This window comes from Salvelinus sp. IW2-2015, linkage group LG22 (genome assembly GCF_002910315.2).
Source record: "Salvelinus sp. IW2-2015 linkage group LG22, ASM291031v2, whole genome shotgun sequence".
Lineage (NCBI taxonomy): Eukaryota > Metazoa > Chordata > Actinopteri > Salmoniformes > Salmonidae > Salvelinus > Salvelinus sp. IW2-2015.
This window is the reverse complement of record NC_036862.1, coordinates 23,437,622-23,569,788: the sequence shown is the minus strand read 5'-3', so window position 1 is coordinate 23,569,788 and position 132,167 is coordinate 23,437,622. Positions and strand designations below refer to the sequence as shown.

The following is a 132,167-nucleotide window of genomic DNA, read 5'->3' as shown; positions in this document are numbered from 1 at the left end:
ATTAAATTTTTATTGGTGGGTGGGGTGGGTGGGCATGGGGGGGGGGGGGCGGGGTCGATAAGCCGATTCTGATAGGCTAATTGATAATCATTTGGAGTCAATAGGAAGGTTACCTGTGGATGGTATCTTCAAGGCCTACCTTCAACTTCAAGTGCCTCTTTGCTTGACATCATGGGAAAATCAAAAGAAATCAGCCCAGACTCTCAGAAATTAATTGTAGGCCTCCACAAGTCTGGTTCAATCCTTGGGAGCAAATTTGCAAACGCCTGAAGGTACCCGCGTTCATCTGCTACAAACAATAGTACGCAAGTATAAACACGTGTGGGAGACGTCAGCCGTCATACCGCCCAGGAAGGAGTCGCGTTCTGGTCTCCTAAAGATGAATGTACTTTGGTGCGAAGGTGCAAATCAAATCCCAGAACAAGCAAAGGAGCCATTGCTGAAGATGTCTGGAGGGGCGGAAACCAGGTACACCAAAGTATTCTATATCCACCAGTAAAACGGGTCCTATATTGACATAACTGAAAGGCTGCTGCACAGGGAAAGAGCCACTGCTCCAAACCGCCATAAAAGCCAGACTACGGTTTTGGGGACACTGCCACATGGGGACAAAATGATGTCCCTTTTTTGGAGAAGATGTGTCCTCTGGTCTGAATGAACAAAAATAACTGTTGTTGGCCATAATTACCATTCGTTATGTTTGAGGAAAAAGGGGGACTTACAAAGCCAAAGAACACCATCCCCAACACGTGAAGCATGGGGGTGGCAGATCATGTCTGTGGGGGGTGCTTTGCTCGCAGGAGGGGACTGGTGCTCATTCAACAATACATACGATGGCATCAATGAGGATGCAAATTTGTGAATCATAACTGTAGCAACATCTTCAAGACATCAGTCAGAAAGTTAAAGCTTGGTTGCAAGGAGTCTTCCAAATGGACAATGACACCCAGCATACTTCCAAAAGTTGTGGCAAAATTGCTTCAGGAACACAAGTCAAGGTATTGGAGTGGCCATCACAAAGCCCTGCACTCAATCATAGAAATTATTTGGGCAGAACTGAAAAAGTGTGTGCGAGCAAGGAGGCCTACAAACCTGACTCAGTTACACCAGTCTTCAGGAGGGAATGGGCCAAATTCACCAACTTATTGTGGGAGCTTGTGTGAAAGGCGTACCAAGGAGGCCTACAAACCTGACTCAGTTACACCAGCTCTGTCAGGAGGAATGGGCCAAAATTCACCCAACTTATTGTGGGAAGCTTGTGGAAGGCTACCCGAAACCCGAAACATTTGACCCAAGTTAAACAGTTTTAAGGCAATGCTACCAAATACTAATTGAGTGTATGTAAACTTCTGACCCACTGGGAATGTGATGAAAGAAATAAAAGCTGAAATAAATCATTATCTCTACTATTATTCAAAAATTTCACATTCTTAAAATAAAGTGATTTGGGCAGTCTTGATACAACATTTTGAACAGAAATGCAATGGTTCATTGGATCAGCCTAAAACCTTGCACGTACATGTACATGTAGTGGCCAAAATCTAAATTGCACCGGGGCTGGAATAATACATTATGGCCTTTCTCTTGCATTTCAAAGATGATGGTACAAAAAACATACAAAACAACTGTTGGTTTTTTCTTTGTATTATCTTTATTATCTTTTTAATGTGTTATATTCTCCTACATTCCTTTCACATTTCCCCAAACTTCAAAGTGTTTCCTTTCAAATAGTACCAAGAAAATGCATATCCTTGCTTCAGGGCCTGACCTACAGGCAGTTAGATTTGGGTATGTCATTTTAGGCGAAAATTGGAGAAAAAAAAGTCAGATCCTTAAGAGGATTTATCAAACTTCAAGATTTGATGATCTGTGGTGAGGATTAATTTCCTCCTACTCAGATTTCTCTGGTTCATTTGGCCATGGAATATACAGTACCAGTCGAAGGTTTGGACACACCTACTCATTCAAGGGTTTTTCTTTATTTTTACTATTTTCTCCATTGCCTTGATGACAGCTTTGCACACTCTTGTGTTATTTCATAGTTTTGATGTCTTCACTATTATGTCTTCTATTATCTAGAAAATAGTAAAAATAAAGAAAAACCCTGGAATGAGTAGGTGTGTCCAAACTTTTGACTGGTACTGTATATATTCTTCCACAAGGCAAAATAAAGACAAACAGTATGAATGACAAAATGTATTATTAATTCATATTAACATTTATAGACTTTGCTGTGTATTATTTATTAAAATAACCAGAATTTTCAGCTGAAGTTAAGAAACCTCCCTAAAACAGCACAGAGAACTATCTTTAGCCGCTCCTCTTCCTATAATTCACTGGAAATGTCCACTATATTGAAAATACAATTTAAAAAGCACTGTACAGTATATATATTTGAAATCAGAAGATTGAAACATGAGACTGCAGAAATACTGATTTCCAGGTGGAAACTTATCTCCCAACTCACTTTCATACAGCATCAAGTGTACATACATGGTCATTTACAGTATATAAAAAAAGCGGGTCACACTTTATTTGGATAGTCCATSCGTAGATGCTCTACAGATGATCATGCTATCTACAAACTATTTGTTGATAAGCAACTGCTTTCTAAGGTTACAGTTGGGGTTGGGGTAAGGTTTAGAATAAGTGTTCGGGTAAGGGTTCGAGTTAGGGCTAGCGTAAGGGTAAGGATTAAGTTTAGGGTTAGGATAAAAGTTAAGGTTCGGGTTAGTAGATAGTTAGTTGAAATGTTACTAATAGTCTGTAAGCGCTTATCTCCAGTTGACCAATATCTACTGCAGATGATCTGTATGTTTGACTCTTCTTGCTATAATTGGTTGTTAGCTATTAGTCGCTAGTCCCAAACATCATCCCTGTTAATTAAAAATAAAATATCAGATGTCTGTCAGTTCTCCTGTCAGTTTTTCAAGAGAATAGAGAATAGAGAAAGGTTGGAGCTACAGGACCAATGAAATATATCAAAATGCAATTTTGCCAAAACAGGCCATTCAATGCATTGATTGACAGTAACTACAAGAAGTTACACTAACAATGCAAGTTAAGGTATAAAATACAAGCCACAGCAGAAGATGTCATGTGTTAGCCATGAATTGCACTTGAGAACTGGTGCCTGCAAAATTACACAATGTTGGAAGCTTACTCGTGGGGAGTTTACTTCTTGCTGATGGCCATGYAGAGCCCTCCTTCCTGGACTGCTGGCATGGGCAGTGGGACCTTGACGCTGAGCATACCCTTTGGAGAGAGAGAGAGGAGATCACCTTCTCAGAGTCCACACCGGGGAGAATACTGCTGCCAGGAGACAGAACAAGTTTGTATCAGAGGAGAGTACTCTCATGTGACAGAAGTTATTATTGTCAATATCGGCATCCCAAATTGCACCCTATTCCCTATATACTGTAGTGTGCTTCTTTTGACCAAGACCTAAAGGGCTCTGGTCAAAAGTTGTGCACCATATAAGGAATAGTGTGCCATTTTGGACGTATCATTGCAATCAACACCCAAGGGATGTTACTTTAGCTTTACAGTTTTATAACTATTGAAATGTTCTGCTTTGTACTCACTTGTACTCTTCTCTCTTCGTGCTTTCCTGTTGATATGACAGACACATTGGGGTTAGGAGTGTATCTTCGGTGTGTACAGTATGTGTATGACTCTCTGTGCACAGATTGAGTTCGGTCTACAGTTTWTGCTTTAGAGTGCACCTGGCTGTATATTGTATGGGTATTGGGTTGTTATTTTGAAAGGCTTGACTCCCTCCTGAAGCTGCTCTGGGATACGTTTACCAACAAAGATGTGTCATTGACCCTTAACTATAGGCTGCAGTACTGTACGGGACTAAGAAATGTAGCATATCTTCTATCTTCGTCTATCCAGTAGGTAAGCAACTTTTTATTTGTTTTATTATACAAGAAAGATCAAAGCATAAACTGAACGACGACACGGATAATATAGAGCTGGTGGGATTTTCCATGCATCGGCAGAACAGAGTGTAACGACCTGGGTGTCGGGGGGTGCGAAGTCAGACGCAGGAACAGCAGAGCTTCAATATGTTGAGTCTTTATAACCCAAACTGGCAAACAAAATGTCCAACACGGACGTACTGGGTGTCATACACAACGGTCCAACGACACGAGAAACAAACCCAGTCCACAATAATAATATCCACTCCCGAAATCCAAAAGCTACAATGTAACAATCCCGCACAAAGAAGCGTACGGGCTGGCTGACTAATAAAGCCACACTAATTAACAACTAACTGAACACAGGTGATACAAATAAACACATAAGGAGGGGGAGGAAAAAGAGTCAGTGGCAGCTAGTAGGCCGGTGACGACGACCGCCGAGCGCCACCCGAACGGGAAGGAGAGCCTGCCTCGGTTGAAGTCGTGACACAGAGAAGCTACGTCTGGTAAGACGAGGGGCGGGGGTGTGTGTCTATTTGTCAATAACAGCTGGTGCGCAATGTCTAATATTAAAGAAGTCTCGAGGTATTGCTCGCCTGAGGTAGAGTACCMTATGATAAGCTGTAGACCACACTATCTATCACGAGAGTTCATCTATATTATTCGTAGCCATCTACTTACCACCACAAACCGATGCTGGCACTAAGACCGCACTCAACCAGCTGTATAAGGCCATAAGAAAACAAGAAAATGCTCACGCAGAAGCTGCACTCCTAGTGACCGGGGATTTTAATGCAGGCAAACTTAAATCTGTTTTACCTCATTTCTACCAGCATGTCACATGTGCAACCAGAGGGAAAAAAACTCCAGACCACCTTTACTCCACACACAGAGATGCATACAAAGCTCTCCCTCGCCCTCCATTTGGCAAATTTGACCATAATTCTATCATCCGGATTCCTGCTTACAATCAAAAACAAATTTAGGAAGTACCAGTGACTCGCTCAATAAGGAAGTGGTCAGATGACGCGGATGCTACGCTACAGGACTGTTTTGCTAGCACAGACTGGAATATGTTCCGGGATTCATCCAATGGCATTGAGGAGCATACCACCTCAGTCATTGGCTTCATCAATAAGTGCATTGATGACGTCGTCCCCACAGTGACCGTATGTACATATCCCAACCAGAAGCCATGGATTACGAGCAACAGCCACATCGAGCTAAAGGCTAGAGCTGCCGCTTTCAAGGAGCAGGACACTAATTCGGACCCCTTTAAGAAATCCTGCTACGCCCTCAGACGAACCATCAAACAGGCAAAGCATCGGCTTTGATGCTCMTCGGATGTGGCAGGGCTTGAAAACTATTACGGACTACAAAGGGAAACCCAGCCGCGAGCTGCCCACACTGACAGTGTGGTGCCAGGACAACAACATCTCACTCAATGTGAGCAAGACAAAGGAATTGATCGTGGACTACAGGAAAAGGCAGGCCGAACAGGCCCCCATTAACATTGACGGGGCTGTAGTGGAGCGGGTCGAGAGTTTAAAGTTCCTTGGTGTCCACAGCACCAACGAACTATCATGGTCCAAACACAAGACAGTCATGAAGAGGGCACAACAACACCTTTTCCCCCTCAGGGGACCCCAGATCCTCAAAAAGTTCTATAGCTTCACCATTGAGGGCATCCTGACCGGTTGCATCACCGCCTGGTATGGCAACTGCTCGGCATCTGACCGTAAGACTGTACAGAGAGTCGTGAGTACGGCCCAGTACATCACTGAGGCCAAGCTTCCTGCCATCCAGGACCTATATACTAGGCGGAGTCAGATGAAAGCCCAAAAAATTGTTGTCAAAGTCTCCAGTCACCCWAGTCATAGACTGTTCTCTCTGCTACCGCACGGCAAGCGGTACCCGGAGCGATAAGTCTAGGACCAAAAGGCTCCTTAATAGCTTCTACCCCCAAGCCATAAGACTCTTGAACAATTAATCAAATGGCTACCTGGATTATTGACATTGACTCGCCCCCTCCCACACACACATGTGTTTTTACATTGCTGCTACTCACTGTTTATTATCTATGCATAGTCACTTTATCCCTACCTACATGTACAAATTACCTTGACTAACCTGTACCCCCGCACATTGACTCGGTACCGGTACCCCCTGTATATAGCCTCGTTATTGTTATTTTATTGTGTTACTTTTTATAATTTTTTACTTGTATTCGGCACATGTGACAAATAACGTTTGATTTGATTTGATCAATCTTGATTGCATGAGAATTGAGAGAGAAATATTGAATCATGTAAATCATCTAATTCAATAACATGAAGGAATACTGACCGATAATCTCTGTCACTCTATCCTTGGCCTTGACCATCAGCTCCTTAGGGGCGAACTGGTTGACGTCCAGGCTGATCCTCCAGGAGTCATGGGTCTGCTTCCTCTCAGACAGGCCAGATCTGAGCTGGCGGGACATTGTGCAGGCATAGGGGTTGCCCATTAGGCAGTAGAAGTAGAAGCCTACATCCACGGAGGAGCCTGGGGGGCACATGTAGCCGGGCCAGTGGGAGCCTGGCCAGTGGGACCACTTGTCTGGGATCTGGGGCATCCCGAAAGACTGGTCGAAGAGCCGTGTGCTGTGGTGCCAGTTGCGGAAGAGGTCAAAGTTTGGCTCCCGGAGCATAGTGAAAGGGACATGATTTAAACAATTTTCTTGGACTGTTAGGAAACAAAGACAAGCTCATGTGTCCAAAGACATATATGAGATATACTGTACCCACCACCCACCCTGGGAAAAATGACAAGTATCAGGACTATGGACATTAGAGGTAATTTACCTCTGCTGGGTGTGACATACTGAGGGCCCACATAGCACAAACTTAAATAACATACAGTACCTACTGCACAGACCTCATGGTACAAAAGCTACAGCGAACACGCCCATAGGATTACACTGCAAAAAACAGCGGTACAAAGGTACAACAAAGGCTTTGCTTGAGCATTGCAAATAGTCATTTTATTTCCTGTTGTTGCACTTTTTGATCATGTAAATCATGCACTCTTTGATTGAAACGTGTAATTGTGTATTTCCTGTTTTGCTATCTATTGGTGGTTCTGGTTGGTTAGTATCCACACACTGAGAGAGAGAAACAGAGCACACCCAACAGAGACAGTAAACAGCTGTGAAGATTTGTCAAGACCTTGCAAATGAAAACAGATACTTTGAGAAGACTGTCTGTATAATCTGCAGCTTTTCGCATTGAGTTTAAAAACAACATTTTTTTATTAAGAATCATGAAAAGCGGAAGAGTGAAAACAGTCTACCAAGGAGTATAGCCGAGAAATGAGCTCTCTTCCGCAGTGGCAGTTCTGAAAGTGATGATTTAATTTGTTGGTTTAGGACTTGATTGCATGTCAGTGACACCAGCATGGTCTTTGTGTGAAAATCAACCTGGACCTTAACGTGTGTCTAGGCCAGGTTTTGCAAACCAGTCAGTTATACGAAGCTCAGAGAGAAAGAGACACGGGCAACATGACTGCTAGCATGATGGAGTCGTGAGTGACTTGGAAGAGACTGACAGAGTTGGGGATTCTGTAAGGGGTGCGTAATCGGTGGCAGGGAAGTCAGACGCAGGAGAGCAGAACTTGGTAATAGCCGGAGCAGTTTAATAGCAAAACTCACTGCATAAATACAACAAGATATTTGGGTACAAAAACCCATCGCGCACCAATCAACACATGCACAAGCACTTACAATAAACAATCCCACACAAAGACATGGGGGGAACAGAGGGTTAAATACACAACAAATGATTGAGGGAATTGAAACCAGGTGTGAGGAAAAACAAGACAAAACACATGGAAAATGAAAAGTGGATCGATGATGGCTAGAAGACCGCCGAGCGCCGCCCGAACAAGGAGAGGACCCGACTTRGGCGGAAGTCGTGACAGGGATGGGAATGGACTCAGAAAACCAAGCCCATGATGGTGCTGACTGGGTTGTAACAGCTGTAGTGGCTTTAGCTGGGCCGAGGAGTCCCGCTGGGCCTCTGCATTGGCCTGGCTGGCTCAGCCTGTTGCTGAGGCTGTCATGGCAGATGTCACTGGCAAGSGAGCAGAAAATGATCAGCTATACATCATACATTTCTCCCAAAGGAGACAGGCTGTGTTGGAGGGTTGGTGGTCTCTGGAGCACAAAGGGGAGGTGTGATCTACAATACACAGGTATGTACTTCACACTGGATTAGGGAGCTTGTTTTTTTTCATCAGTTACAAAACAACACATTTTCTGTTTCCTGTGTAGCCTATTTTATGTAAGGAATCACAACAATCAATTGTCAACTGAATTGTACCTCTATCAGTAGACCAGTGGATTTTTATATATAGTGTGGAGAAACAAGTCAGTTTTATGCATTCTATTTCTAAGGTGTGGTCCGATCAGAAACAGAGCACTACTGTGCTGTTGCTTGGCAACTGTTTCCACAGTAACCTTTGCTCAGAAACATTCCACTGTGGATTTCGAGGAGTGCCATGTACATCAATGGGAAAACAAACTGATCACAAAAAAGCCAACTAATGTGAAGAATGATTAAACATGGTCCAAAGTGATGTGCATGTTTCAATACATTTATTTTGTTACAGCTCACATGGAGGCTGTGCATTTAGCATGTACCCCTGACACCTGTGCAGTAAGTCACTCACTTCAATACAGGGAAACTTAACCCCTGGAGTGTTTATTTTAGATAAAGGGACTGTGTGTCAATCCAAATCCCCTATCATAACACATATGACTAGTATGACAGCCCCTTGAGATAAATGGCTCTATAGTACACAGGACAAACACACCTATTTTTACCTCCTCTTGCTGAGGAGTGCATGCCAGAGACGTATGGACTTCATATGTGCACCTCTTTCTTAACAAGAGTGAGCACACCTTTACATGCATTGTGTGACATCAAGGTGACCGTTGAAAGAAAAAAAGCATAGGACAAATGGCATGTTTCATTGTGGTCGTTGGCAAGTGGTATTAGATCATTCTACAGAAATACACTATAATATGTCTGAAGCAAGCCTAATGTAGCCTCTGTATGAAGAACAATGGAGGAAAAAAACTGGCCTGAGGCACAATAGATGATACAGTTAGACAGAAGGGTGCCATCTAGTGGTATATTTACAAAGAAACAGGGACATTGAACATAAGGCCTATGACTATATGTCTGTCAATTTTGAATAAACAAACACTGAAAATCAAAGTAGACACATACCTTAGTACAATTGCCCACACCCCAAACATTTCTTCAAAACAGCATGGTTCTCAAAATGGTTCTCAGACACAGTCTCCATCAACTTCAGGTACAAAATCTCTTACCTAAACATGTCATAGGGGCGCTTTGATACTTTTGACCTGTCCCATCCTAATTAAGGTCCCAGGGGCCCAGATTCACAAAACATTCTTAAGAAGACATTTCTTCTTAACTGCCTATACTTAAGAAGAAAGTTAAGCAAAGTTGCTATTCTTTAAAATGGTTCTTGGAAATGTTCTTGAGCTATTTCTCCTTAAGCAAAAAGTTAAGAAGAAATGTAGATTCTTGAACTAAAGTTATTGGAAATTCTAAGATAGCTAAGATAGTTTCAGTATTGATTATTTTAACCCAAGAACATGTTTTAGAACAGTAATCTCTAGGCAACCAATTTAGCTAGCTAGCTAGCAGTGGTAATCATGTTAGCATATTTATTATTGCGATTACTGTTCTAAAACATGTTCTTGGGTTTAAAATKATCAATACTGAAACTTTCAGATTAAGTTTGTGGGTGAATTAAGAAGACATTTCTCTTAAGAAGGTTTTGTGAATCTGGGCCCAGGTTCCTACCCTGTCACAATAATACAAGTGTTATTCCAGTTAGTTTTTTACAAAAACATGTGGATGYTGTCAGAGAGCCATACTTGAATAGCCTACTGTGCTATGACATGAGGGAATATCAATGTGAACAAATATGTGGCCATATTGTTGAAAATTATGTGGTATACTTCAGAATTTCAAAAGCACCAATGAAAAAAGCCAAACCGAAAACAGGTCTTTTGTCTTATTCACGTGTTCACATTGTCATATTATATAACTTTCATGTCAGCTGAGATGATTCAGAATAAGCTCCACTTTTTAGCTCCTCGCAATGCAGACTTTGTGTCGACATAACTTGTTTTTCACTCTTAAATCTGTATGTTGTCCTAAAAGCTGTGGTCAGGCTATTCTGACACATGTTCCACAAGTCCATTTGACATATTGATGGAGTTCTAGGTGTGATGTTACTCACTTCAATTTGTACAACAGTAAAAAAATATATAATAAAGCATTTAGTCCTACTGTTTTTTTTTTTTAACGGCTCCAGATTAAAGATTGCTTGCACTATAGGACGTTAATAACACCTGCGTGCAAGAGTCAGCACATCCTGTTAYAGAGAGCCATACAGAGAACAAACAAGAATGTTCATTTGCTAACTTTAATTATCGTCAACATCAACTGTATGTAAGCATGCAAAAATGACTTCTTTAGAATGATAAATATTTGCATTGTAACAACCACATTTCAGTTGAGCACATAGGTGTAATATTTGGAGAAACACAGAGCTAACAGTACAAAAGGCATTCAGACTATTAAGAGTACTATAGTACAGTCATGAATAGACAATGAAACCTGCTAACAACAGACACAAACATCATGCAGATGGGATAAGACAAAAGGAAAAAAACCTAACACATGGTTTGTACTGTAATTATATGATATACTGTATAAGGTTTATCACAAATCTTTCTAAAAGACTGTATCGGGGTGAGCTCTTTCATTTGGATCTTTCTTCAAATACATTACATTAATATTACATATTATGTGAAGATACAGCAAAGAGTTCTCTTTAAACAGGTCTGTCCTTTAATTTGAACAGGTCAATCAGAAAATTWWAAAAAAAACGAAATAAAAAATCGTTTGGGAGCAGGTTTACCAGCAGACCTATGCAAATGTGCCATCATCTTCAGTAAGGTCCTCCAACTCTCCTTCTACGCTTCCATCCAACTCTCCTACTCTGCTTGATTTCCTGCGGGCAACATATGTTTTATTGTCCCCAATGATGAAATCGGGGCAAGCGGGACAACTATGGATCGGTACAACTGAAATTCCACAATTTGAACAAGCATATCTCCTGTCCCATTTGAGATACAGTCATTATATTTTGTACATACAGTGCCTTGCAAAAGTATTCAGACGCCTTGGATTTCGTCACATTTTATTTATTTTTAAGATTAATTAAATTAAATTACAAAAATATAGTTGTTGCATAAGTATTCAGCTCCCTGAGTCAATMCATGTTACAAACACCTTTGGAATCAATTACAGCTGTAAGTCTTCTTGGGTAAGTCTATAAGAGCTTTGCACACCTGGATTGTGCAATAGTTGCCCATTATTCTTGTCAAAACTCTTCATGCTCTTGCAAGATGTTGGGGGTCATGGCTAGACAGAAATGTGCAAGTCTTGCCATAGATTTTCAAGCAGACTTAAGTCAAAACTGTAACTTGGCCACTCAGGGACATTCACTGTCTTCTTGGTAAGAAACTCCAGTGTAGATTTGGCCTCGTGTAGTAAGTTTGCCGTGCGGTAGCAGAGAGAACAGTCTATGACTATGGTGGCTGGAGTTGTTGACAGTTTTTAGGGCCTTCCTCCTTTTTAGGGCCTGGTATAGAGGTCCTGGARGGCAGGAAGCTTGGCCCCAGTGATGTAGTGGGCCTTACGCACTACCCTCTGTAGGTCCTTGCGGTCGGAGGCCGAGCAGTTGCCATACCAGGCAGTGATGCAACCAGTCAGGATGCTCTCGATAGTGCAGCTATAGAGCCTTTTGAGGATCTGAGGACCCATGATAAATCTCTTCAGTCTCCAGAGGGGAATAGGTTTTGTCGTGCCCTCTTCACGACTGTCTTGGCATGCTTGGACCATGTTAGTTTGTTGGTGATGTGGACACCAAGGAACTTGAAGCTCTCAACCTGCTCCACTACAGCCCTGTCGATGAGAATGGGGTCACGCTCGGTCCACAATCATCTCCTTTGTCTTGAGCACGTTGAGTGAGAGGTTGTTGTCCGGGCACTACTGTTGTGTCATCGGCAAACTTAATGACGGTGTTGGAGTTGTGCCTGGCCGTGCATTCATGGGTGAACAGGGAGTACAGGAGGGGACTGAGCACGCACCCTTGAGGGGCCCCAGTGTTGAGGATCAACGTGGCGGATGTGTTGTTACCACCTGGGGGCGGCCCGTCAGGAAGTCCAGGATCCAGTTGCAGAGGGAGGGGTTTAGTCCCAGTGTCCTTAGCTTATTGATGAGCTTTGAGGGCACTATGGTGTTGAACAATGAGTTGTAGTCAATGAAAGCATTCTCACATAGGAGTTCCTTTTGTTCAGGTGGGAAAGGGCAGTGTGGAGTGCAATAAATCTGTGAATCTGTTAGGGCGGTACGCAAATTGGAGTGTGTCTAGGGTTTCTGGGATAATGATGCTGATGTGAGCCATCACCAGCCTTTCAAAGCACTTCATGGCTACAGACATGAGTGCTACGGGTTGGTAGTCATTTAGGCAGGTTACCTTAGTGTTCTTGGGCACAGGGACTATGGTGGTCTGCTTGTTGGTATTACAGACTCGGACAGGTTGGTATTACAGACTCGGACAGGAAGAGGTTGAAAATGTCAGTTTAGACACTTGCCAGTTGGTGGTCCGTAATAGTTTTCAAGCCCTGCAACATCCGACGAGCGTCGGAGCCGGTGTAGTACGATTCGATCTTAGTCCTGTATTGACACTTTGCAGTTCGCCGGAGGGCATAGCGGGATTTCTTATAAGCTTCCGGGTTAAAGTCCCGCTCCTTGAAAGCGGCAGCTCTAGCCATTAGCTCAGTGCGGATGTGTCCTGTAATCCATGGCTTCTGGTTGGGGTATGTACATACGGTCACTGTGGGGACGATGTCATCAATGCACTTATTGATGAAGCCAATGACTGATGTGGTGTACTTCTCAATGCCATAGGAAGAATCCCGGAACATATTCCAGTCTGTGCTAGTAAAACAGTCCTGTAGCTTAGCATCTGCTTCATCTGACCACTTTTTTATTGACCGAGTCATTGGTGCTTCCTGCATACATTTTTGCTTGTAAGCAGGAATCGGGAGGACCTCCGTCCTCTTTTTCTCCGTCGTCTCTTCACGCAAATGACGGGGATTTTGGCCTGTTCCCGGGAAAGCAGTATGCCGTTCACGTCGGGCTCGTCGGACTCGTTGAAGGGAAAAAAAGCTTCTGCCAGTTCGTGGTGAGTAACCGCTGTTCTGATGTCCATAAGTTATTTTAAATCATAAGAGACGGTAGCAGCAACATTATGTACAAACATTTAAAAATAAGACACATACAACGCAAACAATTTGACATAAAAACACAATCGTTTAGGAGCACGTAAAACGTCAGCCATCTTCTCCGGCACCGTCAATCACAGTTGATGCCCTAATGAAAGGTGAACTCCTCTCCCAGTCTCTGGTGTACAGCAAACTGAYGTAGGTTTTCCTCTAGGATTTTGCCTGTGCTTAGCTCTATCCCATTTCTTTTTGTCATGAAAAACTCCCCAGTATTTGCCAAGCATACCCATACCATGAGGCAGCCACCACCATGCATGAAAATAAGGAGCCAGTTACTCAGTGATGTGTTGTGTTGGATTTGCCACAAACATAAGGCTTTGCAGTATTACTTTAATACCTTGTTAAAACCAAGATGCAAGTTTTTATCATTTAGGTAAGTATTGTGGAGTACTACGATGTTGTTGATCCATCCTCAGTTTTCTGCCATCACAGACACTGAACTCTGTAGCTGTTTTAAAATCACCAATGGTCTTATGGTAGGATCTCTGAGCAGTTTCATTCCTGTCCGAAAGCTCAGTTCAGAAGGACGACTATACCTTTGATGTGTCTGGGTGGTTTAATATATAATCCACAGCATAATTATTAACTTTACCATGCTTAAAGAGATATTCAATGTCTGATTTGTTATTGTAACAATCACTGCCCTTCTTTATGAGGCTTTCAAAAAGCTTTCTGGTCTTTGTAGTTTTATCTGTGCTTGAAATGTAATACTTGACTGAGGGACCTTACAGATGGTGTATGTATGGGGGACAGAGGAAAGGTTAGTCATTCAAAAATCATGTAGACCCCTATTATTTCAAACAGAGTGAGTCCTTGTAACTTATTATGTGATTTGTTAAGCAATATTTCACTCCTGAACTAATTTAGGCTTGCCTAAAAATGGACTGAATACTTATGCAACGACTATATTTTAGTTATGTAATATATACAGTATATACAGTGGGGAGAACAAGTATTTGATACACTGCCGATTTTGCAGGTTTTCCTACTTACAAAGCATGTAGAGGTCTGTAATTTTTTTATCATAGGTACACTTCAACTGTGAGAGACGGATCTAAAAACAAAAATCCAGAAAATCACATTGTATGATTTTTAAGTAATTATTTGCATTTTATTGCAAGACATAAGTATTTGATCACCTCCAACCAGTAAGAATTCCGGCTCCACAGACCTGTTAGTTTTCTTTAAGAAGCCCTCCTGTTCTCCACTCATTACCTGTATTAACTGCACCTGTTTGAACTCGTTACCTGTATAAAAGACACCTGTCCACACACTCAATCAAACAGACTCCAACCTCTCCACAATGGCCAAGACCAGAGAGCTGTGTAAGGACATCAGGGATAAAATTGTAGACCTGCACAAGGCTGGGATGGGCACAGGACAATAGGCAAGCAGCTTGGTGAGAAGGCAAAAACTGTTGGCGCAATTATTTAGAAAATGGAAGAAGTTCAAGATGACGGTCAATCATCCTCGGTCTGGGGCTCCATGCAAGATCTCACCTCGTGGGGCATCAATGATCATGAGGAAGGTGAGGGATCAGCCCAGAACTACACGGCAGGACCTGGTCAATGACCTGAAGAGAGCTGGGACCACAGTCTCAAAAGAAAACCATTAATAACACACTAGCCGTCATGGAATAAAATCTGCAGCGCACGCAAGGTCCCCCTGCTCAAGCCAGGGCATGTCCAGGCCCGTCTGAAGTTTGCCAATGACCATCTGGATGATCCAGAGGAAGAATGGGAGAAGGTCATGTGGTCTGATGAGACAAAAATTGAGCTTTTTGGTCTAAACTCCACTCGCGTGTTTGGAGGAAGAAGAAGGATGAGTACAACCCAAGAACACCATCCCAACCGTGAAGCGTGAGGTGGAAACATCATTCTTTGGGGATGCTTTTCTGCAAAGGGACAGGACGACTGCACCGTATTGAGGGAGGATGATGGGGCCATGTATCGCGAGATCTTGGCCAACACCTCCTTCTCAGTAAGAGCATTGAAGGGGTCGTGGCTGGGTCTTCCAGCATGACAACGACCCGAAACACACAGCCAGGGAACTAAGGAGTGGCTCCGTAAGAAGCATCTCAAGGTCCTGGAGTGGCCTAGCCAGTCTCCAGACCTGAACCCAATAGAAAATCTTTGGAGGGGGCTGAAAGTCCGTATTGCCCAGCGACAGCCCCGAACCTGAAGGATCTGGAGAAGGTCTGTATGGAGGAGTGGGACAAAATCCCTGCTGCAGTGTGTGCCAAACCTGGTCAAGAACTCAGGAAACGTATGATCTCTGTAATTGCAAACAAAGGTTCTGTACCAAATATTAAGTTCTGCTTTTCTGATGTATCAAATACTTATGTCATGCAATAAAATGCAATTAATTACTAAAAATCATACAATGTGATTTTCGGATTTTTGTTTGTTGTCCACGCCCTGGCCTTAGTATTATTTGTTTTATTTATTATTTTAGTTAGGTCAGGGTGTGACATGGGGTATGTGTGTATTTTGGGGTATTATATGGTAGAGGGGGTGTTGGTTGTAGTTTATGGTTTTGTGTTGAGTGTATGTATCTAGCTGTGTCTATGGGTGTGTAGTTTTCTAGGAAAGTCTATGGTGGCCGGAATGGGTTCRCAATTAGAGACAGCTGATTTCTGTTGTCTCTAATTGGGAGCCATATTTAAGGCTGCCATAGGCTTTAGCTGTTTGTGGGTCATTGTATATGTCTATGTTATACGTTTGTAGCCTGTGTGTGCACTTCGTTATTAGCTTCACGATCGTTTTCTTGTTTTGTTTAGTGTGTAAGTGTTTTTGTTTCGTTTTGCCTTCTTCATCAATAAAAGGAGATGGCTTATTTTCCTACTGCTGCGTTTTGGTCCGTCAATCCTCCACACGATCGTGACAGAATGACCCACCAATCTACGACCAAGCAACATGACCAGCGGCAACAGGAGCAGCGCAAGGAGGAATGGAAATGGGAGCGTAATTTGGACTACATTACGTGGGAGGAGATCGACAGGTGGGCGATCGACCCAGGGCGAGTGCCGGAGCCAGCCTGGGATTCTCTGGCGCAGTGTGAGGAGGGATACCGGCGAATGGAGGCAGCACGAAGACGCGGTAGGAAGCCTGTGAGTCAGCCCAAAAAATTTCCTGGGGGGAGGCTAAGAGGTAGTGGGCCGAGGGCAGGTAGGAGACCTGCGCCCACTTTCCAGGCTAACCGTGGAGAGCGGGAGTACGGGCGGACACCGTGTTACGCAGTAGAGCGCACGGTGTCTACTGTACGTGTTCATAGCCCGGTGCGGGTTATTCCACCTCCCCGCACTGGTAGGGCTAGATTGGGCATTGAGCCAGGTGCCATGATACCGGCTCAACGCGTCTGGTCTCCAGTGCGTCTCCTCGGGCCGGTATACATGGCACCAGCCTTACGCATGGTGTCCCCGGTTCGCCTACATAGCCCGGTGCGGGTTATTCCACCTTCCCGCACTGGTCGGGCGACGGGGAGCATTCAACCAGGTAAGGTTGGGCAGGCTCGGTGTTCAAGGGAACCAGTACGCCTGCACGGTCCGGTATTTCCGGCGCCACCTCCCCGCCCCAGTTCAGTTCCACCAGTGCCTACACCACGTAACAGGCTTCCAGTGTGTCTCCAGAGCCCTGTTCCTCCTCCACGCACTCGTCCTATGGTGCGTGTCTCCAGCCCGGTACCACCAATTCCGGCACCACGCACTAAGCCTCCTGTGCGTCTCCAGAGTCCTGTGCATCCTGTTGCTGCTCCCCGCACTAGCCCTGAGATGCGTGTCCCCAGTCCGGTACCACCAGTTCCGGCCCCACGCACTAGGCCTAATGTGCGTCCCCAGGGTCCAGTATGCCCTGTTCCTTCTCCCCGCACTAGCCTGAAAGTGCGTGCCTTTAGCCCGGTGCCTCCAGTTCCGGCACCACGCACCAGGCCTACAGTGCGCCTCATCCGGCCAGAGCCATCCGTCTCCCCAGCGCCGTCTGAGCCATCCGTCTCCCCAGCGCCGTCTGAGCCATCCGTCTGCCCAGCGCCGTCTGAGCCATCCGTCTGTCCAGAGCCATTAGAGCCGCCCGTCTGTCCCGAGCCGTCAGAGCCATTAGTCAGTCAGGAGCCGCTAGAGCCATTCGTCAGTCAGGATCTGCCAGAGCCGCCAACCAGACAGGATCTGCCAGAGCCGCCAACCAGACAGGATCTGCCAGAGCCGCCAACCAGACAGGATCTGCCAGAGCCGCCAACCAGACAGGATCTGCCGAGCCGCCAACCAGACAGGAGCCGCCAACCAGACAGGATCTGCCAGAGCCGCCAACCAGAGCAGATCTGCCCCAGATCCGTCAGCCAGCCATGAGCAGCCAGATCCGTCAGCCAGCCATGAGCCCAGGCCAGTCAAGCCAGCCATGAGCAGCCCGATCCGTCAGCAGCCATGAGCAGCCAGATCCGTCGAGCCAGCCATGGAGCCGTCCAGCCAGGATCCGCCGGAAGCTGCATCCCAGCCAGATCTGCCCCTTATCCGGTGCTGCCCCCTTACCAGGTGCCTGCCCCTTACCGGGTGCCGCTCCTGTGCTGCCCCTTACCGGTGCCCCTTCCGGTGCTGCCCCTTATCCTGGTGCTGCCCCTTATCCTGGTGCTGCCCCTTATCCGGTGCTGCCCTTACCGGTCTGCCCCTACCGGTGCTGCCCCTTATCCTGTCTGCCCTTATCCGGTGCTGCCCCTTATCCTGGTGCTGCCCCTTATCGGGCTCCCTTAGTGACTATGGTGGGGTGGGGACCACGACCAGTGCCGGAGCCGCCGCCGTGGAAGGAAGCCCACCCAGACCCTCCCCTAGACTATGTGCTGGTGCGCCCGGAGTTCGCACCTTAAGGGGGGGTTATGTCACGCCCTGGCCTTAGTATTTTTGTTTTATTTATTATTTTAGTTAGGTCAGGGTGTGACATGGGGTAGTGTGTGTTTTTGGGGTTTATATGTGAGGGGGTGTTTGGTTGTAGTTTATGTTGTTTAGTGTATGTATCTAGCTGTGTCTATGTGTGTGTAGTTTTCTAGGAAGTCTATGGTTGCCTGAATGGGTCTCCAATTAGAGACAGCTGATTGTTGTCTCTGATTGGGAGCCATTATTAAGGTAACCATAGGCTTTAGGTGTGTGGTATGTATATGTCTATGTTATACGTTTGTTAGCCTGTGTGTGCACTTCGTTATTAGCTTCACGTCGTTTCTTGTTTTGTTTATTGTAAAGTGTTTGTTTCGTTTCCTTCTCATCAATAAAAGGAGATGGCTTATTTTCCACGCTGCGTTGGTCCGTCAATCCTCCACACATCGGACAGTTTTAGATTCCGTGTTCTCACAGTTGAAGTGTACCTATGATAAATATTACAGACCTCTACAGTTGCTGGTAAGTAGGAAAACCTGCAAAATCGCGCAGTGTCAATTCAAATATGTTCTCCCACTGTATAATTTTCTTCCACTTTGACATTACATTACTCATGCTGCCAAACATACCCTTGTAAAACTGAACTATCCTACCGATCCTCGACTTCGGCGATGTCATTTACAAAATAGCCTCCAACACTCTACTCAACAAATTGGATGCAGTCTATCACAGTGCCATCCGTTTTGTCACCAAAGCCTCATATACTACCCACCACTGCGACCTGTAAGCTCTCGTTGGCTGGCCCTCGCTTCATACTCGTCGCCAAACCCACTGGCTACAGGTCATCTATAAGTCTTTGCTAGGTAAAGTTCTCAGTCTTCTCAGTTCACTGCTCCAGCAGGTATATTTCACTGGTCACCCCCAAAGCCAATTCCTCCTTTGGCCTTTCCTTCKAGTTCTCTGCTGCCAATGACTGGAATGAACTGCAAAAATCACTGAAGCTGGAGACTCATATCTCCCTCACTAACTTCAAGCACCAGCTGTCAGAGCAGCTCACAGATCATTGCACCTGTACATAGTCCATCTGTAAATAGCCCATCCAACTACCTCATCCCCATACTGTATTTATTTAGCTCCTTTGCACCCCAGTATCTCTACTTGCACATTCATCTTCTGCACATCTATCACTCCAGTGTTTAATTGCTATATCGTAATTACCTCGCCACTTTGGTCTATTTTATTGCCTTAACTCCCTTACCTCATTTGCACACACTGTATATATACTTTTTCTACTGTATGTTTGTTTATTCCATGTGTAACTCTGTGTTGTTGTATGTGTCTAACTGCTTTGCTTTATCTTGGCRAGGTCGCAGTTGTAAATGAGAACTTGTTCTCAACTAGCCTACCTGGTTAAATAAAGGTGAAATAAAATCAAATAAAAAACAGTATTTTGTGTAGATTGTTGACAAAAAATGACAATTAAATCCATTTTAATCCCAATTTGTAACACAATAAAATGTGAAGAAATCCAAGGGGTCTGAATACTTTTGCAATTTGCAAGGCATCTCCTCATGAGCAACACGTGTTCCATAAAGACCTACCAGCTTGGCCCACTACAATTTCCAGAAATTATACTTTTTGTCCCCCAGCAAGTTTTGAACAAGCATATCTCCTGTCCCTTTTGAGCTGCAGTCATTACATTTGTACATATTAGCATCTCCTCATGATCCTGTTTTATATCAATGCATCTCCCTATCAGGCAGTGGAGCCCGTTCTCTGACATCCCATCCATTGTGAGCTATCAAGTTTTGATTTCCAAGGGAAAAAAGACTTGATTGTTTTTTATCTTTCTCATTAATCCACGCAACAAACGTGAATAATTGGCACTCATTGGCCCAATGGGGGTGCTGCATAATTTGTGGGGGACAACATGTTTACTCTTGTCTTGTTATTGTGTGTTAAAGGCAACTAGAAGGGGGAAGGGTCATGACAAGAAGAACACTGCATTAAATGCCATGCATGTCAGGAACAGCATTACCCATCAAGTCCAATACACATAAACTCTCAGCAGCGATAGTGCTGAGACCATAGAAAACAATCACGTAGAGTAGAATGACAGTGATCAAACCCCAGAAGAAACCCTGTTAGCGCAAGACTAAGGTTGCGTCCCAATTCCAAATTGCACCATATTCTCTATATAGTGTGGACTACTTTGACCAGGGCTCTTACCTCAACGAAGGATGAACCTTGGATTCCAAACTCCCCCAAGAGTCTCTGCAACAGGTAACAGATAGACAAGAACAGGACAATATCAGCAAATATGTGCTTGTTAAAGACTATACGTCAATACAATTTAATCATTAAGTTACATTACATGATGGAGATAGATAAACAACACATATCACAATATTCCAAAATACAATCATGGGAAAACAGTTTGGAAAGCAAATGGCTATTGCTGTAAACAGAAGTCAAAGACAATACTATAATCTGCCTTTTAGTTATCAAAATTCTCTACTTAATTGAGAGAACAGTATAGCCTATCTTCTTGGCGCCAGCGGAGAGTATCGGCCATATGCGTTGAGACAACGCATTATCAATGACCCAAACCCAGCTCATTTAATCCCTACCATTGTGTCGCTGAGTTGTCATAATGCTTCAGCAAATGTACATCATACCAGGGGTGTTGGAAGACATGTAACCTAATTTATGTTCCTCTTACTGCCCTGAATGCCTCTGCTGATCTTACAGCTATTGTATGCAGTAATCATATGCCTATGAACCAGAGTTATACTGGTAGCACTGAGGTGGTGTGCTCTAGCAGGAAGTCCACTGTGTGCAGCTCACACTGCACTAACATAAATAACTCAAGCATGTCTACCTCTGCTAAGCTTCCCAGTAAAGCAAGAAAAACAATCAAGAATCCCAGAAAAGTGCTACAAATWACCCACGTTAACATGTAGTTTAAGAAAGAAGGTTCATGAAATCAATAATTTGCTTGTAACAGATGACATTCATATTCTGACAATCTCTGAAACTCACTTAGATAATACCTTTGATGATACAGTGGTAGCAATACATGGTTATAACAGAAATGCCAACGGTGGAGGTGTGGCTGTTTGTATTCAGAACAACATTCCTGTAAAGCTTAGAGAGCATCTCATGTTAAGCAGGTTAATCTGCCTCATCTAAAGCCTATTCTGGTGGGAAGCTGCTATAGACCACCAAGTATTAAGTTTTAACAGTCAGTACCTGGATAATATGTGTGAAATGCTTGATAATGTATGTGATACCAATAGAGAAGTATATTTTCTGGGTGATTTAAATATTAAATGGTTTTCATCAGGCTGCCCACWCAAGAGAAAGAAACTAGTGCCTGCAACCTTGTTCAGGCTATCAATCACCCTACCAGGGTAGTTACAAACAGCACAGGAATTAAATCCTCAACATGTATTGATTACATCTTTACTAATGCTGCAGAAAACTGTTTGAAAGCAGTATCCAAATCCACCGGATGTAGTGATCACAATATAGTAGCCATATCTAGGAAAACCAAAGTTCCAAAGGCTGGGCCTAATATAGTGTATATAAGGTCATACAATAAGTTTTGTAGTGATTCCTATGTTGTTGATAAACAATATTTATTGGTCCGGGGTGTGTAATGAGGAGCAACCAGATGCTGCACTTGACKCATTTATAAAATTGCTTATCCCAGTTACTAATAAGTATACACCCAATAAAAAAATGAATGTAAAAACAGTTATATCCCTGTGGATTGATGAGGAATTGAAAAACTGTATGGTTGAGAGGGAAGGGGCAAAGTAAATGGGAAATATGTCTGGCTGTACAACCGATTGGCAAACGTACTGCAAATTGAGAAATCGTGTGACTAAATTGAATTAAAAGAAGAAACTACACTATGAAACAAATATAAATGACATAAAGAATGACAGCAAAAAGCTTTGGAGCACCTTAAATTACATTTTGGGCAGAAAGGCAAACTCCTCTCCATCATTCATTGAATCAGATGGCTCATTCATCACAAAACCCACTGATATTGCCAACTACTTTAATGATTTTTTTCATTGGCAAGATTAGCAAATTTAGGCAGCAACAAGCAGCAACAAACGCTGACACTATACAGGCAAGTATATCTGACCAAACTATACAAGTGATTGTTGTCTATCAACAATCTGACAACTGACAACTTGGATGGAAAATGACTGAGGATAATAGCAGATGATATTTTCACATCTTGTCACGATCGTTTGAATGATTGGACCAAGGCGCAGCGTGCGTAGAATTCCACATGTTTAATAAATAAGAAACTCACCAAACAAAACAAAACAAAAGAAACGTGACGTTCTGGGCTGCTCACAGGCATCTACACAAAAACAAGATCCCACAAACAACAGGTGGGAAAAGGCTGCCTAAATATGATCCCCAATCAGAGACAACGATAGACAGCTGCCTCTGATTGGGAACCATACCAGGCCAACAAAGAAATAGAAAACATAGATTGCCCACCCTAGTCACACCCTGACCTAACCAAATAGAGAAATAAAAAGGCTCTCTCAGGTCAGGGCGTGACACATCTTCAATTTAAGCTTACTAGAAAGTGTGTGCCCTCATGACTGAAGGGAAGCAAAAGTTATTCCCCTACCTATGGATAGTAAAGCCCCCTTCACTGGCTCAAATAGCCAACCAATTAGCCTATACCAACCCTTTGTAAACTTTTGGAAAAAATAGTGTTTGACCAGATACAAGGCTATTTTACAGTAAACAAATTGACAAGGTCAGCACGCTTATAGAGAAGGACATTCAACTAGCACAGCACTTACACAAATGACTGATGATTGGCTGAGAGAAATTTATGATAAAAAGATTGGGGGCTGTTTTGTTAGACATCAGTGCGGCTTTTGACATTATCAATCACAGTCTATTGCTGGTAAAATGTATGTGTTATGGCTTTACACCCTCTACTATATTGTGGATAAAGAGTTATCTGTCTAACAGAAGACAGAGGGTGTACTTTAATGGAAGCCTCTCCAACAAAATCTAGGTAGAATCAGGAATTCCCCAGGGCAGCTGTCTGGGCCTCTTACTTTTTAAAATCTTTACTAATGACATGCCGCTGGCTTTGAGTAAAGCAAGGAATAAGTTAGTCCAACATATTTCAAAAACTAAAATCATTGTATTTGGGACAAATCATTAATTAAACCCTAAACCTCAACTAAATCTTGTAATGAATAATGTGGTAATTGAGCAAGTTGAGGAGACTAAACTGCTTGGAGTAATCCTGGATTGTAAACTGTCATGGTCAAAACATATTGATACAACAGTAGCTAGGATGGGGAGAGGTCTGTTCATAATAAAGTGTTGCTCTGCCTTAACAACACTATCAACAAGGCAGGTCCTACAGGCCCTAGTTTTGTCGCACCTGAACTAATGTTCAGTCGTGTGGTCAGATGCCACAAAGAGGGACTTAGGAAAATTGCAATTGGCTCAGAACAGGGCAGCACGGCTGGCCCTTGTATGTACAAAGAGAGCTAACATGAATAATATGCATGTCAATCTCTCCTGGCTCAAAGTGGAGGAGAGATTGAGTACTACATAGAGCCATGACTACAGTACATGGAGCTCTATTCCACATCAAGTAACTCATGCAGCAGTAAAATTAGATAAGAATACACCTTATGGAACAGCGGGGACTGTGAAGCTACACAAACATAGGCACAGACACATGCATACAAACACACGATAACATACGCACTATACACACAAGTACATGGATTTTGGTTATAGATATGTGGTAGTAGAGTAGAGGCCTGAGGGCACACACTTAATGAGGCCCTGGTCAAAAGTAGTGCACTATATTGGGAATAGGGTGCCATTTAGGACAGAGCAATACTCTATCAATTTGCCTTATGATTTAACTTTTCCCTGACCATGTGTCTTGACCTGGAAAACTCTGGGCACTCAAGTTTTGAGTGCCCAGACTTTGTTGTAGGTCCCAGACTTTTCCCCTTATTAAGACACAGATGTTCAGGAAAAACTCCAGTCCCTATTTGTGATAGATGAGTAATTAAGTAAGTCTTGTCCGAGCCAGAACGGCTCATAGGGCAGGAGCCTATCTCCTGTACATCCCCTGGACAGGACACTAGTGAACTGACTCACCACAGCAGACAGACTGGGGATGAGTTTGATAGAGTTCTGGACCTCCTCCTCAGTGACCTCCACCACGGTGCAGTGTTCCTCCTCCAGGGGTAGAAGGTCAGTGCCATCCTCCGTCACCCACGGGTGCTCCTGGCAACACACAGGACAGGGAGGACAATAGTGACACAACACATGAGACAGCTCTACTGGGACAACTCTACTACTGTAATATTTCATCATTTGAAATGTCAAAGATGGTTTCATGAAGGACTGTTTTTTTTAAAGCACCATTGAAGGTCTAGCTCTGCCCGCTTTCACCTTGATTTCAGGAATGGTGATCCTTGTATAAGGATTTTTATCCAGCATCCTTACAATAAGATCCTTCAACCCCTTGCATACTTCCGGCCTGTGGTACCAAAGAGTGACTGAGAGGAATACCCACCAAACCATCTACAGTACAGTAACTAGAGTAGCAGTGATTGGCTAAGAACAATAAAACAATACGATTACTATGTTATTATCACGTGCTATTACATGCCATATTGTGAAGTTCTACCCATATTTTAGAGAGGTGCACATAGTGCAGACTAAATATTTGGACATTGCTTTTACATGGTAAATAGTGTCCCTTACTGGAACTCACATGTCTGGGAACTCCACAGGCCTGTTCCTGATCTTATTGTGCAGGCCAATGATGTTTTCATCGATGAAAGGGCACTGAGATAGGAAGATAGTGAAGAGAAAAACATTAAAATGTTGCTATAAAGAGATAGGCTACATGCATACACATGCTGTCTGTTTCCCACATAAAGCATTCAATTGATTTATTTTAAAAGCATTATTACGTGAGATGCATCGGTTGATCGAACAATATTTGTAGTCATCAGCATAATGGACACAGTAAATCAGATGAGAAACCAGCAGGCCAAAACAATCCATGGCAGAATACCGTACATTATGATAATAACAGAACCTACCTTCCCATAGACAAAGCAGTACAGGGTGACTCCCATGGCCCACACATCCAAGGCCTAACAAACATGAACATTYACCATTACTTTACAAAGAGAGCTTGCTGTATATTTTACAGTACCAAGTACCTTTGATACCAAGTACTTTTCTAATTATTTTTGATACCAGTCAATACAATACATTTTCATGCCGTGAATTAAATTTATATGATATAATCAAAGAMTAATTATCTAATTAGATAAATTAGCGATTAGTGTCTAACCTTGCCAGTAAAGCTCTGTTCATGGTCAGTCATCATCTCGGGGGCCATGAAGGCTGGAGTCCCTGCTGAGCTGGACAGGAGAGCATCACTCCCCTCAAACTGGTTACTGACACCAAAGTCTGCAATCTTCACATGCCCATTGTCTCCCAGCAACAGGTTGGAAGGCTTGATGTCTCTGTGGATGATCTTCTGGTAGTGCACTGGGAGGGAGAGGTACCAGGGAAAAATGACAGGAGACACTGATTTAGCTCTTCTTTTTTTAAATCAACTTTTATACGTCTATGAACAGCATTGACCGAGTGATTTAGGTCTTGATATTCAGCTGTCAAAGCACCAATTGATCCTGTCTTTTCAGAACATATCTGACTAGTGACTTTTAAACCAATGTTTTTGCTAAAGCGTGAGCAGGGTTAACAGCATGCTGCAGGTCTCTGAGCAGAAGGCTAGTAGGTCCTACGTCCCGAATGGCACTCTATTCCCTATTTAGTGCACTACTTTTGACCATGGCCCATAGGGCTCGGGTCAAAAGTAGTGCACTATATAGGGAATAGGATGCCATTTGGGACGAAATCCAGGTGGCGGACTCACAGTATTCAATCCCCAGGATGATGTCTCTGAAGTAGAAGCGGGCTTGTCCCTCTGTGAAGGGAGTGTCTGAGGGCACCTCCATCACTGGGCTAGGGCCAAGGAAAAGCAACAGAGACAGGCAAAGGTAATCAAGCATCACCACCATAATATTCCAAACAGTAAAAATGCCTGAACCTTGTCATTGTTATCTTATGTCCCTATACCTGTCTCTTATACACATCTAGATGTGTATAAGAGACCTGGCTCCTCGAGGAGGGGGACGCCCTATAACCAACCACAATTATATATAGTGATATACTGTATATAGTGGTGAGCATCACCAGTTAATGTTCATATCGGTAATAAATAACATACTAAAGACTTAAAAGGAAAAATTTCACCTACGAGGAAATCCACACATCTTCATGAACTTCTTTTTTGAAAAAACTTTCATTGCCTATGAAAGGAAAGACATGATCAGATTGCTCCTATGGTATAAGAGCCAATCAGGCCAAAACAGAGAGTTGAGTAACTGTACATTTCTCTGCTTCCACAAAGGGGATGATAATGAATGGAATGTGCAGAGCTGAAAAGATGCTTACATAGTATTGTTCATCATCTTCATTGTAAGCTTATCTCACCACCCCATATAAGCCCTACAATAGAAAAAGAAGAGAGTCTGACAGCATCCTTTTTACTTATTACACAAGAATGTTTTATGACATTTTTTTTTCTCTTGTCAGACAAATTCAGCATCTAGTTTTGATATACAGTTTTGTATCAGACTGAGTATTCTAACTTTTCTTTTCTTACCTTTCCAATCTCATCCTTCAACTTGTATTGGTTGKGCTGGATACAATTCTAGGGAGAAACAAAGTGAAGGGTATTTAGTGGTGGGATATTGCACATTGACTACACATTATTTAGGCTCATGCCTATTTATTTTGAAACTTCATAGATGAATCCCAAATGGAACCCTATCCCCCATATACTGCGTCCTGAATGGCACCCTATTCCCTTATGGGCCCTTGTAAAAAGTAGTACACTATATAAGGAATAGGGTGCCATTTGGGACACAGCCCTGACCTCCATTTGGGATGCATCCTTGATCTCTGACCTGGGAATCTGAGATGGACACCCGCTTGGACTCGATGGTGGGCTGMCGGGCCTCTCGCGGCTGGGTCGATCGCTCCTGCAATGATAGCTTCCTGTCTGACAATGACAGCTTCCGGCGCGCTGGTGCAGGGGGCCTTCGGTGACCGTTGGGAGGGTCATCCGTTTGGATACCACGCTCATGGCGGCCACCATGTCGGCCAGCTCTGCATTGTGCTCAGAGTCCAGCTCTGCCAGTCCATCAGTGTCTTCACTCATGGCTGTCCCTGTCCTTGTCCCATGTCCCGGTTAAATCACAGATAATTGCATTGAGGACATACTTAAATGCATTGTACAGCCTTACCCCAATTCATGGACAAACGAATTCCAATAGTGAGGAGCATCACGTCTCAAAGGATCCAGACTTTCAACTCCTGAAAGATAAAGTTAAACCTCTGAGATTCAAGCACCATCTACAATTCATTAGATGACTTCATTCATGAAATGATTCATTCAAAAATAATGATTTCACAACAGGCATATCATAAAATGACCACTCAGTTAGATCTTTCTAAACAAATCAAATCAAATTGTATTTGTCACATGCGCCGAATACAACAGGTGTAGTAGACCTTACAGTGAAATGCTTACTTACAAGCCCTTAGCCAACAATGCAGTTTCAACAAAAATACCAAAAAAAAAGTAAGAAATAAAAGTAACAAATAATTAAAGAGCAGCAGTAAAATAACAATAGTGAGGCTATATACAGGGGGTACCGGTACAGAGTCAATGTGCGGGGGCACCGGTTAGTCGAGGTAATTGAGGTAATATGTAATATGTACATGTAGGTAGAGTTATTAAAGTGACTATGCCTAGATAACAGAGAGTAGCAGCAGTGTAAAAGGGGGGGGGGGCAATGCAAATAGTCTGGGGTAGCCATTTGATTAGATGTTCAGGAGTCTTATGGCTTGGGGGTAGAAGCTGTTTAGAAGCCTCTTGGACCTAGACTTGACCCTCCGATACCACTTGCCGTGCGGTAGCAGAGAGAATAGTCTAGTCTGGGGTAGCCATTTGATTAGATGTTCTGGAGTCTTATGGCTTGGGGGTAGAAGCAGTTTAGAAGCATCTTGGACCTAGACTAGGGCCTTCCTCTGACATCGCCTGGTATAGAGGTCCTGGATGGCAGGAAGCTTGGCCCCGGTGATGTAGTGGGCCGTACGCACTACCCTCTGTAGCCTTGCGGTTGGCGGCCGAGCAGTTGCCATACCAGGTAGTGATGCAGCCCATCAGGAGGCTATCGAACAAGTACTTTTATTTCTGTCAACTCATATACAAGTTTTTTGAAAACTCTTCAGAATTCTAGTCTGTTGGTGTCACCGAGTACGCTGATACCCCAATTCATGACCCCAAGATCCATAGGTAAGGCTGTACAGTGAATATAAGTATGCCCCCAATGCAATTCTAATGTATAATACATCCACAGTGCGATTTCAAATTATTTTGACTTTTTATGTGCCAAATTAACTAATTGTCTTTTGTTGAATTTATATAACAACATTCTAACCTTGTTTAGCATTATCTAGTCCAAATATGGTATTATTCCACTATTTGTATCACTTTCACAGCTACCCTAACCCTAACCGTTAAATTGTATTTTTATTTAACCAGGTATGTTGACTGAGAAAACATTGTCATTTAAAGCAATGACCTGGGGAATAATTACAGGGGAGACAAGATGAATGAGACAATTGGAAGCTGGGGATAATTAGGTGGCCACTAGGGCCAGATTGGGAATTTAGCCAGGACACCGGGGTTAACACAACTACTCTTATGATAAGTGCCATAGGATATTTAGTGACCACACCTGTTCAGCGTCCCATCCGAAATACCCTACACAGAGAAATGTACCCAATCACTGCCCTGAGGCATTGGGATCTTTTTTTTCTTCAGAGAAAAGAGTGTCTCCTGATGGCCCTCCAACATCACCTGGTCTCCCATCCAGGGACTGACCTGGACACACCCGGCTTAGCTCCAGAAGCAAGCCAGCAGTGAGATGCAGGGTGGTATCAACTTCAGTAAGGTAGGGACGTCCCCGGATAGCATGGACCATAAAGGAGACGAAGTGTTCTGATTGGCCCTGACGCCTTTAGAGCACGTCTCAAAGCCACCTCTGTAGAAATAGGCGGGGTTTAGAACTTTGTGGCTGTGGTAACTAGTGACGACCCTCCCGCGATGTACCAGTAATACAACACTCAACGTCATCTCAGAAACGCGTGTGCTTCTCAAACCTACAGCAGAGGACGACACTTTCCATCTTTATTTTGGAGCGTGGTCTACGTTGCTCTTCATTGGAAGGGCAAACTGCAGTTTTATGGTGAAGATAATGACACTGTCATGAGTTACTGGTGTGACGATCATGCGTAATTAAGCACCCGATGTGCATCATGGGGACCAAATAAAGGAACATTTCCAGATAAAAAGTATGTTGCTTGGACATGATGCCTAGGCATTGCGACTCAAAGTCAGTATCTGACCAATTAAGGGTTTTGAGGACTGTTGAATTGCGGGAGCTTCTGCAGGATGAGGAATAAATTAGGCAGATCATCAGATTCAGCCAAAAGGTATTTTCCCTTTATTTACTGAAAATCTTACACACCGTTTGATGTTACTCTGTGTATAAAGAGTGTTTTGTTTCTTGTTTTTTAGTGATGCAACTTTTTATTCACTTTAGAATGGGTATATTTTGAGGGTCAGCAAATATTTAAATATATTTATTAGTTCCTGTAAAATATGACTGAATACAGGGTATTATTAGGGTCATTAGTAAGATATGACAAACATTTTGGGGGGGAAATGTCATTATCCTGTCCAGTTTTAGGGGCTTCAGMGGGCAAAGGAGACTGTGTTGGTCTCCAACAGTAGATTGGCAGAGACCAGTCTCTCTCATGAGCCAGAGCTCAGCACTGGTAAGCTATGGTTAGCCAAGAAGTACCAGGAACTGGAGAAACATACCAATACCATCCAAGCCAAACATAACCAACTTGGTGAGTTTGAATGTCACATTTGTATATATTATTTTAGGGAACATTAAAGTTCCAGAATGCTTGTTATTCTCTCCAACTGCTTCTGCAATTTTGTCAGTTAGTCAAAACCGTGTTTATTCCCCTTTTATTATACAAATATACTGTTGCCTTTCTAGTAGTTTTACTAGAGAAACATAGCCTTCACATGATCCAGTGGCTTCTCCTGAAGAAGCTGGATCACTCTGACGAAGGATGTGCAGTAAGGCTGGAATAATTGTGTAACACAAATGATCAATTAAGCAGTCATATTCCTATCCTCTGAGTGTAATAGTAGACTATACCAACATTTTGTGTCTTTCTATCTTAAAGGCTCTCTCACAGAAATTCACAGATGGGAGAATATCCCTAGAGCATTTTGTGGAGTCCTGTCAAAGATCTTGTAAGGTCTACCATGTCCGTCTGGTTCAGGCAGAGAAAATCCAAGAGTTTATCAAGCCGGAACAGAAACCCCAAAGGCCCACTGAGAATCACAATAGTAGGGAGCCTCCATCAGTTGACTTCCCCCTGAGCCCCCCTCCTAATATCTGCCATGTTTTCTATGGTCTCACCTCTGCTATTATACTGCCTAACGTCTACCACTCCTTCAGCTCTGCTCCAGTCCACTGCTGGATGGGTCCATATAACCCGCCCCTGAGTGACCACATCAACAGTGCTCAACTTGCGGCCTACAGCCTTGCCTTTTGACACTGGCCAGACTTAGAGTGTATGGAAAGGGTCATACTCCCAGTTTGCCAGGCAGACCTGTACGTCTGCAGCGACTCAACAACATACAGCCTAGACATCATCAGCAGGACCCACCTCCACATTGACACTGTTGGATAGAAAGGGCATCAACTGTTACTCTCTGGACTATAATGAATTTATGTACTTTATGATTGTCTGTAAAATAGCACCACATAGTTGAAACAAGTCGATTAAGAAGGGTGAATAAAGACAACACCTTGTGGGTTTTGTTTTATATCCAGGCTCCCCTAAAAACATGTCATTGTAACATCATACTGTAGGCATCAATGCTTTCTTGGGGTAGGAAAACCCTGAACTCACTGTGCCTCAGTGCAGTAGGTCACAAGGTGTACTTAAACTCTTCACCTAGCTACACTTGATAGCTCAGATCATCCTCTCTCCACAGAGACTCCTGCTAAGGTCAGCCAAGGACCACGTCTGGAACTGTCAAACTGCAAGCTTTTTCAAGCCTCTAAATCACACGTTCTCTATACTTAGTATTACATCCAAACCTAATGTTGATTCATTGTTCCTAAAATTCATAATGAAAGCAGTTGCCTGATTCCATTGAATGACTAACACTGCCTACCGTACTCAGTGGTTGTCGTTTGTTCCCCCAGTTATGTGGATCACCAGACCAAGGATTCGCCTGATCAGCCATAAGGTCAGCCAGACTGCCATCTTGCCTAATCAAGCTCACTGTACTAATTAGCTGTCCGAGAGAAGCCAGTGAGTTTACAGGAGCTGATTAGTGATGCAGTGGATGTGAATGCCTTTGTCAGAAAGCTTACTTCTGTTACAGTTATGTCAGCAGCCTCTATTGTCCTAAGCGACTGTAATTCGGCAATTTTCTCATCTGTCAGCTAATCATCATGTCATGTCAACTCCACATCTCCGTGTCTCTCCTTTATCAGTTGAAGTCAATGAGCTCCAGTTATTTTATATCAATAGGCGAGCACTATACAATTTGCAGGCCACAAATGACCCTACAAGTGATCACAATTACTAAAGGAGTTTGGATTTAATGACACTATCCCATCACTGAAAGGTATCTGAAAGGAATGTCTTCAATGCACAGCAATACCAAATAAGGCTATCACTCAGGGATACATCTTCATGAGGGTGTTTATATTTCCTTCCAAGAACAACTAACTATGTGTATTGGAATAATGGAGTATCTGCGTCACTCTCCATTGGTATAGTATGTATTGGGTGACTCTTAGAGGGGTTTAATTGTGTACGAATACATATGGGGCAGCTTAGGCTGACCTAGTTCTGTGAACGTTCTCAAACTAACAAGCACCTGTGGGCTGCATTTCAAATGGCACCCTATTCCCCATGGGCCCTGATCAAAAGAAGTGCACTCCTGCTCTGTACTGGTACACCCTGTATATAGCCATGTTATTTTTTTTAAAACTTGTTATTCACTGTGTATTAATTCCTCGTGTCACTTTCTATTTTTACTCCTCATCGTTGGAAAGGGACCCGTAAGTAAGCATTTTACTGTTAGTAAACAATAGGTGTAGACTAAGTATGTTACAAATACAGTGGGGCAAAAAAATATTTAGTCAGCCACCAATTGTGCAAGTTCTCCCACTTAAAAAGATGAGAGAGGCCTGTAATTTTCATCATAGGTACACTTCAACTATGACAGACAAAATGAGAAAAAAAAATCCAGAAAATCACATTGTAGGATTTTAATGAATTTATTTGCAAATTATGGTGGAAAATAAGTATTTGGTCAATAACAAAAGTTTATCTCAATACTTTGTTATATACCCTTTGTTGCATAGGACAGAGGGTCAAAGCGTTTTCTGCTAAGTCTTCACAGGTTTTCACACACTGTTGCTGGTATTAATCTGCCCATTCCTCCCATGGCAGATCTCCTTCTAGAGCAGTGATGTTTTGGGGCTGTGCTGGGCCAACACGGACTTTCAACTCCCTCCAAAGATTTTCTATGGGGTTGAGATCTGGAGACTGGCTAGGCCACTCCAGGACCTTGAAATGCTTCTTACGAAGCCACTCCTTCGTTGCCCGGGTCGGTGTGTTTGGGATCATTGTCATGCTGAAAGACCCAGGCCACATTTCATCTCAATGCCCTTTTATTTTATTTTATTTTATTTATTTCACCTTTATTTAACCAGGTAGGCAAGTTGAGAACACTTCTCATTTACAATTGCGACCTGGCCAAAGATAAAGGCAAAGCAGGTTCGACACAGCACAACAACACATAGTTTACACATGGAGGTAAAACAAACATACAGACAATAATACAGTGAAAAATAAGTCTATAAGTACAATGTGAGCAAGTGAGGATGAAATAGAGGAGGGTGAAGGCAAACAAAAATATATATGTAAATAAATAAAAAATATAAAAAAGGCCATGGTGCGAAGTAAATACATATAGCAAGTAAAACACTGGAATGGTTGGTTTGCAGTGGAAGAATGTGGCAAAGTAGAGATAGAAATAATGGGGTGCAAAGGAAGCAAAATAAATAAATACAGTAGTAAAAGAGGTAGTTGTTTGGGCTAAAATTATAGATGGGCTAAGTACAGGTGCAGAAATCTATGAGCTGCTCTGACAAGCTGGTGCTTAAAGGCTGTGAGGGAGATAAGTGTTTCCAGTTTCAGAGATTTTTGTAGTTCGTTTCCAGTCATTGGAGCGAGAATTGGAAAGGAGAGGCGGCCAAAGGAAAATTTGGTTTTGGGGTGACCAGAGAGATATACACTGCTGAGCGCGTGCTACAGGTGGTGCTGCTATGGTGACCAGCGAGCTGAGATAAGGGGGGATTTTACCTAGCAGGGTCTTGTAGATGGCCTGGAGCCAGTGGGTTTGGCGACGAGTTAATGAAGCGAGGGCAGCCAACGAGAGTGTACAGGTTGCAGTGGTGGGAAGTATATGGGCATTGGTGCAAAACGGATGGCACTGTGATAGACTGCATCCAATTTATTGAGTAGGGTTTTGGAGGCTATTTTGTAAAGACATCACAGAAGTCGAGGATTGGTAGGATGGTCAGTTTTACAAGGGTATGTTTGGCAGCATGAGGTGAAAGGATCTTTGTTGCGGAATAGGAAGCCAATTCTAGAGTTTAACTTTGGATTGGAGATGTTTGATGTGAGTCTGGAAGGAGAGTTTACAGTCTAACCAGACACTAGGTATTTGTAGTTGTCCACATATTACATTTACATTTAAGTCATTAGCAGACGCTCTATCCGAAGCGAACTTACAAATTGGTGCACATATCACCTTATGACAATCCATGGAACGGCCATTTACAATAGTGATCTAAATCTTTTTAAGGGGGGGGGGGGGGGCGAGGAAGGATTACTTATACTATCCTAGGTATTCCTTAAGAGGGGTTTCAGGTGTCTCCGGAAGGTGGATGATATGATCACGCGTCTGCGTGTGAGGGGTTTGTTCCACAATTGGGGGGCACAGAGCAGCGAACACAGTTTTGACTGGGTGAGCGGGAACTGTAATTCCATAGTGGTAGGAGGAGGACAAGCAGGCAGAGGGTGGACTGAACAGCAAGTGCTTGTTGGGGTGTAGGGCTGATCAGAGCCTGGAGTACTGAGTGTCGTTCCCTCCACAGCTCCGTAGGCAGCACCATGGTACTTGTGCGGATGCAGAGCTTTACCAACTGAGAGACAGTGCGAGAGAGGGAAGGAAAAGCAGGGTGCGTGAGAGAATAATGGTAGGTTTGAACACAGAGGGAGGATGCTGGCGTTCTGGATGAGTTGTAGAGGGTTATGCACAGCAGGGACGCCAGCCAAAGAGTTGCAGTATCCAGACGGGAGATGAAAGTGGCCTGGATTAGGACCTGCCGCCGCGTCTGTGTGAGGCAGGGTCGTACTCATGCGGATGTGTAGAGCATGAACCTACAGGAACGGGCCACCGCCTTGATGTTAGTGGCGAGCAGAACGACAGGGGTGGTCCAGGTCACGCCAAGGTGGTCTTAGCGCTCTGGAGGAGGACACAATGGAGTTTTGTCAACCGTGATGGCGAATATTCTTAATATTCTAAGTCAGAGGCCGTCCAGAGTAGTGAATGTCCTTGCTGATGGAAGGAGGTTTTCACTCAAAATCTCCCGATACATGGCCCCATTCATTCTTTCCTTTACACGGATCAGTCGTCCTGGTCCCTGTGCAGAAAAAACAGCCCCAAAGCATGATGTTTCCACCCCCATGCTTCACAGTAGGTATGGTGCTTTTGGATGCCAACTCAGCATTCTTTGTCCTCCAAACACGACGAGTTGAGTTTTTACCAAAAAGTTCTATTTTGGTTTCATCTTGACCATATGACATTCTCCCAATCTTCTTCTGGATAATCCAAATGCACTCTAGCAACGTTCAGACGGGCCTGGACATGTACTTGGCTTAAAGCAGGGGACACGTCTGGCACTGCAGGATTTGAGTCCCTGGCGGCGTAGTGTGTTACTTGATGGTAGGCTTTTTACTTTGGTCCCAGCAGGTCATTCACTAGGTCCCCCCGTGTGGTTTCTGGGATTTTTGCTCCTCACCGTTCTTGTGATCATTTTGACCCCACGGGGTGAGATCTTGCGTGGAGCCCCAGATCGAGGGAGATTATCAGTGGTCTTGTATGTCTTCCATTTCCTAATAATTGCTCCCACAGTTGATTTCTTCAAACCAAGCTGCTACCTATTGCAGATTCAGTCTTCCCAGCCTGGTGCAGGTCTACAATTTGTTTCTGGTGTCTTTTGACAGCTCTTATGGTCTTGGCCATTGTAGAGTTTGGAGTGTGACTGTTGAGGTTGTGGACAGTGTCTTTTATACTGATAACAAGTTCAACAGGTGCCATTAATACAGGCAACGAGTGGAGGACAGAGGAAGCCTCTTAAAGAAGAAGTTAAGGTCTGGTGAGAGCCAGACATCTTGCTTGTTTGTAGGTGACCAAATACTTATTTTCCACCATAATTTGCAAATAAATTCATAAAAAATCCTACAATGTGATTTTCTGGATTTTTTCCCCTCATTRTGTCTGTCATAGTTGAAGTGTACCTATGATGAAAATTACAGGCCTCTCTCATCTTTTTAAGTGGGAGAACTTGCACAATTGGTGGCTGACTAAATACTTTTTTGCCCCACTGTAACAGTTATTTGAATAGGTAACCCCTCTGAACACAGAGCAGAAAAAGGCTACCACAGAGAGCTATTCTGAAATTCAGTTATTTTACTAATGAAAAAACTATATTTTAATAACAGGACATAATAAATAACATATTTAGGACATCCTATATTCATAATTATTTTGGACTCTTCAAGGCTTGGTCCAAAATTGCAGTTACTGCATATCAGCAGTAATAAAATAATATCAAACAACTTCACATACAGTTGTAAAATGCACAGTACCACCTCCTTATTTAAAAGTTAATGGTTATGACATTGCATTGCTTACTAGAATGTTGGATTATTTGTTATGAATACAAAACCACTAGGTTCATGGATATTTTGAGGTAAAGTTCTCATACGTTACAAATAGGTATTATAAATAACACAACTTCAATAACATTTGAAGGTCACATTATGCACCCTATCGACCAGCGAGGAAGCATAATACAGTATCCCTAACCTAAACGCAAGTTAGATAAACCACTATCAAGCCATTCATTCCATTACTGAGTCACAAAGTTGTATCAATAGTCCATGGTGTGGTCCATGGTCTCGCTGTCTGGGACAAGGCATCATGGAGACACGTTGGGTCACACATCCCTGCACGGGGCGTACTTTCCTGTACAGAAGTCAGACTCATAGCTTAAGTGTCAGTCTGTTTGTGCTATCATGCCAACTCCTTGTCACTCAAATATATCAGGGACCAGGCTAATACTTGTGTGGTTCCTCCTTTAGATGAAAATGTGCTCTGCCTATACAGGCGGTCATGGCTTGAACATCATAGTCAGTAAGAGAAATCCACACAGCAGTCAGTCAGGATGAGACAGGTTAGATAGGAGACTCCCAGGACTGCTGTACTCTCATCACGTGTTTCTTGATTTGCTCATATGTGACAAACATTACGATGTTCCAGGAGCCAAGGCGAAGGAAAGAAGGCATGAACCTGGAGGGTAAAGAGAATCAGACTATTTAACCAAGCAGAACGATTTGCTTAATTCACTGTTCATATCTAGGAATCTTGATTCAGCCAAAGATGATTTGAAAGCAATTGGAATTTAGAAATGGCTTTTGATTACTACTCACCCTTTATAYAAGGCTTTGGGTCCCTCATTTCTCATCATCGTAACAGCACAGTTAATAGCACTGGTGTATTTTCCAGCTGAAGAGTTCATGAACCGGGTCTTCACTACATCTACAGGAGACGCCACAATAGTGGTGATGAAACCAGCACTGAAGGCTGCTGTGAAATGGCAGGGCAGGTTATCTGAAAAAACAACAAAACACTTTGAAGTACTTGAAACGATTCAAATGTACCCTGTGTGGTGTAAAACAAATCACATGCCTGCTTACCAGTCATGATGTTATACTGCAGGATAAGTTCCTTTATGATGTCATAAGTCACCAGCTCCGAACAGTTCACTATGGCGTTACGAGTTATGTTTGGGCCACAACCTGAAGGAAAATTATGAATGAAACTGGTAATTACAATTACGGAATCATCTTTTTATTTTATTTTTATGTTATCTTTATTTAACTAGGCAAGTCAGTTAAGAACAAATTCTTATTTTCAATGACGGGCTAGGAACAGTGGGTTAACTGCCTTGTTCAGGGGCAGAACGACGGATTTTTACCTTGTCAGCTTGGGGATTCGATCTTTTATGCACGTAAAGCAAATGTTCCTAATTGGACTGAAATTCAGACTGCATTAGGCCTACCTTTCCAGAGCCCTCTGATGCCCTCAGTCCTGGCGATGGTCCTGTAGGCATCCATGGTGCCGCTATATCTCTTCACCCCCTCTGCTTCTGCTCCCCTGACTTGAGCTTGGAACCGCACTTTCACCACATCTGTTGGCTGAGCAAAGGCTACTGCCATGGCCCCGGTCGTACAGCCTGCCATCAGTCGACTCCCAATGCCTGCATCTATGAGAGTAGAGAGGAGTAGCGAGGATGAGAGATGCATTCATAAAACACCATGCCACATTCTTTCAACCACATTCATGATATTCTACTTGCACTAAATCAGATAAAAATGTAATTGAGAGATAAATAAAATGAAAATGTCCATTAGGTTACGTACTGTCTGTTCCCCGGGTGTAGAACTGCTTCATGGAGTCATAGAGGCCGATGCGGACCGAGGCAAAGCTCATCTGTCTCTGGAGACCTGCCACCAGGCCATTGTAGAGGCTCCTGGGCCCCTCTGTCTTCACCATGGTGTTGATGGTGCCAAACACACCTCTGTACTTCACCACCATCTTCCCTTCAGAGGACTTGGACTCGCCCTGGATCTAAGAAAGACAAACACAAGTGTTAATTCATCTTTGTATTGAAAGTAATCCTAGTGACACAATTCAATCAAGACAGAATACCTTTACATAATCATTATGTAGAACATGGCTACATTGCAATGACCATACTAATATACCACTTAAGAGTACATGTCCAATACATTGCATCGTTCTAAATAGTATACTAGTGAAGATAATGGAACAGAAACCATTACTTACTTTTTAAGCATAATCATGGTTGCAAAAATCACTGTACTGTATGTAAAGCATGTGCACCTTCTCACCTGCAGCCTAACTTTAGCTGTGTCCAAAGGGAAGGTGATCAGGTCAGCAAAACAGGCTGCAGTTCCAGCGCCAAAGAACTTAACAGCAGCTGTAGGGGCCAAGTCTGTGGGCTTCACTCCAGCCATGACTGAGATGGTGCAGATAATTTCCCAAAGAGTACTGAAGGTCTTACAAGTACAGTAGATAGACCGTAGTTTAATAGGTTCTGTCCGTTCCTAAAGAGAATAGAGCAAATAGTAAGTAATCAGAATGAATCAAGGAACACATAAAGATGGCTTTTTAGTCAGTATTCATTGAATGATTATTGTAAGCACCCCAAATCTCACTTACTTAGACAGATGCAAGTGATATTCAAGTTTCAGGTATTGGAAAGTTATCTTTATGAATGTAAGATCCTCTTGTCTTTTGTTGTTCCATAAAATTGCTCCAAAAAAGCATACCACCGCCTGTGAAACATATGAACATGAAACAAATATGAAAAAAATACTTTGGCATGCCCTATAAGCATGTGTAAAATTAATATAAGCTTTTAAAATGTAGAGTACAATTTAGGTCATATCTCAAATTCTAAATTGAAGCTGTAGATAAATGTTAAGCAGACATTAGATGGGGCAAAATGGATATTGAACAAACTAGCAATATAACAAATATTGGTATAACATTAGGCTTACCTGATTGGAATGAAAAGTACTGTAATCCAAAATTTGAATTGAGAGGTTCTATTGAGGAGCACTGGCTTGAGAGAGTTAGGATTTGATTCTCACGCCCTGGGGTGGGTGTGGATTATTATAGCCTGCCCATCCCTTGTCACACATAGTTCCATGACATACATTGACCTGAAAAGTATGCGTAAGCTCGTGTCATACATGAGATATATTGACACATGGCTGGCTCAATGATTTGTCTAGTATGTGATGACAATGATCCGATTTTGTTATCGATTCAAACCAAATGAGTCAAGATTCCACACTTTCAACTGCATTTAGCTTTTTTTGGTAAAAAAACATTACTCCAAAGATGTGTATTCAAACCATGATGAAAGGTTCATAAAAACTATTTCGCCCTTTTGGGAGTACAAGACAGTATGCAACATTATATCAGTCAGTCTCAAAGTTTACAACAGTCAATGTTCTGTTGAACCTTAAAGAAACATATGCATTTAATTATATCTGCGCAAAAATGCATGACTCTTTGATACATCATTTATTATGTAATTGGTAATTTTCAGTTACACTGAACAGCCGATATGCAAGATACAGTAGTTGTCTTAAACTCAAAAGTTATTACATCCAATGAATTTCATTGCAGCAGGGAGCCAAGGCAATAAGACTTGTTGAAATAGCACAGAGCTAAATTAAACTTTATAATAATTATGTAACACTCCATAATTATATATTTTTTAAAACACCCATGCACCCATCCGCTGAGCCAATCCATACATGTCCCTGAGAGGCTGTGTGCCTGATCTAGTGCATGTTTTCACTGTCAGAAGTTCCTAGTCTCTGGTTTCAGGAACAGAAGCGGCTCTTGAATAGTGTGTGACTGCCTGGTGACGCAGAGAATAGAACAACGTAGGCCTATTACATACATATCCTAACAGTAGCCCACTTACCATGACAGCTGCTGAAATCCAAACAAAGGTGACGTCACTTTAAGAACAAACTGTTCATCACTTTGTTGGAAAAACAAGGACTACCTGTGACAATAATCCTTAAAAGACTATGGGAGTCTCCCACATTAGTGATCATGGGTGCACACCTAATAATAAATAAAATATCAGTTACATTGGCAAACCATTTAATTTATAAAAACAATAGAAAAACTACTTAAATGAAATGTACATATTCTTTACATAATTAGAAAGCACTGTCCATGAGCTGCCACTTATGTAATCAAGATGTGTGGTCATTCATAAACCTTTAGAAAACATACACCCAACCGTATATACAGCACGACACACAATATCAAATAGCATTTAGAGAAAGTGCTAATGTTAGTCTTTAAAATGAGATGCAAATATCTTTGCTATTCTCTTGGTCTCTTCTTTCTTCATGGACGACAGTGGTATATTGGGCCTGGGACGAGGAACGCGCCGACAGAGAATCCCATGACTAAGAGGGCTCTTTTTCTGCAAAAAAGAGATTCAATCAATTGTTTAGCATAGAAACTGGCCTATTGTTCCTAGTTTGCAAGCAAACTAAATGCATAATTAGGCTTTAAATGGAGATATTGGGAGATAAAAAATGTGAAACCGCAAAGATTTAAATGTCTACCATTGTGTGTTAATGAGTCAGTCCTTTCTCCATCAAACAGAACCGGCCCCACATTGGTCAAATACGTACAAATATGTGATCAATCACGCTGAACTCTACTCTAAAAAGGGCTGGTCAGATGTTTGTTTTAATATTAGCACAGAGTGACTAGCTGGAACTAGTTTCGTTTAGCATTGAGTGACTAGCTGGAACCAGTTCTCTGACATGTCCTGCGAACTCTGTAGTCCCATTGCGTGATAAACAACTGCACCTCCACACCCCCTTCTTGAAACTGGATACATGCCAGTCTGACGCAGGGGCCCGGACAAGCAGGCATACCTTCCTATCACCACAGTTGCCCTTTAGTTATGTAAGTTAAGTTTTGAGCCAAACCCTAATGATTATTCTCATTAGAACAACAACTCTTGAGCTATTAATGATAAAAGATAAGAAATGTTGATTTCTCACAAATAGTAGGCCTAAATCTCCCATAGCCAGACTGCCAAGTGTGTTACCACACAGACAGACATATCAGCCCAGCGACTGTGACCCCACAGTTAAAGGTCAACACAATGCTGAGACGGAAAGACACTCAGGGTTCTTGTTTTATGATATTTCAGCCAATGGCGTGTGGAGCGCCCTGAGTCTCTCCCTCTCTCTAGAGATTAGCTTAACGGTTATTTTCTCCTTAGCTCAATAGCAATGCAACCATTTGAGAGAGATCACCCCACTGCTAAAGAGTTGGACTAATCCTCAGGGCAGGAAGGACAGTTCCTCTCATGATAAAAGCCCCCACCTTAGAAGTATATTTTAAGGCAGGCAGTGGCCTCTTATACTACTAGCTGCTGCACTGGCTCAGTTCTTGCAGTCACTAGACTGGCCCAGTTCTTGCAGTCACTAGACTGGTCTATACTGGTGCACTCTTGGACTCCCGAGTGGCACAGAGGTCTAAGGCACAGCATCGCAGTGCTAGAGGAGTCACTACTGTCCCGGGTTCGATCCCGGGCTGTATCACAACCGTCCTTGATCGAGCGGGTCAATTGGCCCAGCYTCGTCTGGGTTAGGGGAGGGTTTGGCCGGAGAGGATTTAGCTGGCTCATCGCGCTCTCTTGGGGCAGGCCTTGGGGCAGGCCGGGCGCCTGCAGGCTGACCTTGGTCGTCAGTTGAACGGTGTTTCCTCTGACACATTGGTGCGGCTGTCTTCCGGGTTAAGCAGCCCGGTGTTAAGAAGCGCGGTTTGGCGGGTCATGTTTCGGAGGATGCATGACTCGACCTTCGCCTCCCGAGCACGTTGGGGAGTTCAGCAATGAGACAAGATCGAAATCGGGGAGAAAAAAGGGGTAAAATTCACAACAAAAAAATAGACTGGTGCACTCTGTGTGACTCTGGCCCCCTTTACTCGCCGAGATCCAAGCTGGACGAGGACTGGCACATAGTGACCTACTAGTAACTATGTCCTCCTTTGGCATTGGTATGACAGAATATTAGCACTGGAAGATGACTTGGCAACGTCAAGACTGTAGAGACAGTTTCCTTATTAATCAGCAGCGTGCTCCATACACGTGCCTGATAGAATGAATGACTCAATATTCTGTAACCCATGGCTTGTAATGCAACAATCAATCATTTTCGTGGAATTTGCTACTACTCTAAATGTTGACCTGTGTCTCAGTTACTCATGTCTAGACTTGCAAAAACCTGTTAACGTAGCATATTCAGGCTCAACCCAGAAGCAGAAGAAAAGGAGATTGAGGCAGAGAGAGAAAGAGGGGACAGGGCTGGTACTGTACTTACTGGGTCAGAAGAGGCCAGGGGGAAGACCGGTGCTATGCGTAGCGCTCTCATAGAAGCCTCCATGTGGTGAGATGAGAGGAAGAAATTAGGGATCTCCACAGGGTCAGAGCTGGACAAAAGGCAGTTAAGGAACAAGCAAAAACCAAGCATCTAGGTACTGTATTCTTTCTTGGGTCTATGTTAAAACTGTAAACACTTTATCAAAGAAGCTCAGCTTCAGCTAAACAGTTAGAARAACAAAGAGGTAAGAAAACAAKGCTGACAATGCAAGGATACTGTTTAGACTTCCTGTTGTCTTCTTTGTGTAGGAACATTTCTGGCTGATATGTGTCAGATGTGACAACAACATGTTCTGTGTCCTCTTCTGAGAAAGCAGCTGTGTCGTACAACAACCCGGAGGTCTCAACCTCTGACAGAGCATCTCTGTCACCAGGAACCTTGCTAGCAGTCTCTCCACTACACAATAAGGACTGTTCGTGTAGAGCAGCAGTGATGGACTCCTGATGTAGTGCTGCCTCATTGTCAGAGGTTTGGAGTGTCCTCTCACCATCACTCACCATGTCTTCCTCCTCGTCTGTGTCTGGTCCATGAGAGAACTCAGAGTTAACATGTTGCTCCCTCTCCTCTAGTCTGCTGCCTATGGGCTCACTAGAGCTCCAAGCCTGCAGGGTGTCAGTCTGCAGATCAGACCTCTCCCTCTCCCCCTCCTGTTGGGTGAGTCTGGGGTGGTAGGAGTAATCCAAGGCTTGGTGCTCCTCTGGTGTCTCCAGACTCTCCAGAGAGGCTAGGTCTGGGTCTGACAGCAGGCTGGTCCAGGGGCTGGTTCTGTCTGTTAGAGATGCAACCTCATTCAGAGGCCTGGGCTCTACCACTGTCTCCTCATAATCTCCATCCTCTTCCTCCTCTCTGGGACKTCCTCCTTCATCATCTTCAGATGCAGGGTCCTTGTCCTCCTCCTCTTCATCAGCCTGAGAATCACTGTGTTCCTGATACATACATGGTACAGGTGAAGGGACAGGAGACAAGTCCTCCTGGGGGGAGCCTGATGCTTTATGGAAACATGGAGCACTCTGGGGGAATGTTTCATAGCTTTCAGGCAGGTGGTGGTCATCTGGAACAGGGGGAGTTGTTGAGCTGCTCTGGGGGCTAGAAGATATTGTCTCCATGCGATGATGTCTCTGTAGACCTGGAGAAAGGAAAGAGATGTGTTGAGTGGCCTGACTCTAATAACAGTATAATAATAATACATTAACAAGGCAATCCCCAAGACGTAGACATGAAGTAACATATTTTGGATACCCTATGAATAGGTATGCATCCCAAATCTCATCCTTTTCCCTATATAGTGCTCTACTTTTGAACAGAGCCCTATAGGAATAGGGTGCCATTTGGGACTAATCAGGTGAAGAGCATCTCACCACTGATGAGGTTGTTAACCTCCCCAACCAGGCGGGTGGACTTGAGAAGGAGCTGGGAGGAGTCTGTGTCTGAGACCCGGTGCTCATCCAGTCTGGAGCGCTGACCCTGCTCACTTTGAGAGGGGAAGGTAGGGGTGGACAGCTTATGGCTGAAGTACCTCTGGATGTCATCCAACTCACTTAGGTTTTTCCTGGAAAAAACACAACAAGCACATTCCTTATTGAAAAGTTACTTCGGTGACACTTTCTGTGTGGGTATACAGTAAACACAGTCCAGCCCCGCCCTATGGGCCCTGGTCAAAAGTAGTGCACTACATAGGGAATAGTGTGTCATTTGGGATGCAACCCTAATGTCCAATAATTTACCGGAGTGCTGAGAACAGAACGGAGCTGGAGGGATGGGCGTCCAGCGCAGCAGCACTGGTGGGGTGGCCCACTCCCCCCTCCTGAAGACTCTGGTGGTACAGTCGCACCCTGTCCATGTGCTCATCATGTCGGTCACTTTCACTGGACCTGACATCGGGGAGGAGGGGGAGAGCAGAAAGGGGGAGGAGAGCAGGAGGCGGCGACAGGGAGAGGGGGAGGGCAGAAAGGGGGAGGAGGAGAGCAGGAGGCGGCGACAGGGAGAGGGGGATAGCAGAAAGGGGGAGAGCAGGAGGAGAGGAGACCCAAAAAAATAAAATAAGTAACACCATTACAATTGTTGAAGTGGTTCTCCAAAGTGAATTTAGGGAAGGTTTGTATGATACCATACACTTTATGTTGCATCTAATTGAAATGGATTACTTGCATGTTAAAGAAAGAATTGTGAGGGACAGAGCTAGAGACGAGCCCTACAGTACCTTTCTGGCAGCAGCCTGTCTAGGTGGTGGGGTGTGGAGTTGATCCTCTGCTCTGTGTAGCGGCTGACGTGGGAGGGGAAGCTGCTGTATGTGGCTGTCGTGTGGTAATAGAGGGGCAGGGTCTGGAACAMAGCCTGACAAATAAACACACGCACCACGGCTGTTAAACCCACAAAGATATACAAGTAGTACAAAACACTGATGCACTCAAATCCTTTTGTGACTGCTATGAGCCATTCTGGCTCAGACAAGGTTACTTACCTACTTACTAAATGCTAAGATGCTTTAGGAAGAACTTAATACAGACTAACAGTGAAAGCCACTGCTGTACTCACTGAGGAGTCTTTGTTGCCGTCACACACAGCCTGTCTCTGACCCCGCAGCTCCTGGACTCCCTTAAGTGGGGAGACAGACACTTTGAGCTGGCCCTGGCACTGGCCATTGAAGTCAGTGATGTTGTACCAGCCACACACTGACTGGAAGCCTGACAGGAGAGGGGACAGGTCCACTGAGGCAAACCCAATCACCCGCTCCACATCTAACAAGACAAGACACAGGACCAATGAAGTGCATTAAACATTAAAACAACACTAACTATATCCCCTTCAATAATTGTTGGTTGATAGCTAGAGTATTAATGTGTGTTACTACATTGCTGTACTGTACCTCCTTTGTGCCAGACTTTGAACACCAGGGACTGTTGTGGATCCAGAAGAAGTTGCTTTGACAGCCTGGGATTATCAAACAGTATATTAGTTCAGCGTGACACGGTCTGACAGAGGGCATTCTAAACTAGGCATGTTCCAATAATATCAACAGCACATTTGTTCATAATCATCCAAACAATCCTTAATATGGATTCATAACTTTTACATCTTTGTGCCCATTAAACCTGTATATTACATAAACAGTATGTGTTGCAGGAGTTAAAACTAAAATAAATACCATGACTAGAGATATCTCACCCAAAAAATCTATATTGCGATAAATTACCCGAATTGATTCGATAACGATAAATAGAACAATACGTTTATAACATTAATGTGCACCAGTTTTTTCAAAATAAACCTTTATTTTATTTCTAATCTRTAGTATAGTCTACATATCGTAATGAAGGACATCAGCTAAATGCCTACGATAAGTGATTGGTATTGTATCCCCTTTCATACCAAAAAGCAATGACCATCATTGTGTAAGGGAAAGAGGATGATTTTATAAATGTATTAAACTGAGTTTGACCAATTCCAGTCCTTTTCAATATAAAAAATATAATAAAAAGAATCCATATGACGTAAATCTGTCTCAGTGACGGAGAACTTTAACCCCTGTGTTGTCTAAACCTCTGAAGTAAGCTATAGATGGTACACAGGTAGTCTACCTGCACTCCTGCTGGTGGTCCCAGACGGGGCAGTGACTGTCTGCTATGAGAGCTGTGGTGACTGGTTCAGCAGAGTCAGTCGTGATGTAGGACACACAACAACTAGGCAGCCCTCCACTACGCTCAGCTAGAGGACAGCCTGCCAAGGAGACGCAACACAACCATCAGACTCATCAACAAAGTGTTAAAGGACACAATCAAAATGGATGACCCTACTAATGGTCAAARGTAGTGCACTACATAGGAAATAGGATGCCATTTGGGAGGCAATCTGTGTACCTTTAAGACTGAGGTGCATGGCCCTGTCCACAGTGATGGTGACAGTGAACGTGTCCTCCATGCTGACCTCGGAGGGCTGTGAAGGCTCTACACTAATTGAGGACTTGGTCTGGTGTCTGCTGGGTGCTCCAGACTGTCTGGACACAGCTGCTGTGGATGAGGGGACTCCCTGCCCTCCCTCCTTCTCCTCCTCTCCCTGGCTATCACAGTTCTCCTGGTCCTGGCTGTCCCCTCCTCCAGGTGTGTGCGTCTCTGGGAGGGATCCAGGGGTCAGGGTGATGTGGACCCTCAAGGCAGCTCCACTCAGATCTGGGGCGGAGCGCCTGAACAGGGGGTACACACCTACACAAACAAAACACTGGTGTGTTACTGATGACCCTTATGTAACATTATATTACAACATAGCATTTACAAAGGCTAGATAGTCAATGATTAGTTTGAGGTRGTCATTGACTGTTAGTTATATCAGTACTGTGCTATTTAGTATCTTGAAAGGAGCAAATAAAATGTCTTATTTTTTACTAAATGTATTATTAGTATTACGTGCCACTGAGATTCAGCTTGTGCCTTGCCATCTTGGCCAGGGAGGAGAGGTCTACGAAGGCTGAGCCCACCAGCCGGTCCATGTCATGAGGCCTAGGTCCCCTGTCCTTCCCAAAGGCCACCCACACCTGAATCTCCAGCTTCTCCTCCCGGAGGTACCACAGCAGGGGCTGGCTGCTCCTCAGCTCCACAGTCCTGCTTCCTCTGAAGGCCACCGTGGCCAGGCCCTCTTCCCCTCCACCTCCCTCCTCCTCCACAGACAGGCCAGGGTGTCTGAGCTGGGAACAGAAGGCCTCTCCGTCGTAGAGTTTATATCTKAAGTAGCAGTAGGTGGAGCGCTGCAGCTCGCTGTGTCCAGGCAGGAGGAGACAGTGGACAGGCAGCCAAGCTCTGGGCATGGACATGGTCAGGGACACCGTCCTCTGAGTCTCAGCCCACATCTCTCCCTCATTGGGTGGCTCCTCTTCCTCCTCCTCCCTCCCCACCTCCCAGCCCAGGCCCTGGGCGGCAGTGACGACCCTCTCTCTATCTGCATGGTGGGCAAAGTTGATGGAGATGTCCAGGCCGCCCACGAATATGTGATGTCTGGGAGATGAGGTCAGGTCCTTCGGCAGAGACACTCCAAACCACCCACTGATCCCTGGGAATTTACAACACATGTTAGCAGTCTGTTGGTTGGTAAAAACTGACCTTATAACAGCACTGACCGAGTGTATTACACAGCATACTGAACCTGTTCTTTTATGGATGAGATCAGCCAGCTGAATTCTCACTGTACCCAACATAGTATTCTTTGATCTCGGGCTGACCATCACTGCAGTAATAAAACACATAAATCACATTGGATCAAGTTTCCATCAGTGTTACATTAGGAAGATGCGCAAACTGTGAAATTAAATTGTATAATAACATTTCCTTGTAACAATTGACGTTAATATACAACTTGTAGGATCGAGTACTTGAGCTGCAGTGAACCCATGATTGTCAATTGGATATATTAAATGTCTGATATGGCTTTTGTTTACAATTGCACCCAATAAATACATGAATATATAAAACCATTCATGCAGACAGTATTCTGATTGTATGACTAAATCCCATTGCAACTGCTTCCTCACCCTTGCGACTGTCTCTATTCCAGACAGTGAAGACAGCTGTGGCCTCCTGCAGGAGCTCAGCCAGGCTGCAGGTCTCCCCAGAGCTCCTCTGGACCTGCATGAAACAATGAATTAATTAAATTCTTGTTTTATTGTCCCATAGGAAAACTTGTGACAACAACACATGCATTCATCTACATCATGTGAGTTCCATCACCTGCAGCTCACAGGGGAACTCGGTGTGGTGGTCAAACTCTGGGCAGAAGGTCCTGGCGGCCACACGGGTACTACGCCTCTCACTCTCAGGCAGGAAGGAGAGATGGGCAGTAACGTACACATTCACCCCAACATCAGCATAGTACTGAAACGTTTCATCTTGCTCTGACAAAGCCCTGTGGGAGTGTATGTTTGTTAGAAGCAAATTGAGTTTAAATGCACATTTATTGTAAAGCACTAGGCCGTGTTACTGTAAAGCACTTTGTGACAACCGCTAACATAAAAAGGGGTTTGATTTGATTGAACCAATTGAAATGCAGTGAATATTTATCAATGTGCAGCTTCTACTACTCTTAAACCTTTGGATGCCATCTACCATAGTGCCCTTCGTTTTGTTACAGGTGACAGTTTTGATACTCATCACTGTATTCTGTATCAAAAGGTAGCTGGACTTCGCTAAAGACCCGTAAATCTCTACATTAGTTATTTTTTGTTTACAAGGCCCTACTTCATAAACTTCTGTCTTATCTAACTTTGCTGTTGAAGTATAGACACTTGAGTTGCCTAACACATTCACAGGTTTGGTTAACTTGAGGTTCCCATGGTCTCCACCGAGCTAGGTAAATCTGCTTTTAGTTTTAATGCACCGTATTTCTGTAACAAAATTCAAAATATATTTCATCTTGATGTTCTGGTTTCTTTCGCGCAATTTAAAGTATTGATTGTGGACTTATTTGTGGAGGAATGTAACCGTTTTCTGGGTGATTTGTGAAGTTTTAATTGTGCTTACCATGACTGTGTTTTTGTATTTTAAATGTGTATATATATATATATATATATATATTAGTATTATACAGGGCGTACTTGGAAAAGAGACCTAGGTCTCAATATGTCATCCCTGTTAAAATAAAGGTTAAATAAATAAAAAACGCAGAACATTCCAATGATTGGAATAGAGAGAGGGAGAGATGGCAGTACCTTGCTGCTGCCTGTAGTCCTGCTGCCCTGTGCACCTGAACCACCATGGTCACCACCCGAGAGGCAACCGCCCCACTCCTTACATCAGATCTCAACGGACGTTGTTTGTAATGAACAAACACATCAAGCAATCCTTGGAGAGTACATACAACAAAGTTAACTGATCAAATACTGTATGTATGTAAGGAAAGTGTCTTGATTTCAGGTTTTGTAAGTACAGTACAGCATTGCCAAAAGGAGTGCCTGTGTGTGTTACCTGAGGGCTGAGGTTGGTGTCCAGCAGGGCTGTCAGTCCTGGGCATCAGCGGAAGGGAGAAGACCTGGGCTTCAGTGGGCTGTTGTCTCTGCATGGTCACCATGGCACACAGCTTGGACAGGGGCAGCATCCCTTTAGCCACCAGCTGGTCCCGGACATTTGGGTAATAGTACCTGCAAAGGTGGGTCAAATACATTCTATTAAACCACCACTAAATTCCAAATGTTAAAGTGAAGTCTAAAAAACYATGGAAGTTTGAGTGCCAATTTGTTTGTGCTATCATGTCAACTTGACACCAAACATGGCTTGACAATGACAGCAATGGAGTTGACAAGAGCACCAAAACCTGCGGACTCTCCTTCACTGCAGCCGACGTGAGTAAAACATTTAAACGTGTTAACCCTCGCAAGGCTGCAGGCCCAGACGGCATCCCCAGCCGCGTCCTCAAAGCATGCGCAGACCAGCTGGCTGGTGTGTTTACGGACTATTCAATCAAATCCTTATTCCCAGTCTGCTGTTCCACATGCTTCAAGAGGGCCACCATTGTTCCTGTTCCCAAGAAAGCTAAGGTAACTGAGCTAAACGACTACCTCCCCGTAGCACTCACTTCCGTCATCATGAAGTGCTTTGAGAGACTAGTCAAGGACCATATCACCTCCACCCTACCTGACACCCTAGACCCACTCCAATTTGCTTTACCGCCCCAATAGGTCCACAGACGACGCAATCGCAACCACACTGCCCTAACCCATCTGGACAAGAGGAATACCTATGTAGAATGCTATTCATCGACTACAGCTCAGCATTTAACACCATAGTACCCTCAAACTCGTCATCAAGCTCGAGACCCTGGGTCTCGACCCCGCCCCTGTGCAACTGGGTACTGGACTTCCTGACGGGGCGCCCCCAGGTGGTGAGGGTAGGTAACAAACTCTCCACCCCGCCGATCCTCAACACTGGGGCCCCACAAGGGTGCGTTCTGAGCCCTCTCCTGTACTCCCTGTTCACCACGACTGCGTGGCATGCACGCTCCAACTCAATCATTAAGTTTGCGGACGACACTACAGTGGTAGGCTTGATTACCAACAACGACGAGACGGCCTACAGGGAGGAGGTGAGGGCCTCGGAGTGTGGTGTCAGGAAAATAACCTCACACTCAGTCAACAAAACAAAGAGATGATGTTGTGGACTTCAGGAAACAGCAGAGGAGCACCCCCCTATCCACATCGACGGGACAGTAGTGGAGAGGGTAGTAAGTTAAGTTCCTCGGCCGTACACATCACGGACAAACTGAATTGGTCCACCACACAGACAGTGTTGTGAAGAAGGCGCAGCAGCACCTCTTCAACCTCAGGAGGCTGAAGAATTCGGCTTGTCACCAAAAGCACTCACAAACTTTTACAGATGCACAATCGAGAGCATCCTGTCGGGCTGTATCACCGCCTGGTACGGCAACTGCTCCGCCCACAACCGTAAGGCTCTCCAGTGGGTAGTGAGATCTGCACAACGCATCACTGGGGGCACACTACCTGCCTCCAGGACACCTACACCAACCGATGTCACAGGAAGGCCATAAAGATCATCAAGGATAACAACCACCCGAGCCACTGCCTGTTCACCCCGCTATCATCCAGAAGGCGAGGTCAGTACAGGTGCATCAAAGCAGGGACCGAGAAACTGAAACTGAGAAACTTCTATCTCAAGGCCATCAGACTGTTAAACAGCCACCACTAACATTGAGTGGCTGCTGCCAACATACTGACTCAACTCCAGCCCACTTTAATAATGGAAATTGATCAAAAATGTATCACTAGCCACTTTAAACAATGCCACTTAATATAATGTATATGTATATACTGTACTCTATATCATCTACTGCATCTTGCCATCTTTATGTAATACATGTATCACTAGCCACTTTAAACTATGCCACTTTTTTTACATACCCTACATTACTCATCTCATATGTATATACTGTACTCGATACCATCTACTGCATCTTGCCTATGCCGTTCTGTACCATCACTCATTCATATATCTTTATGTACATATTCTTTATCCCTTTACACTTGTGTGTATAAGGTAGTAGTTGTGGAATTGATAGGTTAGATTACTCATTGGTTATTACTGCATTGTCGGAACTAGAAGCACAAGCATTTCGCTACACTCGCATTAACATCTGCTAACCATGTGTATGTGACAAATAAAAATGTGATTTGATTTGAAACAGATCTGGGACCAGGCTAAAACAATGTTACGTCGTGTATACTGGCCTCTAGTGGTCAGGAGAGACATAACAGGTTATGTCCCAAATGGCACTTAATTCCCTATATACTGTACTACTTTTGACCAGGGCTCACAGACTGACCTGCACCACACTTCAAACGGGATGCCTCCTCCATTGGCCAGGCCCTGGCTGGAGAAAGAGCTGAGTAGCAGTCTCTGGACTGGGACTTCTAAAGGAGCCAGCAGCACATGACTCTCACTGTGGCCAAACACTGGGTCAGGAACACACAGGGTAGTGGTGGTACGGAACTGCCTCAGATTCACACCTAGAGGAGAGAAATGGACAGTACATTAGCAGAGTATAAACAGACAACAGACCTCAAACCCTCATGTCAAACGTGATAAATGTGTATTCAAGGCTAGAACAAGAAAAATATTAATGCAGTGCTAACTGTTATAACATTGAGACAAAGGGCCCTTGTCAAATGCACTGCACCATAAAGGATATATAGTGGGATGCAGCCAAAGACAAGAAACTTAAACATGAGCTATTTGCTTACTGCAGTTTAACAGATTTGGGTCCAGACTTTGAGCAGGAGGCTCCTCCTGAGTGGGGAAGGTGTACTGGACATAACAGTCAGCCTCCCCCCAGACTGTAGACTGTAGTGGTGTCAGCCCCTTCACTCTCTCCACTTTCACCACAAACAAGTGCTCTCTCATAGTCTCCTCGGGAGACGGCTTCACCTGGAGGATAACAAGGATAAAACTGTTACAAGGACCGCTGGAATTGAATTTACCCTGAAATCCTGGACTTGTATGAATAACAGTGAGCKGAAAAATCCTGAAACTTGCATTAAAAACATTTTAAAGACAGAAAAAAATTAATAGCTAATAAAATGTTGTTCCTTGTGTGGTTGGTGATCCAGCAAATGGGCTGGTCTTGGGAGATGAGACACAGAGCCAAGTTCTTCATCCCTCATATGCTGCAGAGATACTATTTGGACAGATAGACCCATGGCTAGAAGCACCCGGAGGTTTCCATTTATAATGCCTGAAAACACGTCAATGACTGGCATGTAGCTGTCCACCCCTAACACTGGGTACTGAGCCTGAAGCAGAAGGTGGGAAATCTTGGGATCTCTGAAAAACAAAAGAAAAATCAATCAAACAAAAAGACATTGTATTGAGTAGTTGTTTCCATAATAACAGCTGTTATATGACTCATTTATATATAGWACAAAGGTTGAGTTATAACAAGATAATGTATTTCAAACCTTTCCCTCACCTGAAGGACATGTAGAACTGGTGGAGGGGTAGTTTGACCAGCCCTAGGAGCCGATCCTGCCCTAAGCTTCCTGCTCTCTGCCAAACCTCAATCACCATCACATTGTTCCTCATCCTCTCTAGCAGCCTCGAGGTCAAGGCCACAGGAGCCACCTGAGAAACAGAGTATTTAAACTCACATCTACCAGGCAGACAGAATCACATCATAAGGGCACCCTATTCCTTTTATAGTTCACTACTTTTGACTAGGCTGAGGGCCCATTTGGGAGGTGTTTTCATCGCCTATGATATGAATACCCTTAGCCAGTGGAGGCTGGTAGGAGGACGGGCTCATTGTAATGGCTGGAATGGAATCAATGGAACGGTATCAAACATATGGAAACTACATGTTTGACTCCGTTCCATTTAAACCATTCCAGCCACTACAATGAGCCCGTCCTCCTATAGCTCATCCTACCAGCCTCCTCTGCCTTCAGCAGCATCATGCTGACTGGGCATAGAATTAATCTGTTCCATCAGTTACCTGTACAAAGTTGAACGAGGGGTTTGCCTGGCCCCAGCTGATCACTGATCTGGACGTCTCATCCTGGCCAAAGAGCTTACAGTTCAGGTAGACATTAGGAGGCTGCATGGGTCCACAGCTAAAGTCCTTTCCATTAGGCACCATGAGCAAAGCATGCAGCAGAACCTCACTGTCCTCCTCCACCACCTGATGGGCCTGAGGTCTGTGATGGGATGTCTGGAGGCTGGGGAGAGGTGAGGGACCTTGTGGGGCCATAAGAAAAACATTTACAGTTGAAGTTGGAAGTTTACATACACCTTAGCCAAATACATTTAAACTCAGTTTTTCACAATTCCTGACATGTAATCCTAGTAAAGAATCCCTGTCTTAGGTCAGTTAGGATCACAACTTTATTTTAAGAATGTGAAATGTCAGAATAGTAGAGAGAATAATTTATTTCAGCTTTTATTTCTTTCATCACATTCCCAGTGGGGCAGAAGATTACATACACTCAATTAGTATTTGGGATCGTTGCCTTTAAATTGTTTAACTTGGGTCAAACGTTTCGGGTAGCCTTCCACAACCTTCCCAAAATAAGTTGGGTGAATTTTGGCCCATTCCTCCTGACAGAGCTGATGTAACTGAGTCAGGTTTCTATGCCTCCTTGCTCGCACACACTTTTTCAGTTCTGCCCACACATTATCTATAGGATTGAGGTCAGGGCTTTGTGATGGCCACTCCAATATCTTGACTTTYTTGTACTTAAGGCATTTTCCCACAACTTTGGAAGTATGCTTGGGGTCATTGTCCATTTGGAAGACCCATTTGCGACCAAGCTTTAACTTCCTGACTGATGTCTTGAGATGTTTTCCTKCCTCATGATGCCATCTATTTTGTGATGTTCACCAGTCCCTCCTGCAGCAAAGCACCCCCACAACATGATGCTCCCACCCCTTTTCTTCACGGTTGGGATGGTGTTCTTCGGCTTCCAAGCCTCCCCCCTTTTCCTCCAAACATAATGATGGTCATTATGGCCAAACAGTTCTATTTTTGTTTCATCAGAGCAGAGGACATTTCTCCAAAAAGTACGATCTTTGTCCCCATGTGCAGTTGCAAACCGTAGTCTGGCTTTTTTAAGGCGGGTTTGGAGCATTGGCTTCTTCCTTGCTGAGCGGCATTTCAGGTTATGTCGATATAGGACTCGTTTTACTGTGGATATAGATACTTTTCCTCCAGCATCTTCACAAGGTCCTTTGCTGTTGTTCTGGGATTGATTTGCACTTTCGCGCCAAAGTACGTTCATCTCTAGGAGACATGTCTCCTTCCTGAGCTGCATGACGGCTGCGTGGTCCCATGGTGTTTATACTTGCGTACTACGAGGTCTTGGCTGATTTATTTTGATTTTCCCATGATGTCAAGCAAAGAGGCACTGAGTTTGAAGGTAGGCCTTGAAATACATCCACAGCTACACCTCTAATTGACACCTCCAAGTGTCAATTAGCCTATCAGAAGCTTCTAAAGCCATGACATCATTTTCTGGAATTTTCCAAGCTGTTTAAAAGGCACAGTCAACTTAGTGTATGTAAACATCTGACCCACTGGAATTGTGATACAGTGAGTTAGTTATAAGTGAAATAATCTGTCTGTAAACAATTGCTGGAAAAATTACTTGTGTCATGCACAAAGTAGATGTCCTAACTGACTTGCCAAAACTACAGTTTGTTAACAAGAAATTTGTGGAGTGGTTGAAAAATGAGTTTTAATGACTCCAACCTGTATGTAAACTTACGACTTCAACTGTATGTGATAGATTTTTTTCCCTAGTAGTCTTTTTATTGTTTACACACAAGGATGAGTTGGGCATGTTCTCTTTCTTTACTGACCTTGAGGGGCCACAGTTTGTTTTCCCGTCCTGGAATATCTTTTATTAACAGTAGATAGAGGGATATCCTCCCCTCTAGTGTCGTGATGCTGAGGCCTAATGGTTGTCATGTCCACCCTTGAGGGGCTAGCTTCTCTCTGGGGACTGGTCAGGGCATGGGAGGGGGCTCTGTAACCAGCTCCAGCTCCAGCTGACCTTTGACCATTGGCTGATGAGAAATCTTTGTTGTCTGCAGCCAGTTCAAGTGACACCTGGAGAAACAAAGAGGGAGATTGAGATAATTGTTGTATTTATTTTTATTRCACCTTTATTTAACCAGGTAGGCTAGTTGAGAATAAGTTCTCATTTACAACTGCGACCTGGCCAAGATAAAGCAAAGCAGTGCGACACAAATAATAACACAGAGTTACACATGGYATAAACAAACATACAGTCAATAACACAATAGGAAAAAAAGTGTAGTCTAAAGTGTGTGCAAATGAGGTAAGATAAGGGAGGTAAGGCAATAAATAGGCCATAGTGGATAAATAATTACAATTTAGCAATTAAACACTGGGGTGATAGATGTGCAGAAGATGAATGTGCAAGTAGAGATACTGGGGTGCAAAGTAGCAACAACAAAAAAATAACAGTATGGGGATGAGGTAGTTGGATGGGCTATTTACAGATGGGCTATGTACAGGTGCAGTGATCTGTGAGCTGCTCTGACAGCTGATGCTTAAAGTTGGAGAGGGAGATATGAGTCTCCAGCATCAGTGATTTTTGCAACTCGTTCCAGTCATTGGCAGCAGAGAACTGGAAGGAAGGAATTGGCATTGGGGGTGAGCAGTGAAATATACCTGCTGGAGCGCGTGCTACGGGTGGGTGCTGCTATGGGTGACCAGTGAGCTGAGATAAGGCGGGGCTTTACCTAGCAAAGACTTATATACGACAAATATGAAGCGAGGGCCAGCCAACGAGAGCATACAGGTCGCAGTGGTAGGTAGTGTATGGGGCTTTGGTGACAAAACGGATGGCACTGTGATAGACTGCATCCAATTTGCTGAGTAGAGTGTTGGAGGCTATTATGTAAATGACATCGCCGAAGTCAAGGATCGGTAGTATAGTCAGTTTTACTAGGGTATGTTTGGCAGCATGAGTAATGTAATGTCAAAGTGGAAGAAAATTATATATACTGTATATATTACATAACTAAAATATAGTCATTGCATAAGTATTCAGTCCATTTTTACGCAAGCCTAAATTAGTTCAGGAGTGAAATATTGCTTAACAAATCACAGGCAGAATGAGTGAAGGATGCTTTTTTGCGAAATAGGAAGCCGATTCTAGATTTAATTTTGGATTGGAGATGCTTAATGTGAGTCTGGAAGGAGAGTTTACAGTCTAACCAAACACCTAGGTATTTGTCGATGTCCACATATTCTAAGTCAGAACCGTCCAGAGTAGTGATGCTGGACGGGCTGGCAGGTGCTGGTAGTGATCGGTTGAAGAGCATGCATTTAGTTTTACTTGCATTTAAGAGCAGTTGGAGGCCACGGAAGGGGAGTTGTATGGCATTGAAGCTCGTCTGGAGGTTAGGTAACACAGTGTCCAAAGAAGGGCCAGAAGTATACAGAATGGTATCGTCTGCGTAGAGGTGGATCAGAGAATCACCAGCAGCAAGAGCGACATGTATACAGAGAAAAAAAGTCGGCCCAATAATTGAACCCTGTGGCACCCCCAAAGAGACTGCCAGAGGTCCGGACAACAGGCCCTTCGATTTGACACACTGAACTCTATCAGAGAAGCAGTTGGTGAACCAGGCGAGGCAGTCATTTGAGAAACCAAGGATGTTGAGTCTGCCGATAATGAGTAATATTCCAACACTACACTCAATATGTCAACAACCTCCTAAATATGATGAACGTAACAAAGMCTGTGTCCCAAATAGTACCATCTTTTCTATGTAACCCTATTCGCTTTGGGCTCTGATCAAAAGTACAGCACTATAAAGGGAATAGGGTGCCATTTGGGATGTAGACAAAATGGTGGACAGTGGCAGACAGGCTCACCTTGAGAGGGCCGATGTCCTGGCTCTCACCAGTCCCCTGCAGACTCTGGACAGGCAGAATGATAGTCTGACTCAGCTGCTCCCTCTGCAGTAGACAGCAGAGGGGGAACACAGCCTTGCCAATGGCTACAGGCTGCAGAACAACACAGAACACATCCATTCAGGTGCAATATACCATCTATATACTATCTATAAATACATAACTTGGGTAAAGCAGAACAGAGGCTTGGTTACTGTACAATAAAACATAAAAGAAAGTAGATTTTTGTTGTCATACAAGTGTCCACATACTTTCTTCTGGGAGCTGTTTCTGGAGTAGATGTTAAATGTGAGTTCTGTTCCCCACCACTGCTCAATAGTTGACCCACTGAAGTGGACTGGAAACACATTGCGCTGCTGGAAGTTCACCACTATAATGCAGAGTGAGACAGACATCTTTAACAAAACCTTCATGTTATCATTCCTAATAATTCACAATACAAATTGAAATATCAAACTCTCTGATAATGCTAAAGAAATGTGTCTACAACACAAATGGCACCAAAAGTAGTGCACTATATAGGAAACAGGGTGCCATAAAGGACACAATCTTTGACAATGTTAAAGTCTTACCTCCTCCTGTAACTTTACTAGAGAAGACTCGTGTCACCTCTGCTGCCAGGGCCTGACTAGGATCATGCCTGCTGGAAGTTACAGGGAACAGGTACTCCACAAAATAGGAGCTATGAAAAGAGAGACAGACATGAAGCAGGAGCAGACATAGGTCTTCTGTATTATAATGGTAATCAAACAAAAGGGYAGACAAACATTTGAAACATTGGGCGCGTTAGTTTTGCATCCTAAAGAGAACCGAGCGATGCAAAACGAATGTGCCCATTGGCATGTTTCATAATGGTGCATACAATTTCTTAGAGGAGAGGGGTCGAGGAGGTTTCCCTTTGCCAGAGGTCTTCTTAGGTGTGGTGGTGGCGCTGTCTGCAGGCACATTCAGGGTGTGGATCACCACTCTGGCCAACCGGACCTCACCTAGGACAGTGAGCTGGTCCATACACAGCCCAGGAAGCATATCCCCAGTCCCTGGAGTCTGCACATTTTCTGAGTCCAGGCTGACACAGAAGGTTCATTACTGTACAATGACTTAAATTCATTTTGAAATGTTCAATATATCTTTACAAAGTAAAGACGGAGACACTAGTAGAGACAACAGCAGAAATGAGTATAACTGACCCTCCACTTTTCTTTGGACCAGAGTGCCTCAGCTCTTTATCATCACCCCTCTTCTTAAGATTCTTCTTTGGAGAAGGACCATCCTTGTCATCATCACTTGGACTGCTGTTAGACATCTGAAGGACACAGAGGTAAAATAGTGACCCTAAAGGCTACACTATTGCCAATGTAAAAATATACGGTAATATTGGTAAACAGAGTGCAGGTATCCATCTTTCCATTATCCTGCTTTTTCAAACTTGCATACCTATAACTGACTTTTTATTTTATTATTAAGGACTAGAAAAGAGTGCAGATGGCCACCCATTGTTTCCTTGGTAAACAGAGGACAGGTGTTGCTGACTAGTGGCTGACACTCACAGGAGCTTTGTAGAAGAGGTTCTCTAGCAGGCTCTGGTCATACTGTGGGTCATTGAGTTCACTGTCTCCATACACACTGAGGAAAGAATCAGGAGGAGAGCCCTCTCCATCCCAGATAGGGAGAGCAGATCCGTTCAAACTAACAAAAGGAGAGAAAACACGACACAGTTACTTATAGAAATATACTGCACAGTTACTTATACAGCTACAACGTTTAATCAACTTGGTACCAATTACTAGGTAAAGACACAGTTTTGTTTGTTTCTTAATATGCTAAGATGGGGGTCAAGGCTACCTGCCCAGCAGCAGATCCACTGCCCTGTTCTCAGTGTCAGCAGCAGTACAGTCTGGGCTGAGGTAGTCTGGGGGAGTGTGGGGAGACTGCAGGAGACTGGAGTCAGCATGCAGAATGTTCTGCAGTAGCCTCCCACAGTGAGGAATGGACGGCCTAGAGAAACAAAAACAAGACAAGTTCCCTAAGCCACGCATCAGTCAATGAGAGAGATTTTTAAAAGGACTGGAGCCATATGTATCAAGSATCTCAGAGTAGGTGCACTGATGTAGGATCAGATTCCCCCTATCCATGTAGTCTTATTCCTTATGATTTAAAGGGCAAAACCGATCTTATATCAGCACTCCTACGTACACTAAAATGCTTGATACATACGGCCCCTGATCTCAGTTTAATACTAACATTGGTGGTGCTCCTATGTTGTCCTTTGGAAGAGGTAGAGGAGTGTCTTTCAGAGCCAGTTCAGAGTCCATGTCAGACTTTAAAGCTGATACCACCATGGCATTTCTAAGATTGCTTCCACGCTCTAAAAGAACTAAAACAGGAAAGGATACAGTAGGGATGTTAGCAGAAGATAGACAGTTTCTCTATTGTACGCATACAGTGCATWKAGAAAGTATTCAGACCCCTTCCCTTTTTCCACATTTGGTTACGTAACAGCCTTATAATAAAATAAAACATTTTCCTAATCTATCTACACACAACATCCCATAATGACAAAGCAAAAACAGGTTTAGACATTTTTGCAAATGTATACAAAAAAACAAAACAGAAATACCTTATTTACATAAGTATTCAGACCCTTTGCTATGAGACTCGAAAATTCAGTTCAGGTGCATCCTGTTTCCATTGATCATCCTTGAGATGTTTCTACAACTTGATTGGAGTCCACCTGCGGTAAATTCAATTGATTGGACATGATTTGGAAAGACACACATCTGTCTATATAAGGTCCCACAGTTGACAGTGTATGTCAGAGCAAAAATCAAGCCATGAGGTTGAAGGAATTGTCCGTAGAGCTCAGAGACAGGATTGTGTCGAGGCACAGATCAATTAAATAGATGTATAAAGCCATTTTTACATCAGCCGATGTCAAAGTGCTATACAGAAACCCAGCCTAAAACCCCAAACAGCAAGCAATGCAGATGTAGAAGGGTACCAAAAAATGTCTGCAGCATTGAATGTCCCCAAGAACACAGCGCCCTCCCATCATTCTAAAATGGAAGAAGTTTGGAATCACCAAGAATCTTCTTAGAGCTTGCCGCCCGGCCAAACAGCAATCGGGGGAGAAGGGCCTTGGTCAGGGAGGTGACCAAGAACCCGATGGTCTCTCTGACAGAACTCCAGAGTCCCTCTGTGTCGATGGGAGAATCATCCAGAAGGACAGTCATCTCGACAGCACTCCACCAATCAGGCCAGACAGAAGTAAAAGGTACATGACAGCCTGCTTGGAATTTGCCAAAAGGCACCTAAAGGACTCTCAGACCATGAGAAACAAGATTCTCTGGTCTGATGAAACCAATATTGAACTCTTCGGCCTGAATCCCAAGCGTCACTTCTGAAGGGAACCTGGCACCATCCCTATGGTGAAGCATGGTGGTGGCAGCATCATGCTGTGGGGATGTTTTTCAGCGGCAGGGACTGGGAGACTAGTCAGGATCGAGGGAAAGATTAACGGAGCAAAGTACAGAGAGATCCTTGATGAAAAACTGCTCCATAGCACTCAGGACCTCAGACTGGGGCGAAGGTTCACCTTCCAACAGAACAACGACCCTAAGCACACAGCCAAGACAACACAGGAGTGGCTTCGGGACAAGTCTCAATGTCCTTGAGTGGACCAGCCAGAGCCCGGAGTTGAACTCAATCTAACATCTCTGGAGAGAGCTGAAAATAGCTGTGCAGCGACACTCCCCATCTAATCTGAAAGAGCTTGAGAGGATCTGCAGAGAAGAATGGGAGGAACTACCCAAATACAGGTGTGCCAGGCTTGTAGCGTCATACCCAAGAAGACTTGAGGCTGTAATCACTGCCAAAGGTGCCGCAACAAAGTAATGCGTAAAGGGTCTAAATACMTATGTAAATAAGGCTGTAATGTAACAAATGTGGGAAAAGTCAAGGGGTCTGAATACTTTCCAAATGCCCTGTATATGATTCCTTTACAGTATGTACATGATGATGCTGTAGTAGGCTACAACCTGAAAGTATGTCGTTGGTGGTCTGTCCGTGAGTTGATTCCTGCACTGTGGGATTTGCCGCTCCCTGTCCATGTTGAGATCTACTTGATGTTGGCTTTTGGTTCTCAAGTGCCAAGTCAGTCTTTTTTTCCGTCTGGGCATTTTGGAAGTACAAATGGTCTTTCCCTCTGAAAATATTACAAAAGCATGAAAGCATCACTGAAATGAGAGAGAGAGAGAAGCTGCTTGAACAGACAGTAGGTCTATGACATTAGTGGACTGTCTACCTTGGCGTATTGCTCCCTGACTCTTTCCCACTGTTGACAGAGAGTGGTCTGGACAAGGAGGGCACCACCAGAATGTTTGGTTGAGATGCTGGCTTCACTGTGGACCTGAATGCAGGCACAGCCATTTCGATACTCATGTCTGTGGTGGGAACTGAGCAGCTGCTGTCGTACGTTTCAGTCAGGGCCTCCAGAGCAAGCGACACCTGGAATTTTTTTAAATCAAGAACAATCTGTATGTAGACTCATCCAATTAACATATGTCTTTTAATTAACAGAGAGCCTGGGAAAGCAAGATAAACCACAAAGCATCTATCAGAATTAAATAACACATTTTCAATTAGGTTGCAGCCTCCCTACCTGTAATTCTCCAAGCTTCTCAGACATTGGAGACACCAGGGTGAAGAACCCACTGATGGAGTGTGACAGAGAGAGACAAGAAATCCCAGCAACCTGAGCACGAGCAATTGGCAGGTGTTCTGGCTTTGTCAGCACCTCCAGCACCAGAGAGCCCATATCTGTAATAGAGACAACATATATAGGGAAAATCAACAACATCAGGAGGTCATTTGAATATTCTGAAGACAGCTTGGATCACACCATGTGGCATACCATGCATGCAATAGTTACCTGTTAAGTAGGATGTGAACTGCTTCGGTCCACATCGGATGGGAAAACGAGCTGTGGACTTAACAGTCTTCTGTGTCGTTTGTGACCCATCCCGTGGTCTGAACTGGGTCCCATTGGAAGACTCTCCCCACCAGCGCAATCTGATAAAAGTTGTCGGGAAAGGCTTGGGGACTGTCCATAAAACTCTGCTTACTGTCACTCGTAGAAAGCATCGCAGCTGACCCTCAACCAGTGGAGGGAGGCTTGTGGTTGGGGACACATCACTGGGGACTGAACAAAAAAATATTGTCAATGTACCTTACATGATGTTACTTATAGCGTAAAATCATTTTCTACTACTAACGTTAGTTATAAAAAAGTACTAACTCATATAAAAAAGTACTAGCTCAGGTCAACGTGCATGAGTCGGATCTGCAATACGAGGCATGCGCCTGGACACAAGGCGGTAAAAAGTCGTTTATTTCGTATTTTGTAGAAATTACACCCTGCTCCTACCGCGAAGAGAAATGTAGCACCCTTGAAACATATTTACTCTGGCGCGTTACAAAAGTATATGGAGCCAGTTAACGTTAATAAACAAAGTCAGTGCAGGTAACGTTATCTGTTGTTGTCGCTCGATGGACCAGAACTAGCAACAACAAACAAGCGACAGAAATTGGCTTAGCTACTAGGTCCATCAATTGAGGTTGCAAGTTTTCACTATATCCATGTCATTAGCATGCACCTAACTAGTTAGCAGCAAGCAGCTTCAAATGATAATCTACATTTTTCACCATTCACCACACACAGCCAGCAGCATAACGTTAGCTAGCTAATGAGATTGACGTTGGTCGTAGCTAGCTACCTTTCCTCCTGATGCTTCCACATTTGGTAGACTTCAATTTTTTTGTCTTCATTCCTTACCAATAAATGTGATATGACAATATTAAACCTAAATTACATTATGTAAACAAGTTGTCAGTGCAAACTGTCCCTGAGCAACAATGTTCGTTAACTTTCCTCAGTCCCGCCTCTAATCCAAAGACCGCCGCTGTTATCCCGTGGTGCACTGTGGGAAGTTGTGTCATTGCAACTCCCCAACCTCTCATCACCAGTCACCACCAGAGAGCAGCACTATTCTGTACAATACTGTAATGTATCAGGTCCACCATCATCATAGATGGTGAAACTAAAATCAACGTTCACAAATCTTAGTCTTCAATTATTTGTGGGTACTGAGTTTGAGGCTTTTGTTCCAAACCCTGGTGTAACACACGACTCAGCAATTCAAGATCTTGATCAGCAGTGTATACGTATATCCAGATGTGCTAGAGCAGGTATTCCCAAACTGGGGTACGCGCAATGCCGTCGGGGGTACGCCAAATAAAAATGTGATTCATATTTTAAAATATATATAATACATATTTTAATATCTATATTTTTTATTTAAATATATATATATAAATCAAAAATAACATTTCCAAACAGTCCATTTATATTTTTCAACTGGGCTATACATTTGGGGGAGTATTTTCTCGCCTGAGTAGCCTCGTTTCACTGCCAAAAAATAAAATTAAACCATCTAACGTTAGTGTTCAGCGAAATAACAACACAATGTCAAATACAGGTAGCCTAGTCAAATAATTAACATCCAATCACATTAACCGTTACTCTCTCGCTTCCAGTAATGGTCCGTATGTGGCCAAACGTAGCTGCTGCTCATTCCGTTTGCTTGAAAATTGATAAATGGTTTTWAAAAAGTAGGGCCCACGTCCATAGAGACACATACCAGCTCTACTGGTAGTACTACACCTGCACTTGTCGACGACACAAGTTGATCTGCTTCCACGAGCACATCCAATGGTAGCATCAGTAATTCTACATTTGTTGTTAGCCCAGCTAGCATTGACACTGACAGTTGTGAATCTGATGCAGCCGAAGAGCTACTGCCCTTTTACCATGGAAAGCACCGAACAGTTGCACCATCGATGAGGCGCAGATATGATGAGAACTACATTGATTTGTGGTTCACTTATATTGAGAGTAGTGCGGCTAGGGAAAGGCAAAATATGTGCAAAATGACTATCTCACAACTCGATGAAACCTTCACTCTTGCGCAGACATTTTAAAACAAAACGGGCCAATTTGGAAAATAAGCAAGAATTAAGACAACTTTCGAGTAGTAAGACATGTATAATAGCATCAGATACCATTAATAAGAATGGGCTAGAAGCGTCTTATATAGTGAACTACGGAGTGGCTAGGACAGGCAAGCCCCATACTATTGTGGAGGACTTGATCCTTCCTGCTGCCGTGGATATGGCTGGGACAATTCTGAGGGAAAAGGATCAAAAAACTATACAGACAATGCCTTCATCAAACAACACTGTTTCACGACACATCAGTGACATGGCAAGAGATGTTTTGAAACAATTACTGCTTCGCATACAAGCCAGTGAATTCTATGTGTTACAGTTGGATGAGTCAACAGACGTGGCGGGCCTGGCACAGCTCCTGGTATATGTCTGTTATGTTTATAGGGCATCAATTAAGGAAGACATCCTCTTCCGCAAACCACTGGAAACCAGGACTACAGGAGAGGATATTGTTAAAGTACTGGACAGCTTTGTGACATCAAGTGGACTTAGGTGATGTGTTGGTATCTGTACTGATGGCGCAAAAGCCATGACAGGGAGATATAGTGGAGTGGTACCGTGCGTGCAAGCAGTTGCTCCCGACGCCCCTTGAGTACACTGCAGCATCCACCGAGAAGCTCTTGCTGCCAAGGGAATGCCTGATAGCTTGCTTGAAAGACGTTTTGGACTCTACAGTGAAAATTGTTAACTTTGTTAAAGGAAGGCCTTGTGTATTTCCTGCACTATGCAATGAAATGGGCAGCGACCATGTAATGCTTTTACTAGGGGCAAAGTATTGACACGTTTTTCTTTTTATTGCTTGCATGATGACGAGTTTCTCACACAACTGGCCTATCTGGGTGATGTTTCTTCTCGCCTGAATGATCTGAATCTAGGATTAAAGGGACTCTCCGCAACTATATTCAATGTGCGGGACAAAATTGAGGTTATGATTAAGAAGTTGGAGCTCTTCTCTGTCTGCATTAACAAGGACAACACCCATGTCTTTCCATCATTGTATGATTTTTTTGTGTGCAAATGAACAAGCTTACGTACAATGTCAATGTGATATAGCGAAGCACATGAGTGAGTTGGGTGCGCAATTAGAAAGGTACTTTCCCGAAACGGATGACACAAACAACTGGATTCGTTATCCCTGTCATGCCCTGCCTCCAGTCCACTTACCGATATCTGAACAAGAGAGCCTCATCGAAATTTCAACAAGCGGTTCTGTGAAAATTTAATTTAATCAGAAGCCACTGCCGGATTTCTGGATTGGGCTGCACTCAGAGTATCCTGCCTTGGCAAATCGTGCTGTTAAGACACTGATGCCCTTTGCAACCACGTACCTATGTGAGAGTGGATTCTCAGCCCTCACTAGCATGAAAACTAAATACAGGCACAGACTGTGTGTGGAAAATTATTTCAGACTGGGACTCTCCAATACAACCAACATTGCAGTTATGTGCATCCTTTCAAGCACACCCTTCTCATTAACATGTGGTGAGTTATTCACAATTTCTGATGAACAAATAAGGTTTTATATGTAATATGGCTAAATAAAGAGCAAAATGATTGATTATTATTATATTATTATTTGTGCCCTGGTCCTATAAGAGCTCTTTGTCACTTCCCACGAGCCGYGTTGTGACAAAAATGTCTCGTTTAGTGTGTGTGTGGCAAAAAACAACATTTGAGAGTTCGCTGACCCTGGTGCTAGAGGGGGTACGCAGCTGGAGGTTGAATGTTTGAAGGGGTACGGGACTATAAAAAACATTTGAGAGTGCACTGACCCTTGTGCTAGAGGGGGTACGCAGCTGGAGGTTGAATGTTTGAAGGGGTACGGGACTATAAAAAACATTTGAGATTGCTCTGACCCTTGTGCTAGAGGGGGTACGCAGCTGGAGGTTGAATGTTTGAAGGGTTACGGGACTATAAAAAGTTTGGGAACCACTGTTAGAGCCTTCAAATTTAAATCTGGACCTTGAAGCCAGTTCTGCTTTTTTTCATGCTTTTTCGGGGATTGATTTAGACCTGAGACACCAGGTGGGTGCAATTCATTATCAGGTAGTAGAACAAAAAACTATCAGTAGTACAGACTTTGTAGGGTAAGATTTGAATACGCCTGTGCTAGAGCTGGGCTGTAACAAAACCCTGCACACATGRACCCATTAGCCACCCCTGTTGTACACAGTAGCCTACTGATAAAGTTCTGATGCCACATGGCATCAAAGATCCACATTTTAAAACCCCATTTACTGTAGTTTATTTTCACTTGATCTACCAGACATTGGTTGCAACATATACAATTTTACTTCTTTACAATACAGTGTGTTCTTCTGGTCATTGTAGGTTGATGATCTACTGTAAGTTTCCTCTCCTGATACAAGTCACGTGCCTCAAATGTTTGGACAGTGAGGAAGAAACTCTTCTTCTTCGTATTCTTTTTCTTCTATGGTATTATGCCAGTCTGCAATAAAACTAGGAAGAAACTCTGAAGTGCCTAGCAACTAGGACCACAGAAGCCATGTGTGTTGTTGTGATGGTAGCAACACTGTGTCAATGGCGGATAGGAATTCCCACAGAGCAAAGTAAAGGCCTGTTCCCTGTGAACTGAGGAAATTGCAAGTTTCACTGTTTCACAGCAGTCTTGTGTCAAAGAAAGCCACCACTTTTAGAAGAAACATTTATCTGCCACTTCACTACAGTTCTAATAGTTTACATTTACAAATTGGTGCTGTAGCGTAGCATTTCCCATGTTGTCTGTTACATGGTAGGCTAAGACACTATGAGGTGTTCATATTCTATGACAATATTTCAGTCACCAAAATTGAGTTAAGCATCATCAGTGTTTCTGCAAAGTAAGCCTGCTCCACAACTTCATCAGTAGGGTCGGGCAGCGCATATTTTTAAATGTTTTATGCCAGATGGAGTATGATGGCATTTAGTCGCATTAAAATTATGATTACCTCCAGCTGCCCACTTCCATCCTATTTACAATTTCTATGTCCCACATCAAATCAACCCCTCCCAACTGTGAAATTCTGCATCGACCTAATATTAAGACCCCTTCTCCTTTCCAACTGTGGTCTGGGATTCCAAATGTAGTGTTAGTTCACCCAGTACCAGATGTCTCAGAGCGAACACCATTGTCATGCACTCGTTGAACTTCCTTGTTGTCATAGATGCAGTAATAGATAAACCTCTTAGCCAGGGTTTGGGAGGGCTCAACAATTGGACAGTACAGTACACTTAAATACAATAGCACAATACGTGTCCTATGCTCACATATTAGACAGCTACATGGACTCAGACTGTACATTGATTTCCATATGACATGCTTGGGCCAGTCAGTAATGAACGCAGTGTACGAGAGGAGAAATACAATTTCCTCAATGTGCAACGTCAACTATAAATAGTCTTTATAGCGTAAAAGTAGTTTTTACTACTAGCTAAAAAAAAAGTACTAGCTCAGGTAAATGTGCATGAGTTGGAGCTGCAATATGAGGCATGTGCCTGGACAAAAGGCAGTCTGGCTGTCACGGCCGTCGTTTGGGTGGAAATGACCGGACCAAGGTGCAGCGTGGTTCGCGTACATTTTCTTTTATTAGAATGTCGCCAACAAAACAAGAAACAAAGAAARGACCGTGAAGCTTACTAGGGCTATAGTGCCACTAACAAAGTCAACTACCCACAAACACCAAAGGAAAAAAGGCTGCCTAAGTATGATTCCCAATCAGAGACAACGATAGACAGCTGTCCCTGATTGAGAACCATACCCGGCCAAAACATAGAAATACAAAACATAGAAAATAAAGAAACTAGAAATGCCCACCCTAGTGACACCCTGGCCTAACCAAAATATAGAATAAAAACCTTTCTATGGCCAGGCGTGACAGTAAACCCCCCCCCCCCAAAGGTGTGGACTCCGGACGCAAACCTGACTCTATAGGGGAGGGTCCGGGTGGCATCTATTCACGGCGGCGGCTCCGGTGCGGAATGTAGACCCCGCTCCACCTCTGGCTCCCCCCACTTTGGTGGCTCCTCTGATGCGGGGACCAACGTCGCCGACCCCGGACTGGGGACCCTCGCTGCAGGCCCGGACTGGGAACCCTCGCTGCAGGCCCCGGACTGGGAACCCTCGCTGCAGGCCCCCGGACTGGCGGTAAAAAGTCGTTTATTTCCTATTTTGCAGAAATTACACCCTGCTCCTACCGAGAAGAGAAATTCAGCACCCTTGAAACATATTTACAGACTGTACACTGATTTCCATATGACATGCTTGGGCCAGTCGGGAATGAAGCCAGTGTACGAGAGAAGAAATTCAATTTCCTCAATGTGCAACGTCAACTATAAATATCTGCTGAATGTAAGCTTTTGTGAATGTTCTGTTTAAAGTGCTTAGTAATGAGGCAGACATAACTTTAACAAAAATATGTATTTATTTTAAAACCATATAAAGATTGAGAATTCCAGAGAATACTCTTTCTTGGTTGGAGAAACTCCAAAGGCACACCTCCATCCTCCATGCATTTTATCAAGTATGGGCTCCTGTCAATCCACTCCAGGGGGAACAATCAAGGTCTACTGTTTAGGAATGCAGTTGGGAGCATGTAGCATTCTGTAGTATATGGCCCTGTGTGTGGTGTGTGTGTGTGTGTGTGTGTGTGTGTGTGTGTGTGTGTGTGTGTGTGTGTGTGTGTGTGTGTGTGTGTGTGTGTGTGTGTGTGTGTGTGTGTGTGTGTGGTGTGTGTGGTGTGTGTGTGTGTGTGTGTGTGTGTGTGTGTGTGGTGTGTGTGTGTGTGTGTCTAAAGGGGAGGAGTGGTAGGAGGTTGTAAACTGGAGGGAATACTTCCTTACATCCCAGCAGGCAGAGATATAGTCCCTGTTGAACCCCTCTCCCTTCCTCAACACTCCCTGTCACTCAAAAGGCAGCAGCACTGACAGAAAGGCCCCTTGGCGCCTACAGCTCCTATAGTAAGTACATTTCACTCCTCACCCTCAGACTAGGTGTGAAAGCTAGCATGCACTCTCTGACCTACATACAGACAAATCTTTTGTCTGGTTGGTAGGCAGCTAGACACCCAGGATTTGAGGTCAGAGACTCGGTACTAAAGCAGACGCATTCCCACTTTCCAATCATCTGGTTTACAGACCATGACTAATGAATGATGCCACTGAATGGGAGTTAGAAGATTAAACAGGTTTGACTCATATCCATCCCATTAGCTACAAGAAGATGAGCAATAGAGAACACACCAAATGTCATCAAGCCCCTCAGTGGGAGACGACGACCTCATCTCCTTTGATTTCCTGAACTGACTGAGCATGAATGGGAAACAGTCACAATAACCCTTTTCCTCTGAATAACAGCACCGCTCTTAACTACATTCTTAAGGTGTGAGATGGTTACAGAAATATAATTCTAAAACAAAATATTCTGATAAAGATCAGTGCTGTGCTAATGAGATCAGTCCGTGTGAAGAGTATCCTGCCAGATTCAGTGCACCAGTTTTCAAAAGGATGCATTATACGTTTTTTCCCCCCAAACAAACTGACACCGGAGGCAAACAGCCTAGCAGAGTTAACTGAAACCAGCCCAGTGTGTGAGGGTAGAGGCCTCTCTCTCTCTGATCCAGCAGGGACTGACTGGGGAGTTAGAGCAAGAGGCCGCTCTGCCTTTGGGGCTGATTGCCAAATGCCCCCCTCCACCCCCTTCCCAAAACCAACTCAGCRCCCCTGCCATTCCAGCCCCCTCCAGCAGTGTCTGTGCTCCTCATTCCCTTGGGCCTGAAGCTCCAATCACAGATGCAGGCTGCTCCTTGGTTGCCTTCCCCTCCCCCAGCCGCTAGCGCTTCTCATGCCCTCTCTCGTTCCTTCCCTCTCTCGCTCTGCCTGCGTGGTGCGCGCGGCTCCATTGTGGAGACTGGCTCTTGTACTCCAAGCGGTCCCAGCAGCTGCTTTCTCTCTTCTCACTCCTCAGGATTGGGGCTACAGCGTCTCTGGAACTCCTGGCCGTACTCATGGATCCATTTGTTAGCCACTGGAACAGGGCATGGACAACAGAGAGTGTGTGTTAGTGGTGTATGTCACACAGTAGTCAAACAAACATAAAATATAATATATAGGTCTGTAAAAAGGAGTCGTTAAATACTCACTGACCCCCTAAAAGTGTTGACAAACATGTGTATATTCAAATGGGTCCCTTGTATATAGAGCCATCAATAATGGCAAATGGGGCCTGATTTCCTTGTTATAATCTTAGTTCAAACACATAAACATATAGTAAAAAGGTATATACTGTACTTGCTCTTGTAAATGTCTCTTAGATGCAGCCTCTCACAGTAATGACTAATACCCCTCTCTGTGCGTTTCCTTTAGCCTTGTCACTGACTGTGGGATCCAGGACGGAGTTTAATTATGTGGAATGGAGGCCCACATGTTTAGCATCCCAGAGCTGTGCTCAGTACCTGACCTCATCTCTATATCATCCCTAACTATCTGTCTAATGCAGTGCAGATGTGGCCCCGGGCTCCTGCTGTGACTTCAGTATGACAGACAGGGGCTACTGGAATAGACGTAGGGTTCTTAGCTTTCCACATCTGACACTGATCACTGTACCTGTGTGTTTTCTATAGGAACTATGTGGTGTTCCCGGTTGTCTCATTAAAGCCTCTTACCCCATTTGTCCCCAACAAGGACAGGGCAGCCAGCATGCAGAGTGTCCCCATCTCCTTGACCGTTCCGATGGAGGTTCCACCAGAAGAGGGCAGCATTCTGGAACACGAAAGACAATGGAAATGTTTCACTAAAAAACATAGGGAAGAAACATTTTAAATCGTGCCTGGATTTTGTGTGGGCCACTATCGTGCCTGGAATTTGTTTGGTCTTCTCCTCTACTTGACAATCCTAAGACATTYTTCCTCCATAAAAAATATATTTTGTATACTTGTAAGTTAAAATCCCACGTGCATAGCGGTGCTCCAAGTACAACATCTTTGACATGGATATGGGGCAGGAAGTGAAACCTTAATAAAATCCAGGTTGAGAGGTTAAAACCTGGTGAGGTCCTGTGTCTTTTCAACAGCAGCTCATTTATTAAACCGAATACTACACTGTGGTTGCATCCCAAATGGCATCAGATTCCCTATATAATGTACTACTTTTGACCAGGGCCCTGATCAAAAGTAGTACACTATAAAGAGAATTGGGTGCCATTTGGGACACAGCCTTTGGCTCCTCTTTTCTCAACAGGCCTACTGTCATAAGAACAGTAGTACTCAACAGTACTACTCAAAACATCTTAAGAAATMATGTGACCTTTCTGAGGAAGGAATTTCTTATTATTCTTGATGCCATTTTAACAGAGTGAAGGCTTATGAGCGTACGTGTTCTGGCTTGAAGCAATTTCGATGGGTAAACAGAAGAAGATTAAGTATATGTCCCAAATAGCACCCTATTCCCTATATAGTGCACTACTTTTGACAAACAGCCTGGTAAAAAAAAATGTGTGCACTATGTAGTGAATAGGGTGCCATTTGACACAGACTAAGTTTAGCCAGCAGCTGGCATTTGCAGTGCATTTACCTCCAGAACAGGAACGCTGAAGTTAGCATGGATGAAGGCTGTGGACCCACCTGCGTCCACAGAGCTGAGCTGTGGAGGATGACAACATTCTCACTGAGTTGTGTCTAGTCTAGCCACTGTGTGCACATGTCATAAAAAAGCCATCCATGCCGGAATACGGAGTGTGGAGTTTGTCCAAAACTGACAAGCAGACATTCTTTTCCATACCGCCTTAACTGGAAGTTTGACATGGACTAAAATATCATTGCAATTTTCAATAAGATAATACTGAATTCTTATGCTGATAAATGCAATCTAGCATACACTATCTCCAAAGATGCTTTTACTGGATTTCCACAAATGCGACAATCATGCACATATAATAAGATAACAAGATAAAATTATTAACTTACGTATATCATGAAGGTTGCCACTCGATTCCCAGTGTTGAGCCTAAAAAGGGGGCTTGATGCTGACTGGTTATATGTAGGAAATAGTAATCATAAATATATCATGTCCTTCCTTACTTTACCACCATAGACTATGGCTATGTCTCAAATGGTACCCTATTCCCCTATATAGAGCACTAATTTTGACCAGAGAACTATGGGCCCTGGTCAAAAGTATTGTACTAGGGCAGTGGTTCCCAAACTATGGGGTGCGCTCGGCAGGGGGGGCGGGTACCCCTCCCTCAAATAAGTTGTAATAGTAGAATGCACAAGGTGCAATTTCGAAATTGAGTAGTGCATCATCAGTTTTCCTCTTGTCATGTCAGTGTGTTTGAGTGAAACCCTTGTACTAGCGAATAGAATGACGTTTGGGACACTGCCCATCACTCAACACTAACACACAAAATGAGGGTACACTATTGCATCAAGTGTTGACTAATGTAGTAAATGTTGGGTTTATTCAAGATCTACTGTTCTTAATATAGAGAAACCCACTCACCGTTGCATGGTCAAAATGGGGTTCATAGTGTCCTCCAATCCCATAGTTCACCACTTGGAGGTACTCTGCATACGGAGGCTGCACATTGAGACTTGTGAGCAAGGTGATTCTCTGGTCCAGCCTCCCAATGATAGGGTGGGCTGTCTCCTTTAACCATGCACTGAAAAACAAACCACAAACTCTCATAATACAGATAATGTTACTGTCTTGGTTTGAGCTCGACCAGATGCTCTACTGACAGGTGGCGTCATTCCTACGTGATGTGCAGTCCTAAACCGATCAGTGCAGATACTCGTCTTGCTACCTAACGTAAGACAATGATGTACACTTCCTCTTCCACTGATACTGTAGGTTCCAGAGGTGTTCAGCCAATTTCCATTCAAAGGTTAAAGTTTATCTCACATTTAACTATCATACATTACATATAGCTAATAGGCCTGCAAATCTAGTGTGCACCATAAAATTAGCCCAAGCATTTTATAGTGTTATACAGTATATTCACTGGTTGTTGTGAGGATGCATTGTTCTGCTTGGTGCTTTATTACTGCTGTAAGTGTTATGAGAAGGAACAGTAAACTATACATTTAATAGTGGCATGTTTCTGATAGTACCTCTTGCTGATGCGATACTCTGCAGTAGCCTGTTCCTCTCCAGATGCCACTACAGATCTCCTTAACTTATGGCACAAAAATAAAGAAAACTGTCAATACTCAATTTTATACAGCAGTAACATTTTAAGATCAAACTGCAGGGCTCTGTCGGACAAGAGAGACACTAATGATGTGAGGATAGAGAACAGAACATCCAAAAGAGCTCAGTAAATAAACATTKTTTTTTGAATATGTCAAAACTCAATAACTGGCAGCCGCAGTAATTTTCCAATGAAGCCATGCCTGACGGAAATACTTGACTGGCATTTCTATCTACACTCTCTCTAAATACTTTGGACTAGACAGCTAATACTAAACCATTGGAGCCAAGCATGAACACACAAATGCCATGCTCAGGCAATGATGTATGTGTCTATGTGCTCAGGGCAAGGAGTGCTGCATGTGCTCCAGGCTCCAAATGACTAATACTCCAGATGTGACTCCCAAATGGCAGCCTATTCCCTATATAGTGCGCTACATTTGTAGTGCACTATATAGGGAATAAGGTGCTATTTGAGATGCAGGCCAGGCCTGGTTTTAATCAACCCACCAGAGTGCCATCAAATGTTGACATAATAATGAAATAAGTAGAGGGATTTCCATTTGAAGAAGGGGTGGAAAACCTGTTGAACAGTGCCAAAACCTCACACAATCTAGGAGATCATTTGGGTTACAGCATCTCGCCAGAAAAACTGAGTTAGCATAAACACTATTAGGACGATAGATCTTTCTATGCTGCTGGCACAGGACAGACACAGTATTATTTTCCATTAGCTATTGAGATGAGAAGTCAGTTTTTACCCATAGCCCTCAACAATTTGGACCGTCTGAGGCACTCCGCCAAGGATCGGAAGTAATGTATCCTTTATTACTTTAACCTTTGCTTAATGGTTGGAACAATATCAACTATTCCTCCAGTGGGTTTTTGAGAGATCCCTAAACCTCTCACTATTGTTAAACTTTTCCTAGATTGGGATCAGTACAAAGTAAAGTCAATTCAGTCAGACGTTCTTCTTGCAAACCAGCTTGATGGACATATTTGCGCTCTTTTTGGCATGTATGATCAGATTGTAAATATTTGTTAATATTCTCAAAATTGCAACCAGYTCACAGAACCGAGACTGAGCCTTTCTAAAACCCTTGGTAGATTAAGTATTTGAGATTACAAACATGCAAGAATAGAAAGATTACTATATGATAAAAATCCTATCATAGCCTGCCAATGTAATCTACGGTGTAACTATTACTTGGGTGAAAAACTAGCACCTCAGTTCAGTGCTAAGCAGCCAGACCACAAGGAAAAAAAGATGGCCGATGGGAAATTTCCATAAATAACCGCTATCCCAGCAGAGCCAAAACGAACACTCTTCGGTGTGTAGAGTCACTCTCCTGCACAATCTTTACTGGAGTCATAAAATAGGCCGTTGACATGTAATACATTTAATAATCCTTCAGATGTGCAAAAACGAATCATGACACACGGGGTCTCTTTTATCAGTTATGTGATTTAAAAGACAGTCCTCATTTTCAATGGACTTGGAATATTGGAACAATGGACTTGGAACATGTCAATCAATGTTATGACAATGACAATGGAATCTGGGGCCATTTGTATCAAGCGTCTCAGAGTTGGATGGCTGATTTAGGATCAGTTTTGCATTTTAGATCAACATGAATAAGACTGGATGGGGAGGGCTGGATCCTAGATCAGCACTTCTTATCCGAGGCGTTTGATACATACTGCGCCTGATAGGCCTTTTCTGAGTAAAAGGGTTGATACCATGGCAGTAGATAGACACTCACCCCTGTCTGGGCGAGGTCCCTGATGCTCTCTGCCTCTGAGTCAGTGATGAAGCTGTGGTAAAGGACCACGTAAGGCTGCAGGCTCAGCACCTCACGTTTGATTGGCTGCAGTAGCAACCCAGGACTGTCATTGTTGAAATAGTCACAGAACAGCCGGGGGTTTTCATAATGCGTTGGCTGTGAGGAGAGAATGGCATCTGAAGTCCATTACTGGAGCCGAAATATGGAAAGAAAGCGGCAGTATTTTCTTTTCATCCTAAAAACTTGTATTTTAAAACTCTTTTCTATCTCTGTGAGCTCCAGACTGTAGCCAAGTCTCTGCACATTATTTGAAAACCACAACTGTTTTCCTCATATGGTGGCTCATATGGTGTCATACATTTAAAAGGACAGTATGATTTCTGTTGCTGTTTGGAGCAGTTCTAAAAGTTAGCAAATGTATCACTCAATTGCTACCGCATATAGCCGGGTGGGTGGACAAGATTATAATATCATAGATGAGTATACCTGAGTGCCCTGTGTTCGACATAGTCTCTCATAGGTGTTCCTTGTCCGTAGATAGGTGGTGTTGGGCCTCTTCAACCCAGTGTCAGTGCTCAGTAAGGGTGGACTGTCAACTAGCAGTCGCTCATACTTCTGTACATTCTTTAAAACTCTCCCGTTCATGGGATCTTCAGGAAGGGAATCATGTAAATACCATCCATGTGATACCATAAGTTTGYAGAAACAAATCACAGCATCCAGTTGGTCAAATATAAACGAGCAAGCATGTTTCCTGGTCATTTTACAGGAAATGTATTTACTTTTATTAAAAGAGTCCTGAATTGTTAGGTCCAGGTCCACGTCTGCATTATGCACAGTAAGTATACAGTTGTTACGGGATTCGTAACAACAGTACTTCAGGGCTCAGCTACCGTATGGGGAAATAGGCTGACATGCAAAGCAGGCTGCCTCTATATACTGTGGGACAGTAGTGGGATGTTTTTATATGGAGTGGGGCAGTCTCACTCATTTAATAGTTTTATGTTTATTGGACAGGATAAAGAGAAAGGAAGGAGTAGTGGATCGGAGTAAAACCCATGCTCGCAGTGGTGCATAGTATATGTGATCCAGAGACAGCTGTTTAGACTGCTGGACCACCCCAGGCCACAGTATAGTGGAATGTTTTAATTGAACAGGCTTACCATGGTTCAACAACTCCTGAGAGAGACTCAGTGCATAGGAAATGTTTCCTGTCTGAAACAAAACAAAAAAGTTACATTTAGTCAACAAAATGCTTAAAGAATCACATCTTCTCTCAATTTTTACAATTTTTCAACCAATAAGTCTATCTATTTTGAAAAGAGTCAGAATAACTTGTATTTCTATGTGCAAAATAGACACCTTGAAGTGAGAAAAGGCCAGGTGATCCAGAGCATCTTCCAGAGTTCCCTCATTCTCTGGACTCCATTCCCCCCCTACCCCTCGGAACAGACGCACTGACTCCTCCAGCCACTGCACTGAGTGGTAGTAGTCCTCCAGCTCATAGGCAACCTGCAATACAACAACAGGATGTTAGCATTAGAAAACAACAGAAAGATTTTATAATGAGAAATTGAGACACATTATTTTCCTGAACAGTCATATACCCATACTTGGAAATGTTTATCTGTAATCAAAACTTATGTTGGAAGGAAAGAGTAAACACCTTTTAAAGCATTGTAAATATAATTCTCTTGTATCTAGAGCTGAAGAGAAGATAGCCACGTAAAGTACATGTAGCACTATGATTGTTGATGGTGGCTGCGGCTTTGTACACGCCCCGGAAATGGGAGAAATAAAGCTAACTCTTAGCTTACCCTGCTGGTTTTAACGACTGGGTTTTAGCCACCATAAAAGCGCAGTTGTAGAACTGTTACTGTATGCTGACTCACAACACCCCAAACGGAGCATCTGTTTACACATGATCACAGTCAGATAATCTTGGTGTTAACAAAAGTGAAGCAAACGCCCCTACTCCACATTCTTAGACTTCCCTAAACAGAGATTATGATTTTCCACACTGTCTCTCCCACACAGTGCCCCTTGTGCACTGCCACTGTACATAAACAATAGGATCCATTGTGAAGTGACTCATCATGAGGAAGACTTTTCCGTGTCCCAAATGTTACCCTATTCTCTTTATATTGCACTACTTTTGACAAGGACATATAGAAATCTGGTCAAATGTAGTGCAGTAAATAGGGAATAGGCTGCCATATGGAATGCACATCATGTACCCTTTTCAAATGTGTCTGAGAGAGCACTCCGGTCTTGTCATTCTATATCAATCCCCCTGACACACACGAAGAGGACTTTACTCCATCTCTAACCACAGAGTATGACAGGCTCAGAACAAAACTGTGTTTTATGGTCTTCTGCTAATGCTAATTAGGGAAGCCAGATCTCACAGCACCATCTGCCCAGCAGGCTAGCACTCCTCCTGTTACATGCCCTCCTCCTCTCCATGACTCCAACAGCACATCTCCAGTTGACACTTTATAGAGTGCAATGTGAGCAGGGATTACCTTTTGGTCGCACCCCATAGTGAGTGGATGCAAAAAGGAAATGAAGTAAAATGAACCCATAAAGGCTACGTCCCTTTTCTCCACCCTTTTCCAGAAGTGTGTACTTGCACAATACCCATCATGGATTTAAAAACATGGTATAGGATGAACTTTAATGTCCCCAACGGGAAAATGGTCTTGAACACACAGTACTGCTGTATACAAAAGACACTGTACATGACACAATAACATAAGACATACATTGTACATTACCCTTATCATACACACTTCTCATATAGCCACATACTGTACATAATACATATAGAACATTCCCTTATTCAGTCAGTGGAGTACTATTGTCGTTCAGGTATGATGGACATGGGAATGAATGAGCGCTTATACCAGTTCATTTTACACGTGGGATTTGTGTAATCTTTGGCTGGAGGGAAATTCCATCATTGTTAGATCCACGTGAGACAGTGTGCAAGTGCACACTTCAGGAGAAGGGTGAAGAATCAGGCACCGCCAATGATTAAATGGGTGAGTTATTGGTGGCTTACCTTCCCAACTAGGAAGCAATCATCCCCAGAAAGAGGAACAGATACTGTGGGACTGTAGATGTCAATGGGGTTGCCGTCAGTGATCCTCTGGAAGTGACCTCTCACAAGTCCCCCCACTTGAAGGGCATACACATCCTGCAGCCTCATCAGCCCCTTGGCAGCCCCCTGAAGGTCCTCCAGTTTGGGCAAGCTGCCCTCCTTCTCCACCTCCTCGTAACCAGACCTGAAGTCTGAAACACAAAAAGGGGGAATGAGTGGGAGTGAGGTAATGATAGGACACAAGAATCAGGGATGGAGCTTTGACAAACTTAGGTCCCAGGTGATGTCAGTTGTAAGGACCAGATGTGTTTGTAAAGAGAGTCAAACAACCTTGGGTGTTTTCTTGTGCTTCATCACTGTAGATCAGATTCCGCCACTCGGATTGCAAGCGCTTGATAAGAGTGAACGCCACCAAGGGGTTTGCCATAGCAGCTGACGGTCCACTGTACACCTCACTGTGCAAGTCTGACACCTTTGCATAAAACCTGCAGAAAGAGTCTACAAGTATTATACGTTTAGAGAGAATATAGGTGATATCATGATAGGGGAGACAACCATGCAATGCAATGATATATGCATGAGGCTTTCCATGGACATTCTTCTCCTAAACTAGTATAGAACTCATCTTGAGTTTATGATAGGCTTTAGAACATTAGTAAATTAATGTTAAGTTTCTTCTAAAGTTACCTACACGGATGGAGGCGATTCATCGATGGCATATGTTCCGCAAGGAATACAACGCCATAAGTAAGACGATAACAGTAACCTATCATGAAATTGTATGGAATATAATAAAGAACACATAGTCCAAACTTAGAAACAATTATTTATCTCTATTTTTTCTCTGTCTCCCTCTAAAACCACCCACTCCGAAGCCTTAATAATTAAGCCTACAATACAAGTGGTAGTCTATCAAGCGTGCATCATGACAACATTCCCTGTCTGGTACTCACCTTTTGATGTCTTCAAGTCTCTCCGATTCGTGTTCGATGTAAGTTTCTAAATGATCAATAAGTTGTCTTTCAACATTGATGGCTTGTTTTACGTTCAATAATGATGTATACATCTCACCAAAAGATAACGGCATCAAAATGACACTGATTATAACACAGGCTGAGTAAATGGATTTGAAATAATATAGCATTTTGCGCGCGTATGATCCCCTCGATTATGTTTAAAATGTTGCCTAAGCTTGTGCTAGATTTTTTGTAAACTCTAATCTACAATGGTTCTTGCTGTCAATGTATAAAGTGTAGCGCAGTTTCTTGTTTGAAACCACTCAAGCCTGCCCTACGGGAAAGCTGCGCTCGGTCCTGCGGTTCTGTGTAAATCTCTGCAATGTTCTTTCTCAACAACGCGCGCCGGTCACACCTGAGACATCAGCTTTCACCACTTCACATGATCTGTCATCCGGAGGAATAGTTCAAGAATGCCTATCTCATATATGAAGTTGCATGATTAATGAACAATCATATTACATTAGGTAGTTTAGGAAAACTGTATTTGCTCAAAATGTATTGCAACAGTTTGCACTTTGGAATTGTGATGCGTGAATGTGCCCAGTCCCTGCCTTCCACTTATATAATAGTTTCGTTAAATTGTTTTATAATAACTCTGAATATCAAATAATCTAACCCTTATTGCTTTAGCTATCAATGTTTTCATTTCGCCAAAGAAACTGAACGTCTTCCTGTGGGCGCACATTCATCCAGTGCGGTGACCCAAGTTGGACCACTTGATACATGTGGAATTATAGTGACATCTAGCGTACAAGTTTACGATATCTCAAAGTATTTTGAAGCAATCTTCTCTATTCCAAACAAGCCTCTGTGTTTGAAGAAAAATGTACAGTTTTGTTAGGTAGTAACCAAGGAATCAAAGTTTTTAAAGTACACCAGCTTTATAATGATACAATGGCTGTCATCCAGCCAAGGTTTTACTCTTTTAATGAACTAACATATACAGGCTACTAGTCTGTACATTGATTTGACAAGTGGCTCCGCTTCAGGACCAGTTCATTTGACCCTGGGCTTGGTGGCTGGGGCTCTGGGTCTGATCCTGTGTCTGTGTGAGCAGCACAGGACAGCCCCCCTCATGTAGCCTCTTAGGGACTCATCTCTCAGGCCGTAGATGAGCGGGCTGAGGAAGCGCGGCAGTAGGATGAAGCAGAAGTAGTTGAAGAAGGAGATGTGCTCTTGCAGCCAGCCGGCCTGCATACTGATGCGGCTCTCTGTGACCGGGTGAGTGAAGGCGATCATGCACAGCAGCAGCTGAAAACCGTGGAGCAGCACTGTGTGCATGGCCTTGCCCACCGACGCCCGGTCCTGACGCATCTTCCTGGTCTCCAGCAGGATCCTCATGTAGGTGAACATGATGATGGCCGCCACCACAGCAAAGAACAGACCGTTGAGCGACACCTTGAACAGTGTCTGGACGGGGGATGAGTTGAGGACCACGGTTTTGCAGAGCACCGGGGTGGAGAGGACGTTCATGCCAGGTTTAGTCTCTCCCAGGGAGAAGTCCACAATGGGCAGGATGCAGCTGACCAGCCACAGGCTCAGGATGATGATCCAGATGCGGTCAGCGCGCCAGGCAGCCGGGCGCTGCAGAGGGTAGAAGATGGCCACGTAGCGCTCCAAGGACATAGCTGCCAGGATCAGAGGGGTGTTCTGGAAGGTGGAGGTGGAGAAGAAGAGTAGAGGTGCACAGTATACGATGGCAAACTTCACATTGCCCATGACAAAGAGGAAGAGGAGGACAGAGGAGAGGAGCTGGAGAGTGTCATTGATCAGCATGTAGGCAAACAGGATGTAGCGGGAGTTGTCCAGGAAATGTCTGTGGGAGGCAAACGTGTGCAGCATGACCACGATGCAGTAGAGGAAGATGCAGAAGAAGGGGATCACCACACACACCTTGATTATCACAGATAGGCTCTTCTGTGAGTTGGTGGCATTGCCTGGATGGTCGGTCAGATTCTGCATTTTTCAATGTAGCCTGCTTGAGGAATGGTCGATGTCTGCAAATCTGAAATGTTGTGGAAAACAGACTTGATACGCACACAGAAAAATTTATGACAATATACATGATCCCAAAGATGAATAAGATACCATGAACTAACCTCAACTTGTCCTCTGATGGAGAAAGTAAAGGTTTGGGAGGGATGGATTGTGGATTTTTATACATTTTCTCCATAACATCACCATGATACAAAACATCTCTGGGAAGAGGCATTTCCTTATTCTAAATGTTTTGACAGTGTCTTGATTTCTCAAGGGATAAATTAATTTCATTCCATTCTCAAAGTGCATTATGTTCATAATTATTGCTCAAGTTCCTCAACAGGGAAAAGGTCTAATAGGTGCTTAACTTTTACTTAGGGAACTCTTCAAAATACCTAATTAGAACAACTAATTAGAAGTAATGATCGTATGGTCTGACGATTTGAGCCATTATGTGGACCATGCAAGAATCAAACCTACAACACTTGCAAGCACCTTGTCCAACCATTAGCTATTAGAGCCATCTTTACTCAGATTAACTGATAAAAAAAAACAGGTTTCACAATAGTGCAAAATCATATAGGCCATTTAGTCACTTTAAAATGGTGATCACATTTGATGAACTATGGGCTCTATTTAATCAACACCAGTTCAAATTTTCCTGTATAAGTCAGGCACATTATCTCTGTGCAGGGACAAAAGCATGTCTGAATTCACATGCAGACCAGTTTCTTTTTGTTTGAATTTGGAAAATGGTTACATTTTGAAACGATCCTATGTTTTGAAATTAAGGCTCAGCAGGAGGCCTGCTATTTATGAAATGTAACTTAGACCAATCAATGGTTCTTCAAATGTGTTTATTTACCTCAGTACTGTTATGCCAGTATTTGTAATACAGTATAAAATATTGGAGCGATCCTTGCTTTATGAGCACGTTACAATTCACACCAAGTGGGTTAACCCTATTGGTGCAATGCATAGGGTGTTTGCCTTTCACACCAGCCACCCGGGTTCTCCTCCCTGTCCCGCCATTCGCTACATTGGTGTCAGAAGTGGGATGGCGGCCGTGAGGCCAAAGGAACGCACAGATGTGTAAGGGGGCTGAGTAGTCAAAGCATGGGGACGTGCCTTCCCGTTCTGTGGGGGCCGTGTAGCGATCCTCTCTATATGAGCCACATTACAAATCCCACCAAGTGGATTTACCCTATTGGTGCGATATGTAGGGTGTTTACCTTTCACGCCAGTGACTCGGTTTTGCTACTCTGCTCCGCCGTTCGCTACAATATCTATAAAACCTTGTTCTATTTTTAAATGGTGTTCTATCAACCTTGGGTGAAATGCATGCAGACCAGGGCAAAGAGTAAAAGGCATGTCTGTCTATCAGCGTTTGTTATTCTTTTCAGAGAGAATGATGAAACCGTAAACATTGGCATAAGTTGTTTGTGAGGGGACTTGCATGGACTACATTTGATGAACTGTGTTGCCAGATGGATATCTCCAGAGTACAGTTAGAGAGAGAGTGTGTCCCCTGTTCCCTGATTAGTAATTAACAGACTGGTTGATTATTAACGGAGTCGTGCATAATTGTGCAACCTTATGTTTTCTTTTGTTTGGCAAACAACATGACTCTGTTGAGACCAGTACACCAGGGCTTGGTCTGCTCTTGACGTAAGTCATGCGTCAGTAGTGAAGACAGCTTTGGCCAGGTCCAAACAGTGTGTTCTCCCTGGGACTCTGGGCCCCAAACAAACCTGATGTTCGTTGGACTCCTGCACTGTAAACGCCAGCTCAGCATTCCCCCAAAATGAAAACTACATGTATTGTTCCAGTCAAACTTTCATAAAAAAATGGCCACTAACATCAACTTCTGAAACAACAGAGATAGGGTTTAAAACATTATAGATTTAATAGATTTAGTTTCTGTCCGTCCTGTCTCCCTATAGCGCTGTCTTAGGCGTCTCACAGTACGGACATTGCAATTTATTGCCCTGGCCACATCTGCAGTCCTCAAGCTTCCTTGCAGCATACCTAAGGCACGTTCACGCAGATGAGCAGGTACCCCAGGCATCTTTCTTTTGGTGTTTTTCAGAGTCAGTAGAAAGACCTCTTTAGTGTCCTAAGTTTTCATAACTGTGACCGTAATTGCCTACCGTCTGTAAGCTGTTAGTGTCTTAACGACCATTCCACAGGTGCATGTTCATTAATTGTTTATGGTTCATTGAACAAGCATGGAAAACAGTGTTTAAACACTTTACAATGAAGATCTATGAAGTTATTTGGATTTTCCCCAATTATCTTTGAAAGACAGGGTCCTGAAAAAGGGCCGTTTCTTTTTTTTATGCGTTTAGTAATTTGTCAGTATCAACATTGACCATCATAAGACACACATCTTTTTACTACTACATAAAGAATGTCAGCAGAATCTGAAATAAATGTGAGAAGGAGGTCTTACTGTAATCCTTTAATAACAATAACAGTAACTATTGTAAAATATCTATAACCTATTATGGTATCAATATGTGTGTCTCTAAAAGGTTCATTGATGTCAAACACGACCCTTGCCCAGTCTCCTCCTCCTCCTGTCCCTAGCTAGGACAACAGAGTGTCAAACATTTATAGTAAAAATCCACACTGGCCCGAGTTCTCTGTGGGTTGAAGTTAAGTCATCTAGCAACTATTGTGTTGATAAACAAGAGCTATCGTAACAGATTTTTCTGGTAGTTGTAAACAGWKTTATATCAAGTGTCATGAGGGATAAAGACTGCTTTTGTCAGAGAAAATGTTGTCATATTGTCTTGAATACAAAGACGGATGGACTGCAATATGATGTTTATTAAAATCATTTTATGGTATCTATTGTATTCTAAAGACATCTCACCTTCACCTGTCTTATGATCATTTCACACACAGTATTGCTTCAATGACACACAATTTCTGTGTGAATCAACAGGATTTAGAATCGGTTTGTCTCCCTGTTAACCTGTAGCAAGTGTAGTTCCAGACTGTTGATTTTACGTTTCTCCATCAGCCGAGGGCCAAGTGTCATGACAAAGTAGATGTAGTGTGTACTACTACACAGGTGTGTGCTTGAATTACTAATGACCTAGGTGTATCTACTGGCAAAAAAAATACATATCAAATTTGCAGTTTAACATGTGAAAATCGTATTTTCACATGTGAAATAGCTGTTTTCACAAGTTGAGCTTAAATTTTACACATGGAACCATATTACATTTTTCACATGTATTACATTTAGAGTTCACATGTTAAACACCACCTTTTCACATGTGAGGAGAATAACATGTTTTCACCTCACATGTGAATTGCAGTTAATGCAGTGAAAATCGGATATGCAATTTCACATGTGAAAAACATTCATGTGAAAATCACATTTGCCGTTTCATATGTGAAAATGTGATTGTTTTTCACTGCGAATTAGATTTTTACATGTTATTGTTTTTTTACATGTGAACTTGCAGTTCTATCTCCCGGGTGGCGCAGTGGTCTAGGGCACTGCATCGCAGTGCTAGCTGCGCCACCAGAGTCTCTGGGTTCGCGCCCAGGCTGGGCTGGGTTCGCGCCCAGGCTCTGTCGCAGCCGGCCACACCCGGGAGGTCCGTGGGGCGACGCACAATTGGCATAGCGTCGTCCGGGTTAGGGAGGGTTTGGCCGGTAGGGATATCCTTGTCTCAGTATGTAAAAAAAATAAAAATAATAATAATAATAATAATTTAAAAAAATTATAATAATAATAAATGTAATAAAATGTATGCACTCTACTGTAAGTCGCTCTGGATAAGAGCGTCTGCTAAATGACTAAAATGTAAATGTAAAATGTACATGTGAAAGTAAATATCACATTTGAAGTATCACATGTAAGAAAACTCCAACTGTGAAAATCTCAGTCTGGAACATGTGGGGATGAAATAATGTTATTCTTCCGTGACGACCCTCCCACTCTCTGCTGAATTCTTTCTCTTTGCTTTTATTTTTATTACTCTTTTTATTCACTTAGCTACGTACTTTTTCCATTGTTGTTGCATTGTTGAGAGGTTAACTGGCAAGTTAGCATTTTATTGCACTGTGTACTCCATGTATATCATATGTACTCCATGTACATGTGTATATGACAAATAAACCATCTGGAACTTAGAAGGGAAGGGGGAGGGCAGCCAGAAAGGGGGGGGGGGGGCAGCTTTGTGGTTAGATTATGAAGAATGAGAATGTTTGAGAATTATTGAGAATGTATAGGCCCTTCAATTTTGTGTCCTCAAATGTTATGTAATCTAAAACTCAAATATTAGCTGGTAGAACTGATGAAATCAATTATAGAGGTTTTATAACTTATTCTATTCCACTGTTTTTTTGGAGGGGGGGCTGTCTCTTTATGTTCATATAGCCTAGGGGGTATGTAGCTTTTTATCTGTCATGTTTGAAGTTGTGTTGCTCTGTAATGCGAACACTTACATTTTTCTTTACATTTGAAATGCAAGAAAATCCKAAAAAATACTCATCCAGAGGCGGCGCTCCTAGTGGCCGGGGACTTTAATGCAGGGAAAAGTCTATTTTACCTAATTTCTACCAGCATGTCACATGTGCAACCAGAGGGGGGAAAAAACTCTAGACCACCTTTACTCGACACACAGAAATGCGTACAAAGCTCTCCCTCGCCCTCCATTTGGCAAATTTGACCATAATTACATCCTCCTGATTCCTACTTACAAGCCAAAACTAAAGCAAGGATGTACCAGTGACTTGCTCAACACAGAAGTTGTCAGATGACGCAGATGTTTAGCTACAGGACTGTTTTGCTAGCACAGACTGGAATATGTTCCGGGATTCATCCGATGGCATTGAGGAGTATACCACATCAATCACCAGCTTCATCAATAAGTGCATCGATGGCGTCGTCCCCACAGTGACAGTACGTACATACCCCAACCAGAAGCCATGGATTACAGGCAACATCTGCACTGAGCTAAAGGCTAGAGCTACCGCTTTCAAGGAGCGGGACTCCGACGAACCATCAAACAGCAAAACGTCAATACAGGACTAAGATTAAATCCTACTACACCAGCTCTGGCGCTCGTCTGATGTGATAGGGCTTGCAAACTATTATGGACTACAAATGAAAACCCAGCTGCGAGCTGCCCAGTGACGCGAGCCTACCAGATGGCTAAATGCCTTTTATGCTTGCTTCGAGGCAAGCAACACTGAAGAATGCATGAGAGCACCAGCTGTTCCGGACCACTGTGTGATCACGCTCTCCGTAGCCGATGTGAGTAAGACCTGTAAACAGGTCAACATTCACAAGGTCGCGGGGCCAGACAGATTACCAGAATGTGTACTCAGAGCTTGCGCAGACCAACTGGCAAGTGTTTTCACTGACATTTTCAACCTCTCCCTGACCGAGTCTATAAAACCTACATGTTTCAAGCAGACCACCATAGTCTGTGTGCCCAAGAACGCCAAAGTAACCTGTCCTAATTGACTACTGCCCCGTAGCAATGAAGTGCTCACATCAACACCATCAGCCCAGAATCTCTAGACTCACTCCAATTCGCATACCTCCCCAACAGATCCACAAATGACGCAAACTCAATTCCACTCCACACTGCCCTTTCCCACCTGGACAAAAGGAACACCTATGCGAGAATGCTGTTCATTGACTACAACTCAGCGTTCAACAACATAGTGCCCACAAAGCTCGTCACTAAGCTAAGGACCCTGTGGCTAAACACCTCCCTCTACAACTGGATCCTGGACTTCCTGACAGGCCACCCCCAAATGGTGAGGGTAGGCAACAACACATTGCCACGCTGATCCTTAACACTGGGGCCCGTCAGGGGTGTYTACTTAGTCCCCTCCTGTACTCCCTGTTCACCCACGACTGCATGGCCAAGCACAACTCCAACACCATGATTAAGTTAGCTGATGACACAACAGTGGTAGGCCTGATCACTCKCGAGTGTTGCAGCTGTCTAAGGCACTGTATTTTAGTGCTAGAGGCATCACTACAGACCCTGGTTCGAACCTGTGCTGTATTACAACCGGCCGTGATCGGGAGTACCATAGGGTGGCACACAATTGGCCCAGCATCATCTGTGTTAGGGGAGGCCAGGGTAGGCTGTCATTGTAAATAAGAATTTGTTCTTAAATGACTTGCCTAGTTAAATAAAGGTTCAATACATCTTAACAAATGTTTTAAAAAATAATCACCAATAACGATGAGAAACCCTATAGGGAGAGATCTGGCAGTGTGGTGCCAGGACAACAACCTCTTTCTCAACGTGAGCAAGACAAAGTAGCTGATTGTGGACTACAGGAAAAGGAGGGCCGAACACATCCCCATTCACATCGACGGGGCTGTAGTGGAGAAGGTCGAAAGCTTCAAGTTCCTTGCTGTCCACATCACCAACAAACTATCATGGTCCAAACACACCAAGACAGTTGTGAAGAGGGCATGACAACACCTATTCCCCTCTCAGGAGACTGAAAAGATTTGGCATGGGCCCTCAGATCCTCAAAAAGTTCTACAGCTGCACCATCGAGAGCGTCCTGACCTGTTGCATCACTGCCTGAAATCGCAACTGCTCGACATCCGACCGACCGTAAGGCGCTACAGAGGGTTGTGTGTACGGCCCAGTACATCACTGGGGTCAAGCTTCCTGCCATCTAGGACCTCTATACTAGACTGTGTCAGAGGAAGGCCCAAAAAATTGTCAAAGACTCCAGCCACCCAAGTCATAGACTGTTATCTCTGCTACAGCACGGCAAGTGGTACCGGAGCACCAAGTCTAGGTCCAAAAGGCTCCTTAACAGCTTCTACCCCCAAGCCATAAGAATGTGGTAAAATTAATCAATTGGCTACCCAGWCTATATTAATTAACTTCTCTAGGGTAGGGGGCAGCATTCGGAAGTTTGGATGAAAAGCATGCCCAAATTAAACTGCCTGCTTCTCGGGCCCAGAAGATATGATATGCATATAACTGGTAGATTTGGATAGAAAACACTCTAAAGTTTCCATAACTGTTAAAATAGTGTCTGTGAGTATAACAGAACTGATTTGGCAGGCGAAAACCTGAGAAAATCCATTCGGGAAGTAGTCTTTTTTTTGGTTTTGTAGTTTTCTATTCAATGCCATTACAGTATCCATTGACTTAGGACTCAAATTGCAGTTCCTATGCCTTCCACTAGATGTCAACAGTCTTTAGAAATTGTTTCAGGCCTGTATTCTGAAAAATGAGGAAGTAAGAGCAGTCTGAATGAGTGGACCCTAAAGTGTCACAGAGCTTTTTCGCGACCGAGAGAGTGCCTTTCTTGTTAACCTTTTATATTGACGACGTTATTGTCCGGTTTAAATATTATCGATTATTTAGGCTAAAAACAACCTGAGGATTGAATATGAACATCGTTTGACATGTTTCTATGAACTTTACGGATACAATTTGGATTTTTTGTCTGCCTGTTTTGACTGCGTTTGAGTCTGTGGATTACTGAAGAAAACGCGCGAACAAAACTGAGGTTTTTGGATATAAAGAGACTTTATCGAACAAAAGGAACATTTATTGAGTAAATGAATGTCTGCTGCGTGCAACCATATGAAGATTAATTTTTGTCATACCCGTGGTATACGTTCTGATATACCTCATCTGTCAGCCAAACAGCATTCAGGGCTCAAACCACCCAGTTTTTACATTACCATTTTATAAATGGTATAATTGAGTGATATGATAACATTTAGCAAACCTGTTGCTCCAAGATGAATGGTTTTGACCGGGGGCGCAAATTTGTTTTTAGAAGTGGGGGGGACATACTTTATTTTTATTATATATTTTTTATCTGTCAGATAAACACTCCAAACAGCCTACCCGACTGCTCGTAGGTGTCCGCAAGGTCCTAAAGTACACCGTTACCTCGTTTTGTATCACATTCCAATGATAAAATGTCATAAGGTGAATGCACCAATTTGTAAGTCGCTCTGGATAAGAGCGTCTGCTAAATGACTTAAATGTAAATGTAAATGTAAATGTAATAAAACTGGGTGGGGCAATTATAACATTTCAGAATGGTCGAATTAATAAATGGTCGAATTAATAAACTAAACTATCAACTCCACGTGGAAATTCCCACACCCAATTCGTCAATATCTTTAAGTAGCCTTCGTCATTATTCGGAGGTGGAACCTAAACATGTGTAGGGCCCTTTCAAAACACATTTTCCAAATCCAAATGAAAATAAACTAAACTGCATGAGGATTCAGTAGGCTTTATCCCTGCCCAGGAATAATTATGTTGACTTATTCAGGAAAACTTAGAACTGGTGTTGATTGAATAGAGAGCATAGTTTCTCAGATGTGATTATCATTTTAAAGTGATTAAATATGACAAAATGGCCTACATTGCCTTCAGAAAGTATTCATATCCCTTGACTTATTCTACATTTTGTTGTGCTACAGCCTGAATTAAACATTGATTAAATTGATTCTTTTTCTCACCCATATATACACAATACCCCATAATGACAAAGTGAAAACATGTTGTTAGAAATATTTGCAAATTTATTGAAAACGAAATACAGCAATATCTCATTTACATAAGTATTCACACTGTAAGGACTGGGTGTCAGAGTGCGAAGTCAGGCGCAGAAAAAACAGAGGATTCAATAACAATGTTCCTTTTAATGAAACACGGCACTTCGGCCACCCCACTAATACACTGGGTGCTCTACGTAAACTGCCCCAGACACGGGGAACGAAAAACAGTCCAGAAAAACAAACTCGAACATACATAAACACGTAGTCCGAACAAACACCAAGCTTACACACTAACAATCGCGCACAAAGAAACGGGCGGGCCGGCTGACTGATAAAGCCCAACTAATTAAGCACAAACACAAAACAGGTGTAACCAATAAACACATAAGGAGGGGGAGAAAAGGATCAGTGGCAGCTAATAGGCCGGTGACGACGACCGCCGAGCGCCACCCGAACGGGAAGGAGAGCCTGCCTCGGTCGGAGTCGTGACACACACCCCTGACTCAATACATGTTAAAATCACTTTTGGCAGTGATTACAGCTGTGAGTCTTCCTGAGTAAGTCTAAGAGCTTTGCACACCTGGATTGTACAATATTTGCGCATTATTCTTTTCAAAATTCTTCAAGCTCTGTCAAGTTGGTTGTTGATCATTGCTAGACAGCCATTTTCAAGTCTTGCCATATATTTTCAAGACGATTTATGTCAAAACTGTAACTAGGCCCCTCTGGAACATTCAATGTCATTTTGGTAAGCAACTTCAATGTACAAAATATTCCATGACATAGACTGACCATGTGAATCCAGGTGAAAGCTATAATCTCTTATTGATGTCACTTGTTAAATCCACTTCAATCAGTGTAGATGAAGAAGAGGAGACAGGTTAAAGAAGGATTTTTAAGCCTTGAGACAATTGAGACATGAATTGTGTCTGTGTGCCATTCAGAGGGTGAATAGGCAAGACAAAATATTTAAGTGCAAGTTACACGGGTTTGTGTCAAGAACTGCAACACTGCTGGGTTTTTCATGCTCAGCAGTTTCCCGTGTGTATCAAGAATGGTTKACCACCCAAAGGACATCGAGCCAACTTGARACAACTGTGGGAAGCATTAGAGTCAACATGGGCCAGCATCCCTGTGGAACGTTTTTGACACCTTGTCCATGCCCCGACGAATTGAGGCTTCTAGTCTACAGTGATGAAGCACAAGAGAACACCCAAGGTAATGTCCTTTTACGACTCTCTTTAAAAACACATCTGATCCTTATAACTGACATCCCCATTTGGTGTCGGAGGGGCTAAATGAAGGGAGCTGTCCTGCACTGCTCACACAGACACAGGGTCATGATCAGCCCCAGAGCCCCAGCCACCAAGCCCAGGGTCAAATTAATTGTTCCTCAAGCAGAGCCACTGGTCAAATCAATTACTTTATTTGAATCTGTACAGACTAGTAGCCTAGATAAGCTACCTAATGCACAACTTCAACATTTTGTATGTTAATCAATTAAAATATATCAAAAGAGTAAAACCCTGGCTGGATGACAGCCATTATGCCATTTTAAAGCGTGTCTTTTAATTGTTAGATGTTAAGTCTCCTTTATGGCCGACTTTGAGCGGTGCTGGACTGTTTCCGACTGACATTCTGGTGTACAAAGTGTTCTGTGAAAGTCATAGGGTTCAGTGAATTATAGTGTCAGAAAGACCCATTTGTCAGCTCTCCACTACCACTCTCTCAGTGGAGCTGACTTGAAGTGTCATGGTTCAGATCTCACATTTGTATAGGGAATGACTTGTCATATTTTCTGGCCTATCCAGACAAAGAATCGATTTGCTCTCCCTCTGTGTGATGGACACCATCCTGGGAGATGGCATATGAAAGGGAACCATTTACCCAACTGTTGTAGTTTCATCTCGCTGAGATATTGTAACGGATGTCTTCGTCCTCCTCGTGTGAGGAGTAAGAAATGTCGGACCAAGATGCAGCGTGGTAAATATCCATTTTAATAGGAATACGTGAAAGAAACAAAATAACGAATGAATGAACGAAGACGAAACAGTCCCGTAAAGTGACAACACAAAACACAGGAACACAGTAACAGGAACAATCACCCACAACCCACAATACAAAACAGGCTACCTAAATATGTCTCCCAATCAGAGACAACGACAAACACCTGCCTCTGATTGAGAACCATATCAGGCCAAACACATAGAAATAGACAAACTAGACAAACAACATAGAATGCCCACTCAGATCACACCCTGACCAAACAAAACATAGAACATAAAGCAAACTATGGTCGGGCGTGACAGTACCCCCCCCCCCAAGGTGCGGAACTCCGGCCGAAAACCTAAACCTATAGGGGAGGGTCTGGGTGGGCATCTGTCCGCGGTGGCGCTCTGGCATGGGACGTGGACCCACTCCCACCATAGTCTATGCCCGCTTCAGTGACCTCTTTGGAGTGGCGACTCGCCGCCCTTTGAACTGGACCCTAATAAGGCCCCACTGGACTGAGGAGGCCTCTGATGAGGGCAGCTGCGGACTGAGGGGCGGCTCCGGACTGAGGGGCGGCTCCGGGGCTGGAGGGGCGGCTCGGGCTGAGGGGCGGCTCCGGACTGAGGGGCGGCTCGGGACTGAAGGGCGGCTCGGGACTGAAGGCGGCTCCGGACTGAAGGGCGGCTCCGGACTACGGCGCGCTCCGGACTGACGGGCGGCTCGCGGACTGACGGGCGGCTCAGGCGCCTCTGGACTGAAGGCGGCTCAGGCGCCTCTGGACTGAAGGAGGCTCAGGCGGCTCTGACTGAAGGGCGGCTCAGGCGCTCTGGACTGAAGGCGGCTCAGGCGCTTTGGACTGAATGGGCGGCTCAGGCTGAGGCCTCTGGACTGAAGACGGCTAGGGGCTCCTGACTGAAGGGCGGCTCAGGCGGCTCCTGACTGACGGGCGGTCAGGACAGGACGGGGGCCTCAGGCGCCAGGACAGACGGACGGCTCAGGGGCTCAGGACAGACGGGCGGCTCAGCGATCAGAGACGGCGTAGGCGGCTCAGGACAGACGAGGCGCACTGTAGGCCTGGTGCGTGGTGCCGGAACTGGTGGTACCGGGCTGGGAACACGCACCACTGGGCGAGTGCGGGGAGCAGTAACTGGAGGCCTGGTACGTGGTGCCGCCACCGGAGGGCTGGTGCGTGGGGCTGCCACAGGAGAGCTGGTGCGTGGGGCTGCCACAGGAGAGCTGATGRGTGGGGCTGCCWCAGGAGGGCTGGTGCGTGGAGAAGGCACCGYATAGACCGGACCGTGGAGGRGCACTACAGGTCTCGAGCACCGAGCCTGCCCAACCCTACCTGGCTGAATGCTCACCGTAGCCATGCCAGTGCGGCGAGGTGGAATAGGCCGCACTGGGCTATGCACACGTACTGGAGACACCATGRGTAGGGCTGGTGCCATGTACKCCGGCCCGAGGAGACGCASTGGAGACCAYATGCWTAGAGCCGGCTTCATGGCACCTGYCTCGATGCCCARTCTAGCCCGGCCGATACGAGGCGCTGCTATGTACCGCACCGGGCTATGCACACGTACTGGAGACACCGTGCGTATCTCCGCATAACACGGTGCCTCCCCGGACCATCTCTCTCCACTGTAAGTACGGGGAGTTGGCTCAGGTCTCCTACCTGACTTAGCTACACTCCCCGTGTGCCTCCCCCCAATACATTTTTGGGGCTGCCTCTCGGGCTTCCTAGCCAGCCGTGTTCCTTCGTAATGCCGGTTCCCTTTTCCTACTGCCTCCGTTCTCCTGGCTGCCTCCACCTGTTCCCATGGAAGGCGATCCCTTCCAGKCAGAATCTCCTCCCATGTGTAACATCCCTTGCCGTCTAGTATGTCCCCCCCATGTCCATTCCTCTCGAGATTTCAGCCGCTGCTGCTGCTGCTGCTGCCCGTTACCACGCTGCTTGGTCCTTTGGTGGTGGGTGATTCTGTAACGGATGTCTTCGTCCTCCTCGTGTGAGGAGTAAGAAATGTCGGCCCAAGATGCAGCATGGTAAGTATCCATTTTAATAGGAATACGTGAAAGAAACAAAATAACGAATGAACGAACGAAGACGAAAACAGTCCCGTAAAGTGACAACACAAAACACAGGAACACAGTAACAGGAACAATCACCCACAACCCACAATACAAAACAGGCTACATAAATATGTCTCCCAATCAGAGACAACGACAAACACCTGCCTCTGATTGAGAACCATATCAGGCCAAACACATAGAAATAGACAAACTAGACAAAGCAAAGCTATTCACCCACTATTAGTTTGGGATGGAGATTGAATAAATGGTGTGGCCAAGTGTGTCTGATACGCAATATTCTGACCTTGACTTAATTCCCTAATAATTCCACCACCTTTACACGCAAGGAAACCGTGAATAAAGTGGGAAAAGCATCTACTTAATTTTTTCCGATAGAAATAACACAATTCTCCATGCACTGTAATTTACAACTTGATAAGAGCTATTGATAATAGTTTGAGATGAGTAATCCGATTGGAAAAGGGAATTGTAAGTATAAATTACACTTGTTTTAGATCAATTTTACCTTATAATCGCTGGAGACAAATGTGAAACCAGTCATATGGTAGCAAACTGAAACATATCAACATATCAACTTTCATACAGTAAAGTTTATGAAATGCTGTGCCATTAAGCAACATTTTTATTGAACAGCCTTTTAAATTGCAGGGATAGGCACTSTCGAATAAGTATAGGTTACCCCAACATTCTCTCTTTCCTATTTCTATTATGCTAAAAATTAGCTGCTATCAGTATCAACCGTCACTGGACCTAATAACCACATTTATTCAAACAGTAGGGTGTATAACACGAACGTCTAACAACCCAAAAGTCACGTGTTCAAATCTCATCATGGATAACTTTAGCTAATTTGCAACTACTTACTACTTAGCATGTTAGCTAACCCTTTAACCTAATTCCTAACCCTAACCTTAACCCTTAACCTAACGTAGCATATCATACTAAAGCAGTCGAACATAATATATTGTGCTAAACGGGTCAAACGCGATCAAGACATAGGATACTATACGTCCTGCAATTCCTATTAAATTGAATGACCGCTATTACATTTAGTACGACATGTAAATTAACATATCATACTAAACGGAGTGGTACAGAATTTTGTAAGATATAATACATTTTTCTCTGGAACCAGGTTGGTGTTTACATTTGACCKTAGAGTAATCTAGAGGGCACTCCTAACATGAATGCCCTCTCTCCACCACCTTCTGAACAGTGCAGCAGCACAATGTTTGAAGTTCGCATTTTGCCTTTAATCTAAACATTTGTCTTCTGACATGAGGGCTAAGGCTTGAACTCAATGGGATTTACAAACGTCTCACATGGCACATGGAAATGTGGTTGAGTGGGTCACATGCCAAAGAAAATTGCCATGTTACTGCCCTTCAAGTCAGGGGTTCAATTCCTGTCCCACTTTCACTCCTTCACTGTATCCTTCAGTTTCTCTATCTGTCTGAACAAAGCATTGAAAAAATAAAGGTGGAATTCCACACAGGAAAAGGTAGAATTCCTATTCAGACTTGAGACAAGTTGACTTAACACGGACTTAAGTAAAATAAATGTCAAATCAAACACAATTTTATTTGTCACATGTACCGAATACAACAGTTGTAGACCTTACAGTGAAATGCTTACTTACAAGCCCTTAACAAACAATACCGTTTTAAGAATATAAGAGTTAAGACAATATTCACCAAAAACATTTAGGTTAAAAAAAGTAACACAATAAAATAACAATAACGAGGCCATATACAGGGGGTACCGGTACCGAGTCAACGTGCGGGGTTACAGGTTAATCGAGGTAATTGAGGTAATATGTACATGTAGGTAGGGGTCAAAATCAGGGGCTCAACTTTTACTGAGGACAGGGGGGACATGTCCCCCCACATTCTGAAATGTTATAATTGCCCCACCCAGTTTTATCAAAACGAGGTAACGGTGTACTTTAGGACCTTGCGGACACCTACGAGCAATCGGGTAGGTTGTTTGGAGTGTTTATCTGACAGATAAAAAATGTATAATAATAATAAAGTATGTCCCCCCCCACTTCTAAAAACAAAGTTGCGCCCCCGGTCAAAACCATTCATCTTGGAGCAACAAGTTTGCTAAATGTTATCAGATTACGCAATTATACCATTTATAAAATGGTAATTTAAAAACTGGGTGGTTCGAGCCCTGAATGCTGTTTGGCTGACAGATGAGGTATATCAGAACGTATACCACGGGTATGACAAAAATACATTTTTACTGCTCTAATTACATTGGTAATCAGTTTATAGTAGCAATAAGGCACCTCGGGGGTTTGTGGTATATACCCTACCCCCTCGTGCCTTATTGCTTAATAAATGTTGTTTTCAGACTAGCTGAGAGAAAAAAAGAAACCCGCACACTGCTCTTGTTGATAGTATCACTGCTCTTTAATAAGCTTCACGTTTCGGCCTCAAGGCCTTTGTCAGAGCTTTTGTGAGTTTTATACAGACTAGCTAAAAAATAAGTGAAAATTTACAAATTATCCAATAGATTATGATAATAACCCCCCCCCCAAAAAAGTGGAGGTGTAAAACATAAGTTTGCACCCCCTATTTTAATTTGCTCAGGTGGCCAACTGGACACAAGGCTGTTTGGCTCATCTCAGTCGCGAAGAGGAATAACTGTTTCTGGTTGATTAACAATGTCATGCTGGTATAGTATGTGGTACAATTAAAACCTAGCCCATGAAACAAAATGTTGGCTGAAAATGAATTGTATGTCATATCGCATTCACATGGATTTGCATGATGTGTGCAGTTCTGATTTGTCACTTCATGGCCAAATATACAGTTGAAGTCAGAAGTTTACATACACTTAGGTTGGAGTCATTAAAACTCGTTTTTCAACCACTCCACAAATTTCTTGTTAACAAACTATTGTTTTGGCAAGTCAGTTAGGACATCATCTTTGTGCATGACACAAGTAATTTTTCCAACAATTGTTTACAGACAGATTATTTCACTTATAATTCACTGTATCACAATTCCAGTGGGTCAGAAGTTGACTGTGCCTTTATACAGCTTGGAAAATTCCAGAAAATGATGTCATGGCTTTAGAAGCTTCTGATAGGCTAATTGACATCATTTGAGTCAATTGGAGGTGTACCTGTGGATGTATTTCAAGGCCTACCTTCAAACTTCAAACTCATGGGAAAATCAAAATAAATCAGCCAAGACCTCAGAAAAATAATTGTAGACCTCCACAAATCTGGTTCATCCTTAGAAGCAATTTCCAAACGCCTGAAGGTACCACGTTCATCTGTACAAACAATAGTACGCAAGTATAAACACCATTGGACCACGCAGCCGTCATACCGCTCAGGAAGAAGATGCGTTCTGTCTCCTAGAGATGAACACACTTTGGTGCGAAAAGTGCAAATCAAATCAATCAGAACAACAGCAAAGGACCTTGTTAAGATGCTGGAGGAAACAGGTACAAAAGTATCTGTATCGACAGTAAAACGAGTCCTATATTAACATAACCTGAAAGGCCACTCAGCAAGGAAGAAGCCACTGCTCCAAAACCGGCATAAAAAAGCCAGACTACGGTTTGCAACTGCACATGGGGACAAAGATCTTACTTTTTGGAGATGATGAAACAAAAATAGAACTGTTTGGCCATAATCAACATTATGTTTGGAGGAAAAACGGGGAGGCTTTCAAGCTGAAGAACACCATCCCAACCGTAAAGCACGGGGGTGGCAGCATCATGTTGTGCGGGTGCTTTGCTGCAGGAGGGACTGGTGCACGTCACAAAATAGATGGCATCATGAGGAGGAAAATTATGTGGATATATTGAAGCAACATCTCAAGACATCAGTCAGGAAGTTAAAACTTGGTCACAAATGGATCTTCCAAATGGACAATGACCCCAAGCATACTTCCAAAGTTGTGGCAAAATGGCTTAAGGACAACAAAATCAAGGTATTGGAGTGGCCATCACAAAGCCTTGACCTCAATCCTATAGACATTTTTTGGCAGAACTGAAAAAGCATGTGCGGGCAAGGAGGCCGACAAACCTGACTCAGTTACACCAGCTCTGTCAAGAAGAATAGGCCAAAATTCACCCAACTTATTGTGGGAAGCTTGTGGAAGGCTACCCGAAATGTTTGACCCAAGTTAAACAATTTAAAGGCAATGCTACTAAATACTAATTGAGTGTATGTAAACTTCTGACCCATTGGGAATGTGATGAAAGAAATAAAAGCTGAAATAAATCATTCTCTCTACTATTATTCTGACATTTCACATTCTTAAAATAAAGTGGTGATCCTAACAAGACAGGGATTTTTTACAGGGATTTTTTACTAGGATTAAATGTCAGCGATTCTGAAAAACTAAGTTAAATTTATTTGGTTCAGGTGTATGTAAACTTCCGACTTCAACTGTATCATACTTTGACTAAAATGATGACTTAAATCGATGTGCAACATCATGGGTAAGCTCTGGCCTTCTTTCATCTCGAAAGTGGATTTCTATTGGTGAGGGTGTTTAAAGCTGAACAGGAAGCCTGTTATTTATGAATGTATGAACGTGTTTATTGTCCTCAGTACTGTGATGTCAGTATTTGTAATAAAGTATCAACTATATGTATAAAACCTTGTTCTATTTTTAAATGGTGTTCTATCAACCTTGGGTGAAATGCATGCAGACCAGGGCCTAGAGGAAAAGGCATGTTCGTCTACCAGCGTTGTTTTTGTTTTCAGAGAGAATGATGAAACCGTAAAGGAAACATAGGGATGGGGTTGTTTGTGAGGGGACTTGCATGGACTGCATTTGATGAACAGGGAGGCCTGTTTACTGTGTTGCCGGATGGATATCTCCAGAGTATAGTTAGAGAGAGAGTGTGTCCCCTGTTCCCTGATTAGTAATTAACAGACTGGTTGATTATTAACGGAGTCGTGCCTAATTGTGCAACCTTATGTTTTCTTTTGTTTGGCAAACAAGATGACTCTGTTGAGACCAGCACAACAAGGCTTGGTCTGCTCTTGACAGTAGTCATGCATCAGTAATGAAGAGAGCTGGGGCCAAGATCAAACTGTGTCTTCTCCCTGGGTCTCTATCATGAAAAAATGGCCACTAACATCAACTTCAGAAAAAACAGATATGGTTTGAAACATTATTCATTTTATTGACCTTTTACAGTTTAATTTTATAGAATCAAAGAACATTGACAAATGTAGTACAGAAATTACTGAAGTTTAATAGAAATGTCTAACTGTCACTCAGCAAAGGGAGTCAAATAGGGGTGTCAAATAGGGGTGTCAAATAGGGGTGTCAAATATAATTTCTGTTACTGCAGAGATTAGGACGGCCAAAAATCTGTGAAAAAAAACTAAATTAACACATAGTTACTTTGATTTTACACGTGTGAAATCAATCTGCAGGCCGTAAATGTTTGACACCCCTAAAATAACATAAGATAACCATAACAAAACTGGGTCATAAACACCTGAAATATAAGATACCTTTTGATCCTCTCATTTACATCCTCTCATTTACAGATTACAGAAAATTGACTCAATAGACCAAATTCAGTATTACACATGGCCCGCGTTTACCTTACAGGTGTGTGCATGGGAGTTTTTTACCTTTACATCATTAGGCTTGTCCATATTAAATATAAATACTTTTTTAGAATATCCAAACAGGGCATAATATTTCATAACCACCACAAAATCCTTATCCCTTAATCCATACACAAGTGGACTCAGACATCGAGGGGCAAGAATAAAAATAATATAGTCAATATACCTAACCTGAATAAACACATTAAAATTGATCTTCATTATAACCGATTCTATCATAGGACACCAGAACTGAATCAAACAAAGGAGTAACTGGAAGCCATGGAGAATAACTGTCCTCAGGCCCTTATTGGTGGACTTCTTACTGTCTGATGAGACAGCTCGGGCAGCCACCATGATCTTCACATAGGTGAAAGCTATGACTACGGACATGACCAGGAAGTAGAACTGACACAGAGCCGAGCTGAGGTGGCCCTGCCAGGAGAACACAATCATCTGCTCAAAACTGCAGACTAGAAAAGAGGTGTAGAAGCTCAGAGGTACAGCCGAGAAGAGGATGGAGATCACAAGGATCCATTCAACAGAGCTGAGAGCCTGGATGAGTAGGATGCAGCGCATGGCCCTCACCGGGGTGGAAAGTTCACTGTGGTGCAGGGGCATGCAGATTGCTATATAGCGCTCCAGGCTCATGGCTGTCAGTGTCAGCGGTGTGGCAACAGTCAGGTTTTCTAAGATCACAACCAGAAATATACATAGCCCACCTGGCATTGGTACCCTGGAGTAGCTCATCAGCAGCAATACATCAGTCAGAGCCAGAAACATACTGTCACAAACCAGCATGTGAGCAAAGAATATGTATCGTGTGTTGGTGAAGAAGGCCTCTTTTTTAAAGAAGGTCACGATCATGAGGGAGTTGATGCAGAGGAAGATGCCAATAAACACTTGGACTATCACCACTTTGTCATTCAGATGTCTTTGGTATTGCACAGTCGGAAGAACATGACTGCCCTCACTACCCTGGCTTGTATTCGGCATTGTATTTCCTGTTTAGAAAGAGGATAAAAATGTAAAGCAATGTCAATCACAATGAAACCATATCAGGAACGTTGTCAACACAAACATTTAAAACAGCCATATAGTAATTTGTCAGTACCAACATTGACCATCATAAGACACAAATCTTTTTACTAGACCTTAAAGAACGTCTGCAGAATCTGAAATAAACGTGAGAAGGTGGTTTTACTGTAATCCTTTAATAACAATTACTCAGCAATAACTATTGTAAAATAACTATAACCTATTATGGTATCAATATGTTTGTCTCTAAAAGGTTCATTGATGTCGAACACGACCCTTGCCCAGTCTCCTCCTCCTCCTGTCCCTAGCTAGGACAACAGAGTGCCAAACCTTTATAGTAAAAATCCACACTGGCCCGAGTTCTCCAGGGATGTGGGTTGAAGTTAAGTTATCTAGCAACTATTGTGTTGATAAACAAGAGCTATGGTAACAGATTTTTCTGGTAGTTGTAAACAGTCATATATCAAGTGTCATGAGGGATAAACACTGCTTTTGTCAGAGAAAATGTTGTCATGTTGTCTGGAATACAAAAACAAAATCTAAGATGGACTGTAATATGATGTTTATTAAAATAATTTTATGGTATTTACTTTATTCTAAAGACATCTCACCTTCACCTGTCTTATGATCATTTTACACAGTATTGCTTGATTGTGTCAATTGTGTCGTGATTAAAGAAAAAGACGGACCAAGGCACAGCGTGATTGAAGTTCCACATTTTTATTACGGTGAAACTTTAAACAAAAACAATAAACCAATAACGAAACGTGAAAGTAGTGGTGCACATGCACAAACACAAAACAATATCCCACAAACACAGGTGGGAAAAATGGCTACCTAAATATGATCCCCAATTAGAGGCATGATTTCCAACTGCCTCTAATTGGGAGCCATACAAAACACCAACATAGAAATATTGAGCTAGAACACCCCCTGGTCACACCCTGACCTACTACACCATAGAGAACCAAGGGCTCTCTATGGTCAGGGCGTGACAGAATGACACATGATAGCTYTGTGAACCAACAGGATTTAGAATCGGTTGATCTCCCTGTTAATCTGTGGCGAGTGTAGTTCCTGACTGTACAATGACAAAGTAGATGTAGTGTGTACTACTCAGGTGTGTGCTTGAATTACTAATGACCTACTGTAGGTGCATCTACAGGCACACAGCAGTCATGATCAACATAAGTTCCAGTATTGACATACACGTGTGCAACCCTTACAAAAAAATACATGACAATGTGCAGTTTCACATGTGAAAATTGTATTTTCACATGTGAAATAGCTGTTTTCACATGTTGATCTAAAATTTCACACGGAAACCATATTTTCACATGTAATACATTGAGTCCACCTGTTAACACCACATTTTCACGTGAGGAGAATAACATATTTTCACCTCACATGTGAATTGCTGTTTCACATGTGAAACATTTTCACGTGTGAAAATCTCACTTTCACATGTGGAATTGCTACATCCATTTTTTGAAAGCATAAATTAATGATATGTACCCATTGATCCTTTAAGAATATAATGTATAAAAGCCTCATGAGCTTAGTTCAACTGTCGTACCCCATCAAAACCCAAAATATAAGCTTGTTTTACGCCAAAGTAAATGTAGACAACCACTGTATAGCCTAAAAACATTGTAAAACAAAACATTTTTAATCAAGGATGATCAGTGGTTGCATTTCTCCAGCCCCATCCCTCAGCTTTTTACTGAAACTGTTGTAGGGAAAACACTTTGTTAATGTTTAAATTAAGGGTTGCTGCTTTAAACACCTTTAATGGAGTAATATTGTTATTATATGGTGCAATCCTTCAGTGAGTGAGTTACTTTTGTGCCATTAATATAAAGCAAAACTTCTGAAGTCAAGAATAACATTCTTAATATTGCTAACAAAAATAGTTAAATTTAAAACAAAACATAAACGCCGATAGCAWAGCTAAATATTGCAAGGAAATCGTTTTTTAAATGTGAGAATAAATGAATGACGTCCGTGATTTTTTTTTACGCAATTAAATAAAACGTGTCCCTCTTTCATGCAATTTTCCCTATCTTTGGTTATGTTACCCTGGCCTTTGCTTTTCCTGCCTTTTCCCCAGTTGCAGGTCTTGGCACATTCATTCCAGCCACATAACAACCTGCATCCATCCCACTGCTGGTTTTCCTCTGAAGCTAAGCAGGGTCAGTTCTGGTCAGTCTCTGGATGGGATACCAGATGTAGCTGGCATAAAGATCAAATCAAGTGCACTTTATCAGACGCCACTACAGTAAATAATTGATTTCCTTGCTAATTTTCTTTATGAGGACCTGGGGTGCTTTATTATTCTCCTGATCAATTTCAATCTTTGAAATTACATACGTGGTTTATGTTATGACATTTTGTTTCTGAAATTAGAAGACAATGCACATAATGATTGATGCTGTAGGCCTAAACACATACACAAGCACATGTAACAGAGTTGTGCAAATATACCAAGACATTAACACAGTACATTAACACAGGCAAAGAAAAGTGCATTTCAATACCACAAGATCACGTGATAATGATAAATAATACCAACACCCTGTTACAGTGCTGTAGCAAATCATGTTTTATATATCTAAATCTGAAACAGTATTTGTGAGTGCATGATGCAATTTAAAGTTATTTCTCTGTAATCAGCTATTTAAATATCAACACATTTTGAGAAATTCTCTTATTCAACCCACAAAGTACATAGTATCTCAATGTAAAAAAATATATATTTTCATCCCTTAGGCCATAGACAAGTGGCTTTTATTCTGGTCCCGTGATGTCTATGTAATCAAAGTACCTCACATCAATAAATAATCTCAAATGACTCTGCAAGACAGCAGCCTCTATGAATAATACATATGACTCCAAAAGTCAGCTAATCATGATCTTCAGTTTAGAATGCAATTAGATTAATCAGCTGTTTGCTAGGGATGGGGAAAACGTGTGACACCACTATGGCTCCCGAGGACTAGAGTTGCCCATCCCTGCCATAGACCCACTCCAATTTGCATACCACCCCAACAGATCCATAGACGACACAATCTCAATTGCCCTCTACACCGCCCTCATCCACCTAGATAAGAAGAACACCTATGTGAGAATGCTGTTCATTGACTACAGCTCAGCGTTCAACACAATAGTCTCCACCAAGCTCGTCACCAAGCTGGGGACCCAGGGACTGAACATCTCCCTCTGCAACTGGATCCTGGACTTCCTGACGGGCTGACCCCATGTGGTGAGGGTAGGCAACATCACCTCTGCCACACTGACCCTCAACACAGGGGCCCCACAGGGGTGTGTGCTTAGTCCTCTCCTGTACATACTACTCCAACACCATCATCAAGTTTGCTGATGACAGGACGGTGGTAGGCCTGATCACTGGCGGGGGGACAGCAAGAAACAAGCAACAAAGTGAAAACAGGTTAGATTTTTTTTTGCAAATGTATTACAAATAAAAAACTGAAATACCTTATTTACATAAGTATTCAGACCCATTGCTATGAGACTCGAAATTGAGCTCATGTGCCTCCTGTTTCCATTGATCAACCTTGAGATGTTTCTACAACTTGTTTGGAATCCACCTGTGGTAAATTCAATTGATTGGACATGATTTGGAAAGGCACACACCTGTCTATATAAGGTCCCACAGTCGACAGTGGATGTCAGAGCAAAAACCAAGCCATGAAGTCGAAGGAATTGTCCGTAGAGCTCCGAGACAGGATTGTGTCGAGGCACAGATCTGGGTAAGGGTAGCAAAACATTTCTGCAGCATTGAAGGTCCCCAAGAACACAGTGGCCTCCATCATTCTTGAAGTGTGATTTACGGTTAATGAGAAAAGTGCTAACTATAGCTATTATTCTATCAAATGTATTATAGTCATTCTCAATATACTTTAAATGTATAAGCTATTCAAACGTGCTGTTATGTTTCTTGCTGTTCTCAGGAACTAATGTAGTTTGATGATAATTGGGAAGATGACCCAGTGAGTAAGAGAACCCCAAGAGTTTGTCACAATAATTGCTGAGTGAATTTGAGAATTAGCAGTTGAGAATCAGCTCATACTTTGTTACTGTACTCTTTCAAGTCGGTCTATAGCTCCTCACTGCAGGTTTTCACAGGTCTGTTTAGATGTATCTACTGGCACACAGCAGTCAAGACTTATGTTATTGATACAGTTAATCTAATACATTCACAGAATACTTTTTTTTGTTGTTGCAACTTTGCTTGGGAGGAGGAAGTCAAGTTTTATTTCTCTCAATCAAGTCATTTTTGAAATTACACACATGGTTAATGTTGTTTAAGACATTTTTCATTTTTTCTAATTAGAAGACACTTTGCAATGCATATAATTAATCTAAACACATTTAAGCAAATGTAACATAGCTGTTCATTCAAATACAGTATACCTTAAGATTAACACAATATATAATTGTCTCAAGTCTTTGAAAACCAGAGGTCCTTTCAATACCACAGAATCATGTGATAAATAATAGCAATACCAATGGCCTTGCCTGTTAATCAAGTGTTATGTTTTCATATGACCAGCAATTCAGTTATAAACAAGTATTGYGGAAATGTTCTTATTCAACCCAAAAAATACAATGCAAGGAAAAACTTTTTATCTCTTATGCCATAGACAAGTGGACTCAGACATCGCGGGGCCAGAATAAAAACAATGCAATCAAAGAATCTCACATTATTGTACAATTTCAAATTAATTGACAGGATGGGAGCCTCCATGAACAGGCACCACAGCTGGATAAGACACAGGAACAACTGGATAGCGTGGAAAATCACCATTTTATGACCTTTAGAGGAAGATTTCTTACTGTCTGATGATGCATCTTTGGCCACTGCAATTATTCTAACATGGGTGAACACAATGGTGATGGATATGACCAGAAAGTAGAACTGACCTATACCTGATCTAAGGTGTCTCTGCCACTTGTGTGAAATAAACATATCTGCTGAACACAGTTTATACTACGTGTAGAAGCCCAGAGGGGCTTAGGCAAAGAAGATGGAGACAATTATGATGGGCTGCATGGCGCTGATGCTGTGGATTAAGAAGATGCAGTGAATGGCTCTGTGTACAGAGCTCTCCATGGCGCAGAGGCATGCAGATGGCCACATAGCTCTCCAGGCTCATGGCTGTCAGTGTTAGCGAGGTGGCAAAGGTCAACTCACTCAGCAGCTGGAATGGTGACTCTAAAGTAAGTCAGGAGGAGCAAGTTATTAGTCATGATTAGTTAGACAGTTAGACAGCAGTGTGTGAGCAAAGAAAATGTAACGTGTGTTTGAGCGAAAGGAGTCCTTTTTGAAGAAGGTGAAGATGAGCAGGCAGATGATGTAAATTAAGATTGCATTCATCGGCTGGACTATTATGATCCTGTCAATAACCCGTTGCAGAGAGGAGCTGCTACTACCATCTGCAGCTGTTGTATTGTTGTCTGCCAAATCACACAATGAAATAGCCAATAACAAGAAGTTATGTACAGTAGGCCTATGTTGTAACGACTCTCCTCTTCGTCTGATGATGAGGAATTGGAATCATCGGACCAACACGCAGCGTGGTAAGTGCTCATAGTGAATTTAATCAAATAAACTGAACACTGAATGACAAAAAAACAACAAAGAGAGTGAACGACACGAAACAGTCCTGTAAGGTGAAAAATACAAAACAGGAAACAACTACGCACAAAACACAGGTGGGATGAGGCTACCTAAGTATGGTTCTCAATCAGAGACAACGATAGACAGCTGCCTCTGATTGAGAACCACACTCGGCCAAACACATAGAAATATAAAACATAGAACAAAAACATAGAATGCCCACCCCAACTCACGCCCTGACCAAACCAAAATAGAGACATAACAAAGAAACTAAGGTCAGGGCGTGACTTATGTACAGTAATTGCATTTCATAAACATGTTACAAAGGATGACATTGAAACATGAAATCATGTTAACTTTCTTGCAATAGATAACATATTTAAATATATTTAAAAGCTTAGATACAATCAAAAACCTTTGTTCCAGTAGAAAAAAAGTATAAGCACATTTCCAATCAGGATATAGGTTCAAATATGGCAGGTTGCCTTAGAAAGGAGACATATCATAGTAGCAGCACAGTACAAAGTGATATTCTCTCAGTCTCCTCTTGAGCACTCAGGCAAAGATCAACTGAGTGCTCTGCATTTTTCAAAGGAATGTTGTCATGAATCTTCAGATACACCTCATTCCTATGTTTAGACTAACTGTAGAGGGAAAGGGAAGGGAAAGGGGGATACCTAGTCAGTTGTACAACTGAATGCCTTCAACTGAAATGTGTCTTCCGCATTTAACCCAACCCCTTTGAATCAGAGAGGTGCAGGGGTCTGCCTTAATCGACATCCACGTCTTTGGCGCCCGGGGAACAGAGGCAGAACGACAGATTTTTACCTTGTCAGCTTGGGGACTCGATCCAGCAACCTTTCGGGTTCCTGGCCCAACACTCTAACCACTAGGCTACCTGCCCCCCCATAGTTACATATAACTATGTAATGCACAGTAATCTCATAGGATTATAACATTTCAACATGTTTTCAGGATATATGCCTATGTGTGGCTTTCACGAGGAGTAACACACAGATTACAGTAAACATTTTTCATCAAATATAGTGATATTTCTGACTGAGATGTGTAATTAGGCCTGCATGTGAGTGTGAGCATTGTTTGTTGTGTAGCAGTACGAGTGCAGTTGTATTGTAGATAGTAGTGATGTGTGGGTTGACTCATAACCCGCAGTCCCCGCAATTATATCCACAGGTCAGGCAGGTTTAGGGTCATGAAATATTGTGTGGATGAAGGGCGGGTGGCTGGCTGGTTGAATAAAGAGAAAACAATGCATTAAAATTCCATAAATGTATAATTCTTGCGCAATTCATATCTATAGGCTACATCGAGGCTTTTCTTTCATTCTTTTTTTATCTCGTATTGGTGTGTAGCCTAAATCTAAACTTTAGGCTCTAACTGTAGGTAGGCTACGCTCGCCAAATACACGCCAACTGCCAAATGCTTTTGGGAACTTGGGCAGAAAAAGTTATCGTCGATCCACTGATGCAAAAACGACAATGTCGGAGTTTAATTCAATCAGAGAAAAGATGAGAGGGTTGAAAATAAATATAAGGGAGGCCCAGAACAGTAGCCTAATGTTTGATAAATATAAGGGAGGCCCAGAACAGTAGCCTAATGTTTGATAAATATAAGGGAGCCCAGAACAGTAGCCTAATGTTTGATAAATATAAGGGAGGCCCAGAACAGTAGCCTAATGTTTGATAAATATTTGGTGAAATGGTAAAACAGGATGATATTAGTGCAGAGGCTATGTTATATGTGATGAGTGTGAGGCGCTATACAAATTTGTCAGTCACAAGATAGCGACTTCAAAATGTCACGTCAAGGGAACTGTAGGCTACTGTTGCTACTGTTCAGATGGGTTAAATGGAATAGTAGCATMAAATCTGGACACTGACTGTAGGTCTATAACCGCTCACATAGCCTAATTGTCACGCCCTGGCCTTAGTATTCTTTGTTTTCTTTATTATTTTAGTTAGGTCAGGGTGTGACATGGGGAATGTTTGTGTTTTATCGGTTTTGGGTGGTTATATGGTAAAGGGGGTGTTGGGTGTAGTGTATGGGTTTGTGTTGAGTGTATGTGTCTAGCTGTGTCTATGTTGGGTGTAAGTTGTCTAGGAGAGTCTATGGTTGCCTGAATGGGTTCCCAATTAGAGACAGCTGATTTCTGTTGTCTCTGATTGGGAGCCCTATTTAAGGTAGCCATAGGCTTTCGTTTGATGTGGGTAATTGTCTATGTCTGAACGTTTGTAGCCTGTATGTGCACTACGTTTATTAGCTTCACGGTCGGTCGTTTGTTTGTTTTGTTAGTTTTGTAAGAGTGTTTTGTTTTCGGTTCTCCTTCTTAATAAAAAGAAGATGGCTTATTTTCCTACTGCTGCGTTTTGGTCCGTCAATCCTCCACACGATCGTGACACTAATATAACGTTAACTCCTGCAGAATTAAGCATTTCTTGCAGTAATATGACCAAATGTAAATTTGGACTCGGAACAAGGGTGGAGAAATATTTGTTCTTTTTTTTAGCATCTTGAGAGAATGAATGCACGGTTAGTGACATCTGTAAAGGTGCTATCTTTATCAGCATCATAAAAGCTGACAGTATTTCAACCACATAAAATATGCATACAAGCTGAACTGAAATATTATCAGAAACATGTCCTTAAAACCAGTAAAACTGATGTCATTTGGAGTTATTTCATTTTCTCCCCAGTCCCTAAATGTCTTTGCTGCATGAGAGATGAAAAATAACTTTACTGATGTCAACTAGATTAAAGCATTATTTCTATCGATTCATAGCATTATTCTGGTGAGCAAGAGTTTATTTAGTATTTTAGGGCAACAAGTAATGACAGAAGACAAGCTGCATTTATATAATTATAGACAGAGAGGAAGAGGCAAAGCGAGAGGTTTTACTCGTTGTATGTTGTATGAGCGTGTCGAATTTGGTTAACAAAAATATGTGGACTGATATAGACCGAGTATACCAACCATTAGGAACACCTTCCTAATATTGAGTTGCACCCCTTTTACCACATATAGCTGGGCAGTTGCGGATGGGTTATTAACAATTGCGGGCGGGTGCGGGTGAACAAACAGCTGACCCGCGCATCACTAGTAGACTCACTCACATGCAGCATGTTCTGGATTTATGGTGCCAGTGGTAGAAAAAGTACCCAATTGTCATACTTGAGTAAAAGTAAATATACCTTATTAGAAAATGACTCAAGTAAAAGTGAATGTCACCCAGTAAAATATGTTGTCGAAATTCAGTACTGAGAGAGACTTTGTAATTTCTTCAAACAATCATCTTTATTAAATATTGATTAATTATTGCAATAATAAGGCTGGTCGAACCCGCACCCTTGAGTGTTGGACCGAGAAACCTAACCTTTATACAAATGCAGAGTACTATATACAGTGGGGAGAACAAGTATTTGATACACTGCCGATTTTGCAGGTTTTCCTACTTACAAAGCATGTAGAGGTCTGTAATTTTMATCATAGGTACACTTCAACTGTGAGAGACGGAATCTAAAACAAAAATCCAGAAAATCACATTGTATGATTTTTAAGTAATTAATTTGCATTTTATTGCATGACATAAGTATTTGATACATCAGAAAAGCAGAACTTAATATTTGGTACAGAAACCTTTGTTTGCAATTACAGAGATCATACGTTTCCTGTAGTTCTTGACAAGGTTTGCACACACTGCAGCAGGGATTTTGGCCCACTCCTCCATACAGACCTTCTCCAGATCCTTCAGGTTTCGGGGCTGTCGCTGGGCAATACGGACTTTCAGCTCCCTCCAAAGATTTTCTATTGGGTTCAGATCTGGAGACTGGCTAGGCCACTCCAGGACCTTGAGATGCTTCTTACGGAGCCACTCCTTAGTTGCCCTGGCTGTGTGTTTCGGGTCGTTGTCATGCTGGAAGACCCAGCTACGACCCATCTTCAATGCTCTTACTGAGGGAAGGAGGTTGTTGGCCAAGATCTCGCGATACATGGCCCCATCCATCCTCCCCTCAATACGGTGCAGTCGTCCTGTCCCCTTTGCAGAAAAGCATCCCCAAAGAATGATGTTTCCACCTCCATGCTTCACGGTTGGGATGGTGTTCTTGGGGTTGTACTCATCCTTCTTCTTCTTCCAAACACGGCGAGTGGAGTTTAGACCAAAAAGCTCTATTTTTGTCTCATCAGACCACATGACCTTCTCCCATTCCTCCTCTGGATCATCCAGATGGTCATTGGCAAACTTCAGACGGGCCTGGACATGCGCTGGCTTGAGCAGGGGGACCTTGTGTACACTGCAGGATTTTAATCCATGACGGCGTAGTGTGTTACTAATGGTTTTCTTTMAGACTGTGGTCCCAACTCTCTTCAGGTCATTGACCAGGTCCTGCCGGGTAGTTCTGGGCTGATCCCTCACCTTCCTCATGATCATTGATGCCCCACGAGGTGAGATCTTGCATGGAGCCCCAGACCGAGGGTGATTGACCGTCATCTTSAACTTCTTCCATTTTCTAATAATTGCGCCAACAGTTGTTGCCTTCTCCCCAAGCTGCTTGCCTATTGTCCTGTAGCCCATCCCAGCCTTGTGCAGGTCTACAATTTTATCCCTGATGTCCTTACACAGCTCTCTGGTCTTGGCCATTGTGGAGAGGTTGGAGTCTGTTTGATTGAGTGTGTGGACAGGTGTCTTTTATACAGGTAACGAGTTCAAACAGGTGCAGTTAATACAGGTAATGAGTGGAGAACAGGAGGGCTTCTTAAAGAAAAACTAACAGGTCTGTGAGAGACGGAATTCTTACTGGTTGGTAGGTGATCAAATACTTATGTCATGCAATAAAATGCAAATTAATTAGTTAAAAATCATACAATGTGATTTTCAGGATTTTTGTTTTAGATTCCGTCTCTCACAGTTGAAGTGTACCTATGATAAAAATTACAGACCTCTACATGCTTTGTAAGTAGGAAAACCTGCAAAATCGGCAGTGTATCAAATACTTGTTCTCCCCACTGTATAACTGACACTAAAAATGCTTAGTCATGATTGGTTCCACCCATCCCATGCAGATTGGGGCATCTTAAGCCACTCTGGGTTCATCCTGTCATTATCTGCACGGGGTTGTTGTGTTAACCCCACCCTGGATAAGTTTGCCAGATGCAAGGATGATTTTCTCCTAAGATATCCCTAGTAAAACACATTCTTGTCTATGTAATGCAGTCTTTAACTCATTTGTCAGCTCAAGCCATCCCTGGCGACCATACGCCCAGATTAGCTGCAGGGAACTAGAGTGGAGACCATAAAAACACAGACACTAGTAGGACAGAAATGTCTTACTATTAGTTTAATTAATTGTTAACCATTAATAATAAATAAATCAGGTAAATATGTAATTTTTCTCTCACAAATACTACTTGAGTATTTGGTTTTAAATATACTTAAGTATCAAAAGTAAAAATATAAATCATTTCAAATTCCTTATATTAAATCAAACCAGACATTTTCTTGTTTTTTACATTTATGGATAGCCAGGGGAACACCCCAACACTCAGAAATAATTTACAAATGAAGCATTTGTGTTTAGTGAGTCCGCCAGATCAGATGCAATAGGGAGAACCAGGGATTTTCTCTTGATAAGTGTGGGAATTGGACACTTTTCCTGTCCTGCTAAGCATTCAAAATATAACAAGTACTTTTGGGTGTCAGGGAAAATGTATCTAGTATAAAGTACATTATTTTCTTTAGGAATGTAGTGGAGTAATAGTAAAAGTTGTAAAAAAAAACAAATAGTAAAGTAAAGTACAGATACCCAAAAAAACTACTTAGGTAGTATTTTTAAGTATTTCTACTTAAGTACTTTACACCACTGCATGGTGCAAACTATCATGCTATGTAATACTCAAAAATAGGAAAATAAACACTACATTCTGAATGCTACTCAAACTTTGTTTTGTTTCTTGCTGTGAGGCCTACTCCACTTCTGAATGGACTGCTATATGACAGCCTTGAGGGAATGCTATTTGGAGGTGTATGATGTCATTATCAGGAACTGAACCTGCACAGTTTGTTGAGGTCAAAACGAGTATAGCTGTGTGATGACCTGCAGCACAGATTCACAAGGCAGAGGACTCTTGACTTGTGTTCACTTCCCCAGAAAAACTGTTTCAATTGTACACACCAGAAGTCACCAAACCTGGTCCTGGATAGCAACAGGGTGTGCATGTTTTTTTCCAACCCAGCAATAAAACACCTTAGGCTGGTCATATAGCTTTGACCATGGGTTGATTAGTTGTTTTGGTCTTTGGCTGCTGCAACACAATGTCTGTACCATGCTGCTCTGCGGGACCAAGTTTGGTGACCACTACTATGCATATGCTGTTGAGGATAATTTCTAATACACAACTAGATGGCTTCCCATCCATCTACCTATCAGCCAGCTGGGAAGACTACCGTCAAAACTACAGTACCAGTCAAAAGTTAGGACACACCTACTCATTCAAGAGTTTTTCTTTATTTTTCCTATTTTATACATTGTAGAATAATAGTGAAGACATCAAAACTATGAAATAACACATATAGAATCATGTAGTAACCAAAAAAGTGTTAAACAAATATTTGAGATTCTTCAAAGTAGCTACCCTTTGCCTTAATGACAGCTTTGTACACTATTGGCATTCTCTCAACCAGCTTCACGAGGAAGGCTTTTCCAACAGTCTTGAAGGAGTTCCCACATGCTGAGCACTTGTTGGGCTGCTTTTCCTTCACTCTGCGGTCCAACTCATCCCAAACCATCTCAATTGGGTTGAGGTTGGGTGATCGTGGAGGCCAGGTCATCTGATGCAGCACTCCATCCCTTTCCTTGGTCAATTAGCCCTTACACAGCATGGAGGTGTGTTTTGAGTCATTGTCCCAGTTGAAAAACAAATGATAGTCCCACTAAGCACAAACCAGATGGGATTGCGCATCGCTGCAGAATACTGTGGTAGCCATGCTAGTTAAGTGCGCCCTGAATTTTAAATAAATCACAGACCTTGTCACAAGCAAAGTATCCTCACACCATCACACCTCCTCCTCCATGCTTCATGGTGGGTACCACACGTGGAGATCATCTGTTCACCTACTCTGCGTCTCACAAAGACACTGCGGTTGGAACCAAAAATCTCAAATTTGGACTCATCAGACCAAAGGACAGATTTCCACCGGTCTAATGTCCATTGCTCGTGTTTCTTGGCCCAAGCAAGTCTCTTCTTATTATTGGTGTCCTTTAGTATGGTTTCTTTGCAGCAATTCGACCATGAAGGCCTGATTCACGCAGTCTCCTCTGAACAGTTGATTTTGAGATATGTCTGTTACTTGAACCTTTCCTGTGGCGGTTCTCATGAGAGCCAGTTTCATCATCGCGCTTGATGGTTTTTGCAACTGCACTTGAAGAAACTTTCAAAGTTCTTGAAATGTTCCTTATTGACTGACCTTCATGTCTTAAAGTAATGATGGACTGTCATTTCTCTTTGCTTATTTGAGCTGTTCTTGCCGTAATATGGACTTGGTCTTTTACCATAAAGGGCTATGTTCTGTATACCACCCCTACCTTGTCACAACACAACTGATTGGCTCAAACACATTAAGAAGGAAAGAAAATCTCACGCTCCAAAGAGACAACAAGACACTCACAGCCAAGGTAAAAATCCACGATTCCAACATGGATTGTCTACTCAGGGAAAACAGGGGGATGAAGGAGTCTCTAAGGAAAATCTATTTTTTTTCTGGGATTCCTGAGGACGCATCCAATAATACAGAGGGCGTGATCAGAGAATTCATGCAATCCGCCTTGAAACTTCCTATAGAGACTGTAAACAAGGTGGCTTTCCACCGAGTGCACAGACTTGGATTTCGGGGCGACAAGACCAAGGGTCCCCGACCGATCATCGCAAAATTTGAACACTACCAACAAAGGGAGCTGATCAAAAGCAGGGGAAGAGAGCTTAAAGGGACCAAATTCGGTCTCAAGGGCCAATTTCCAAGGGCGATAAACGAACGCCGTAAGAGACTGTATCCGGTACAAAGACAACAAAGGCAGAATGGTAAGTGTGCCTTTTAATGTGTTTATTGTTTGTCTATCTTTTTTATGTATTTGTCTACAAGTTTATATATGTTTACAACAAGCAATATATCAGAATAGGGGCATTGGGGAATAATAACATATTYTACGGAATATATTTGTACTGTAGTGAAGCCGTCTCTAGAGTAATGCAAGGTCTCTTTCATGATCATGTGAAACGTCAATTGTTATGGAAATGCTGGGATGTGTTTTTCAATTATGTTAAAGGTAATTATGATGCAACTATGATGGTGATATGATATGGATTACAATTATCATCATGAATATTAAGGCTATACGCACTACATGTTACACACATAGACACTCAACCATGCAAATTGGCAGAGTTATTATTTATTTGGACATCCCACATTATAGTCCAACTCTTATACAGACATTGTACACACTCTCACTATATCACATCCAATATCATACACATCAACTTACTCAGATTTGCTACACACATAATATCTTGTCTCAATTTTCTAACATCTGTGGCATTGGCTCACAGGCAAACAGGCAAGGGAATAAAGGAATGGGGTGGTGAAATAATTGTCTGTCATGGACAAAGGAACTCAAAGGGTGTGATGATATTAATGAACTAGAATTTCGATCTGAATGTGCAAATAGTCAGGAATGATTCGCAAGGAAGGTGGATCCTTTTGAATATGAAAGTGGACGAAAAAGAGATTTGGCTCATTAATCTATATGGTCCAAATCAGGATGATCGACACTTCTTCGAAAACATGTATACCAATTTATTGAACTTACAGGCAACAAATGATCTAATCATTATGGTAGGAGACTATAACACAGTGTTTAGTACCTCAATGGACCGTAAAGGTAATCACTCTACAAACTATCATCACCGTGCCCTTAAGGAAATCACAAATATTATGGACACATTAGAAATAGTGGATATTTGGAGACTAAAATACCCCGACCTAGTGAGATATACATGGAGGAGACTTTATCAAGCTAGTTGTCTTGACTACTTTCTTGTCTCTTTCTCTCTTGCATCAAAGGTTAAAAAAGTTCTAATAGGAGACAGAATGCGATCGGATCATCATCTAATTGGCATTCACATAACTCCCATAGATTTTCAACGTGGACGGGGATATTGGAAATTTAATCAAAGTTTAATGGAGAACAACTTATTTTTTAACTAAGACAAAATAATTTATAACTGAATTCTTCCAGTATAATATAYGTTCAGCAAATCCTCTTATTGTTTGGGATACCTTTAAATGTACCTTCAGGGGTCATTCAATTCAATATTCATCAATAATAAAAAAGCAGTTTCTGGCTAAAGAGACAAGACTAACAAGGGAAATCCATGAACTAATAGTACAGGTAGATAGCAATACAAAACGATTCTACAGAGATACAAAATAAGTTAGAGGAAAAACAAAAAGAATTTGAGTAACTTATTCAAGAATGATCTAATGTAATCTATTACAAAAATAAAGCAAACTGGATGGAATATGGAGAAAAATGCACAAAATTCTTCCTGAATCTCCAATACGGGAACAAAAATTATTGCAGAAACTTGTTACTGAAGACGGAGTCATCTATGATTCTACTAATTATATTTTAAAAGAGGAAGCTAATTATTTTAGGCAGATGTTCTCTTTTCCATCTCATTCTTTCCCACTGAATGAAGATTATGGTAAGGAATTCTTTCCAAATAATATAAAAAATGGAAAATTAACAAATGTACAGAAAGATCAGAGCCAAGGCCAAATTACAGAGGAAGAACTTTTTGAGGCTATTAAATCCTTTCAGTCTTGAAAAACCCCAGGGCTTGATGGCATACCGTTAGAGGTATATCAAGTATTTTTTGATATACTAAAAGCTCCATTGTTAGATTGTTTTAACTACTCCTATAGAAATGGTAGTCTGTCAGGTACTCAGCAGGAAGGTCTGATTTCTCTATTATTAAAACAAGACCCAGATGGCAAATATAAAGACCCAGTCTATCTAAAAAACTGGAGGCCCCTTACACATCAATGTTGTGATGCAAAAATAGTAGCAAAATGCATAGCACTCAGAATTAAAAGGGTTTTACCAGGTATTGTTCATCCTGATCAGACAGGTTTTTTACATGGACGATACATTGGAAATAAAATACAACAACTACTAGAAATAATAGAACATCATGAAACATATAAGAAGCCAGGAATGGTATTTATAGCGGATTTTGAAAAGGCATTTGATAAAGTAAGACTGGAATGTATCTATAAATGCCTGGATTTTTTCAATTTCGGTAATTCTCTTATAAAATGGGTAAAAATAATGTATAGCAACCCCAGGTGTAAAATAGTAAATAACAGCTACTTCTCAGAGAGTTTTGAATTGTCAAGAGGAGTTAAACAAGGGTGTACGCTATCACCATATCTATTCGTTATCGCCATCGAAATGCTAGCTATTAAAATCAGGTCCAATAACAACATTAGAGGATTAGAAATCCAAGGCTTAAAAACAAAGGTGTCCATGTATGCCGATGAGTCAAGTTATATATTAAGTCCGCAAGCTAGATCCCTGCAATGTCTCATTGAAGACCTAGATAACTTTTCTGTACTCTCTGGACTAAAACCTAATTATGATAAGTCTACAATATTACGTATTGGATCCTTAAAAAATACAACTTTAACATTACCCTGCAGTTTACCTATAAATTGGGCTGATGGTGAAGTAGACATACTCGGTATTCACATCACAAAATATATAAATAAGCTCTGGATAACGATGGGTAACGATGCTTCGAGTGTGGCTGTTGTCGATGTGTTCCTGGTTCGAGCCCAGGTAGGGGCAAGGAGAGGGACGGAAGCTATACTGTTACACTGGCAATACTATAGTGCCTATAAGAACATCCAATAGTCAAAGGTATATTAAATACAAATGGTATAGAGAGAAATAGTCCTATAATTCCTATAATAACTACAACCTAAAACTTCTTACCTGGGAATATTGAAGACTCATGTTAAAAGGAACCACCAGCTTTCATATGTTCTCATGTTCTGAGCAAGGAACTTAAACGTTAGCTTTTTTACATGGCACATATTGCACTTTTACTTTCTTCTCCAACACTTTGTTTTTGCATTATTTAAACCAAATTGAACATGTTTCATTATTTATTTGAGGCTAAATTGATTTGATTTATGTATTATATTAAGTTAAAATAAAAGTGTTCATTCAGTATTGTTGTAATTGTCATTATTACAAATTAAAAAATATTTWAAAAAATWAAAAATCAGCCGATTAATCGGTATCGGCTTTTTTTTGGTCCTCCAATAATCGGTATCGGCGTTGAAAAATCATAATCGGTCGACCTCTAGTTTGTACACATGCATATACACACACTCTCATTCAAATAAACACATACAAGAATGCACACATACATGTAATAGTGCCAGACATGCACACAAACATATACAGTTGGCATTGCTGTTATGATTTTAGTTGTCCTTGATGTCTTTTAAAAAAAATGATCGATTATTCTTTTTTGCATTGTTGTTTGCTGTTTTCTTCTGTCTTTTCCTTTTTTCTCTTTAGTTCATTCTCTTGGTTGTTGGTACATTGGGGGGGTTCTTGGGGGTGGGGAATGGAATTAATTGTATTTTTTATTTTTCTTCCTGTGGGGGGGGGCCGTTGGAGGGGTCTCGAATGGTTGAGGGACAACTATTGGGGAACTGTGGGGGGGATCTTGGAGGGTTCGGGTTCACGTTTTTTGGCCTGGTGGTGGATCGGTCAACGTGCCCTTGAGCATGGCATTGACCATGGATGTTTCTGTGTGTCACTCTGAATGGGAATCTGTTGGATGACTGGTATGATGTAGTTGTTGAGCGGCTTCACTGCAAGTATATTGTGTTTTGAATATTCAATACATAAAAAATAAATTAAAAAATGTCAAAAGAAGGAAAGAAATTCCACTAATTAACTTTTAATAAGGCACACCTGTTAATTTAAATGAATTCCAGGTGACTACCTCATGAAGCTGGTTGAGAGAATGCCAAGAGTGTGCCAAGTTGTCATCAAGGCAAAGGATGGCTACATTGAAGAATCTCAAATATAAAATATCTGTTGATTTGTTTAACACTTCTTTGGTTACTACACGATTCCATGTGTTATTTCATAGTTTTGATGTCTTCACTATTAATCTACAATGTAGAAAATAGTAAAAATAAAGAAAAACCCTTGAATGAGTAGTTGTGTCCAAACTTTTGACTGGTACTGTACGTCTGACCAAAACATAGCCTGCTGTACCTGACTGTTAGTAGTCAATAGGCAGACATCATACTATGGGTGGAGGTAGTAGCCAGACATCATACTGCGACTGACCAAAACATAGCCAAAACATATCCTCTCTGAGCCTGACTTTGTTCTCTTCACTGTTCATCTGTTTTTCTCCGTGTTGGTCCCTCATGATGAGAATGGTGATGAAAGACTTGCTAGAACTCCTGTGTGGCTTATTAAGACTTTTTGAACATCATAAACATTTTTCATTCATTATTAATAATTTTGCAGTGCCTAATGTGCATTGTTTGTTATGAAAAGCAACAACAATTTGTTGCTGTACAGAGAGAGCCCGGTCTCAGTATTTACTCTCTAATATCAGGCTTAATTAGGCTAAAGTAAGAGAGAGATCTGAGTTGTCCTAATGAGCCCCTCAGCCCCCAGCAGCTGGTTGTGATGCTGCTCAATGGCAAAACATCTGACACTCATTCTCAGGCAATCAGTCTCATAATGATATACTGTATATCTCTACAAAACAATGTATCAACAACTACACTAATGTAAGACCCATAATATGACCTCATACCATAAGAGGTCAAGTTCTTCAATGTTCCCAAAAGACTACATCATCAGAAGATAGACAAGGTAAGAGTAAATATGAACAAACAAGGTGATACCATCATACAACACTCAATTAAAAACAAATAACAGGGGACATGCGGCTGAACTCAATTGTCAGTCACCTAAAAATAATGCACCTTTCTGTCATCTAAAGGCCAGTGTTATTTGTTGCCTGATCAAAATGCTAAGAATAGTTTTATGTTGTTATACTAAACAATAAGGTTGTTATAGTCATACCTGATTATAAATGTAATGAATATTGCATTGTTCTTTTATATATCGCCCATGTATGGTAAGCAAAATGACGTTGAAAAGACGTCTTCTCCAAACATTTAAGTTAGGTTCATTTTAGGTTCTGAATGTGAGGTGAAAAGACGTATTTTCCAGACTTTGAAAATACGTATTTTCCAGACATTGAAATCAGGCTCATCAGTTCCTCATGAAAGTTGAAAAGACGACATTCACAGACATTCAAAATACACTTTTCCCCCCCATTTTTTTTGTCATATGGCCAATTTTAAACTGCACATACTGTCACGAACGTTGTAATCCTCCTCGTCTGAGGAGGAGTAAGGATCGGACCAAAACGCAGCGTGGTTAGAATACATACTTAATTTAATAAACGAAGACGAAACGAAGAACACTTGACAAACTATCAAAACAACAAAACGAACGTGACGRTATATAACGAAAGTGCAGACACAAGCAACCAACGTATAGACATAGACAATAACCCACAAACTACCCAATGAATATGGCTGCCTAAATATGGTTCCCAATCAGAGACAACGATAGATAGCTGTCTCTAATTGAGAACCAATCTAGGCAACCATAGACATACATACCTAGACTAGCAAACACCCATAGACATACAAAAACCCCTAGACAATAACAAAAACACCTGCATCCCCCATGTCACACCCTGACCTAACTAAAATAATAAAGAGAACAAAGATAACTAAGGCCAGGGCGTGACACATACATTCTCAATGAAGTAAGCACCATATCACAATAATTATTTTAAAATTGATTTTATATAGGAAAGAGGAGCCAATTGAAGATTACAACATAGAAATTGTCAGATTCTCCATCACCCAAGTTATAGACTGTTTTCTCTGCTACCGCACGGCAAGCAGTACCGGAGCACCAAGTCTAGGACCAAAAGGCTCCTCAACAGCTTCTACCCCCAAGCCATTAGACTGCTGAATAATTCAAAAAAATCGCCACCGGACATTTTACATTGACCCCCCCTCTTGTACACTGCTGCTACTCGCTGTTTGTTCGTTACCTATGCATAGTCACTTCGCCCCCACCTATATGTACAGATTACCTCAACTAGCCTGTACCCCTGCACACTGACCTGGTGCCCCCTGTATATAGCCTTGTAATTGTTATTCTTATTGTGTTACTATTTATTATTACTTTTTATTTTAGCCTACTTGCTTTTAGACTACTTACTTCTTGAACTGCACTGTTCGTTAAGGGCTTGTAAGTAAGTATTTCAAGGTAAAGTCTACACTTGTTGTATTTGGCGCATGTGGCAAAAAAAGTTTGATTTGATTTAGAATATTTATTAGTGTTTCCAATTACACAGGCACTTATGTTAGATTTTTCAAAAGCTTTAAAAGGGGCAATCTGCATGTTTGAACTATAATAAAGCTTTTCCCTGCCACTGATTTGGTAAACAGGTGAGGGATGGGGCTGGAAATGTAACCACTCTCAAACTCATGGACAGAGCTATCAATACAAGGACTAACCATCCATATAAAAATGATAGTTTTAACCATGTTTTGAGGCTAAACAGTATTTATTTATATTTACATTGTTTACAAACAAAGGAGTAAAACAAGCTTGTGTTTTGGTTTATGAAGGGGAACAAAAGTTGAACCAAGCTCATGGAAATCTATAAGTTATATTCTTCTAGAAAAACCACTACATACAGTATGTATCACTAATTTAAAAGTCTGTAAATGGATGAAGAAACTGAAGATTGTCCCCTTTTAAAACTGACAGTGATGATGTTCAAAGCAGTACAATTGGCAGAATAAACCAACAGATCCGTTCAACTACAATAACATTCTCAGTAACAGTTATAGAAATATTTTTTTCTTGCTGAGACTGTGATATGTTGTTGTTTATCTACCCTAGACTATTAGTTGCTCTGAATAAGAGTGTCTGCTACATGACCAAAATGTAAATGTAAAAACAAATACTTGCAAAGCATGCTGGGTATTATTCAAATGAGCCCCGCCCCCAAATAGGTACACATTTGGTCGGTCCAGACCAGACCAAATCTGAACAGTCATAGATGTCTAGGCTGTTTCACAAGTTTGAACAGCACAGTACAGTATGGCACAGTTCAGTACAGTAGAGCACAGTAGAGTTTCGTATGGTAAAGGACAGTAGAGGTTTATTCGGTAGAGTACAGTACGGTACAGTTTAATGTCATACAGTACAGTACAGTAAAATGTTATTCTGTAGAGTACAGTAGAGTACAATATGTTGAATCTGTTTGAAATTCACTGCTCTCCTGAGGGACCTTACAGATAATTGTATGTGTTTGGTACAGAGATGACGTAGTCATTCCAAAATCATGTTTAACACTATTATCGCACACAGAGGGAGACCATGCAACTTATTATGTGACTTGTGAAACAAATGTTTACTCCTGAACTTATTTAGGCTTGCCATAACAAAGGGGTTTAATACTTATTGACTCAAGACATTTCAGCTTTTCAGTTTTAATAAATTAGTTTAAAATCTTTTTTTTTATGAGGTAATGTGTGTAGGCCAGTGACACATCTCAATTGAATCAATTTTAAATTCCTGCTGTAACACAACAACATGTGGAAAAAGTAAAGGGGTGTGAATACTATCTGAATCCACAACATGGCAGATGCTGAAAAGCCAGAACACATATGTTTTTTCAACAACATGTATTATGTTATGGTATTATGGTTATGGTAAATAATATCAAAGGCTGCACTGACATCTAAAATAATTTATTTCAACCAATCATAAGTCATTTGTCTCAGTGCAATACATGTATGGTAAATAATATCAAAGGCTGCACTGACATCTAAAATAATTTATTTCAACCAATCATAAGTCATTTGTCTCAGTGCAATACATGTTCATTGCCCTTCTCTATAAGCATGCTGAAAGTCTGTTGCTAATTTGTTTACAGAGAAATAAAAGTGTATTTGCTCAAACACCATTTTTTCCAACAGTTTTCTAAGAGCTGGCAGTAAGCAGATAGGTTGGCTGTTAGTGTCACGTCCTGACCATAGTTCTTGTGTGTTTTGCTTGTTTAGTGTTGGTCAGGACGTGAGCTGGGTGGGCATTCTATGTTGTGTGTCTAGTTTGTCTGTTTCTGTGTTCAGCCTAATATAGTTCTCAATCAGAGGCAGCTGTCAATCGTTGTCCCTGATTGAGAATCATATATAGGTGGCTTGTTTTGTGTTGGGGATTGTGGGTGGTTGTCTTCTGTCTTTGTGTTCTGCACCAGATAGGACTGTCTCGGTTTTCACATTTGTTATTTTGTATTTTGTATAGTGTTCACGTTATCGTCTCTTCTTTATTAAATCATGTTGAACACTAGCCGCGCTGCATTTTGGACCTCTCCTTCATCCCAGGAAGAAAGCCGTTACAGTTAGAACCATTAAAGGCTTCTTTACTATTCTTGGGTAGCGGAATGACTTTGGCTTCCCTCCAGGCCTGAGGACAGATACTTTTCTCTAGGCTCAGATTAAAGATATGACAGATAGGAGTGGCTATAGAGTCAGCTACCATCCTCAGTAGCATTTCATTTAAGTTGTCAATACCAAGAGGTTTGTCATTATTGATTGATTAAAATAATTGGCAACATCAAATGGTTTTGTGATGAATAAGTCATCTGATTCGATGAAATTATAGAGTTAAGTTTGTCTTTCTGCCCATAATTTCCAAGTACTCCAAAGTTTTGTTCCCCATCATTCTTTATATCATTGATCTTGGCATCATAATACAATTTCTTATTATTGTTGAGTTTAGTCACATCATTTCTCAATAGTTTGATCTACACACATCGTAGATCAAACTATTGACCAGAATAAGACCAAAGAGGCACTCCGATTTAATTTAGCAAATTAGAAAATATCACAAACACAAACAAGATTACTCTCCTTATAGTATTCCAGCCTCTAAGGTTTTCCTTTGTCTCTGGCTTTTGAAAACCAGTATAATATTAATTGTCACTACATACCAAATCCTTTGGCCACACATAATGGTTGTGGTCAGGATCAGCCTGTAGTTGGGAGCACCATGTTGTGGATATGTGTAGCTCAAACTACCATTCAATTATATGGTGCCTATAACTTTACCATTTATTTGGGTCTGACATACTGTATAGCTAGATCTACACGACAGATGTAGTGGGGGAACATGGACTCTTATCAACATTAGATCACTTTTGATGTGAATGTCTGACTAATTTTGGGATGGACTGCCTGTCATTAAGTTTAATTGGAGGGACACTGATTCATCAGTAAATTAATCAATAAAGTAACTATTGAAGCTGATATTGAAATATATGTTTGCCAGAAAGAAACCTCTAAGGGGACCGATGAGTTCAATTTACATAACCTTATGCTTACGTAGTATGTGCGTAATAGGTCCCCTCCTGGACCTTCAGGCAATGTCTAGTTGGCACATTTCAGGAATCAATACATCTGTGTGGTGGGAGGCTGCTTGTTCTGTGGCCTTATAAATACCCCTGGGAGTCTACAGGATTCAGAAAGCACAGTTGTGCAAAAGAATACAAGACTACAGCAGGAATACAGCATACGCGTTTGACTCTTTTTTACCAATAGGTGGCGACAGATACATACTTTCTAAGGTAAATCATTCTGGTAAAGGTATTTTTGGTTTAAAAATAATTTCTTGAGACATTAATACATCACAAAAGTAACCTTATATATCTTATTTAAGTTGAATAGTAATAAACTACATTACAAGTAAAATGCAAGCTATTAGACAATGCTCTGCTTGTGCTACTGGGACACTTCTACAAAGTCGGCATGACTTCCTTTTGCTCCGGACCAATATGGCCGCGCTCAGAAGAAGCGTTGCTTGTCTCAATTTCTTCAGGTAAATAACTTTATAATAACAACTACATCATTGCAACCTAATGAATTATATTCGTATGCAAACAGATACAGTTTCGTCTAAGATAAATATCGATTTGCTTTAACCACTATAGCTTGCTAATGTCAGCGCTGTTGTTTTCTTTCATTACCTTGCAGGAGCACAGCAGCGAGTGTCCTCAACAGTAGGAAGCCCTCGCGTCAGAGGCTTGTGCGTTTCACGGATGTTACCAGAACGAGCTTGGCCTCTTTGAGTGTTGGGAGTGGGCTGAGCGCTGTCCCCGTCCTGCTGGTACAGGACCTTTTCTCTTTCTCTGTGCTGAACAACTTGAATAAGGCTGACATCAGATACATGCATGAATCATAAAAATCCCCCTTTCAGCTCTTGTATTAAACTTTTCTGTTTCTCTCTATCCAGCAAGTGGAGAACCTCTCTCATGAATCCCTGATCCGAAGAGCATCCTCTATGGTTACAGACAGTGCAAACACTTACCTCTCCCAGACCACTCAGGCTCTCGTAGACTCCATCACACAATATGCCAAAGTAAGTACCTGAAGCAATCATAGTGGATTTTTGATATCATTCATGCTAAGCTGAACAGTGTGATAATTCTAGCCATTTGAAATATCAAATGTGAATTTAACCAGTAAGCCAATGGCATCATGTTACCTAAATGACCCTTCATGTTTTTGACCATGTGTTTGCGTTGTCCTCAGGCTCTCCATACCCTCATCGCCCTCCAGAGGAGATATCTGGCTTCACTGGGAAAAGTCTCCACTGCTGAGCAGGATGCCATTTGGCAAGTGATTGTTGGTCAACGTGTTGAGGTAGGTGAATGGTGGTGAATGAAATGTGTACTCAAATACACCAAAAATACACTGTTGTCTTGCAAAGTAATCTTTCAAAAAATATGAATATTTGTATCCAGTCATCTGGAAAAGCTGTCTTTAGGGTGTCTTGTTTATTTCCAAAGAAATGTTGATTTACCTTCTCACAATCTCACATAGTAAATGCTTTAGTCACTCCTATTTGCCTTTCATCAATGTTTATCATTTATGTTCTAAAAGTAAATGTGGTTTGAGCTCTATAAACCTCAAGAAAGTAATCAAATTTTCTGATGGGTTTCTCTCTCTCTCTCTGTTCTGGCAGGTTGGTGGCAGACTAGATGAATGCAACCGCTTTGAGTCAAACTGGATTAATGCTGTCAACCTGTGTGAAATGGCAGCTGAGGAAGCGTACAACACTGGTATGTGAAAAGGTTGTGTTAAAAATGTGTGTGACTGTTGTCTATCAGTGTTTTGTTACTTGTCGTGTTTTATGTTTTTGTGTGTACCCCAGGAAGAATAGCTGCTGCTTTGGCAAAAGCTAATGGGATCCGAATAAACCAATACAACCTGTTTCACTAAAAAGAACTGAACCACAACCTTGAATTGCACAACAATGATACATGCATACACAAGCTAGTGTTAGTGTGGTGTAGTACCTGATGCTCCCTGCTCCCCATGACTGTCCTCAGTCAGCACTGTGATTCTGATACAGACATTAACCTATCAGTGCAGTAATAAACCTGCTAGCTCTGAGTAAGGCCCCCATTGTTTGTTTTGTGTATCTCCGTTTCACTACTTTGTAGTTTGCTGTTTGTGCACCCTCTTTCAAGAGCTGTCAGTCTCTCACTTTGGCGAATGTATGGATCAGTAGCTGTTTGTCAATAGGGCTTTGATGGTAAAGAACTAAAACTCCAGGTCACCATGTACTCTAATTCCCATGATGCAGCACAATAGATGATGGACAGGGGTACCTGCTCAATGTCACTGGCCCCTTTTCTCTGTAATGGTGAAATGACTAAAAGACCACCATCTTGTTTGTTTCCCAGGAGCTGAGCATGCATCCATCACAGCCAAGACCAATTTGCATGTGGCCAAGGTTCAGGTGGAGGAGGTCCGGCAGATATCTGTGGATGCTGAGAGGAAGCTGGCTGAGACCCAGGCCGAGGATATCCAGAGGATGGCGGAGTATGCCTCCTTCATAGAGAGGGGTGGTGATGACGTGCATGAGGCATACCTCAGAGAAGACTAAGAATAATCCTGAGAGTAAAACAAGTTTGAGTAGTTTATTGTGGTTTAGATGCTCAACAAGTCCACCATTTGGGAAGTTCAGGAGTTGTTTTATATTAAATTATGATAAACAAAAAACATGTAGAGAATTTAGTGGCGAATTGAATGACACAAGTGATTCTTTTTGTGGATGGAATGTCATGATTCCTTGTTTATAAAGCTAAAATTGTGACTTACATTTGAGTTGATTAGTTTCATGCACTTACTATAATCCACACTAACACTAAAAATTATATTTATTTGAATACAGCTTTGAATGTCAACTTCAAGTCTTTAAACTGAAAATAATAATTGACAATCAGGGTGTCCTGAGTGAAATGTATGGACTATGGTCAACATAGCAGTACAGTTATGGTTGCATTTGCTTATTTGTATTTTATGATATGTAAATTAACTAACTTTATAATAAAAAGTATATTTTTCATAGCTGTTTGGATTGGATTCTGTTTCTTTTGGTTTATAGGAAATTCTCAGAATGAATATACTTGTCATTATAGATTTTAATAAAAGTTATGAAACAATTTAGCTGAAGAATAAAAAATGCAACATTTGTCTAACTTTTAATGAGAAGGAAGTTCATGTTTATTTGTGCGCTATGGGGTTGCCTGAGAGTCAGTGTGAGATCTGTAAAAATGTGGTATTTGGCAGTAAGGATTTTTCTTCTTTACTGTTAATTGTGGGTGAGACTAGATGTCATAGTTGGGAACTGTGTCTGTGCCAACCTGGAGAGAGAAATACCACTGTGGTCCTCTTGGGGATATTCTGTTTACAAAAGTGGGCTGTTTGTCCCTCTAAACTCTGCATAAAACCAGTGACGCCAGTCTATTACGTCTTGAGACATTCATTGACCAATCTAAACAAGGTGCCAAATGTTTTCAGAGTTTCAAGTACTTTTTATGCCAAGAAGTTCATTTTGTGTGTTGTAAAAGTTTTTTATATGCACATCTAGTAGTTGATGGCAAAGTGCAGTTTTCTTCCTCACTATTTTCTCAGGTTTACTAAAAGAGAGAAAATCTAAATTTGTCTTAGAGGGGCAGATCCAAGTACCATGTCTTTGTTATTTATATCTGCCCTTTCACTCTACACTTTTTCTTTGCTAATAATCCYCACACATTTACTCCTCACAGCTTTTAGTCTATTTTGCTAACTCCTCCTGTCATCACCCAATCCACCATGTCAGCTAAACCAGAGGCTCTGACAACACAAAACAACATTAAGCTACGAGGTCAATGGGTTTAGAAGACAGGTTGATACTTGTATTGGCTTCTCTTTTAGGTCCGTTTGTTAATTTGACATGTTAATTTAGTTTTTAATATTACCTTGAAAATAAGGCAAACCAGTGATCATGCGTCTGGTACTGTTGTTTTTGGTGAAAGAACAGAAGAGAAAGGAAATGTCTCAATCTCTGAGAGGAATTTGTTGTCCATTAGACCCACAGAAGGTTTGGGGGACATGTGAATGAGCTGAAGACAAATGATGTCATCTGTCAAAGTTCATGATGTGGGAAGGAGTTCAAAGCAAAACTCACTGGACTTTGAAATAACTCTTCGGACTTCGTGAAACGTTTGAGCAGCTTTACGGATTGCTTTGTGAATTTTTATTACATATATTTGTATAGACTTTTAGTCTTTTACTTTGTCTCTCATTGTGTGGTAATTGTATGGATTTTGTAATCTGTATGAGGTTTTATGGAATCAAATGGAACTGAAACAGAAAATCCCTAACAATAGATAACTGTACAACATGCTCTGTGTGTTCTTTACTGTTTGACCTCCATGTGTAATATTGTGCTGTAAATGTAGATGGCGGTCTAAATCCATTATAAAATACAATAAAAAGGCTCAATTCAATCAAACCTGGAATTCCAGTACTACAGTTTTGCTCAATCGGGTATGAGCATTTTTTGGAACAATGTTGTCAATTTTCAAAACAGAGTCCACAAGACACAGAACTCTGTGGCCTTTTGCAAAACACTAAATACATTCATCAAAACTATATTATACTGTCAAAATTGCAAATACTTTCATCAAAAGAACATGACTGCCTGCAAAAATATTAAACCAACTACAATATACTTATCTCGAGTCCAAGCAGACAAAACAGAAACTTAGTTTGTCTTTTAAAAATCCTAGTAAGTCAATATATTTTCTTTGCCACTTCACACCAACAGCAAGGTAAAGAAGGTGCAACAGCGCCTCTTCAACCTCAGGAGGCTGAAGAAATCCGTCTTGGCTCCTAAGACCCCTAAGACCTCAAATGCACCATCGAGAGCATCCTGTCCGGCTGTATTGCCGCAATGTATGGCAACTGCACCGTCCGCAATCTCAGGACTCTCCAGAGGGTAGTACTGTGTCGTGTCTCTGACTGATTAAGTTATATGACATGCTATTTTATCAAATCGTTTACCTATAAAGGCACAGGGCGAGACCCAGATGCAGACACGGGAGGTAGATGGTTATTTATGGGAGGTCTCGGATATTTATTATAATCCAAGGGGCAGGCAAGAGAAAGGTCGTGGACAGGCAAAAGATCATAAACCAGGTCAGAGTCAAGGACGTACAGCGTGGCAGGCAGGCTTGAGGTCAGGGCAGGCAGAATGGTCAGGCAGGCGGGTTCAGAGTAAAGGCAGGCAAGGTTAAAAAACAGSAGGACTAGAAAAACAGAGATAAGGAAAAACAGGAGCATGGAAAAGCACACTGGTTGACTTGACAAGACAAGAGGAACTGGCAACAGACAAACAGGGAACCTAATCAATCACAAACACAGGTGAAACAGATCAGGCTGTGACATTATCTAACGATTAATTGATTACGTGATTGAATTAAACCATGCAATAATTAAACCATTAATAACCTGGGGCACCACGGAAGCATTCATTTATATAGAGTGGTTATCTCCCGAATCCACTCTTAAAGATCTGAAGATCTTTTATATCAATTGCAATCAATTATTAATTGCCACCTCGACCGGTCTCATTCGGATTGTTGTAAGTACTTGGTTATCTGCACGAACCCTAGCTAATGAGTTGAATCAGCAATATACAAATTGGCTTCATTATTTATTTACTAAACAATCACACAGAATGACATATATATACACAGAATAGATCACACATCGATTACTAATCATGTCACGAAAAGCCCCTAGTGGGCTAACCCGATATGATGGCTGGTTACACAAAGGAAGAGGGTTGGGTTTGAATGAAAGAGCGGGAAGACTGAGGGACAAAGGGATTGAATCTCTATCGGACCATGAGAAGCTATGCTACAGTAAATACAGAATCTTATGCATTCTAAAAAACACCCATTCGGAAGAGGAAAATGCAAGATATATATATTTACTCTGAGCTGCGCTTCGATAGATGGGTCGAAGATAGAAGACTGGTTTACCCAGCAGAGATCGCCATTGTCCTTTGAAGAATCTTTCTGGTCGTAGTGTTGTAGAGTGGATACGTTAAAGTACCCTGTCGTTCTTCTGAGATTGTCTGTCCTTTCCTAGGCCATGTACGTTTACAGCTGATAACTCGACGTCTATCTTCTTTAGTGAATAATCGTTCGAAGTTCCTACCAAGTTGCCATAATCAGCTCGCACTGTATTCTGGCTGGTCTAGTCGGAATTCACCATTCCAGCGAGGTGATCATCACCTTCACGTTGAAATTCACCCTTTTAAACGTTAGGACAGCAGTCCTGACATTTCTGGAACTAAATGTTAATTTCGTTAGGTTGTAGTTGACCCCAGTCCTCACGTCATCGGGAACTGAGTTTGACTTCCGTCAATGGGCTTTTGTACTGTGGGAGAGAAGGGCGTGTTTCACAGTTCTCAACCAATGTCTGTTCACTTGGACGTGGCCAAGTGAACAACACTTCCATGTGACTCTGATAACTACAATGTGTAAACTTTCAAAGATACAATTTATGTTGTCCTATCATCAGATATAATGTCCCAGACAACAACTGATCTGACATCATATTCTTTAAGTACCAATGGACACTTTCAACTGGCTGAAAAAGGGAAATATTGTTCCATTCCCCAACCTTTTGATGTTACCATACTCTCTCTATGTTAACAAAGGGCTTCCCAAGAGTCCATTCTGTAGAGTGGAGAGAAAAGGGGGAAAGGTATTTATGGGGGGGTCATAAATCTCACCCAACAGGGCAACGTCATGACAGCTGTCAGCCCAATGCATCATCGGGGGCACACTGCCTGCCCACCAGGACATCTACAGCACCCGATGTCACAGGAAGGCCAAAAATATCATCAAGGACATTAGGCACGGCCTGTTCACCCCACTACCATCTAGAACCCTCAAACTCAACTCTGGACCTTGAAGCCAGTTTCACTGCCGTTTTTCATTGTTCCCATCTAATCAGGGACTGATTTAGACCTGGGAAACCAGGTGTGCGCAACTAATTATCAGGTAGAACAGAAAACCAGCAGGCTCCGGACRTTGTAGAGTAAGAGTTGAGTACCCCTGATCTAGAAGGTGGTGACAGTACAGGTGCATCCAAGTTTGGACCGAGAGACTGATAAACAGCTTCTATCTCCAGGCCATTAGACTATTAAACAGTCACCACTAGCCCAGCATGTACACCCTGGCCCATCTACTTTTGCTAGCCCCAATTCTGACTTGTGCTCTGATATCTGCCTCACTGATTTCTGCTCTCGTAAAAYCCTGGGTTTTCTGCACATTAACACTAGAAGCTTATTACCTAAAATGGATTAATTGAAAGTGTGGGTTCACAGCTCCAATCCAAATGTGTTGGTCATTACTGAGACGTGGTTAAGGAAGAGTGTTTTGAATACAGATGTTAACTTTTCTGGTTATAACCTTTTCGGCAAGACAGATCTTCCAAAGGTGGGGGAGTGGCAATCTTTACCACTCCCCCAACCGAGCACTGAGTGGCAATCTTTACCACTCCCAACTGAGCACTGAAGGATCACCTTCAGTGCTCGGTTGTCTCCACCAAGTTTGTCTCCAAACAATTTGATTGTCTGGTTTTAAGCATGACACTTTCAAATAGCTCTTTGTTGACTGTTGCTGGGTGCTAACGTCCTCCATCAGCACCGGCCTGTACCCTACCTGCCCTAAGCTCTCTCCTGGCCCCTTACACTAAGTCTGAATTTGTCCTGCT

At 42.4% G+C, this 132,167-nt stretch overlaps 7 protein-coding genes and 2 pseudogenes across 8 annotated transcripts; 1 reads left to right on the top strand and 8 right to left on the bottom strand.

Annotated features, from left to right (window-relative positions):
- Nucleotides 1-3,174: 3,174 nt before the first annotated feature.
- Nucleotides 3,175-6,802, bottom strand: LOC112067795 (heat shock protein beta-1-like). The gene is made up of 4 exons (XM_024147856.1): nt 6,790-6,802; nt 6,273-6,650; nt 3,585-3,610; nt 3,175-3,255 (listed from the first exon to the last, which is right to left on the bottom strand). The coding sequence occupies exons 1-4, from the start codon at nt 6,800-6,802 to the stop codon at nt 3,175-3,177; spliced, it is 498 nt and encodes a 165-aa protein (XP_024003624.1).
- A 4,134-nt stretch (nt 6,803-10,936) lies between these two features.
- On the bottom strand, nt 10,937-27,545 carry LOC112081383 (calcium/calmodulin-dependent protein kinase kinase 1-like; annotated as a pseudogene).
- Nucleotides 27,546-36,245: 8,700 nt separating this feature from the next.
- On the bottom strand, nt 36,246-40,462 carry LOC111949947 (dicarboxylate carrier UCP2). The gene is made up of 9 exons (XM_023967306.2): nt 40,384-40,462; nt 39,443-39,607; nt 39,102-39,217; nt 38,771-38,986; nt 38,279-38,486; nt 37,918-38,121; nt 37,553-37,654; nt 37,286-37,466; nt 36,246-37,145 (listed from the first exon to the last, which is right to left on the bottom strand). The coding sequence occupies exons 4-9, from the start codon at nt 38,894-38,896 to the stop codon at nt 37,031-37,033; spliced, it is 936 nt and encodes a 311-aa protein (XP_023823074.1). The 5' UTR covers nt 38,897-38,986; nt 39,102-39,217; nt 39,443-39,607; nt 40,384-40,462; the 3' UTR covers nt 36,246-37,030.
- Nucleotides 39,958-63,759, bottom strand: c2cd3 (C2 domain containing 3 centriole elongation regulator). Its single transcript, XM_070434144.1, has 35 exons — nt 63,580-63,759; nt 62,736-63,005; nt 62,466-62,623; nt 62,109-62,311; nt 61,843-62,009; nt 60,050-60,182; nt 59,651-59,803; nt 59,356-59,494; nt 58,996-59,111; nt 58,671-58,874; nt 58,381-58,490; nt 58,060-58,178; nt 57,770-57,901; nt 55,720-55,969; nt 53,858-54,099; nt 53,336-53,487; nt 52,951-53,190; nt 52,611-52,798; nt 52,193-52,376; nt 49,825-49,997; nt 49,569-49,701; nt 48,592-48,766; nt 48,396-48,489; nt 48,011-48,091; nt 47,282-47,917; nt 46,735-47,076; nt 46,456-46,594; nt 45,744-45,808; nt 45,413-45,615; nt 45,078-45,211; nt 44,602-44,748; nt 44,236-44,426; nt 43,094-44,003; nt 42,818-42,926; nt 39,958-40,899 (listed from the first exon to the last, which is right to left on the bottom strand). The coding sequence occupies exons 1-35, from the start codon at nt 63,629-63,631 to the stop codon at nt 40,765-40,767; spliced, it is 6,879 nt and encodes a 2,292-aa protein (XP_070290245.1). The 5' UTR covers nt 63,632-63,759; the 3' UTR covers nt 39,958-40,764.
- Nucleotides 63,760-69,272: 5,513 nt separating this feature from the next.
- On the bottom strand, nt 69,273-80,607 carry p4ha3 (prolyl 4-hydroxylase, alpha polypeptide III). Of its 2 annotated transcripts, none has more exons than XM_023967015.3 (13): nt 79,894-80,607; nt 79,271-79,425; nt 78,902-79,131; nt 77,200-77,349; nt 77,001-77,052; nt 76,324-76,487; nt 75,817-75,993; nt 73,975-74,039; nt 73,364-73,523; nt 72,829-72,891; nt 72,437-72,505; nt 71,530-71,626; nt 69,273-70,892 (listed from the first exon to the last, which is right to left on the bottom strand). In XM_023967015.3, the coding sequence occupies exons 1-13, from the start codon at nt 80,082-80,084 to the stop codon at nt 70,822-70,824; spliced, it is 1,644 nt and encodes a 547-aa protein (XP_023822783.1). In that variant the 5' UTR covers nt 80,085-80,607; the 3' UTR covers nt 69,273-70,821. The 2 variants fall into 2 exon arrangements, with proteins under 2 accessions (XP_023822783.1, XP_023822784.1); XM_023967016.3 differs by having other exon boundaries at nt 79,271-79,438; nt 79,894-79,982.
- Nucleotides 80,608-80,921: 314 nt separating this feature from the next.
- On the bottom strand, nt 80,922-82,090 carry or95a1 (odorant receptor, family 95, subfamily A, member 1). The gene has a single exon (XM_023967198.2). It carries the CDS (start codon nt 81,919-81,921, stop codon nt 80,956-80,958), a length of 966 nt encoding a protein of 321 aa, XP_023822966.1. The 5' UTR covers nt 81,922-82,090; the 3' UTR covers nt 80,922-80,955.
- Nucleotides 82,091-100,124: 18,034 nt separating this feature from the next.
- On the bottom strand, nt 100,125-101,147 carry LOC111982686 (odorant receptor 131-2-like). Its single transcript, XM_024014303.1, has one exon. The coding sequence runs from the start codon at nt 101,145-101,147 to the stop codon at nt 100,125-100,127; it is 1,023 nt and encodes a 340-aa protein (XP_023870071.1).
- Nucleotides 101,148-105,508: 4,361 nt separating this feature from the next.
- On the bottom strand, nt 105,509-107,807 carry LOC139022823 (odorant receptor 131-2-like; annotated as a pseudogene).
- A 16,761-nt stretch (nt 107,808-124,568) lies between these two features.
- Nucleotides 124,569-127,460, top strand: diabloa (diablo, IAP-binding mitochondrial protein a). Its single transcript, XM_023966990.2, has 6 exons — nt 124,569-124,923; nt 125,079-125,211; nt 125,338-125,463; nt 125,637-125,747; nt 126,070-126,166; nt 126,794-127,460. The coding sequence occupies exons 1-6, from the start codon at nt 124,796-124,798 to the stop codon at nt 126,994-126,996; spliced, it is 798 nt and encodes a 265-aa protein (XP_023822758.1). The 5' UTR covers nt 124,569-124,795; the 3' UTR covers nt 126,997-127,460.
- Nucleotides 127,461-132,167: the final 4,707 nt, after the last annotated feature.

What these genes read in the sequence shown, in the direction of transcription:
- LOC111982686 (XM_024014303.1), bottom strand. Translation starts at nt 101,147, where the DNA reads ATGCCGAATACAAGCCAGGGTAGTGAGGGCAGTCATGTTCTTCCGACT.
- or95a1 (XM_023967198.2), bottom strand. Translation starts at nt 81,921, where the DNA reads ATGCAGAATCTGACCGACCATCCAGGCAATGCCACCAACTCACAGAAG.
- p4ha3 (XM_023967015.3), bottom strand. Translation starts at nt 80,084, where the DNA reads ATGCTATATTATTTCAAATCCATTTACTCAGCCTGTGTTATAATCAGT. An exon ending in ATTGCTTCCTAGTTGGGAAG is followed by an intron (nt 77,350 to 78,901) that starts GTAAGCCACCAA and finishes GTTGTATTGCAG; the next exon opens with GTTGCCTATGAGCTGGAGGA. An exon ending in GAGTATCGCATCAGCAAGAG is followed by an intron (nt 73,524 to 73,974) that starts GTACTATCAGAA and finishes TTTGTTTTTCAG; the next exon opens with TGCATGGTTAAAGGAGACAG.
- diabloa (XM_023966990.2), top strand. Translation starts at nt 124,796, where the DNA reads ATGCAAGCTATTAGACAATGCTCTGCTTGTGCTACTGGGACACTTCTA. An exon ending in TTGTTGGTCAACGTGTTGAG is followed by an intron (nt 125,748 to 126,069) that starts GTAGGTGAATGG and finishes CTGTTCTGGCAG; the next exon opens with GTTGGTGGCAGACTAGATGA. An exon ending in TGAGGAAGCGTACAACACTG is followed by an intron (nt 126,167 to 126,793) that starts GTATGTGAAAAG and finishes TTTGTTTCCCAG; the next exon opens with GAGCTGAGCATGCATCCATC.